At 53.1% G+C, this 140,423-nt stretch overlaps 3 protein-coding genes across 13 annotated transcripts; 1 reads left to right on the top strand and 2 right to left on the bottom strand.

Moving 5' to 3' along the window:
- Positions 1-16,643: 16,643 nt before the first annotated feature.
- On the top strand, positions 16,644-29,044 carry PIPOX (pipecolic acid and sarcosine oxidase). The gene is made up of 8 exons (XM_029210757.1): positions 16,644-16,827; positions 18,031-18,179; positions 24,615-24,828; positions 25,109-25,291; positions 25,821-25,967; positions 26,328-26,486; positions 27,075-27,150; positions 27,449-29,044. Exons 1-8 carry the CDS (start codon positions 16,714-16,716, stop codon positions 27,577-27,579), a joined length of 1,173 nt encoding a protein of 390 aa, XP_029066590.1. The 5' UTR covers positions 16,644-16,713; the 3' UTR covers positions 27,580-29,044.
- Positions 29,045-40,374: 11,330 nt separating this feature from the next.
- On the bottom strand, positions 40,375-135,542 carry MYO18A (myosin XVIIIA). 11 transcript variants are annotated; one of them, XM_029210616.1, is made up of 43 exons: positions 135,445-135,542; positions 124,057-125,134; positions 85,417-85,504; positions 85,109-85,215; positions 84,818-84,994; positions 84,242-84,455; positions 83,829-83,971; positions 83,129-83,229; positions 82,204-82,267; positions 81,846-81,990; positions 81,480-81,500; positions 80,201-80,212; positions 79,415-79,591; positions 79,106-79,196; positions 78,655-78,847; positions 77,724-77,810; positions 75,526-75,667; positions 75,205-75,364; positions 74,811-74,997; positions 74,245-74,488; positions 71,767-71,876; positions 68,534-68,599; positions 65,351-65,479; positions 64,492-64,635; positions 64,013-64,102; positions 63,762-63,881; positions 63,452-63,563; positions 62,893-63,020; positions 62,407-62,561; positions 60,477-60,600; positions 60,188-60,388; positions 59,528-59,638; positions 58,951-59,055; positions 58,537-58,683; positions 58,060-58,173; positions 56,584-56,700; positions 56,311-56,394; positions 55,732-55,869; positions 53,464-53,649; positions 52,939-53,078; positions 52,444-52,488; positions 48,912-49,034; positions 40,378-41,770 (listed from the first exon to the last, which is right to left on the bottom strand). In XM_029210616.1, the coding sequence occupies exons 2-43, from the start codon at positions 125,053-125,055 to the stop codon at positions 41,626-41,628; spliced, it is 6,186 nt and encodes a 2,061-aa protein (XP_029066449.1). In that variant the 5' UTR covers positions 125,056-125,134; positions 135,445-135,542; the 3' UTR covers positions 40,378-41,625. The 11 variants fall into 11 exon arrangements, with proteins under 11 accessions (XP_029066453.1, XP_029066449.1, XP_029066452.1 ...); XM_029210621.1 differs by lacking the exon at positions 40,378-41,770 and adding an exon at positions 48,419-48,617; XM_029210619.1 differs by lacking the exon at positions 52,444-52,488.
- On the bottom strand, positions 41,796-47,743 carry LOC114888495 (NF-kappa-B-activating protein-like). Its single transcript, XM_029210627.1, has 2 exons — positions 46,305-47,743; positions 41,796-44,736 (listed from the first exon to the last, which is right to left on the bottom strand). Exon 1 carries the CDS (start codon positions 47,692-47,694, stop codon positions 46,342-46,344), a length of 1,353 nt encoding a protein of 450 aa, XP_029066460.1. The 5' UTR covers positions 47,695-47,743; the 3' UTR covers positions 41,796-44,736; positions 46,305-46,341.
- Positions 135,543-140,423: the final 4,881 nt, after the last annotated feature.

Here is a 140,423-nt window from a genome sequence, read left to right as displayed (position 1 = left end):
TTCAGTAGTTGTGGCACACGGGCTCAGTAGTTGTGGCTCGCGGGCTCCAGAGCGCAGGCTCAGTAGCCATGGCACACAGGCCTAGCTGCTCCGCGGCATGTGGGATCCTCCCAGACCAGGGATCAAACCCGTGTCCCCTGCATTGGCAGGCGGATTCCTAACCACTGCACCACCAGGGAAGTCCCATAACCAATCCTTTCTTATTGTGGTTTGAAGATGTTTGCTGGTTTTGCCATTATCAACAAAGTTGGGGTGGACATTTTGTACATCTTTGCACACTCACCCAATGTTTCCTTGGGGCAGTTTCTTAGAAATGGAATTGCTAAAGGGAATGTACACTTTAAGGGCTTTTTGATCCATCATGTCAAATTTCCTTACAGGCTGTTTCAATCTCCCATTCCATCAGCAGTGCCCACTCCCCACCCACACTTCCGATTTGTTCAGCACAGCACAAGTGTAAGGTTTGTGAGATAGTGGGGCAAAGCCAGGGGAGGCAGGCACAGGTTCTTCTCTGGGTGATGTTCAAGAAGGGGGCAGTGTGTGGTTTGAGAAGGCTGCGCTGGTGCCTCAGACCCCTGGGATGCTGGCAGGAGCCCCGAGGGGACCTCAGTGGCCAAAGTGAAAAGGGGAAGGAGCAAGGAATGAGTGCCAAACCCTCAGGCCAGGAGGGCAGGGGCCTCAGCTAGTCCTAATCACGAGGCCTAAGGGGTGTGCATCAAGCACCTGAGTCTGGATCCAGATCCTTCTTCCAGGCGTCCAACCATAGGCTGAGTGTAGCCCCACTATCTGGGAGGGTCTCAGAGCTAAAGGCACAGCTGAGATGACTCCTCTTAGAGCTGTTGAGCCCTTGAGAGTTACAACCCTCAAGTTTATGTGGCATATGGAGGATCTTCCAACTCCTGCCTCCTCTAAATGTCACAGTCAGTCCTCTCTTTGATTCTAGGTGCCTGTTGCTGCCCAATTCTTGACGGTCTCACCTATAGCCTTTGTTCCCTTAGATTCTCTGGCAAGTTGACCCATCCCATTTGGAAGTCTTTGGGAAGAACAAGAGGGACACAAGATGGACTTGTTGAATTAATATTGAAAAGATGGCATTCTGAAAGCGCCCCTCCTCTCTGGAGTCCAGTTTCTCCACGGTAGCCGAGGTTTCCTCTTGATGGGGGGAAAAGAGAAAACCCAAGATTGCATCTCATTGGTGAGATGAATAATACATGTGAAGCATCTCACAAACTGTGTTTGATCCGCCTAAAGCTTCAACCGTTAACGTATTTCTCTTTATCCCCAGCAAGGGAGGGCTGGGAACTGTCAACATTTTCCTTTCTGCCTAATTTGTGCTTTCTCCATCAAGCGAAAAGCAGGGGCTGGGGGAGGGAAGGAGAATGGGAAAGAGGATGGTGGCGGTGGCGGTGGCGGTGACAGCCACTCCCTGAAACAATTCAATGAGCCACAAGACTGGGGGGTGCTCCTGTGGCCTGGGAACCGCTGGGGTCACTTGGTCAGGGCAGGGGCAGGGGGCGTCTGAGGACAGGGGCTGTGCTCTGGGTGTTGGGCCTGTTTGCAGCACTGTGTGCCCCTATGAAGTTGATCCTTGGAAGGGCCCTTTCTCATTTCTGGAAATGTTTCCCAGAGGTGAGAAGTTGAGGCTTGCCAGCTGCCAAGCACGGAAGATGCTCTCTTCCTCTCATGGGAGGAGCAGAGTAATGATGTTAAAAACTGCCACTGACTGAGCTCCGGGGCCAGGTGCTGTGCCAGTGTTTAAACCTATAAGCCTTCAGGCACTTCTCAGTTCACTCTGAGGGGTGACCTTAAATTCTAAGGATTTTATCCAAGGTCGTACTGCTAGTCAGTGTCAGGCTATCTGGCCCAGAAGTTCACGTTCATTACCACAGTGCTATTCTCCCTCTCAACTAGTCTCTGATACTTTGCCAAACCTGTCTCCTGTTCTGGAGGAGCAGAGAGAAGTGGTTAAAAGCACAGACTCTGAAAAAAAAAAAAAAAGAAAGAGCACAGACTCTGGAGATTGGAATCCTTTTTCCTCCTCTTCACCTCTCACTGTGCCTCAGTTTCTTCATGTGTAAATCACTGTGCCTCAGTTTCTTCATGTGTAAAATGGAGATGTTAACAACAGTACCACCCTCATAGGATTGTGGTGAGGATTAAAGAAGTAACTATTCTCAGGTTCTCAGAGCCTGGAGTGTAGGAAGCACTGACTAGGTGTATTTGCCCTTATTCCCAGCTTATTTTACTCCACAGTCAAATTGCAACTCTCCCAACTGATCTTGAACTTATTTCATCTTCCCTCTTGGGACTGCCTGTCTCTGTCCCAATTTACCTTATTTCCCAGCCCCCTTCCTGTGCCCAGCCTGGCTTGGGGCCCCACTGTCACACTCCCCAGGTTCTTGGAGGGCTCCCTGTGACTCCAGAGTTCTGTAGACACGAATTAGATTTCAGCAGGTCTTTTGCCAGATTTCTAACAGGTCCTCTCATACCCACGGACCTTGCTGATGTTCATGGCTCTTTCACCTTCTGCTGTAGCTGGTACGGGAAATGCCCATCCCCTAGGTAACCAGCAGCACACTTTGGCAGGAGGTGGAGCACAGAGAGAGATGGCTTCCCTGGGAGGGAAGCAGAGCAGGTAGTCTCTACCGGGGAAGGAACAAGGGACGGAGGATGGAGAGGGATTTTCCTAATAACTAACAATGTGTCTTCCATTCTGAACCATTCATTCCTGTACTTTCACAGGCACCCCGCTCCCTGTGGGGAAGCTATTCATTGTGTCCACCCTCAATCCCTCCCATTGTAGAAGTGTGGAACAGGAGGAGGAAGTCCGCCAAAGCAAGTACCGAAACTAGATTTTGGAGAGGACATCCTTACAGCCTTACAGGTGGTGAGAGGGTGATTCTGGTGAAGCGGAACCTCTCCCATCAGGGCCACGCAGGCCCAGTGGTCCCTAGCAGCCTGGCCTGTGTGCCTGCCAGTGTCCCAGAACCCTTCTGTTCAGGCCTGGCATCCCACGGAGGTGGCATTCTGCTCAGCAGCTCAGAGCACAGATGGAAGGGCGGGCATTGCTGAGAATTGATTTGCGGGAGCAGCGGGGGCTTTTTCTTCCTCCCTACTTCCCTGGTCTTTGATCTCCTGTCCTTCCTCACAGTCCCATTTCCTCCCTCCTTCCTCCCTTGATGCCTCCCTCTTTCTTTCCCTTCAGCAGGATCACAGCAGCTCCCTGGAAGGCAGGTGTGTGTGGTGGGGAGCAGGGTTGGGGGGGGGGATTTTTTGTCCTCTTGCTACTTCTGACTGGGCAGGGCCTCGCTGCCCAAGGTACCGTCCTCCGACCCAAGTTCTGAGAGGCAGGGTTTGGCCACAGTGAAAGGACACACACACACACACACACACACACACACACACACACACACCCCTGAAAAGCAAGAGCTGAAACAGAGGGAGGAAAACCAAGAGAGAAAGGGAGAGGCAAAGAGAGAAAGACAGAGACAAGATTCAGAGCTTAGAAAGAGTGAAAGGCAGAGATGGGGAGAGTCAGAGGCAACGAAAAAGGAGAATTCAGCAAATTAAAAATTTTACAACCATCCTGCAAGTCTGCAGAAATGGTCTTCCCTGCGGTCTTTCATTTATCTCATTATCTGACTCCTAATGTGCTTTTGCTCCCTTTTCTTTTCTCGCCACACTTGGCGCAGAATCTTACCAGCTTTTTTTTTTCCCCTCTGGCAGGGCCTTCACATAGCCTTTTTCATTACATTTCCTAATAAAAGCAACCACGAGGATGGCACGGCTGGAGGATTAAAAAGCCACCTCAGCAGCCTCCTGGCCAGCAGAGCCAGGACTTGCTGTAGCCGTGTTTGCACTGCCAGGGGAGCAGACCAACCCCAGCGGGCCAGGCCAGGGAGGCCCAGGCTGTGGAATGTTCCAGGACTGGGAGAGGTGTTATAGCAGCCGTGGCAGGTGGACGATGTTATGGGACATGAGAGAACACCTGGAGGAGTTGGCCCCTTCCCGGAACTGTCCCAGAGCAGAAGCCTGAGCCCAGCACCAGCCTCACCCCAGCACTCCAGTTTTGCTCCAGAGCAAAGAATATTTGGGGCCTTTCTCTTTGGACCTTGGCTCACCCTGTAGCAAATTCTTTTGAATATTAGTGATGTCAAGTCTTCATCTTTTGAGAGTAGATTTGATTTTGTTATCCATACTTTTTTGTGTGGTAAAATTCACATAACATAAAATTTACCATTCTATTTATTTTATTTTTTGGCCATGTCACGCAGCTTGTGGGATCTTAGTTCCCGGACCAGGGATCAAACCTGGGCCTATGGCAGTGAAAGCGCCAAGTCCTAACCACTGGACCGCCAGGGAATTCCCTATTTTTATTTTTCTCTCTTTTTTTTTTTTTTTTTGCGGTACGTGGGCCTCTCACTGTTGTGGCTTCTCCCGTTGCGGAACACAGGCTCCGGACGCTCAGGCTCAGCGGCCATGGCTCATGGGCCCAGCCACTCCGTGGCATGTGGGATCTTCCTGGACCGGGCCACGTACCCGTGTCCCCTGCATTTGCAGGCGGACTCTCAACCACTGCGCCACCAGGGAAGCCCCCTATTTTTATTTTTAAATTTACCATTTTAACCATTTCAAGTATACAGTTCAGTGGCATTAAGTACATTTACACAGTTGTGCAACCATCACCACCGTCCAGAACATTTTCATAATCCCAAGGGGAACTCTGTACACATTAAACAGTAATTCCCATTCCCTCCTCCCTCGACTGCTGGCACCCACCATTCTACTTTCTGTCTCTATGAACTTGCGTGCTCTGGGTGCCTCATATAAGTGGTATCGTACAGTATTTGTCCTTTTGTGACTGGCTTATTTCACTTAGCTTAATGTCTTTAAGGTTCATCCATATTGCAGCATGTGTTAGAATTTCATTCCTTTTTAAGGCTGAATAATATTCCATTGTATGAATATACCACATTTTGTTTATTCCACACTAAAAACAAACAAACAAACATTTCTATCCACGCGAGGAAAGTGAAAAGTGAAAACCCACCCAGGGTCCCATCGCATTAACATAACAATTCTTCTTCCTTTTGTGTGTTTCTCTCTTTTGCTAATAACTGAACAATCTTGTCCTCCAAGGACCATGCCAGACCACTCTGAGAAAGCAGCTTGGCAGAGGATTTGGTACTTGAAAAGGGGCAAAAGTTACCAGGAAACAGGTCTGATAAATCAAGTTAAGGGAAAAGAAGGAACCCCCTATAAAGTAACATGACATTTTATTGCCCCAGGTTATAAACTGGCCCTGAAAGTATTTCACACATCGCCCTCTAAGATGATTTGGGCCGCACACAGAGTGCCACTGGATTAACAACGCAAGCTCTCAAGGGGGAGACTTTGAAGAGAACAATGGTCATTTGGAAATATTTGGTTTAGTACTTTAAAAAATACATGTACAAAAAAATCAAATTAAAAGCAACTTTGAAATGGCTTGTTGATTTGGGAACCACTGAGGCCATCCCTGGTTAACAGCTTCATTTCTCAGGCACTTGGTCAGGGCTGTTGGCGTTGGTCCCAACCAGCATATCTCAAAGACCAGAGGGCATCACAGATTTAGGAGACCAGCAAGGGAAGGTATTATTGTATAGTGTCCATGTCAGTTCCAGCAGGGCGTCTCCAGTCTCAGCCACTGGTTGTGTTAATAATGTCAATGCCTTGTATCTGTGTGGTCCTTTGGGAAACTTTACCTTTCATTTCTTTCCACTTTCCTCCAGGACCCCCTTGCTCTAAGTCTCTGCTAGCCTCTCTGTCCCTTTCCCGACCCCAGAAGATAGCAGATTCTGCTTAGGGAGAGTAGAAGCCCAGAGGTTACAAAGACAGCCTCACGGATATCTTTTCCTTCCCTCATCTTGTGTCAGAGCTCCTGAAATGAACCGCTATTTTCCTTCTCTCTACGTAAATAGAACGTATTTGTTTTCCACGTGGTCTTAAACACTGGGTCTTCTCCTTACACACACACACACACCCTCTCTGCTCCACCAGTATCAGCCTTTTCGAGGCCACTCTTTCTCTTTCTGAGAAGCTGCCTCCTCCCATCAGTGCTCCAGGGGGCTTTTATTTTTCTTTTATTCTCAGCTCTCTATCAATCAAGAGGAGGGGGAAGCACTTCATCTGAACCCTTGGTGAGCAACAGCAACAACCAGCAGCTCCCGAGGCAGTGGGAACTTCATTTCCAGTGTTGACGTTTATAAATGTGGCACAGAAAACCAGTAGGGACTAGAATAAATCAAACAGCTTCTCCAAAGGTCCCCAGGGGGCTGCTTTAGAATTTCTTCCCATTGGGGTCATGCTCCTTCTCTGTCTTTGCAGAGGATGGGGTGGGGAATGCTATGGTTTGCAACATGGAATGAACCACATTCTTGCCCGTTCTCCGTATAGGTGCTGAGCCCAGCACCCAGGATGCTCTGGAGCAAGACCGTTGGGCCTGTCTCTGGATGTAGAGAAAGGCTTGGGGCTTGAAATCCTGGCTGGAAGTTGGAATGTTGGCTCTGTCACTTACCAGCTATCAGTTCCCTCATCTGCAAAATAGGGGTAAAAGTGCCTGCCCTGCCCACCTCCCAGGGCTGTTGTGAAGATTCGGTGAGATGTCTATAAAGCAAGGGCCCTTATGCAATGTAGCGAAAGGTTATTAAGGAGCAATGATAAGAACCAGGGTTGTCCAGACCCCCCAGGGTGTCCAGAGAGCTTTCTGGATGGTTTCCAGGCAGACCTCTCTCAGCCTATTCCATGAACCTCGGCTTTCTCTTTTCCTTTAAGAATTCTGGGCAAGGAGCACAGAGAGTCTGTTCCAAACACAGCTGGACTATTCCCAATGTATTTTCTAAGCCTTTCCTTCTTCTGCCCCTCCAAATATCAAGAAAATAAAGGTGGAAAAATATGATAGGTGGAGGAAGGGAGACAGAGAGAGAGAGAGAGAGAGAGAGAGAGACTGAGAGAACGAGGGTTCCAAGGATGAGGCAGGAAGGCAGGAAGCAGAAGCAGTTGCCTAATACTCTCCATGTCACTGGGAACTCATCATGGATCATTTCAAGGTTCTGTATGAGACCCTGCTCAGTGAGATGAGACCCAGAGTGGGTCCCGAAATCCCACTCCCTTTATATTCCCTACATTTCCAGGTGTTGCACACCATCTTTCACCTGCTTTCTGGCCCTTCTGTGGATTTTGACCCTACCAAGGCCAAACCCTGCCTGTGGTTGGGAACTTAGGTGCAGGCAGGATGCTATGTCCAGAGTCTGTCCCTGAGCCCCCTCAGGACAGCAATTATCTGTACAGTGTTTTCTTCTAAGCCTTTTCCTATATAACAAGATTCCACTCAGCTTCATTCCCCAGAGGCAACTAGTGTTGCAAGTTTCTTGTTATCCTTATAGAAAGAAAACTGATTTTCTTTAAATATTTGTTCAACACTTTATGTAAAGGGATTAGGTGCTGCAAAGAGGAAGGTTGAACAGAGGACCATGTTTCTTCACTGTTCTGAGCAATTCAGCTCTGGTGGGCAGTTGCATGCCCCATTATTTAAAACAAAAACTGTGAAGTAAGTAGGACCCACTCTCAGGTGAAGGCAGTTAACCTGGGTGATGGGGTGGGGTCTACACTTGCATCTTATCAAAATAGTTTTCCTTTTATACAAATAGAGTGATTCTCTAAAAGGCATCTGGTCAGCAAAATTCCCTTCTTATTCCAGTCATGATGATGCTTTAGTGTCCCATGTATACTGGCCCTTCAGCCAAGGCTGGCTGGTCCACCCCTAAATCTGACTCTCATGGTGGCTATTATGAGATTCCCACTCTTGTTGTCCTCTGAGGAAGGTGGTCATTTTTGTTGACAATTGCCTTTTTTTTTTTTTTTTTTTTCACTTCTTATCTGAGGAGGAAGGGGACAGGGGAGTGTAAATGGAGGACATACTGAAGGGGTGATGTATTTTGGGTACTAGTAATCTGACTGCAGCTGAGGTTGGAAGCCTGGTTATGGCAGGCTGAGTTATTTGGACCAACTATACCAGTAAAGGCAACTAAAAGTGCTAGATAAAATATCAAAAACACCTTAAAAGCCCCAAAGAGTTGATAAAATAGTAAGGAATTAATGGGCCAACATGGAAGAGAAAACCAGAGCATAGAAACCACTTTTCCCTGAAAGAGCCCAGCTGTCCTAGCAAATCTGAACATTCATTTTAATCACCTGTAAGAGGGAGGGGGTTAGAATTCCAAGCTCAGTGCCTTCACATGGTGGACAGTCTAATGGAAGATCCTTTTTTCAATACACTGAGACCCCAAATGGCTACATTATCAGGGTAAGGGTGGACTGAAGTACTCCAGCCCAGGTTCACATTGCCTAGGTGATCCAGGGAACCTAAGATTCAGAACTTGTTTAGATAGCTCAGGACTGGTGGTGCCCCTGATGCCTGGCAGAAGTAAGCACACTCTTCTCTAGAGAAAGGCTCCTTCATACTCAAATTATTCCTATTTATTTGGAACAATATATAATAAATAATAATTTGTTCAAGTGCAGTCACCAGAACTTGGTTGAAGAGAGTGGAGCCTACAAGAAAATAAGGCTCCATGAGTGAGAATCATAGAAACAAGAGACAAATGAGAAACAGCTGAGGGGGACTTCCCTGGTGATCCAGTGGCTACGGCTCTGCAGGGGGCCCAGGTTCCATCCCTGGTCAGGGAACTGGATCCCACATGCTGCAACTAAGAGTTTGCATGCCACAGTGAAGATCCCACGTGCCACAACTAAGACCCAGTGGAGTCAAATAAATAAATGTTTAAAGAAACCAAAAAAACAGCAGAGACTTCACAATTAGAATGATCAGATGTAGACTATAGCGAATTCCCTGGCAGTCTAGTGGTTAGGAGCCGAGGTTTCACTGCAGGGGGACTGGGTTCGGTCCCTGGTCAGGGAACTAAGATCCTGCAAGACACGCAGCATGGCCGAAAAACAACAACAACAACAACAAATGTAGACTATAAATAATGCTTCCTGTGGTCAAAGAAATAAAAGACAAGCCTGAAAATATTTACAGGGAATAAGAAATTGTGTAAGGTGACAAAACGAATTTTAAAAAAATAGAAATTCTAAAAAAGAAAAAACCCATAGGAACTGCAATTGAAACGAAACCCATTAATTTATTTTTTACTTTTTAAAAGAAAATATTTACTTATTTATTTGGCTGTGCTGGGTCTTAGCTGCGGGCTATTTAGTTGCAGCATGTGAACTCTTAGTTGCAGCAAGTGGGACCAAGTTCGCTGGCCAGGGATAGAACCTGGGCCCCCTGCATTGGGAGTGTGGAGTCTTAACAACTGGACCACCAGGGAAGTCCCACAACTCATTAATTTAAAAGCATCTTAAATGCAGTGGAACAGAGAATTAGCAAAGTAAAAGGTAATAGTGAGAAATTGCCCAGAATGCAGCACAGAGAGAAAAAAAGGGAGGAGGGAATAGGGAAGATAAGAGACACAATGGATAGAGGCCTGATACGTGTTTAATTAACATCCCAGAAAGAGAGGAAAGAACAAATAGGGCAGAGGCAAATATTTTAAAAGAGATAATGGCTGAGCAGTTTCCAGAACTGATAAAAGACACTAGTCCACAGATTTAAGAGGCCAGTAAATCCCAAGCATGAAAGTCCTGTTTAAATCAGCAGCCAGATGAGAAAGGAGGGAGTGGTACAGCTGAGTTTCCTTCCCAGCCCCAGCAGGCTAAACCTCCATAAAGCCTCCCACCAAGAAGCAGAGCCCTGTGGCTTTGGTACCTAAGATTCCCTGGCTCCTTTTGGCCTTTCTCCCTCTTCCACTGCCTTGAGGCCTCTCCTCCAACCAGGCCCTGGTACCATACCATCCATCCACAAAGGGCTTCCCTCAAACCTCTCCTTCTCTCTTGATCTCAAGGGAAGAAAGGGGGCCCAAGGCAGAAACAAAAAAGAACAGAAGAAAAAGAACCAGTGAGAAAGTAGAGTATGAGATGAATGTTGTAGGCATTAATGCTCAGGAGATGGGCTAGACTGGTTTGGGGGGCAGCCTGGAGGTCACAAGCAGAAAATGGGAATTGAAGATGACTTAGAAGTTGCTGTCTAGAATTCCGTTTCTCTTCCCTTCCCTCCTTTCCCTCAGGCTTCCCTCTGATTCTCTGCCGCTATGACCCTGCGTCTGCCAGTATATTGTGGGGAGGACCCGAACTCCCATACCCATCTGCCTTCCCTAACAAACAGCAACATCTGCAGAGGTGGGAGAGGGGAAGACAATATCTCCCTGAAAACTGGACAATACCAGAGAGTTGAACCCCTGGAGTTAATCTTTCTGCACACTACCGAATTTTAGTTGTTATTTGTCACCTGTCAAGCCAGCCCAATTCATGCAAAAGCTACTTTTCTTTTCCTGCCCCCAATTCTCACTCCTCCCTGCAACTCCCCAGCCCAGAGTTTCCTGATATCCAGGCTATGAAGCATAAGAAAGATGTGGAAGAGAGAGGAAGGGGAGATTCCTGACAGAGGATTCCTATGTAGTCTCCATTCCAGACACACCCTCACCTCCTAGGAGCAGAACTGGGGCACCAATTCTCAACACTCCTTGATTTGCCATTTCCCTCAATGCCTGCTGAGCTTTAATGGGACCTTCTCCAAAAGCCTAGTGGTGGAGGGGACTTCCCTGGTGGTTCAGTGGCTAAGACTTCATGATCCCAATGCAGGGGGCCCGGGTTCGATCCCTGGTCAGGGAACTAGGTCCTGCATGGCGCAACAAAGACCTGATGCAGCCAAATAAATAAATATTTTATAAAAAACAAACAAAAGCCTAGTGGTGGAAATATACCCACTCAGATACACATACATGTAAATACAGCTACTTAATGAACACTTGGGTATATCTTAGAGCACCACAGTCAGATGAGTGTTGCAAATATGCACACATATTTGTATAGAGCTGGGGTAGAAAGCCCTCAAGACAAGATTAAGAAGATTCCATTGTTCGTCTTCAGGGATGTTTTCCCTTAAGACAATGAAAACCTCTTCTCCCTCATTTTTATTGAATTTCCTCTCATCCCAGGGAGGTCTGAGAGCATCCTTTCATAGGCAGATCCCCAGTGCTCAGGCTAAGTGATGATTTAATATTTTCTCAGAGGTTTCAGCCCAATTTCCAGGACTTTCCTTATTTCCTCCCTCCCCTGGAGACTGCTCAGTAGTCGAACTCTTGTCTTGAGGGAGCAGAGTTGACCCTAATATTTGCCATTTAACAAACCCAAAACAAAGGCACGGCAGGAAGCAGAAGTCAGGGTCTCTGGGGATTCCACCCCCTACCTCCTGGCTTGAAGGAGGGTACTGTCCTCAGCAACTCACAGAAGACACTGTCAGCCTTTGATAAACTTGCTGGGCGAGTCCAGAACAGACCTCTCACCTCCCTAAACACCTAATACCAGCAGGCTAGAGAGCCACATGTCTAAGGTGTCTGTGACAGCCAGAGAAACCCACTGTCTATTCAGCAAACACGTGTGGGTGATTTTCTGTCCCATATGCCTCCTCCACACCAGGGAATACTATGCAGCCATCAGGAAGAATGTGCCAGCCCCGGATGACTCAGGTGGAAGCCAAGATATAGGGAATGGAAATAGCAAGGTGCTGTATAGTACGTTACTTCTGAGATTAAAAAAAAAAGGAATATACCATATGTTTGTACACCCATAGAACATCTCTGGAAGCATACAAAAGAAAATAGTGACAGTATTGCATGTGGCGAGGAGCAGGAAATGGCTGAGGACAGGGTGGGAAGGAGAATTCCTTTTTGTAGTGTTTTCTTTTGAACCTTTTCATTGCTGTTCCTTATGTCTGTATTACCTAAAAAAATGACAATCAAAAGAAGACCCTTCTCCTTAAGGAGCTTAGGGTGAAGGCAGACATGCAGACACTTATCAATACAGTATTCTCTGCTCGTTGTTATCATGGAGATGAAGACAGGGTAGGAAGGCACTATAGGAGAGAAGTCATCCAAGTCAGCCTGCGGGTGTGTGAAGGATTTGGGATCATCATAGGGAACGCTGGAACCTCTCTCAGCTCAGCCTTGCCAGGGCCTAAAGTGCACAGTGAGAAGGGACCCGAAGTAGAACTGCAGGAGCAGACAGAGGCCACAACGCCTACTGCCTTGTGTGCCAAGCTAAGAAGTTGCCATTTTATCCTAATGGGAAATAGGCAACTATTAAAGAATGTTCAGCAGGGGAGTGACATGTTCAGATTTGCTGTTTAGAGAGAGGATTCTGGCAGGAACACGGAAGGATAGATTAAGAGGGGCAAGGATGGGGTGGAGAGACTGCTTATGAGGTTAATGCAAGAATCTAGGTGAAGGGAGGCAGGTGGATGACCTGTGGCAGAGGGAGTGGGGATGGAGGAGAGGGATGAAAGCTGAGACATGCAATAGGTCCGAAATGTGTATGGAGACCACGTACAGATCCAGCTTTGCTGCTCTTGGTTTTCTCATGCTGGCATCCTCTGCACATTCTTCCCCAAACACTCTCAGCACCCGGCAGGATGGGTCTGGAGGGGCCACTTCCTGGTCGGCCTGCCTGTCTCCTTGCCCCGGGCTCCAGCTCCTTGGCAAAGAGGTGCAGAGGAAAGAGAACAGAAGCCTCTCCCTAGTCATTCAACTCCCAGGTAGGTCTCTCTTATTTATTCCGTGCTCTCTCTCTCTCTCACGATTCAGGTGCTCTCATTATTTCTGAGCTGTACAGCTTGCTGCTTCCCTGGCTCGGCTCTCCCACCCATGTCTGCAAAGTGTCAATCAAACCATCAGATGAGCAGTTCAGCCTTACATCCTCCACGGCTCTGCCCCAGGACACAGCGGCAATTGCTGACACAATGACAGCGGTGTAGCGCTGCTGGCTCTCCCTTTAATGGTCTTCCGATCCAGAATGGGTGTTAATGGGGAATTTGGGGGGATCGTTTCTCTCTACCTGCCCCTATCAGGATGGCCACAAGGATGGGCAGCCCTGAGAGAGAGGGGCAGCCTTCAGAAGCCGGTTTGCTTTTCATTTGAAGGTTGGACCATGGCCAGTGTCTGCTTTCAGAGGAGTCGTTTGAAATTCTTAACGAGAAGCAGAATGCTTGAGTCCAGGAATCGAGGGCAGGCTTGTGAAGCAGGGATGGGGAAATGGAATTGTTATTTCTGAAGTTATATTATATTAAACAAAGAAGATGTGGGATACAGAGCTGCTTTGTAGCTTCCCTGGAGGACAAACAATAAGAAATGTCGGGGGATGGGGTGGGGGGGGCAGCTGGGGAAAACTGAGATTAGAACAAAAAAAGAACTTCCGCAGGCCCCAGAACCGGTGACCGGGAAGATACGAAGCATCTGCTTCCTCAGGGGATTTCTCCTTATCCTTTTACAAATTATGAATGGAAGTGCAATTTTTATAGAATACGGGAATTAATGAGTATTAAGCTCAATCACCTTGCCAAATTCTCTTTAGATCTTTGATACACACACACGTAACTCATGGTTGTGATCCGTGTGTGTCTATTTGTGTTCTGCTTCTCTTCCTCAGTATGATTTCATATACACAGGTCTGCGGAGCCCTCTGTCCTCACACTTGTCATTTTGAATCCTACCTAGTATTCCGTTGTGTCGACGGGCCAGAGTTTGTTCAGCTGTCCCCTGTGGCTGGGTTGTTTCCCATTTTTTTATATTATAAAAGTGCGACTAGGAATGTCTTCATACAAATGTCTTTTTCTTCCCTTGGATATTTCCTTGGGGTACAGTTCCCCAAGTCGAATTTCTAGGTCAGAAGGTTTGAACCATTTTACCACCCCGGAGCTCTCCAGAAAGCCCAGACAATCTGAGGTGCCACCCTACTCTCTCTCCGTCCCCACTGTACTGACAGATTTTATCATTTTTATTTACTTTTGCTCATTTCATAGGCACGTAATTGTACCTTGAAGTTATTTAATCCCCATTTCTTTCGTTGCTAGTGAGACTGGGTGCATTTCCACGTGAGGATTTATTGTCTGCTTCTCCTTTGTGTAAACTGTTCATCTCCTCTGACTTCTTATCAAGAGAAATCCGAAGGCTGACCTTATATATTTATAGCAAGCCTTTACATACTTAAAGAGTCCACTTTTCTCAGTTATGTCTGCCACTTTTTACCGTAAGGAAGCTGTCCCATCGGGAGGTGGATGCTATCTTGTCCCATGTGGGTCAGGGATTGGGGAGAGTTGAGGTGACTTCTGGATCCTAGAGAAATTTTTTTCAGAAGAAAAAGAAATGCCAGTCGTATGGCACCCCCTCCCTGGGCCCCTATCTTCCTAGGAAAGGAAGCCTGGGCTGAAAGAACAGCTAGTTGCCAAGGCCACTCTGGAGGATCCTTTGCTAGGGCTAAGCATCTTTCTAGGGTCACATGGATGTCCTGATCTATTATTTTCTCCCACTCACAGTATGGCCATGAGAGAAACAGCAAAATATTCAAATCAGAATCATCATTACAAGTCTGACTACTCCTTGGTATAGCACGGTGGTTAAGGGAACAGGTTTTGGAACAGGCAAACCGAGGTTCACACCTCAGTGCCTATGTTTACCAGGTGCGTGGCTTTGGGCAAGTTATAACCTCCGTAAGCCTTCATGTCTTTGGCTGTGAAGTGGTGTTTCAGTTATGGCTGCATAAAAAACTACTTCAAATCTTAGCGGCTAAAAACACCAACTGTTTTATTCTATCTCATGATTTTGTAGGTCAGGAGTTCAGATGGGTCTTGGCTGGATGAGTCTTCTGCTCCACGTGGCATTAATTGGGTCACTCAGTGGTATTTAGCTGGTGGCTGGGCTGGGCTGGAGGGTCCAAGATTGCTTCACTCTGGCTCTCCATGTAGTCTCAGGGCCTCCCCATGTGGTCTCTCCAACAGGTGGTTGGACTAACATGGAGGCTCAGGGGTCCAAGAGTGGGTGTTCCAAGACAAGAAGAGGAAGCTACTTTTAAGGCTTGGGCCAGAAAGTGTCCCAGTGTCACTTCCACCATATTCTATAGGTCAAGCAGTCACAGAGCCTGTGATGGGAACAGTGACCAAGAATTGGGAGCTATCTTTAATGTGACAAAAGTAGGGATAAAAATATTTACACCTAGGACTGTGAGGATTAAAGTAAACAATGCATGAAGAGTTTGATTTATCGGGAAGCTAATGAAACTTCAACCACAGGGCTCCTTAACTGCACAATCTCGTCCAAATCCTAGCACTTAATTTTGTATTCACAATTTTTCTTTTCCTTTTCTTCTTTCTTTCTCCTTCCTTTCCTTCTTCCTTCCTCCCTCCCTCCCTCCCTCCCTTCTTTCTTTTCTTTCTTTCTTCCTTTCTTCCTTTCTTCCTTCCTTCCTTCCTTTTTTCTTTCTTTCTTTCTTTCTTTCTTTCTTTCTTTCTTTCTCTCTTTCTCTCTTTCTCTCTTTCTCTCTTTCTCTCTTTCTCTCTTTCTTTCTTTCTTTCCACCAGGTCTTAGTTGTGGCCGGAGGCTCATCACTTGCAGCTCCAGGGCTCTTTAGTTGCAGTTCACCAGCTCCTTAGTTGCGACACATGGACTCCTTAGTTGCAGCTTGTGAGATCTAGTTCCCTGACCGGGGATTGAACCTGGGCCCCCTGCATTGGGAGCACGAAGTCTTATCCACTGCACCACCAGGGAAGTCCCTCTTTTCCTTTCCTTACAGAGGCCCCCCCACAAATTGTATGGGAATTAGGCCTGGGCTTCCCTGGTGGCACAGAGGTTAAGAATCCGCCTGCCAATGCAGGAGACACGGGTTTGAGCCCTGGTCCGGGAAGATCCCACATGCCGCGGAGCAACTAAGCCCGTGCACCACAACTACTGAGCCTGCGCTCTAGAGCCCCGAGCCACCGCTACTGAGCCCGTATGCCACAACTACTGAAGCCCGCACGCCTAGAGCCCATGCTCTGCAACAAGAGAAGCCACGGCAATGAGAAGCCAGTGCACCGCAACGAAGAGTAGCCCCTGCTTGCCGCAACTAGAGAAAGCCTGTGCACAGCAACAAAGACCCGACACAGCCAAAAATAAATAAAAATAAATAAATTAAAAAAAAAAAAGAATTAGGCCTTACAAATCCCAGCTCTGTGCCACACGCATGCAAGAGTACTCATTTAGCACACTGCCCTGCACAGAGGGAGCCCTCACTCCAGGGGCCCTCACACCCTAGGCAGATGCCTGGTCTGTACCCTCTAGAATCTCCAAAGGAAATCAGGCTGGAGAGAGGGAGGCCAGCAGGGGGAGGCAGCATTCCGGGTGCCCAGCTTGGTCTAGGAGGCATTGAAATTCCAGGGCCGAAGGCCTGAGACAAAGATCATAATGAGACAGGAAGGTGGCATAGGAAGGATCCATTTGCATGACAATAATTGAGCCAAGAATAGAAAGCTAGAGGGATGCAAGGGTGAGGCTGGCAGCTGAGCCGGGCTAAACCTCACAAATCATACTACCCAGCTCTGCTCTGCAGGGGAGGCGGGGGCTCAGCCCTGTGCCAGGTTTTGGGGGTTGGGAGGAGTGGGGAGAAGGACAGGGCCCAGGGAATTGTGGGAATGCTGGCCAGGTTGGACTTTGCTTTACTCCTCCTCCTTCAGGCTGGAGCCAGCCTCCGCTTGCCTTCTCCTTTGTATGTGGTCTCTGAGGCTGTAGGGCTAACTCATTGGGCAGGATGACTGCTCAGAAAGATCTCTATGACGCCATTGTGATCGGGGCAGGCATCCAGGGCTGCTTCACTGCGTACCACCTGGCCAAACACAGGAAGAGGGTCCTCCTGCTGGAGCAGGTACCGTGTCCCCTCTGCACTCCTGACCTCAGGGACTGTCCCTTTCTCCTCCCCCAAGAGGGTTTTCTGTGGGGTGAAGGCCAAAGGGCCTGATCTTCACAAATTCTATGCAATTTGTAGCTTAGCTGCCTGGTGTGTTTCATGACAATGCAAAGAAAGTTCCACCCTCCCTAAGACCCAGTTTGGGTTTCTAGGCACACTTCCTCCTCTTGCTGCCTCCCAAATCCTGCTCTTGAACAAGAAGCACCCCAGACCCCATTCTCTTCTTTCTTCCCACCCAGTCTCTTCTGTGCCAAAATGGTTGCCCTGGCCCAGAAAAGTAATCAGTTCTGCTTTGGGTAACCTTAAATAGAGATAATTTGCCTAGAGGGAAAGGCTGATTTGTCAGTCTAGGAGGTAGGATTCTTCCCTGCATATTTCTGGCCTCTCACCCTGGAACCCAGCAGAGGCTTCTGTTTTTTCTGCCACCTCTGGATAATAGCAGCCTCCTTGTTTGATACACAGGAAATAAGACTTAGGTATTTTTTTTTTCCTTATAGAAAAGTGACCCCATGAAGTGCAGTCTACTGGCCACTGTACATATGCCTGGGCCCTGTATATCCACAGCCTTCCCGAGGCAGGTGCACCCAGCCCACCTTCCAAAGATTTCTACCCTCCCATTCTGCCTAAATCTATCCAGGCTGGTTTTGGTTTATTCTTCTTGGTAATGAGCTGGATTGGTTAGAAACCTTTTTCATTTCTCTATCGGTTTTCTCAAAGCCTGAGGGATTCCTGGTCCAACCTTTCAGGAAACACTCCATCTTTTGCTAAATCTCAACATGGTTCTCTTGTCCTGAGCAATCTGAAACTACAGAGAAAGAGTCAGCATCAGTATTCTTGTGCATAAAAATGAGGAGCCTAGACTAGAATGATCTCAAAGGTTCTTTCTGCTTCTCCATGAGTCTAAGTGGGGCAAGGTTGCAGCAGGATGACTGAAGACTAACTCACAGAGGGACTTCGGGAAGTGAATGATGTTAGCAAAAAGGATGCCTGAGTTAGAGCTACTGAAGAAATTCTATCCTGAAGCCAAGTCAGTAACTTGGCCACAAAGGGAGACTGTATGGAAATGTTTGAAGAATAAGTGTCCTTGTTGACAGCACATGATGAGTGGGCTCCGAAAGGGAGGGGTGACAGCTGCAGTTGTCTCTTGTCCTCCTTCTCCAGTTCTTCCTCCCGCACTCCCGAGGAAGTTCCCATGGGCAAAGCCGGATAATCCGAAGGGCGTACCCTGAAGACTTCTACACCCAGATGATGGCTGAGTGCTACCAGATATGGGCCCAGCTGGAGCATGAGGCGGGAACCCAATTATACAGGTTGGGTTGGTGGGGGAGAATTCCTTGGATCATGGGGCTCAGCACCTGGGGGTGCTTTTACTATGCAAGAGGGCGGTGCCAGGAATACGTGACATGCAACGGAGGGACACGGGGCCTCCAGAAGTGCCAGACACGTGGAAGCATTCTGCTTGCTGTCATCATGGTCACCCGACAGGTCCAGCTGGCTCTTGACAGTCTCTGAGTTCCAGGGCTGGGGTTAGACCATGTGTCCAAGGCTTGCAGAGGTTGTTTGGGGAAAACTGCTGGAAAGACACTGGGCAGATGCTCAGAGCTGGAGTTTATATCTACATCTCCGTGGAACCGTCAGAGAACCTCTCAGGGCAGGGATTGAAATAGAGGAGAAGGCCTCTGCCTGATTCTTTAGATTCCTACTAGTATCACAAACTTTCATGCTGGGTCCTCTCCCCTAGAACAACCCTTATAAATCCATTTCATTCTCTGAATACCTCCTCCCATAGGAGCAAATGGGGATGCTCCTCAGGCTGCATTGCTGACCAGGGAGTGAGCCTGAAGCTATTTCTCTGTTGCCTGCATGGCCTTCTCTGACCCTCAAGACCCCCCCCCCCCCACTCACTGACCTTTCAAATATTCATGGGGAAGAAGGCAGACAACCCAGGAGGCAAAGAGAACTTTTACCAACCATGCTACCATCCCTCCCGCCTTCTCTGTGGCTCTTAACTGAACTTCCTACAAAACCACTGCTCTACCCTACAGGGTGGCAGTTATTTTAATGGCCAGGAACCAAGAGGTTGCTGTTCTGTTGCAAAAACACCATTAACTTAAGAACAAAGTGAAATCCATTATGCAAATACAGCTAGGGCAGCTAATTACAGATTTATTCCAGAGGCAGCTAATACACCCAGCACCCAAATAAAGGAGCATGTCTTGCTGAGGCGTGGCCTGGCAAAGGGACCTCTCTCTGTCAGCCATCTGTGAATACTGCTGAGCATCTTGTGTTAAAAGAACTGCTGAGGCCTTAGAGGGCACACTTCATCCCAGCAGACAAGGAGGCAACTAGAAGATGTTTGGAGAGTGTCTGGAATCTTTCAGAGGGGAGACAATTCTGGAGTCAGACAGGCTTGAATTTGACTTTGTGCTCTACCTCTTACCAGCTGTGTGACCTTGGAAAAGTTTCTGTACCTCTCTGCGCCTCATTTTTCTCACAGGGCTTTGTGAGGATTAAACGAGACTCTTGGCGCTATGCCTAGCACTTTTGAATAAATGGCAGTTCCTGCCACTTATTCTGGGTCAGCTGTATCCTATCTCCATTGAGCAAGGGGGGAAGAAAGGCAGAAGGAGACAGATGGGATGCAGCAACCATGGACATCGAGGGGAAGGGCTGCTGGAGAGAGGGAAAGGGAACCTTGGGTAGGAGAATCTCATAATCTCACAATCCCTCTCTTTGGCAGGAGGACAGGAATTTGGAAGGGCTTTGGAACCAGGCAGGGCTGGCTCTAGATATCATCTTGCTCTGACATATTTAGCTGTGTGGTTTGGAGCAAGCTGTCTAACCTCTGTGAGACTCAGTTTTCTCATCTGTAAAGTAGGGGTAATAATATCTATTTCCTGTGTCTGTTGTGAGGATAAAGTTTGTAAAGAGCTTGCAATAGTACCTGACAAATCATCATCATTGTCATTATCACTGCGTGTTTTCGTGCTTAGAATGAGAAACTAAGGCTGTTCTAAAAGTACTTGATCCATGTTAACTCATTTAATTCTCCCCACAAACTCATGAGAGGGCTGCTACTGAGTAGTCAGGGTCTTAACCTGTAGTGCAAGTCGCAGAATTACTCAACTTTCAGTCTAGAACAGGGTTTGTCAAACTTTTTCTGTGAATGGCCACATAGTCTTACAGGCTTTGCAGGCCATATGGTCTCTATTGCAACAATTCAACTCTGCCAGCAACTCAACTGTGCCATTGTGAAAGCAGCCACAGATAATATGTAAACAAATGGGCATGGCTGGGTTCCAATAAAACTTTATTTATGGACACAAATTTCAGATAATTTTCATGTCATGAAATACTCTTCGGGACTTCCCTGGTGGTCCAGTGGTTAAGAATCCGCCTTCCAATGCAGGGGACGTGGGTTCGATCCCTGGTCAGGGAACTAAGATCCCACATGCTGCAGGGCAACTAAGCCCGCGTGCCACAACTAGAGAGCCCGTTTGCCGCAACTACAGAGCCCACATGCTCTGGAGCCTGCATGCTACAACTAGAGAGAAGCCCGTGTGCCACAATGAAAGATCCCACGTGCCACAACTAAGACCTGATGCAGCCAAAATCAAACAAACAAACAAATAAATATTAAAAAAAAGAAATATTCTTCTTTTGCTTTTTATCAACCATTTTAAATTGTAAAAGCCATCTTGGCTTGTGGGACAGACAAAAACAGGTGATTTGGCCCCTGGGTCATCGCTTGCTGGCTCCTGATTTAGGAAATACCACAAACTGGTTACCTTGTCCATCCCCTGTTTCCAAACGAGTTCATGCCTAAATCATCCCAGGTCAGAAGTCTGCTAACATACATTTAAAGACTGGGACATATCATAGCTCCTCTTAAAAGACTATCCCTATGCTTCACAGCCCCAATTATGGAAAATAAAGAGTAAAGTGAATGTTCTTTGAAAAATCTTTGAAGTTCTATATAGTGCTAGGCATTATTATTGTTGTTATTATTAGCAAGTCCATTCTTATGGCCAACCTAATTTACTCAGGCACACTGATTTATTTGGTTCTTTTACTTAGTAGAGACACAGAACAGATACTTCCTATTGCAATTCCTTTAGCTTTTGTTCCTAATTCTGATTTTCTAAATGATTCATTAGCTGTGTGATTCTTATTCTCCTAGGTTCTTCTGGAAGAACCAGCACAATATCATAATTGAACTGATAGATATGAACATATTAACTTAATGATATTTGATGATGATTTAAAAAAAAAAACCTTCAGGAGTTGATAAGGTGGTTGTCCAATTCTCTTCATTCTGTTCTGCTGCTTCCTGTGACAGTGGCATACTAAATATGGGTGGCTCAGGATATTTGCATATATTCTGGGAACAGACGATGACACATGTGTCAGATCACAAGGTCTGAATCTTTTGTGATGTGTACAGCCAGGATGCTGATACCAAGAGCAAATCCCAGCTCTGTGGCCCATCTCTTTCCTGCCCCACCTTCTCCCTTTGAGTCCTACTATCTAGCTCCTGACCCGGGCTGCCCCTGCTTAGCTGACAATATCAGACAAGATCACAGCCGTAGGCAGTACAGCTGCTACCAGAACCTGGTGGCCCCCTGCGCAGCTGCGGCTTCCTGTGTCTGCGAAGTGTCTGGCTTGTCAGCCACATCCCCTCCCTGGAGCAGTCTCTGTTAACCAATTCCACCTCGGCCCACTGAGCAGAAGATGAAACGTCAAGAGCTCCTCCCAAACCAACACAGACAGCAGCCATTACCAAGTCCCTGTTGGAGTCCCTTCCCCAAGGTGACTCTGAGAGCTGGCTTTCCTGGCACTTTTAACCCAGAGCGGGGAAAGCTGGTGCTTGGGATGGGAGATGGCAGATGCAGGGAGAGCTGTCTGCCCCTCCCAAATCCTCCCCACTCCATCCTGCCTCCTGTCCTGCTATAGTAACTGGTGGAAATCCCTCATCACCAACTCCCTACATCATGTCTGAGGCTTTAGTTGGGCCATAGAGAAGTCAACAAGGCCCTTGGGAAGAATCTTCGATTATCTCTTCCTAGGGCTGGATCCAGCTAGGGTTGGGAGGAAGGCACAGTTAGTACCAAATGCTCTGAAGGTGTTCTGGGACTTGGGAGCTGCACTCTTTCCAGGGATCCCCAGCCTCACTACAAGGTGCCGTCTTTCTAGACCAGCCCTGGCCGCTCATTTCCTGGTCTTTTTTTTTTTCTTCCTGCAATGCCCTTGTCCCTTCTCACCCTCCTCCTCCCCAAACCTCGTAGCCTGGATCTGAGCAGAAAAAGAGGAAAGGGAGGCCCAGAGCATAGGGGTGAGAAATTGATGCAGAATGAGCAGACTGTTTATTGGGATCTAGGAAAAGCCATTAAGAAAATAAGTACTTAAATGATTTTCAATCTGCACATGGAAGTCATCTATCTTCATACTGGGGGAAAAAGGCCCGTTCTCCGATCCCGGTTCTGATTGACTGCTTTCCAGTTCTCTAAGCATCTCTCACAGGAGCCTCTCACCTATTTCCCATAATGACAGGCCTTTGCATTTCCAGGCAGTGTTTTACATTTATTTCCGATTTGCTCATAATGGTCAAAAATCTCTCTCCGATCCAAGGCATTTCTCTGGCAGTGCATGGTTTCCCTCAGGCCAAATGGTTCAGCTGTGATCCACGGAAAATGAGAATTTCCCAAACGCACCTCCGGACTAGGGGAGGGTCCAGCATCACAAATTCAGATGGAAAATTTCCCGCTGTTAGATCAATATCTGGGCTGAGAAATAAATGCCACAGGGGCAGAGAGCTGGAGCAAAATGATTACAATTGGCACAATTACATTCACCAGCAGAATCAACTTGCTGATTACTCCTAGGCATAGGGAGCTCCCGCTTCATCCACCGCAGGACGGCTTGGGAATTAGAACATCACTCAGCATTTCATAATTCGACAGATTTGCCCGTTGCTTTGGCGTGAGTTCATTTCCTCCATATAGTACATTCCTGAAAGAGGAGTTCTTATTTCAAGGAAAGAAGGAAGGAAGGAAGGGAAGAAGGGAGAAAGGAAGGGAAGGAAGGGAAAGTAACTAAATCTCAGAGTATGTGAGAGACCAAGGCTAGTATATTGCAGGCAGAGGTTAGAATATGCTGCTCTGGAATTTCCGGGCCAGGGATCTGACATTGTGACTGCTAAGGTGAGGTCTTTCCCAGAATTCTACACAGCTACAACCTCATCAGGTACAAAGGGCTCAAGAACATACGCTTGGGTGACTTAATTATCCTGTTGACCAAGGAGTTTACTAGGCAAATCTTCATTAACTGAGAACCAATCTGAAGTTCTTTTAGGGCCACAGGAAAAAGACAGTCTGCTGGCTGGTGGGGATTTCTACAGCATCTTTCCTCTGTTGAGCTTTGAAGAGGCAGAGGCGTTCACTGCTTTCTCACCAGTGGTGAATGCTGGGTAGGCAGGGGCCATGGCAAATGGATTGGGCATGCTGCGTGGCTCTGTGTACTGACACTGGCCCCAGGGCCCGCTGTGTCCCTACCCCCTCCCAATCTTCTCTTTAATCCCCCCAACCAGATAATGTGGGATTTGGAAGCATGTAATATCCATGAGACTCCATTATAGGCTATTACGAGCTTTATATACAGTACCTGGGGGATGTGTCAGGCTGATGCTTGTCACTGTGGCTGCTGAAACCGAGAGGGACTACAGGAATGGTCCCAAGGGCCAAAGTGACCCTTCTATTGTTTTGATCAGTTACCCCCAAAAGGGAGCTCTGATCTCTTGTGACATAGAGATGGAAAGCGTTAAAGAGAAACAGCTCTCATTCTCTTATGGTGGAAGAAACACAGAGGGATGTATAGGGAGAAACAAAAACATTGAATCGCTGAATTAATTGCTGGAGTCCTAAGAGGCCATCTCACCTACTGGGGTCTCTGCATGAGGGCACTATTGGCATTTGGGTGGGATCTTCCTGAGCATTGCAGGTTTAGCATCCCTGGCCCCTGCCCACCAAATGTGAGTGGCAACCCCCAGGCATTGTGACAAGCAAAAAAATGATCCATACCATTTCCACAACTCCCCTGGTGTGGAACCACCAATAGTCCAACAGTCATGTGTTACAGAGGAGGAATCTGGGATCAGCGAGCAATCAGACCAAGGTCACAGAGGGGATGCCGGGACTGGACCCAGGGCCAGAGCTCCCAACTTAGGACCCTTTCCACAAAACAGGCAGCCTCTGAGAAGGAACTGAGAGATAGAGTACAAGAAGAGACAAAACATTATATGACAAGAAAAAGGAACAGGGAAAAGAAACAGCAGGGAGTTGGGGAGGGGAAAAGGGATAAAGAATTGAGATCAAAACAGTGAGTGGGGTCAGGGGACTGGAGGAAAGGGAAGAAATCTTATCAAGTTCATTGAACATTTACCACCTTCTAGGTGTGGAGATAAAAGAGGACTTAGGATCTCTGACCTCAAGGGCAGGATGGATCCTGATGAGGGAAGATGGAGGGATAAGCAAACCAATAGTGAGAGCCAAGGGTAGACTTGGGGATGGGCTAGAAACCAGCGCAACAATACTGGACTGTTACAACAGAATGTAGGTGTCTTTGCCTGTTTTTTGAATGTGAGGCCAGGACTCCCCTTGATGCCTGGTCTGGGCCCCTTGCTGAAAAATGACAGAGAAGGCCCAGGGCCCGGACGCAGACTCTCACTCAGGTGTCTTTTTTTTTTATAGGCAGACTGGACTACTGCTGCTGGGAATGAAGGAGAATGCAGAATTAAAGATAATCCAGGCTACTCTGTCTAGGCAGGGAGTGGAACACCAGTGTCTTCCATCTGAGGAACTGAAGCAACGTTTCCCCAATATTCGGTTGGCCAGGGGAGAAGTGGGGCTCTTGGAAAAGTCTGGAGGAGTTCTCTATGCTGACAAGGCGCTCAGAGCCCTTCAGGTGATATCGTGCAGCATTAGGGGCACTGCAGCTCCTGCTCTGGGCATCCTGGGTCCCCATCAGCCATCCCCTGACCCCCAGTTGGATGACAGCCTTTGCCCTGCCAGCTTTAGTCTTGACTTTTTGGACTGGGCAGTTTTATATACCCTGCTAGGCCTCGACAATATGGGAGAGGAGGTCTAGATTCTGCCCTCTCTTTTCTGCACTCGATGAAGGATTCTTTTTCCAGGGTGAACCACATACATAACTGATTTGCCCTTTCCTGCTCCTGCCCTTTCAGGATGCAATTCGACAGCTAGGAGGCATAGTGCATGATGGAGAGAAGGTGATGGAGATAAAACCAGGGCTACTGGTCGTGGTGAAAACCACCTCCAGGAGCTACCAAGCCAAGAGTTTGATCATCACAGCAGGTCCTTGGACCAACCGGCTCCTCCGTCCCCTGGGCATTGAGCTGCCTCTCCAGGTAAGGGGAGCTGGAAGCCTGAGAGGTGGTGCTTAAGAAGCCTTGGACCCAGATGGGCTTGAGTCTTCCATCTGCCACTTGCTAGTGGATGACTTTGGGCAAATTTCATTCACCTTCACCTCACTTAGCCTCAATTTTATAACCTGTAAAATGGGGACTAGGGCTGTTGGAGAATTAAATTAAATCATATATATATATATATATATATATATATATATATATATATATATATAAACCTAAGGAGATGGCCTGGCCTATAGTAAGCACTCAATAAACATGAGGTATTATTAACTCCTGGATAGAGAGAGAAGTAGGCTGGATGCAGTTTTGGGAGAAGATTAAGAATAGGGGAAGAGACAGATTCAGCAATTTTTATGCATCATAACATAATGTAACATGTAAATGACATGAGAATTGAGTGAAACAAAGATGGGTGAGTTAATCAGGGCATCTGGGCTTATATTAAAGGGCTACGGGACCCCAGAAATGCTTTCTCCCTTCATTTCCCACTTCTTCTTCTTGCTCCAAGACCCTGCGGATCAACGTGTGTTACTGGCGAGAGAAGGTTCCCGGAAGCTATGGTGTGTCCCAGGCCTTTCCATGCTTCCTGGGCTTCGGCCTGGCTCCTTACCACATCTATGGATTGCCCTCTGGAGAGTACCCAGGGCTGATGAAGGTGAGCGGAGAGGCCGAGAGAAGGCTAATAGGGGCCCAGGCAGATGTGGGGCAGCTATTCTAACTTTCCTCTCACCAGACTCCCTCGGATCCCAGTGGGCAGGAGCAGGAACGGACCTCACTATTCACCATGCGCAACACAAGACCCCTGGCTGTCCTGGAGCCCTTCCTTTGCAATCATAGGGTTGGCGGGGGAATGGACAGCTAGGCAAACTCATGTGGCAACAAACAGCATCTGTCAGGACTGGGGAAGGCTGGGATGATGGATGGGGTGCATTCTGTGTACAACGTGCCCCCTGGGTTGGGGGTGGTGTGCAGGAGGCCAGCCATCCCAGCTCACACTGCTCTGATTGGGAGCCAGGTCTGCTATCACCACGGCAACAATGCAGATCCTGAGGAGCGGGACTGCCCTGCAGCTTTCTCAGACATCCAAGACGTCCACATCCTGAGCTGCTTTGTCAGAGATCACTTACCTAACTTAGAGCCTGAGCCTGCTGTTATGGAGCACTGCATGTACACGGTAAGGGTGTGGGCAACTGGGCCAGGCTCTCTTGCAGCCCTGGAGAACAGGGGAATGAGACAGACTGGCCTTGTGCTGCTCAGGCTGGACTCTACCTGACCCCTGACACAGTATGTGACTTGAAACAAATGAGCTCATTCCTGCGGGTCAGTTCACCTCCACCAGAGAGGGCCCACTAGAGGTTATTCGTATTCTTTTTCATTAGGAAACTAGGCATACGTCTGGCAGTCCTTCACTATGTTTCCCAGAAGAGCTCTAAAAGAGTTTTTGGCAAGATGTTCTAGTTGAGCAGGCCTTAGGGACAAAGAGAAGAGACAGATGTCACCAGGGCCTGAGGCGTCTTCGCTAAAGTTACTTTACACGCGTTAATTGAGCACCTACTGTGTTCATAGCTCTACACGAGAAGAGACAGATGGACAAATGAGAAAGACTGGCGTACCCTAGGGCACTGGCATGCAGAAAGCATTCCTGTGCCCCATTCCTATTCTTTCTGGAAAGAAATCCAGCTGAGTCTCCTCCCTTCTGAGCCTGCAATTCTTCTTCCTCCCTCTATCCTCAAAGGACACAGGTGTGATTGTTTCTTTCTAGAACACCCCTGATGAGCACTTCATTCTTGATCGACACCCAAAGTACGACAACATTGTCATTGGTGCTGGATTCTCTGGTGAGCCTGAGCAAGGGAAGATGGGGTGCCTTAAAGATGACCCACCTCAGTGCCAGGCAAAATGGTGTTTTTCATGCTTTTAGTTGGACAGAGAGGGGCCAAAGCATAGACCTTGAGTGTATAAGGGGGTTAAGAGGGGCTATCAGAGAAGAAAGGGTTCTCATGGTGGGAGGCAACTTCCAGCTTTGGGATGCGACCAATGGGGAGGTTAGCTCTATCTGGGGACTGTGTAGGGGATGTCCAGGGAGTCCAGTACCTGTCTCTGAGGATGCCTGACCACCTGTTCTCCTTTCCCTAGGGCATGGGTTTAAGCTGTCCCCTGTTGTGGGGAAGATCCTGTATGAATTAAGCATGAAATTAATGCCATCCTATGACCTGACACCTTTTCGAATCAGCCGCTTCCCCCGCCTGGGCAAAGCCCACATTTGACTGGCCAGCTGCTTCCCTTCTGTGCGCAGGAGCTCGGAACAAAGCCCTCTTCTGGGAAAGACTTCTCAGAGGAAGGAAGTGTCTGTGAGATGTTATCCTTTTTTCTTGCCCCTCTTCAGTTCCCCATAAACACCAGCTGATTGAATTTACCTTCTTTCCCTAGCCAGCTCCCCAATCCCACACTTTTTTTGCTTCAGAAGTTCAATCAGATATTCTATGATCACAGAGTAGCAAGGACCTTGAAGCTGGATGTCTCAATAAGGAGGGGGCATAAGGACTGGCTCAGGAGACCAAAGCAGTTGTTAAAATTCTCTTCACGGGGGCATTTGATGAATTTGGGATAGATTTGACTAAGGCTGCCTGGGGGAGAGTAAATAAGATGATCTGTAGACCACTAAGGCCCTTGGCATTCCTGTTCATAAAACTAGAGCCACCCTCTATCACAAACTCCTGTAAAATTTGGCTCATCTTGGGTGCACAGTAAATGTTTGTTGCAAAAAATGTGTTGAACAGACAGATAAGTAAATGACTGCATTGCATGAAAGCCTGTGGTGGGCTTTATTTTCCATGTGACCTTATTTCTTATAGACTTTAACTGTCTAAATTAGCACCACAGAATCCATTACCCCAGGACTCCTTGGGGTCTTTATCCCCTCAGTGCACCACACCCTCTTTCTCTGGATTCTTTGTTTGGTTCTCATCCTCTCTCTGGTTCTATAAAGATGCTCAGCTCCCCAGTCTCTCATTAAGGTGTATTGTCAGGTCTTTATGAAGATGGAGCTGTTCTACCAGAAAGGAAGAGAGAGACACACTCGCTTAGAAACCCTGTTCAATGTTTGAATGTTAAATGTGCCATTTTATTATCATTAGGATTGCTCCCACTTAATGAAATGGGATTAACACCCAGTCGGCTGGCCTCCTTGCACTAATTGCTTTGGAAGGAAACAGGCTCATAACTGCCCCAGGGTGGGTGGAGGGGTGAGAGGTGTAAATAGAGACTCAAGCAAGGCTGAGTGCACTCAGATGAAACCCAAGCAGGAGCATTTCTAGACAGGGCCAGTTTGATCCAAAAGAACAGGAGTTAAAGTGCTCCGGGGAGAAAAAAACTGGGACTGGGTGGGGTGGAAATGTTCGAAGGAATCGCTGAGAGGGGAAGAGTGGGAAATGGAAATAAGAGTAAAAATATTCCCAAAGGAAATAACAACACAGAGGAAATTACTCTTCAACTGCCTTATAGGCCTAGGCACATGGGTTAGTACTGATTTCTCCTGGGAATTATAAAAGCCAGCCAATCCTGTCAACCCCACACCAAGTCTGCTTTTTGGGTGCTCTCACTTAGTTCCCCGAACCACAGCCTCTGTAAAGTGGGAATAATCCTATCTGTAAAATGGGAATAATACTATTGATACATTCCATGGATCAACCTTGAAGACATAATGATAAATAAAATAATCCAGACATAAAAGGACAAGTATTGTATGATTCCACTTGTGTGAGCTACCTAGAGTAGTCAAATTCATAGAGACAGAAAGTAGAATGGTGGTTGCCAGGGGCTGGAGGGAGGGGGGAATAAGGAGTTACTGTTTAATGGGCACAGAGTTTCAGTTTGGGAAGATAAAAAAGTTCTGGAGATGGATGGTGGTGATGGCTGTACAACACTGTGAATGTACTTAATGCCACTCAACTGTACACCTAAAACGGTTAAGATAGTACATTGTAAGTTATGTATACTTTACCGTAATAAATAAAAAGGGAATAATAATGTTAACCAACTCTACAGGAGTGTGTGAGGATCCAATAAGATCATTCATTCATTCATTCATTCAACACACAAATATTTGTTGAGTTCTGCTGTGTGCCAGGCACTGTGCTAGGCATGGTGGATGTATCTGTGAACAAAACAGAAATCTCTACTCTTGTGGTGTTTACAGTTCAGTGAGGAGAGGACATGTTAATAATACGTATAAATAAATTGTATTGTACATTAGAGGGTGACAAGTGCATTGGGGATAAAACAGAGCAGAATGCGGAAGGTAGAGGATGCTGGGGGAGGGGCTGCCCTTTTCAATGGTGGTCAGGGTAGGACTCATTGAGGAGGAGGCATTTGAGCAGACTTGGAGGAGAGGGAGTGTACCATGCAGATACCTGGAGGTCTGTAAGAGAATGTGGTAAATTGTAAAGCAAGGTATTGTGTTATTACTGAGAGAGAGAAAAACGCGGTACAGAGAGGGATCAGTGTAAGATCCTGCCAGCTCCCAAGCTGGCAAAGTTGGGGAGGAAGGATGTTGGGAACCTCTCTCTCCCTCTCATTCCATGGCTGCCCGCAGCTCCCTCTGCTCCTGCTTCTCTCAGTGCCACCCTCCTCCCCCAGCCAGCTGCAGCTCCCCTTCCAAAATATCCAGTCTTATTCAGCTTGCCGGTGACAGCTAAAGGAGGGGACAAGTGTCTAGAGGAGGCTGAGAAAGGACAAGTGGGGGATGCTGACAAGCCCTGCCTGGGCTGGCAAAGTCTCTTTAGAAATGAGCCAGTGTGTCCTAGAAACAGAGTGCAAGCAAGGGCAGGGGCAGGGGCGTGTGGGGTGGGACGGGTGTGTGTGGGAGGGATGAGGTCAGGGAAGAGTGGAGAGAAACAGGAATTGGATAAGAAGAGACTGGCAATGTGCAGGCCAAGAAGGCAGGTGAGGACCTGCAGGGATGCTGCACACAACCCAAGTGGGAGGAACTGAGCATTTCTTACTGAGCGTGGATTGGGGTCATAGAGGGGAAGAAGGGATGTAGGAAATAGAGTCTGTGGATATGGAGAAGAGGACTAGACATTGTAGATGGGCTCGGAGGACAACCTGAGGGTTTTGGTAACATTGAAGGATTTGCCAAGCAGACCCACCAGCGTTATCTCCCTGCCTACCTTCTGCTTGAGTGTGGCCAGGCATCCACTTTCAGGCCGACCCTACCTATCTTCAAGATGGAAGAAAATCAAAATAAATCGGGCAGGCAATAAGAGACCTCCGAAAGGGCAACTGGGGTCCTCACAGGCTGCAGGGGAGAGATAAGGGCAGCGAAGAGAAAGAGGCGGGCATGGTTGCCAACCAGACTAAGGAAAACAGAGGCAGGCTCAAAATAGATTGGGGTTGGGGGAGGGAGGAGAGGCAGCCCAGAAAAGAAGGGAAAGCAGAGGCAATCGATGCCATTGCGACTCTGACCCAATTCTTCATTTCTCAGCCTCATCATCTGAAAAATTAGGGGGTGATGGGAAAAGGGAAAGACTGAGGAGAGTCAGGGGAAAGTAATTTGAGTCCTAAGGCCTAGGCAACTGTGGGGTACAAGTCAGTAATCCCAATGTGAAAAAGAGGAGGTATATGGTGTAGTCAGTACGAGTTAAACACTAACCAGAGTTTGGTATCCCAGGACAGGTTTAAGAGCTTAAGGAGTGTGATTGTAACATGGAATGAGGTTCACCTGTCTAGCAAGGTAAGCGGCAGCAACAAGGACGAGTTAATCTGGGGGTACTAGGCTGGAGTGACTTGATGCTAACCCTAACTTCTCAAAAGAGTGATTAAAGAGAATTTGGTCATTGGATATTCTATTTCAGTGGTGGGCTTCCCATGCAGCAAGAGCGATTTAGGTTAGAACTCGGGGAATCCATCCCACTAAGTAGATTTGTGAGATATTAAAACATGTATATAGCACTGCTTAGGGTATTCTTTCCTTGGAAATCTTTAAAAACGAGAAGCCCACCTATTTGGGTCTGTATAGTCTTGCCTGAAGGCCAGGACCTCCCAACAAATCTCTGGAAGACTTCTGGCTCTAGAGGAGGTAGGGTCTGAGAAGAGATTCTGGGCAGGGAGAATGAATGTAAGCACTTTGGGGGAGAGGTGAGGCATAAGGCAGGCTGGATCTGTCAGGCAGGAAGAAGCAGCAGGGACAAGGGGCAGGAGTCTAACAAGCAGGGCCCAGTGGCATTTACATAACTTTGAATAATGAATAAGCCCAGCTCTGGGGCTCCTAGTCAACATGCTCATCTGCATCTTTATTAGGTTTTATAAGTGATTCAGCTCCCTACCCTTTCCCCCCAGCCCCTGCCCAGCCTGCCCCAAGCATCGGGTAGTTGATTGCTCATTATTTTAGACTAGATTTGTTTCACCAACATTCAGTGAGGCATGGAGTGGGGGACACAGGAGGGAGGAATAAATCCAGAAGGTAGGTGGAGTGGGGGGGTAGGGGAACGAACAGAAGCAGCAGCCACAGGAAGGCAGGCAGACGGCTGCGAGCTAGGAACGTGGGCATAATTCTCTGAAATGCTCCTGAGGCCAGCATCTTCAGGAGAGGAAGGTTTCTTAGATTCCCCAAAATGTGCTGGGTTCAAGTCCCACTCAATCCCCTGTTTCCCTTACATCTGTTGCCAAGCCCCCAGCAGGCTTCTCTCTCAGCTCCAGTGCAGTGCTGAGCCACTTGAGCAGCCAGATGAAAACTGCCCCCAGGGAAGTTCTCACTTTTTCCTGAGGCAGGAATTTTGCTATTTTCATGAAAAAAAAAAAATCTACTATGCTTTGCAAGGCCAGAACAGGCACCAGGCATATATTAGGGGAGAAAGTGATAGGAACAGGCCTACGTGGTATGTGAATTTGTAGAGAAGGGAATGCTTGTGTCCATAGAGAATTTCAGCCCATCTGGAAAGAGAAGCCTGGAAAAGATGGGCAGCCCTCGACTCCTCCAGGTAGGCATATTAGGGCCAACTGCTCTGGTCTACTGGCAGGAGGCAGAAGAAGTATTTAAGAGCCTGGACGAGGAGTTGGCAGGAAACTGGTAGGGGGAAAGGTAGAGCACTTCTCAACCCTGGCTGCACATTAAAACCATCAAGAGAGCTTTAAAAAATATGATGCTTGGGCCCCACCCAAGGCCAATTAAATCATTATCCCTGAGGGAGAAGGCTTTGGGCACAGTAGTATTTCTTAAAAAGCTCCTCAATGATAGGACTTCCTTGGCGGTCCAGTCCTTCTACAGCAGGGGACATGGGTTCGATCCCTGGTTGAGGAACTAAGGTCCCGCATGCCGCGCTGAGTGGCCAAAAAAAAAACCTCCTCAATGTTGTTTGGATGCTGATTTGAACAAACTAACTTAAAAAAAAAAAAAATATATATATATATATACGTAAAATTTATTACATTATTAATATTTAAAATCAGGAAAATTTAAACACTGAATATTTGGTACTAAGGAGTTATTGATAATTTTTTTAGGTGTGATAAGAGTATTGTGATTACATTTTAAGGAGTCATTTTCTTTTCTTTGAGGGGTAGATACTAAACAAATATCTTCATTGTATCATATCTGGGGTCTCCTTCAAAATAATCCAAGGGAATGGGGAAGTGGGCCAGGTTCAAATGAAGCAAGATTCACTGTGTTGAAAATTGTTGAAGCTGTTTGGTGGATAAGGTTCATTATACTATGTTTTTTACTCTTTGTATACAAAACAAAAACAGTTCCTTGAGTGTTTCTAATATACAGCAAGGTGAGAACCCCAGAGCCAGGCATTCAGCTGGAAATGGGCCACCATGGCACCTCTGTGGGCACAACCGACTTTAAGGAGACCAGGTTTGTGGGACCTTAAACGATAGGTGAGAGCCCTGTCCTCCAACGCCCTAGGCTTCAGGCAGAGTCACAGGGACCACTTGTGAGGAACCAGAGCTGGCAGTCAGAGATGCACTGGGGGTGTCCAAAGAGCCCTTCAGGCTTCCTCCCCCACCCCAGCACAGCCTCTGGGGACTGAGGCTCTTTGCACCAGGCCAGGAGGCTGGACCAAGGGGAGCCGCCTGCCTGCGGCACCCAGAGCAAGCAATCAGCCTGTCTCTTCTCTCTCAATCCCTGCCCTCTCTCGACTGACTCCACAGGAGCCAGGCCCCCATCTCAGCCGGCAACACCCCCTTCGCCCCGCAAGCCGTCACCACTGCTACCCAGCGCTGTCACCCGCCCGACGGGCTCATCTGCCTCTGTCAGGGAACATTAGCCCAGCAGACTTCATCAAGGACGTGAGGGGAGGCTGAACACCAGTCCACAGAAGTACGGGCACCCAGGCAGCCACCCCCGGCGGCTGCCGGCAGAGCTGTCTGAGCTGCTGAGAGATTCGCGGTAGCTTGATCTCATTTGCATATCACTTCTTTAACGAACACATTCACAAGAATCCCAAATTCTCAGTTTTCTACTCTCACCGACAGATTGGATCTCCTCACACTTGTCCCTGACACGGATCAACCATTCCCACGTTCTCCACATGCTCTTGAGAAATAACTTCCCGCCCTGCCGAGGTGCAAGGCATTCCCTCCCCCACCCCGCCCCGCCCCTCCGAACTCAGCCACGCCCCCAGAACTCAGCCCCGCCCCCACCCCACCTCCACCGGAGCAACCACCAGCTCCATCATCGCGCTCAGCTTGGGGCTCTGTCTCTCTTCTCCGCTCCATTACCTTCCCCTGATGGCCTCTAGGGGCTGGGCAGGGGAGAGAGTTGGAGGGGGTCTATTGAAGAGATTTTTGGAATCTGTGCCTGCGTATCACCCGCTGCCATGAGTTATTTCAGCGCCGATGTTTGTCTCGAGCTGATTATTCCAACCCGAGAACAGGTGGAGCAGCCTGTGGTGGCTTATTCGTCAGCCAAGGCCATCTGTTCCCAACAAGCTGAGATTTGTAGCCGATTTCTACTGGGGAGCAAGGAGTGGGGGCGGGGAGGGAGATGAAGATCACCTCCAGGCCCCAGGAGACTTACTCCTCCCAGACCTTATGCGAGGTCTGAACCCCTAGTCCTCCCCTTCTAAAATCAATACCTTCTCATTTTCTCAGAGAACTCACCGGTCAGTTGACTCTCTGAAACAGCGAAAATACTTTTTCCTTAAGGGGCTAAACCTTCTTAGACCGAGTCAGGTATGAGAAGCAGGAATCCATTATTTAGGCACAGTCTGGCCATTGAGTCATGTCCACCCTTACAGATCTTAAAAAAAAAAAATAGTATATAACCATAACACAAATATCCTAAATGACCTTCTTGACTCTCAGCTTCTCCTCACCCCACTCCATCACCGGTCCCTTCCTCAACACGAGTCTCCTTGCCTAAACCTGTCACCTGCAGGGCTCCAGGCTGCATGGGAGGCCATGTCTGGATGCTCTTATCTCCCCCTCCCGCACTGCTCCTCTCCCCTAAATACCCTGTTCAAGTTCCACCCTCCAATCTGTTCCTCTTCCAGCTTCCATTCTCAGCCATGCCAAGAGACGCCTGCTGCTTTAAGAATGGCTTTCCCTGAGCAAGGGATCTAAGCAGTTTATAAGCAGCTTTGCCACATGGTTTACCCCTCCCCGCCCAGGGCTACTATTTCTATATATGCAATGCCGGGAAAGACGCTACTCTTATAGTCACACTAATATGACAATTTGGGGCCTTCTTTGGTGTTTGACACAGATACACATCTGTACTGACTTAAAAGAAAAATTGTATGAAAACTTTATTACAAGCACAGATACTTCATCTAGAATCCCACATCCCCAAACAAAGCTATTTCTATTTTTCAGAAGTCTCATCTAACGTTTATCTATTTATCTGTTTTCACATGTACTTTTGTCATGTGTACATGTTCCCTTAAGAACCCATTCAAAGAGCTTAAGACTGCCTCACTTTCGAGTTGGTTCTCTAGGCTTATTTTGCCAGTGCCTGGGAGCGGAAGCTCCTTTTCTACTCTTAAATCCTGTCCAGTGGCTCAGTATGTGGTTCACTGGAAAGACAAGCCCCCACAGATGAGCTCCTGGACCCTCAAAAGCAGGCCATGGACCTGTGCTTCTAGTGCAGAACCTTCCAGGGCAGTGCCGCTCACTAGGGTCAATCTCCCTTGCTCTCCAGAGGACACTATTCCTGTGGGGGCCAGAAGCAGCCCTTAAGCAAGGGTGCCAACCTGTAACTGACGCCAGTCCCCAGGATTAAATATAAGCCACAAGGCCTATTTCATCATGTACAGTTTCATATTTGCCTCGTCATCAGTTGTTGACCTGTCTTTCAAAGAGGTAAAATTTCTGAAGCTATTGGCTGTATTCCCGTACCAGGATTTTTTTTTTTTTTTTAATTCTCCACTTTCAAATTCCCTAGTGTCCTTTCTTCCGCAAATCCTTTTGCTTCTTTTTCTAATCTAGTCAGGTCGTAGATGTGGCACAAAACATATAAAAATTTATTAAAATGTGGAAACTCTTTGACTCTTAAACCACCTCAAATATAATTTGCCTGGATGGTGTCAAAACTTAATATCCTTTTTGAGGTTTTTTTTTTTTTTTTCCATACTGTCATAGCTGACTTTTGATATCTAAAGCAAATTCTATCCACGCATTTAAGTATTCCGCTGGGAGATTTATGTCACTGACTTCACTTGCAAAGCACACATCCTTTTCGGAATCTCCCTCATGTATATGACCCATCACTGGGGCTGACACTACAGAAGATTCAAGTTCTCTGTAAAATTCCTTCTAAATAAATCTAGCATCCTTGTTAACTTCAAAATGGCTCCTGCTCTGGAAATCACTCCTCCCAGATCAAATCCCAGAGAATGGTCTGGATTGTTCCATTGTACTGTAATGAAATTAGATTGAGGTGAATAGAGCCTAAAATACGCATTCCAGGCCATGTGGAACTGTTATCCATATTGTTGGCACCGTTGTTGAAACACAAATGTGATCATGTATGGGGGATGCTCTGAGAATTGTTAAGGAGCAACACAAACGTGAAGTTGACATTTCCCCCCCCAAATTGTCAAGAAGTGCTTCCTTCCTAAGGGCAGGCCTTGGTGAATACCAGGCACACAGTGATTTGAGATGAGGATCATGACAGCAATTCTTGGCCTTCTCGCCTCCCCCTTCACCCTCTGACAAGGCCAGAGTAGCTCAAAGACGCCTGGCCAGTTGCTGGAACCAAGCTGAGGACCCTGCTAGGCCGGATGTCACCTCTCTGGGCCTGTTTCCTCACGGGGACAATGATACTTCACTGAGTTGTGATAAAGGTTAAATGAGATGTAGGCAAAGTGTATAAGCACTGGGGACATAAGTAGGTGCTCACCATGGTTATACTGATTTTGTCCTCCTCATCCTCTGGGTCACTACTGACAGGCCGGGCAGGCCCCTCAGCCCCAGTTGCTACACAGCTTCAGCTCCTGCTGAGGACTTCCAGCAGCCCTTAAAAGGGCGGGGAACAGTATCGTCGGGTTGCTGCGCGAGGAGACCTGTCCTTATGCTTCTGGAATCCTTCAAGGGTAACGCCGACGGGCTCCGTCCTGTCACAGGCTCAAGGACCTTTTAAGGGGCACGGCTTCCGGGAAGAGCGCGGGGGCGGGTGGGGGACGGGGGCGGGGAACCTCCAGACGGAGGCGGAGCCAGAGGTTCCGGGCTCCGGAGGGCGAGGTCATGCAAATGATATATGAATATGCTAATACGCCCGGGTTCCCAGTGAACCGGAGGGCGCTTGCCTGGCCAGGCAGAACCAGCCCGGAAAAAGGAAAGGAAATGAAGAGGACGCGGAGGCGCATGGGGCTGCTGGACGGAACCAAGCCCAGACAGCCCTCGCGCTGGGAGAAGACGTCTGTCTTCTCCCGGCCCCACTTGCGCCACCCATCGGTCCCCTCCGGCTCCTCACCAAGGGTGATAAAAAGGTGGGGGTGAGAGGTTCTGTTGGCAGCATTGAGGGGCTCTGTCCGAACCTAGGATCCAAAAGATTCTTGCCAGCAATTCCACCTTGTTTTACAGATGGGGAAACTGAGGCCCAAGAGGTCAAGGCTCTTCTCCAAGGTCTCAGTGCTAGCGGCAGAAGCGCTCAGTTTAGCAGGTTTTATTCGTCTGGTTTTGTTTTGCTTCCACTAGGGTCGGGGGACACCACTCGGTAGGTGAAAGAAGCAGCAGCCCCAAACGTGGCAGAACTTGGTACATTACCAAGCATGTCCTGGACTGCCCACCAGGCTGGAGGATTTAGAAAAGAAGACTTCCTGGGGAAAGATGAAAGGCGTTGGGGGTGGCAGCCAGTAGCAGTAGCAGGCAAGTACAAATGATCATAGACTGGTCTGGAATACATTGCTATGTAAAAAGTGTCGCAGCTTCCCTGAGAACCAGCTCAGAGGAAATGAAAGGGGAACAGAAAGGATTAGGGTTAGATTTAAGGCAGCACTTTCTCCCAGGGGTGATAATGGGGCCCTTTCTTCAATGACCAAGGAAGGCTGTGGACTCACCCTGTCCCTCCCACTTCTGAGGCCTTTGGGAATCCATCTCCCTCCAGTCCCACACGGGCCTGCTTTGAGGACAGGAGTGAATGATTGACTTTGAAAAGTCCCCATCACTCAGGTAGGAGATCCTTCGCCTGGATGGGCCTCCTGGGCTCTTTGCTGAGGGTGAGGATAGCAGACGCGCTGGTTCCAGGGCCCTGGGTGGGGAGAAGCAGCAGTCTTGGCATATCTTGCAACACACTCCCTGCCAAATGGATTCAGATTGGCTTGGATATGAACATATGATTAAAGGAGAGGCGCGATTCATTTATCAGGAGAGATTAAAGAGCAGCATCTGCGCAGCCTAGCTGGGGGACAATTAAGGAGCAAATTGCTAAGTGTCTGTGCCACCAGGCATGGGGGTGGGGCATGGGGGAAGGACAACTGGGATCATCTGCCAAGAGGACACAGGACAAAAGGAGGTAGTTCGGGAGTCACCATGTGCTGCTGTCGTCTCTGGGCACAGACTGGGCACCATGGGGAGCCTCACAGGGTCCCCCCCTCCCAATGCCTCTTATCCAGGATTCAGAGCAATCCTGAGGGTCTGAGATTAGAGAGGAAAATCTAGCGAGGAGGCTTTGAGCCTGGCACAGGGACAGATCTGCTGCCTGTTTTGTGGGAATCACTTACATTTTAGGGACCAGAGCGACCATGAGTGCACAGGTGAGGGCAGGAGCTTATAGAGCTCTGAAGGCATACCCCAAACGAAGATGGGCTCTGATGGCCTTGCAGGTCCCTGGATTTCCCTGAGGAGTTTGTGCAGAGGGGATTGCCTTCCTCCCAGCCTGGAGCCCAGAATGCTGGCCGAAGGCCTTTGCTGAAGCTTGGAGAAGTGTTGGTCATGTGAGGTGATGTCCAGCTTCCCCAGACAGCCTGTGGAGTTCCCTGCCACCACCTCTATTTCCCAGCCTCAGGGCCTTTGCTCAAGTTCTCCTTTCTTCCCAGCACACCTATCCCAGCAATATCTACCTGTGGAAGTGCTATCCTCTCTTCAAGCCCCAGCTCAAAATACCAGCCCCTTTTAGAAGCCTTCCCAGTCCCTCCCCACCCTCTCTCAGTGAGTGTGTCTCCCCTCATAACTTGCCCAAAGCAACTTCTTTGTCCTTTTATGTCTCATGTAATTATTTCCAAAGGGATCTGCCCTAACCCTAACACATGAGCCCCTGGAGGACAAACACTATGATGTACTCCTTTCTACTCACCCAAAGCTTGCACATATTAGGAGGTTAGACGCACATATTTTTTGTGTTTAACTCCTCCACTAGAATATCCGCTTCTTGAAGGAAGGGACCTCACCCATCCCCAGCACTTAGAACAGTGCCTAGACCATAGCGGCAGTTATGAAATATTTGACTGTTGAGCGATGAGCAGATGAATAATACGTATTTTCCGGCTTGAACAAAGCCCTCCGCCCCAGGGAAGGCTACCAGAGGTTGATGCTGGGACTTTCTATCAACAATTAACCAAAGGCCTGAGTCAGTGTGGGTGAGCAGAGTTGGGATCTTGTCTGTAGGTAGCAGGGACTTTTGTCACACTAGTTCCTGGGAGGAAAAAAGTGCACCGAGCTATCTGAAAGCAGGAGTGAAAGATGTGAGTGACAGAACCGAACATGAGGAGCCAGCAGTTTAAAAAAAAAAAGTGACTTCACTTTGACTACCTTCTCTATTCCACCTTGGGGGCCGTTTCTTTTGTTCAAGATGCAGCCACTTCACACTTCTCTCCCATTCATTTTGGGGATGACATTTCCCCCTCTTTCCCTTTCTTGCCCCTTTCTGGGTGGGTGACATCACCAGAGCGTCAGCATCAGGCCTGTCTGATACCCTTTCTTGCCTACCTGTCCAAACCAGAGGAGCCTGATCGGCCAGCTGTAAATACTTCATGCACGCAGGGATTATAACTGGTCACATTACAGAAGGTAGAGGAGGAGGAGGAGGGAGTCATTTGTTTCTTGCCCACTGCCTCTCAGCTGTCAGTGAGGGAACCACGTGTGGACTGGGGCATGAAGGCGGAGACTGAGCAGCGTGGAGAAGCCGGCACGCCCAGCCTATTCAAGTTGCCCCGTGGCCAATGGGGTTGGAGGCCAGAGAGAGCTCTGATCAGAAAGTCATCTTTGGGATGACTAAACTTAAAGAGAGAGAGAGAGAGAGAGAGAGAGAGAGAGAGAGCGAGAGAGAGAGGGAAGATAGGATCTCTGTAATTGGCAAGATTTAACAATCAGAGGGACCTCAACATTCCCAAGTGGAGGCCAGGGTAGGCCAAGGCCTGGACGGCTCTGCCAACGTGAATTACAATCCACGGGCTCTTAAAAGGTGGGGTTTGTGTCTTCCTTGACCAGCCCCCTCATCCACTGCCTCCGCCTGCTCCAGATGACCTGCCAAGCTCTCTGAGCAGCACTGGTCTGATGTGGGAGCAGGTCAGGGATGAGGGTGATTCCCCCAGGTCCCCACCAGGGTCCTCACTCTGCTCCCCTGTGACCACCCCTGGACCGTACCTGAGCCTGAAGGAACAGGCAGGAAAATTGGCAGAGCCAGGAGAAAAAGGACATTTATTTCCATACATCAGGTAAGCAGGGGAAGAGAGCACAGCCCAAGGACTACAAACCAATTGCAGGAGAGAAGGGGAGACAGCAGATGGGAGCGGCACCAGGCACTGCCCTTGGGCCCCTGTCTGGTGGCGTTGGTGGGATGATCTTTAGGGTGGGAGCTGGGACTGTCAGTCTGCATGTTGTCATGTCTGGGATAAGTGTGTGTGGGCAGGGCGACTGGAAGAAGAAAAATGACTCAGGCTCAGGACACAGGGTGAGGACTCGCATCTAATACACATCAGTACCGACCAAAGCTTCCATCTTCAGTTTTTCTGATCACAAGCCCTCAACCCAAGGCCTTCCCTCTCAAGCTGAGATTGTGATCCAGGCAACTTGGACAGAGGGGGAGGGAGGCAGTGCTTGGATAAGCCCTGAATTGGCATTAGGTGGAATGGGTTTACTCTTCAATGGGTCATTGCACTTAACACACTGATGAGACAAAGAAGGGTAGGGGCTAGAAGTTCTGGCTGGTACAGATGCACCCCCGTCTGCGTAGGCCTGCTCAGCTCGAACCCAGAAGCACCTGAGAGCCCCTCCCCACACGGACTCTTAAGAACCTGGGCCCAGCTCTGCTCACGGGTCTCTCCAGCTGCACAGAGAAAGGACTGCTCTCTTAAGAGTAAAGATGAAGCTGAGGTTCCCCTAGTCATTCCCGGTGCGGGGAGGCGGGCCAGCTGCCACCACAGCTCCCTCCCCCTCTCAGGGATGCAGCTGTGATGGAGATGTTGGGTATTTAAATTAAAAAGTAATAAGACAGCAGGCACTGAGAAGAGAAAGCCCTCCCCCAAGTCATGGGGAAGGAACTGCTGTTCCCACCCCAAACTCCTCCCCATGGACCCAGCAACCCGAGAATGTCCCAGTAGGCAATCTGTCCACCGTCCCTGAGGGGGGGGGGGGGGGGGCTGAGATGGAGGTCAACTTGCCGGCTCTATGCAGTGCCAAGCCACCTGCCATCCACGGTGCCCAAGGCAGGAGCAGAAAGTTCTCTTTTCAGAACCGCTCTTCCCTCCACCTCTTCCACGTGGACACGTCAGATACCCACAGCCTGGGAAGCCCCCTGACCGAAGAGGGTCGGGTGTTTCCCATGCAGATCAGCAGTCAGGTGGGGGAGACCCGTGCCCCGCCATTTCCCGGGAGAGGCGCCGTGGCAGCTGTAGGCCGTGGGTGGGAGGGGTGCACACCACTCCCCTGGGCTATGCGTTGGTCTCTGTCTGCTTGGCCTCTGTGTCGCTGTCACTCAGATAGTTGTGGGAGTATCGGGGCCTGGAGGTGCTGTCGAGAGGGTCGTGCTCATCATCTGACCGGTCAGGGGCAAGGGACTTCCAGTAGCTGGTGGGGCTGCAGGGAGAGAGGAACGAGGTCACAGAGGAAGGATGCTCTTTACCTTCCACACCAAAGCCTTTGGTCCTGAGGAGGCCCCCCAAACCCTGTCACAAATTGAGAAGCAGAAGACTTCCCTAGCTTCCCCAGAAGATACTCAGAGTAGTAAGAGAAAGGAGCATATCGTTTTGACTCTGAAACCTTTTACAACTCCGAGAAAAGCAATGCTGAAGAGCAGTGGGTCTCGAACTTGAATGTGCGTAAGAATTGGCTGCAAGATCCCCGGGTTGTTCCCCTGAGAAGTTTTGATTTGCTAGCTCTTGGGTGGAATGCAGGAATTCTGCATTTTCAACTCCCTCCCCAGAAGATTCTGATACAGGCAGTCCATGGACTGCATTGACTTGGAGACTGCAGGTCTGGTGATTACACGACTACAACCTGTCTTAGTAAAGTTACTCCCAAAAAGATTCCTTCTAAGAAGGACGGGCTTTCCCCATTGAATACTCCCAGATCATAACCCTTCTTCCTAATCAGGCTTTCCTAAGGCCGGTGAGAGTTTCTGCCCTTGACCATGATATCATCTACTCACAAGGAATAGAGACTCAGGATGTAGGAGCTGGTTAAGACCTCTGTTTCAGGGTGGCATAGTCATCCCTTTCTTGGTACCATAATCCAACCCCAAGGCTTTCATCAGGCCAGTGGGAGCCTCTCGCTCTCCCCTGACCAAGATATGAAGAAGCATTACTCCCTGGATGGAGCAGACTCATGGCGTTGAGCACGGATGGGATCTCATTTCCACCTCTAGTCACCTTCTCTTTTCTTTCTTTTCCAAAGTCTTAGAGCAGCCTTCCCCTGCCCCTCCCACCTCCACTGCCTCTGCCAGTCCAAGTGCACTGTAATTTCAGCAATGTTGGAGAAAATGCAGCCCGGGGTGGCTCCACCCCTACCAGTGCCCTGCACTCGATGGGCCCCTCCCTGCCCAGTGATCTCAGGAACGCAGCCCTGCTTCCAGATCCTAGAGAGCTTCTGCTAGGATAAACAGGAATCCTGTGATCCCACTGTCTACAATTCTGATTTAAGAATCTGAGGAAGGCCCTTGTTTACTAGCGCTTTCAAAGTTCTTCTATCTCCAAACCAAAAGAGGAGGACAACAGCGTTCTGCAAGAAAGAACCACATGCTCAGCTTTTCCAACTGTGTTGAAGAAAGGATTTCATCACTGACTATTTCCTGTAATGTGAGACACTGTCTTAGGCACTCTGGATGTGCTATCTTATTCTTCACCACATGAAATGGCATGAGGAAGCTGGTTCAAAGAGACGAAGCACCTTGCCCAAGGTCACACAGCCAGTGTGTAAATCTGAACCTGGGACCTTAGACCTCAAAGCCTTTTGATGACTCCACCTTGCTGCCAGACGGCTGACCTGAGGAGAAAACCAGATGAAACCTGCATTCTCCCCACTGGCCTGGGCGAGAGCCCAGGGGGTGTGTAAAGACAGGTCTCTCTTTCTCTCTCCCTGGGGAGATGGAAGAGTCTGATAGAAGAGCTTGTTCAATTATGCAAAACGGTTTAGGAATGGGGCAGTGTGGTTAATAGTTATCGTATTTCTCATGAACGAATTACCATTTTTAAAGGAATCAGAATAGCACAGAACACATTTAATATAAACTAGTCTGAACATAAATGAGTTTTACTTTGATGGGCCAAAGGCACTTAAGGACTCTGGGACGTCTCAGGGACAGAATTATAAAGCTCAATGATGACTGTGCAACATAGAAAAAACTGGGGTTATTTTAGCTTTTGGATTGTTTGAATTGTGAATTAGCGGGAGCCTGATTTTATTTTCATTTTTTTAGACAGAACTTCTGGGCACCCAATGCTAAGGTCTGCTGTTGGGCAAAGGACGGAATGGCTCTGTGGAGAGACAGTGGGGTAATTTTGTGGGGAGGGGGGGTGGTGAGGTAGGTGCCAGGGCTGGGACCCAGATGCAAATGGGGTGCTCCTTTCCATCCTCACACCTCTCCTCAGAGCGGAGCTGCAGACCCCACTTCCATATCCCTGTGCCGGCCAGGCGGACACCTGGATGAACGACAGCTGGGTTTCAACGCTGTTCCGTCCAGATGCTGGGTGCAGTGGCAGAGGCAGCCGGGAGCGCTAAATGCCAGGCCTTTCTCCCCTGCTCTGTGCAGCCACGAGACACGCCTGCTCCCACCCTGGGTGCTCTTTTAGCCAGTTTCCTTTGCGGCTTCTACAGGCACAGCTGTCAGAGAGTCAACAGCAGGCAGCTGGCCCCCTTCCCTGGGGCAAGAGTCAGGGCTGCAATTTGAACATTTTAACCACATTGTTTCAAAAGCTTTCCTCCTCACAAGCCAGTGTCTCCTGCTCAACACTGTCACAAACCATTTGGTGCATAAGCTAATTCCCACTGGGCGAGCAGCCCCCTCCCCTTGCCTTTGCTATGGATGCTTTCAGTGTTCTGCATTCTTGCAGAGCCCCATCACCGGGCGGGAAGCTAAACTGCCCCCACTCTTGGCAGTTTATTCACCCAAAGCCAGTTCACGCTGAGTCCAACTAGGTCCTCCCTCCCCTGGACCTTCTCTGCCAGCTCTGTACTGGGTGGCTAGCTTCTGGCTTGGTGCCCACTCTGGCCGCAGTGAATCCAATCCTTGTTGGAGGTGGCGGTGTGTAGGGTTTCAGGACTACTCCTGTTTTCCTGGTGGACAAGAACTGTGCTGGTGGCTGAGGGAAGAAACAGGCTTTCTGTGTTCTTGTTCTTGCTGGGTCAAGGGTGATGACGGGCTGAGTCACTAGGGTCTGAAATCCACCAGTTGCTGGTCGGTGTGGGATGGCCTGCCTAGGCCCACGTCTCCCTCTTCAGGTACTGGTACCGGGCTCAGAAGGGCCTGGCCCTCTCTGCTTTCCAAACCTCCTCCCATGGCCCATCAGCTGACTTCCCGTGCTAGGGGAGCAGGGCACTCAGCAGGGCTGCGGAAGGAAGGGCTGAGATGGTAGACACAATATTATGACCCCTGCCTTTTCTCACTGTGTACTGACAACAGCTCCCTAGTGCAATTGAGATGCTTCCTACTCTTCCCAGAGCATCCTGCAACCATCTGCCACGTGGGGGGAGTGACAGAGCAGGGGTAAGCCCAAGGGCTTGGTTTCTGAGCAGCTCAGGGCCCACAGAATCTGAGTTGGCCATGAGCCTGGTCTGGGTTCAAGTTCCACCTCCCCCATACCATCCCCCCAATCCCATCCCATCACCATCTCCGAATAGCTACAGGTAACATTCACTTCCATGGGCTCCATTCCTTAAAACAAAACCGGCCCCTTTCGGTAGAACCCCGCCCAAGCTGACAGTGTGCTTGGGCAGCTGCTCCACTGCACAAGAGGCCCACTAGCACGCGACAGGTGTGTGTGTTAGTCCATGCATCTAGGAAACATTGCCCGTGCCCCAGGGGCCTGCGCTCTGGGGTCATACCTCCTGGGAAGCAGCAAGCTTGCGCTGGGAGGGTACCATGCCAAAAACAACTTCACATAACCAGGGTGATCCAAATGTCACCGCCCACCAGGGAAACTGGCAACAATAGTATTCCTGTGAGTCAGTCTTCGCCTTTCTTCCAAGTGGGGGTGTGGGCACAAAGGGCCTAACAGCTAGATCTCCCTCCCACAGGGAGAAGGCTGGGGGAGGCAGGAGAGCCAGGAGGGGGCTGTCACTCAGCAGCTGCTAATTTCTATTCATTAAAACTTTACAAGATGAGCTAAGATGAGGTGACGCTCATGTGTGGGCTTCGGGTAGGAGGGGTGGGGAGAGAGTCAGGCATCGCCAGGTCTGCTGCAGGGTGCGGTGGTGTGGGCGCTGCAGCCCTGTAAGCCTTGCACTCTTAGGCTCGAGACGCATGCCAGAGAGGGGGGTGACACTGCAGGCGGGGGAGAGCTGAGCAAAAGGCCCCTTAATAGCTGATGGCCAGTGACGTACCAACCCACGCCCGGGGGTCAGCTAGAGCCCTTTCCTGGGCCCAGCATGTCAGGGTCATGGATGGAAGTTCCATGCGGGTGCTGCCAGACACACAGAAGAAACATTTTGCCCATGTGCTCTGCCTTGGGTCGTATGGAGGAGTAGTTGAGGGCAAGCTGAATAGACTCAATTCAGATCGTGGCAACATCACTTACCAGCTATGTAACCTCGGCAAATAACTTAACCTCCCTGAACCTCAGCTTCTTGTTCTATAAAATGGGGCTAATCAGACATTTGTTGTGGGGTTAGTGTGAGGATTAAGTGAATAAAATATGGCACGTATCTGGCGGGGGGGTGGGGGGTGGTCCCTGGCCCAGGGTTAGGACTTGATAAGTGGGAGCTGTGACGGACATCACCAGCGAGTTCAGCTGACTGGGCTCAGGGCCCAGAATGACTATTCAGCTCAGCTGTCCCCGCTCTCTGAGGTAGCCAGGAGGCTCTCCGAGGCCAGGCCTGCCCGCGAGGAATGCAGCAAGGGGCCTGGGTGGTGGCGGGTGGGACGGGAGCACGTTAGTTCACACCAAGCGGTACACACCATGCTCTGCGCTCCACGCCAGGTGCCACCTACTGCACTAGTCGCTCTCGGGGCGGTACAGGTACCGCATCATCAGGCTGTCCACCTCTTTCTTGCGCTTCTTCTCCTCCTTCCGAGACTGTCGGCGTGCCTGCCCAGCCTCCTTGTCCTCCGCAGCCGGGCCCTTCTTCACGCTCGAGCGGCTGTGGCCTGAGACAGTGGAGTCACTGGATGTCGATGAGGAGGACTCAGACTCCGTCTCTGTTCTCTTCCTTCTCGATTTGGACTTCTTCTTGCTTTTTCGAGAGCTCCCCTTCTTCCGCCACCTGTGCTCCGAGGAATCTTCGGAGCTGGAGCTGGAGCTGCTCGTTCTCTTGCTCCGGCTCTTCCGGCTGCTGCGGGACCGAGAGACGTCCGCAGCAGAGGCTGAGCGGCGGATACTGGTGGCTCGTGCCGGGGGGTCCAGTTGGGCGCTCCGGGTACTTTGGATGCTCTTCCGGTCATCCTCCTCAGAGTCAGGCTCCAGGCTGCTCCGGTGGAACGGGACGGGCTTGTAGCTCAAGACCTCATGGATGGCAGCCTCCAGGTCTGGGTCTAGGTAGGAGTGACGGCTGATGGGGCGGACACTGGAGTCGAGAGACTCATCCGTGGTGGAGGCGGAGATGCGGGGCTGGGGTGGCACCGACAGACTGCGGGCCAGGGATGGGTAGCTATACTGTGAGCGGGCCTCACTCAAGGCCACACTGGCTCCATCGTCCCAATCATCCAGGCAGCTCCGGCCCAGGGACAGGTGGGAATCGGGGCTCTCCCGGCTGAGGGCTGAGGCCCGGCCCAAGGAAGGGCTGAGGGTCCTTGACAGGCTGTCGAGCCTCGAGGTGCTGCGGCGGGAACTGGGGGAGCCCGACAGCGAGAAGCTCGTGGAGGAGCAGGCCCCATCCTCGCCGGAGCCACGCTGTGTGGCCGAGGAGGCCCGGCTGACGGCCGCAGAAATGGCCGAGGCCCGGTCAAAGTCTGAGCCCCACGGCTTCTCCAGCCCCCGGCTAGAGCAGCCCCTGACCCCGGAGAAGACGGAGCCACATTCCTCAGGCTCCTCGGACTTCCTGCCCAGGCCCGGCTCCTCCCTGGGGCCCCCGCGGGCCTTCCGGGGGGGCCTCTCGGGGGAGGCTGGCCGCTCGCTCAGGGTGGTGAAGAGCGAATCCTCATCCCCAGTGCCCCCGATGGAGTCCTTCAGGGTGAGCCGCTTCCGATAGCTCAGGGAGCTCAGCACGGAGGCCGGCCTCTCCTCCACCCCCTTGCCCTCCTTCCCCAGGGCATTGAGGGCCGCTCTGCTGTGCGGGGGTGAGGCCAGGGAGGAGAGAACCGGGAGTGGATTAGCAGCAGCAGAGAGAGAATGAGAGAGAGAAACAAGCATTAAACATAGAGAATAAAGACACCGGGGGAGGGAGAAGGGAGGAGAACTTGGCAGCAGCCCTGGCAAAGTGGCCGTGAGAGCGTCGGAGGAAATGAAGCAAAATAATTTGCGTCAGTGAAAATAGCTTCATGGAGAATGTCATGTAAATTAGACTATTGTTCTGTTTCATCACTTTTTCCCCTCGAAAACGTTTAGTTCAATTTATTTCATTGTCAACTACCTGGAGCCTGGTGCTGCGCCGTGGTGAATGGCAGTGGGGCGGGGAAGGTGGCATTATCTCCAATAACAAAATGTTGTTTGGCCGAGTAAATTAAACCAATTAGAGGGGGCCGCTGGGTGCTTGCGGTGAGGGGCTGGACTTGGGAAGGGGCCTCAGAGGAGCTGGAGAAGGAGAGGGATTACTTTTTCTACCCAGCTCACCCAGCGCTCTCTGGGAGGAGGTGGAAAGGCGAGCCCTGGGGGATCAGGATGGCTCTGAGTTGGGAGGGCGGAGTCAGCAGGGAAGTGGCCACGGGAGGGGTGGGAGCAGAGGACCCCGGCTGGCCTGTAGGTGAGGGATGGGAATTGGAGACCTGGATTTCAGGGGTAGCTAGCTGCCTGTGTGATCAGAAGACTGTGACTGGGCTGGAAAATAGGGGAGCAAGTTCCCCCAGTGGATGGGTGTTAGCAGAAAGCATGGTGGAGGGCGAGTGAAGAGACCAGAAGAAGAAGAGAATGGGCAGAGAAAGACAGAAATGTGTCTGTAGCTGTGACAGGGAAGTCAGGGGAATTGGGGCCTTTTATGCTGCTATTCCTACTAAGACCTCAGAGGTCCACAGCCAGCCCGGACTGGCCTTGTCCAGGGTGTGGGATCCAGAGTCCCCCTGTGCCCCATTTCAGTCTTGATTCCAAGGGCCCAAACCATCAGGTAGTTCGTTCAACATCTGTTGAATGAATAAATGGGGATGAAGTTAAACCTACACCAAACCAAAGCCCTGAAGCCCGGTAGGAAAACATTACCTCGGAAAATTAAGGGTGCCGCAGACCCTGACTAAGAAGAAACCAGGCCTCCTGTGCTCATCCCATGTGCCAGGGGCAGGCCTGGGCCCCTCACGCACATACCAGGCAAGAGAGAGATGCAGGTGGCGTGAGGCCCACCCTCTTTGGGATCAAGGCGCTGCTCATCCATCCCAGGGGCACGAGGTGGCCTTTCCTCCCACCTAAGGCCACATGCTCACCTAGAACTCTTCAAGCTGCCATCATCGGAAGCCGCCTTGGAAGGCCCCTTGTTTTTGGACAACCATGACTTGACCCCGTCGACCCGGTCCTCCAGCTCTGAGTCCACATCTGAGTCCCCCTCGCTGTGGGATGAGGAGCAGAAAGGTAGGCAAGGCTGGGAAGAGGTGATCACCTGGTGGCCCAGGAGGCAGCACCAAAGTGGCAAAGCAAGTTTGTCTCGGGTGGGGGTGGGATGCAGGGCAGCATGCGCATCAGTGAGTCAGAGAGAACAAGAGAACAAGTCAGATGGAGGAGCACACCATCCACAAGGACCCTGCCCCGCTCAGCAGGCCACATTGTGTGACAGCCACCGAGGAGACCCTGAGGAGCACGGAGGCACCTCCACCCCACTTTCTGTGACAGGCTACTGTGCAGCCAACCAATCCAGTGAGAACGACAGGGAGACCGTCCCTTCATCAATTACAGCTAAATGGCTTTTGGTTAGAAAGAGGAGTCCTGGGCCCTTCAGCTCCTCCCTGGGGCCTATTCTGCTGTTCTTGTCTGCCTGTTCCCAAAAATGTGGCTACAGCTGCTGCCACTTTCCATGCCTTTGCTGCAAGAGCTGGGCTGCTGGTGATGGAACAGAGAACAGAAGGGCTTCATTATGACTTCAAGTGAGCTTGAACCTGGAGTCTCCTGAGCTGATGCAGTGCCAACTTGGGCACTATAGGCCATATCGCAGACCCATCCTGCGACTCCCCTTGGCCCTTAAGAAACAGAAAGGACAAGGCAGGGACCGCAGCATTTCCCGAGGGGTTCGTAAGAGATTCAAGCTGCACCTGGAGATCCAGTGGGGCCCAGAAATCCCAGACAAGGGCTCTGTCTCTCCCAGTCTCCTCTTCCACCCTCAGGAAGCCTCCAGCTCTTGATCCCCCAGGGCTTTTTTCTGGCCAAGCTGGCCTGAGCCCTCTCGACTTGCAAGAAAGCCCAAAGGAGTCAAATTCTGATGCTGGAATCACGGTGACCTCCTTACACAGCAGCAGGGGCTTGGAGATATAGCTTCTGAGTGAGACTGCTTCTAGAATTCTGCAAGATGTCTGCTCACCATGTTCCCTGCTATGGATATGCTAGGATTGCTCCATGATATAAATTTCCTTTCATCTGTGTCAACAGGAGCAGCCCCATTCCTGATTTATGTTCTTGAATAAATAGCCATACAGGTGTGCACGCGTGCGCGCACGTGCGTGCGGGTGTGTATGCACATATACACACACACACACACACACACACAGAAGAAGCCACCAGACTCTGTTCTGGGGATGAGACAGCATGACTCGTGGGGAGGGGAATAAAGAAGCGTATTTTATGGGCTTCCGTCAAATACAGAATTATAACAAAGACCAGGCTGGCTGATGCCCCGGTTAAACAGGAGTTTAGCAGACAGCCCTGAAACGGCTAATGCAAGCCCTGTGCCTGTTCGAGCCTGGCAGATTTACTATGGTGCACAGGCCCTGTGGAACGCCAATACCACCTGACTTATACACCCGTGCAAAAAACCTCCTTCTCTAGCTTCAGAGCCTGTAATTTATCACTGCCGTTCATAACCATACTGATTGCCATTAGAAAGGAGGTGCTGTATGCATTGCAAAATCTATGTCTACATGTTAAAAGTGTTTCTGTATAAATCTCCCTTAATACTGTGCTGTTTACTGCTTTCATTAGGGTTATGGCAACAACAACTGTATCTCTAAGTAAATCGAAACATTATTTTTCTGGCTGCCTTAGCACACTCGCTCAATAACTTGGAGCAGGGGCCCAGAGCCGCTGAGGAAAAGACCCCCTCTGCCGTCAGCAGGAACCTGGCTAGGACTGCAGGCCCTGTGTGCCTGCATGAGTGCACGCTGGTGTGTGTGTGCGCGAGTGCAGTGGTTTAGAATATGATCTGAAATGCGCATTTTATCAGTCCTCGAAGCTCCTCCAGCCCAAGGATGGCAGGGCTAGAACACACAGGGGACAGACAGTCATGGGCCCAGAATATGAATTTGCCTCCTGACATTCAGAGCAGCGAATGGGTTGAGAAGCTGGCCTGCCTGCCCCCGCCTTCCCTTTAGTTTCAAGCCTATAGAGGATGTTTGGATTCTTCTCCTTAAATAATCAGGCCCGTAAACAAACTCCAGGGGCAGGCAGGCTCGGGGGGCAGTTGAAATTTTAAATGGTCGGAATTAAACCTTGTGTCAAATACAATTTATGTCCAGGCTCATGTGCTATTAGTTAACTGGGAGCTGAATCCCGGGGGAACAAACAAACGGAGAAAGAACGGCAGGGGATATTAACTGCGTGTGACAACCGGGCTCCAGTGGCCCTCTGTCACTGTTACACACTATTACATTTATCATTAGCTCTCACGGAGTCCTTTGCGCTGCCGCCAGCCCATCCTGGCCAGGGGAGGAGGCCTGCCAGGCAAGAGAGAGTGGGGGAGGAAACCCAAAGCGGCGCTAGAACAACCACCTCCAAAGACCAGCCCTGTCAGACCTGAAGGAGGATCACCCCGATCTGCCTGAGGGCCCGCACATCTGCTCCAGTTGCCCAGCTCCCACCCAGAAAGAAGGAAACGGACAGGGGGTGGATTTACTGGGCTTCCCACCACCTGACTGACAGCAGCACAAATGCCTGGGGCCTCCTTCTGCCCAAGGTGCCTGCGGAGAGTAAAGTAAACACATCTGGCTGTGTTCCCTTCCCCTGCCTGGATGCTTTCTCCCAACAAGTAACTGTTAGATGCCCCTCACCTTCTACCCTTGTCTGCCAAAAGAAGGTGGCGGACCTTTCAAAATGAAACATACCCACTTCTTTCAGGCAGCTCAGGCTCCAAAGGAGCCCAAGGAAGGGGAGAAATCCAGCCCAAACAGACTTTTCCCCAGAGAAAGAGGCCGGGAAGCGGCTACACTTGGTTTCTGATGGGGCAGAGGCTGAGGCTCACGAAGGCAGGCTGTGGGTACCACCCAATGAGGCTGAGCTCTCCTTTCTTTCTTTTTTTTTTTTTTTTTGCGGTACGCAGGACTCTCACTGTTGTGGCCTCTCCGGCTGCGGAGCACAGGCTCCGGACGCGCAGGCTCAGCGGCCATGGCTCACGGGCCCAGCCTCTCCACGGCATGTGGGATCTTCCCGGACCGGGGCACAAACCCGTGTCCCCTGCATCGGCAGGCGGACTCCCAACCACTGCGCCACCAGGGGAGCCCATGAGCTCTCCTTTCTGACAGAGCCCCCATCCTGCCGACCAAGGATGTGGGGGCCAGTGAGCCTTCCAGGTGGAGCGCACCCTTGTTGCCTGCGCTCTACAGGGCGCGGCCTGCCCCCTCGCCTGATACAGGGCGTGGCCTGCCCCCTTGCCTCCCTTGGGACAGAGTGAGCCGTGTTAGCATGAGGGACTAGCTCAGAGGAGGAGAGGAGGCTGTGTGTCCACATGCGACATGCAGCAGGGCGGGAGCCCAGGGTTAGGGGGAGGTTAGACACCACGCGAGGAGAGGCAGAGAGCGCGTGCGCTCCAGTCCTCACGGTTTATTCTTTCTTTTCTGATACTTTGTCACCATGTCCTGCAAACTGGAAACAGAAAGAAAATGGTGGGCAAGGGGGCCGGAAGAACACAGAAAAGTCAACCAAGGTGGACCTCTCAGCCGAGGACCCCTCCTTCCTCAGCAAGACAAGGCTCTGGCTGGCTGAGACCAGGAGGTGGGACAGTGCTGTCCTCAGAGGGCGGTCCAGGCCGCCTGGGGCATCATTCCCCTACCCTAAAGGAGCAGGCTCCCCGGGCATCCCAGGAGCAGGATGGGGCCTCGGCCTTCAGGTGGGATAGGGGCAAGTCTCACCCGGGCAGCAGCTGTCCAGCCCTCAGATGCTGCAGGACAGGGTCCATGCTGGGGTCTGGCAATGAGGGCAATGGTGGGCTAGAGGCTCAGTGGTGGGGAGACCCAGATTGCAGCTGTTCTACCTGGTCTGGAGGCAGTCAAGAGGGCCTCCAAGCCGGCCACGGTTGCCATAGAGGCCCCTCACCTGTTGATGAGGTCCTCGTTCTCATCACTCTCCATCTCGTCCTCAATGGCGGCCTGCAGGTCCCCGATGCGCTTGAACGCCAGTTTCAGATCAGCCTGTAGGCTCTGGTTAGCAGCTTCCAGACTCTCCAGATCCATCTCCTAGGAGGGAGAGGGGGCAGTCCAGTCCACGGGAGGGCAGTCTCTCACCCAGCTGCCCCAGAAAAGGCCGGCTTCCAGTCTCCCTGGGCCAGGCAGCAGCTACGTGGGTGCCGCTGAGAACCTGCAGAGCCTTCTCTGCTCTGCTGTTGCTGGGCTGTTGAGGCCTGGCCTTGCCTGACAGAGACTCCGGTACCACCCTTGGCCCCTGGCCTGCCCTGAGGCTTTGTGGACTGTGTTCTTGACATGTTCTCTTCCCTCTAATTCTGGTTTAGAATTAAACCATGCTTTCTTTGCAGCCCGCCTCCACAAGCCCACGGGTGAGGTGTGTGCTTAGCAGCTTCTCAGAGGGCCGCCAGCCTCAGGCCTCGTGGGTAGGGGGCATTACCAGTTCATGCTTCTTGCGGCTCGCCTCGGCCTCCTTTCTGGCAAGCTCGCCCATCTCCTCCTTGGTGTCCCGGAGCTGCCGCTGTAGCCGCTTGTTCTGCTCCTTCTCCCGGTTCTCAGCCGCCGTGCGCTGATCCCGTTCCTCGGTCAGCTTCTCCATGTTCTCCTTGAGCCGGCCGGCCAGGCTCTGGACAGGGAGGTGGGAAGAGGGACCCATCAGCCAGACAGAGAGCGGGGTGTGGCAGAGCTCCAGACTCAGGAGACCCGGGTCCAGCTCCGGCTGCCCCGCTCACTGGCTAGGTGGGCAAGCAACGAAAGCCCTCGGAGGTGACTTCCTTTGTCCTTCTGTGAAAAAGGGAGAATAACACCTATTCCCCAGGGGTCTTTTAAGGCCCGAATAAAGTAATGCACGTGAAGGGACTCTGGAAGATGAAAAGTGCTATTATCATCATTATCACCACCTAGGTCGGAGGAGAGCTCTGGCTAGAGTCTGGGCCTGTCCACACTGATGCCATGTGTGGTGCCTCCACAGGCAGCAGGGTTTCCCTCAGAGACCCTAAACCCAGAAGCTCCAAAGGCTAGGGCCTGTGCTCAGAAGTAAATGGCAGAATTCTGGATGAGGAGGAGACTGAGCAGTCATCACGTGCCAAACACAAAGCCATTCCTCTAAGCCTGATGAATCTCTCTTTCCCCCGAAACGTGAACACATTTTCCCCTTCTGCGCCATAGGACGCTGAGCAAAAAAAGCCCTGGAGATTGGGGCAGAGCGTGAGGGAAGAACGCTGCTTCTGGTCCTAATCCTTGGTTCTACCACTGACTGGCCGTGGGGTCGCCACTCTCAGCCCCCAGCCTCTATGTCTCTAAAATAAGGCTACATGTCTAAGGGCTGTATGTGTTTAACATTCTGTGCATCTAAACCACCATACTGCCTTTCTGAGCAGAAGGAAAATGAGAGAGTTGAGGAAAGGGACTGGGGCCCACGAGAAAAGGAGGCAAGTGCAGCAGGTCTGTCCTATTTTACATCCACCAGACCAGTGGCCTCCTCTGCCCCTTGATAGCTTCGGGGCCTTAGGCAACCTACTTAACCCTTCCTGTGTGTAAAACGTGGATCAAAATATTACCAAGGCAGAACGTGGACTATTACTAAGTCTCCTTCACTCTCTCTAGCTCGCCGGAGGACTGTGACCCTGTCCTGGGAGGTCCAGCCATATTTTCTTCGAAGGTCAAGGGTGCTAATGCCCTCCGAGGCCCACTGCCAGCTCCATAGTCACCTATTTCCATCCCCACCCTCTTTCCTGCTCCACCGACTCAGGGGTGAATGGGGAGGTGGCAGGGATGTTCCTCAGCACCCACACCATGAACATACTTCTCATGAAGGCCTGTCAGTGCTCAGACAGATGTCTACATGCTTGGGATGGAGAAGGAGAACTTAAAACAGGGTGAGAGCGGTGTAAACCTGGAGATATCATTCTGCTGGCCTCTTTCTTCCTACCTGCTCTGCTGGAGAGGGAGGGGCTGGAGCACGCTGGCTTCAGGAGGGTGGAACCGAAAGGATTAAACGTGGAGGTTGGAGATTACAGTTGGGGGGAAGGAGGGGTGGAAAGGGAAGATGAAGGTGAACAGAAAAAGGAGAAGGGTCGAAGGGAAGAGGGTGAAAAGTAGAGGGAGAGGACAAATGGGGTGGGGAGAAAGGAAGAGATAGGTCAGGGTAAGAAAGGGAATGAGATTGGGGAGAAAATAAACAGAGGGAGAAGAAAAAATGGGGCCAAAATGGAGGAAAATGAAGAGGGAAGGAGAAAAGGCAGAGACTGCAAGCATGGGAAGAACTGAGGAAAAAAGGGAATTAAAAAACGGGAGGGAGAGAAAGAGCGAGCGGGTGAGATGAGAGGACAGACTCCAGCCCTTGCAGAAGTGGCGCTGTCCGCTGCATATTTATGACCCTGCCGGAGAGCGAGTGAGGGGACCGGCGGGGGGGAGTCCACGGTGGAGGAAAACATGAAGACGAAAAGCTAAGCTGCTCTGGTCCCTTGGCAGAAAGCAAGCACAGGGTCAGAATGTAAAGCGGGCAGGCTCCGCGGTGCCCAGAGAGCAGGCCTGGTGAGCGGGGGAGAAGGCACCCGCCCCGTCAGCTGGCCTGGCAGCTTGGCAGAGGCCTCCGTGGAGCAGAGTGGCTGCGGGCCTGCCGGGCCCTGCTGAGCATGCGTGGCTCCAGCTGCTGGGGCCGCTCAGCCCTGCCTGCTGAGGACTGGACGGGGAAGTGTGCACCCACCTCCAGCCGCTTCACTTGGGTCCTTTCGAACTCCAGGCGTGTCTCCAGCTCCCGGATCTTAGCTTCCTGCCTGCTCACCAGGGACCTGTCCACCATGGACTGCTCCAGGAACTCCACTTGGCTCTGGAGGGCTTGTAGCTGCGGGGTTGGGGGGGGGGGGGCAGGAAGGGAAGAAAGAACTGAGCCTGGAAAGGGAAGGGGCAGGTTCTCTCTCTCCCCACCCCCCAGCAAGATCACCATGGTGACTAGAAGGCTGAGGGAGGGAGGGATGCACAGGGAGGTGGAAGGATGGGGCCCCGAGCCAGGGGCATTCCCCACCCGGCCCTGCGCGAGCACAGATTTTGCCCTTTGGAGAGAAAAGAGAAAGCTAAGGACCAGAGAGGGCATAGAAATGTGAAATGAGGCAGCTGAAGCCGAAACGTCTGCTAGGGCGACACGGCTCCAAGCCTAGGCCTCTGCACTTGCTGACGCTGACTGATGGCAGAGAGAAGCACGTGCTTGCCTGTGAGCTTGGGAGTTGGTCCCCACACACAGTGACCCTGGCACCCTCTCTCTACCAAGGGAGACCCTGCTCCCTACCTTCTCCTGTAGCTCTTGCTTCTCTTTGTTGGCTTCTTCTAGCTGAGCTTGGAGATCATTCATCTGAGCCAGATCCCGGGAGGCCTGGCAAAGGAGAGGGTGCTGAAGCAGGATCCCCCATGAGCACCAAATCCATCCCACCCCACCCCTCACTGAGGCCAGGGCACACAGGCACCATGACCCCCCCGAAGAAGAGGCTGTGCCAGGGACCTAGAGGAGGACCAGGGGACGGTGCTTCTGCAGGGTGCGGTGGGGCACTCCTGGGCAGGGTACCTGAGCCACGGCTGCCTTGTGCTTCTTCATCAGCTCATTCATGTCCTCCTGATCCTCCTCCAGCCGGCTCTGCATCTCATTCTTCTCACGCTGAAGGCGGCTCAGCTGCTCCTCCAGCTGGACAGAGGTGAAGACAGATCAGAGAGCATCAGGCCTGGCCTGCCTGATGGCCCTTGGTGGAAAGACTGAACCTCCCTAGGCCGCCTCCAATGGGACGGGGTGATGATAGGGCCAGGTCCACCCGCTGGAGGAGGTTCCAGGACCAGTGATGCTCAGGGAACTGCCTGTCCTGCTGTGGGCCAGGGAGCTGAGGGAAAAGGGCTGTCTCTGCAGCTCAGGCAGACCCTGGGCTAAATGACAGCTGCTTTCTGACAGCTCTTTGGAGGCTAATGAGAAGGCAGAAAAGGTCTGTCCAGAACCAAGGACCCATCGTCCTAGCACTAGTGTTCAGGCCCTAACCTGTGCGCACTCTGCCCCCTTCAGGCCCCAAGGAAGGACCCCTCAAATCTGTGAAACTCTCCTGGCATGTTTCTCCTGGGACTGCCTGCTCCCTGGCCATCCAGCGCCCACAGCCAAGTCCACTCCTGGCGGGGGGAGGAGAAGAGACAGCCAACAGCAGCTTCAGGAAATGAATGAATCTATTAGCCTGTAATTCCAAACCAAAATGACTGCATTGGCTCCTTCTCTGCCCCATCCATCTTGTTACCGGGACGTGCGGAGCTGCGGAAGACTCCGCCAAGAAATTTATTAACTCGGATTTAAATAAAATGGTAATTTTATAACAGCCCTTTTTAACACAATTAAGGAATTTGAATTACTCACCTGAAAACTGCTGAGGAGCATAAATGTCACGGGGATAAATCAAGCCCAGGAGACTGGCATCTCTCAGCAGTCAGGTGACTAGCTGGGGGGCCAGGGAGCCCAGAGCCAGGCCCAGCCTCCTCCCCTGCCCCATTCCCTGCCTGAGGAGGTACCGGTGGCCGTATCCCAGTAATGAGTTTTCGGCCGATGGACGGGCCGTGGGAGAGGTGGGGAATTAAAAGCAAGGCATTAAATAAGCGCTCTAATTATAGCTGCCGCTTGGGCTTGTCAGTGGGCTGGCCAGGGGCAGGCGAGGGAAACGGAGCCATCCCACCTTCTTATCGGCGCTTCTGCTAACCTCTAGGTGCCTGTTTACATCCCTCAGCCACATCTGCTGCCTTTATTTACGGTGTCGGGGCCTGTGGCCAAGTGCCCACAGACAGGTGGTTAAACAGGGAGATGGGCCCTTGCTGGCTCCCTCCTCCACCTCACCCCCTCCCAGGCCTCTGCTCTGAGTGGGGAGAGGCAGAGGAGGGGAGGAAAGCCGCAGAAAGCCCTGGCGTGAAGGGACCGGGCTGGGGAATGAGCCCTGTTTGGGGTAAAAGCAGCCACTGTCACAGCTCCATTCTCCCTCAGCACCCCCCGAATCTGGCCCGGCACACCCCGCATCCTCACCGCCGTCTTGGCTTTGGCGATGTCGTCAATCTGCAGGTGCAGGTCTTCGATCTCCACCTCCATTGCTTTGCGCGCTTTCACGGCTGCTGCACAGGTGAACTCTGACTCCTCCAGCTGGACAGAGAGCCACCCCCGCCCCAGGGAGAGACGTCAGCCATTCCCTGGGGGCAGGAGGGCTGTGCAGGAGGCTCGCAGGGGAGAGAGAACCCAGGAGCTCTCCTTCTCCCCTGTTTACTTCAGACCCCAGGGCTGTGATGTGTTGTGTGTGTACCGACATCTCCTCCCATGACAGGGGTGGTGGATGCTGGGCCCGTCCATACCATCCGGGGCTTGACAGTCATGCATATAGCATGCGCAGACCCTGGGGAGTCTGGCTTCTCCCCACTTCCCTGTCACCTCCCTTCCCGAGGACTCAAGAACCACTGACAGGGGCAGGAGGGAGAGAGAGAAAGCTGATGACTTCCTGTCTGCAGGTACCTGGTTCTTCAGCTGGGCGATCTCCCTCTTGCTGGGCGCGCTGTTCTTCAGGTGGTCCAGCATGATCTGAGCATCTGCCAGCAGGGCCTTGGTGCGCTTCAGGTCTTTCCGGAGCCGCTTCTCTGACTCAAAGTCTCGCTGGTTCACCTGGGTGGACACCAGAAGCTGGGGCTCTGGGCTCTGCCCCGGGGCCTCCTCCTGTCTTCCCCAAGCCCACTCCTCACCCTACCCTCATTCTCAGAGATGCCTAATGAGCAATGACAGAGGAAGTGCCAGGATTATGCCTGCTGGTGAGAAACCCCAGTGTGCAGTGGATGTGATCACCCATCCCACAGGTGATGACAGCGGGCCCTACGGAACCAGCACCCCTCCTGTCCCCAGCTCTCCCTGCGGCAGCCAGCAGTCTCCACTCACCTGGTCACTGAGCGTGGCCACCTTGTTCTCCAGCTCCCGCTTTTCCCGCAGCACCTTCTGCTTGTCCTCATACTCCTCCTCGAGCTGTACTTCCATTTGCTTTAACTGGGAACAGGGGCCCATTCGTCCCTTCAGTGTCTGGTGCCAGCCAGCCCCTTCCCTGCTGGATCCTCCCACCCCGCAAAAAGAGTGGGGCGGCGCTGAGCATGGATGACCCCAGAGGGGCAGACCCTGAATTCGACGTTCCTAGGGTTTCAAAGCGGCCTGGGAGGGAGAGGAGGGACGGCAGGCCATGCACAGGGGCCCAGGCCCGTGTGGGAGCCCTTGCTCCAGAGTCCTTGTGCCTGCTTCTTGGCACAGAAAGCAGGGGGCATTAACTCCTCAAGGGCCTGAGCTTCTCTACAGACCCTGAGAACACACATCCCAGCCAATGCCAGGATCCCGAGCGGAGATTCCTGGTCCTGAATAGCAATGGAAAATCGTGTGGCTAAGGTAAAGAAACAGAAAAGCCCTTACTTCAAAGCAGTGATGGGGGAACCGGCATTTATATTAGACAGGTAAGCGCCCATTGCTTTACCTTTTTCTGACACGACTGCCGGGCCTCCTCCACCTCCTCATCCCGACTCTCCATCTCCTTGGAATGGGTCTGCCTCATCCGCTCCATCTCCATCTCGAGCCGCAGCTTGGCCTGGAGGTGGGTGGGAGTAGGGACTGGGTTTCTTTCCCAGCAGCATCCTGACCCCTCCCCACTGCACCCTCATGGGCCGCTCTCCCCAGGCTTGGGAGCAGGGAACGTCTCCCTTTGCTCCCACCTTGTTTCTATGGCAAGTGACTTCTCCAGAGAAGCTGAACTCCTTTCCTAGATGCCTGGCACAGGCCCAGAGAAGGCTGCTGGGGGTGGGGGCAGTCCTGCAGCTTTTCCACTTGGCCTCCAGGCTCTAGCTCCCTGAACTGACACGGTAGCTCAGTGGCAGGCTGGATGGGCTCATGGCCTTCCTGCTGCCATGCACTCTGAGCCCCTCACCAGTGGAGGTCAATTAAGATCTGTTCTTGTGGAAAGTACCATGAAAGCTTAATTATCTTCACACTGTGGTTGGCACGGATCAGGTGCTCCCTCAATACTTTGTGAATAAGAGAAGGAAAGATTGACTGAATTTGGGATCTTGTCCTCCTCTGGCCCACACCCCGGGGTAGCTGTGGGGACAGCAGTGCCTTCCCTCAGCCAAGCCCTCAGCACCTGCTCCAGCATCTGGATGGTCCCCGCCTGCTCATCCAGCTCCTCCTCCTGATCCTTGACCTTGGCCTCCAGGTCTCGGAGCTGTTTCTTGACCTTGGCCAAAGAGGCCTCATCCTTGGACTCTTGGGAAGAAATGTCCTGGAGCTCAGCCTCCAATGACACAACCTTCTGGGTGAATCCCGCAATGTCCATGTCTTTCTCCTGGAGCAAAAGAGAAGATGAGGCTGGCCCTGGGCTGGCCCGAGCCTGTGACGGGGTTGGGGTATGGATGATGGGAAGCCCCACGCACCTCCATCTGCTGCTTCAGGCTGAAAGCCTCGGCGAGGAGCATGTCCTTCTCCCGCTGCAGCTTCTCCCGCTGCAGCTTCTCCCGCTGGGCCTCCTCATGCGCCTGCGAGAGCTCACTGTCAAACCTGCGAGGGAGCGTGGCCATGGCGGCTCCATCAGATAAGGGAAGAGTCCAGGTCTCCAGCACCCAGAGGCCGCCAGGAAGTGGTGCCACAGATATGGACAGGACCCAAGTCAGGGGGAATCATGCAGCCTGAACTTGGGGCCAGTGGTCAGGTGACATTCAGGGGTCCCAGGTCAGGCCACCTAGGCCCTGCTGAGCAACCTGGTCTGGGATGGGGTGGGTAGGGATTTCATCACACAGGTCCAAGGAGCCTTTTCACCAGATGGGCCTCAGAGGGAACCACAGACTGCTTCCAGGGAAGAGGTGGACAGACTCTCCTCTGGCATTAAGTCTCGACCTTTTCCCTTTCAACAGATCAAAGAATGGGAAGAGGGACCAGGGTGAGGGCAGAGCGGGCATCAGAATGGGTAGAAATGGATGTCCTGCCGTGTCTAACTCACTTTCTACAGTTCAGTCTGGCAACTTTAGATGGAGCAGCTGGCTGCTGCCCCACCTCTGAGCACCAGGCCCTGGCCAGGCCCACCTGCCCCAGCAGCACCCCTGTCACCCCCAGAACACCCCACACCAGGCTGGAGGCCCCAGTCCCACTGTGCCCGGCTGGCAGCATGCTTCAACGGGCACACGGGCCACGGTCGGGGGCCTCTTTCTTCACTTCTCCACTTCCCAGCCTTCCATTTTCCTGCCCAGTGACGCTACAGAAGGAGCAAATTGCTGAAATTCCTCTTACCACCTTCACTGAAGAGCTAATCGGGCTTCAGGTCAAAAACTGAACAGCTCATCCCCATCCCAACTCCACATCAAAAAAAAAGTAAGAAAACTCCGGGCAGCTGAAACCTAATAAGGTGCCCAGCGAGGAGTGCAGTGAGACGGTAACTAGGCCGAGCTGGCACTGTCAGGGGGGTGCTCTGAGCGGGGGCGGGGTGTCCCGCTAAGGGTGTCTGCCACTAAGTAAAAGGGAAGGTGGGGGTAAAGATGAGAACTAGGGAAGCAGAGAGTCACAGAGCTGGGAGGGAGAAATATAAGGCCTTCCTACCTCCCCCCACTCTCTGCAAAGCAGCAGCCTGGCAGGCCCGAGTGAGCCCAGGAGGCCGAGGGTAACCCTGTGTCACTGAAAGGACTCAGCCCTGCCGTCCTCACCCCCAGGGGCGTGGGTGTAGGGCTGCCCCTTCACAAAGGCAACTGGTGGCTCTGCTGAGAACCTGACCCCTGCAGCGGGGAACCGGGTGCCGTTCCCACCCCCTGGGGCACGCTGCTGTTCCCAGGGTGTGAGGGTTCCTCCCTGTTACTAACAGAGGCATCCCATTCCCATCCCCAGCCAGGGAAATTAATTTAGATGGGATTTTCTCCTGTGAGGGCTACACCTTCCCCCCTTTGTGTCATTACATTTACCATAATGAGATGGAAGTGGCACGATAGTTTAACGACATTAGTCAGGAGAGTGTGTTTGTGTAGCTAAGGCAAGGGAGAGATGGGGAGCCGGGCGAGGGCAAGAGGCAGGGCCGCCGTGGAGAGGTTCCTGCATGGGCTCTGGCTGACACCCATCCTTCCTGGCCCCAGGCAGGGTGACAGCACATACTGAGGGGAGCATGTCCGAGAGTGAAGCCCTGAGCAGGCCGTCGGTGGGGCTGTGGTCTGCGTGCTCCTTAGGAGTGAGACTCTGACTCACATTCCAGGATGAGTGACCATGCAGGCAAAGCCGCTGGCCAAATTCAGGCCCCCTCTTCTCTCCTCCCCGGAGGGAGGCAGGGGATCCTGTCTCGGGCCGCTCTAGGAAGTCCGCTGCGTCCAGGGCAGGGGACCCACCCACCTCCTCTGTTTCTTCTCCAGCTCGTGGTTGCGGACTTGCTGGCCCTCCAGGTGCAGCTTGGTGTCCTGCAGCTCGGCCGTCAGCCGCTGGCACTTCTTCTTGAGCTGCTGCAGGGCCCGCTGGCTCTCGTCACCATCTGCCTGCAGGTCTCCAAGCTAGGGGGCAAGATGGGGTGCAGGGCCAGCCGCCATTGAGAGGCCCAGAAGTATCAGTCCAAGAGGTGAGGCGAAGGAAGTGCGTGAATGAGGGGGAGATGTGGGGATGGGGGATGAAGTCAGGGTCGTCCAGGGAACCTAAGACACTCTTAACAATAGCTTGCCTTTGGTTGTCCCCCGAACCGAGAGGCGAACATGTCAACCCTTCCCCGTTGCTCCCAGGGCCTGCCTGGCTCCGGCCATTCCCTGGGCCAACACGTGGCGCCAAGCCCCTCCCAGCTTCTCCCAGCTCCTCCTAGGCACAGACCTCCGCTTCTTCCACCAGACTCACCCGCCTCTCCAGCTGCCTCTTGCTCTGCTGCTCCACCTCCAGCTTGTCCTCAAACTCCTGCTGGAGCCGCTTCTTGGTGAAGTCCACCTCCCGCACTGCTCGCTCATACTTTAGGCGCCACTCGCCACCTGTGGGGTGGGGGCAGACAAGGGAGGACCGAGCTGCTGAGAGTCCCTGAGAAGGGGCCGAGGGGACAAAGGATGGGGCAGCAGGTGGAGTCAGCTGGAGGGACTCAGAAAGGTCCCTGGAATGGTGGCTTCCTCCCAAGGCAGGAGGAGCCACTAGCTGGGAGAAGCCTAGAGAGGGCGATGTGGCCACGTGTGCTGTCTTCTCCCCAGGGACCAGCAGACCGTGGTCCTCAGACATCATCATTATCATGGCTGTTACCGCCCTCCACGACAATCGCCTGCACTTACTGGCACCTCTACTTTCTCATCAGTTTATTTCACGTAGCCTTAAAACAGCCCAACAGACAGGAGACAAGGGGTGTGGTTTCCTAGGGGTGGGCATCAGAGCTTGCCACTCAGGCCACTTCCAAGTCCTCCAGCCTCTGACCCACCTGTGTCATCCTCCTCCACTTCCCCGTTGATCTCAGCTGCCCGGATGAGACGGGCCTCCATCACTTCCATTTCCATCACCTCCGTTTTCTTCTTCAGTGCATCATACTGGGTCTGCAGAAGAGGAGGCTATGAGGTATGTCGATCCACCCCCCCGCGCAGTACCACCCGCGCCCCTGAACCACCGAGACCACAGTCATAAGCTTACCCGGGGCAGGCAGGGGTGCTGGGCTGGTGGCAGAGGTGCCACCTATCATTGGGGGAGCAGTGGGCACTAGAGTGCGACAGCCGCTAGCACGGTCCTGCCCTTACCTGCAGCTCCTTCATCTCCTTCTCAGCCCGGAGCCTCTCAGCGGTCTCCGCGTCCAGCAGCTGGGAGGCGGACTCTCCCGTGTTACGTTCATCCGTCAGCTCCGATGTCAGCTCTGAGATCTGTGGTTGGGGGAGGGAGTCGCCACCAGTTGAACCGCCTGCCTCACTCAGCTGGAACAGCAGTGGGGGGCCTCCTGGGCTGGGCGCCCTTCGGAGGTGGGCCGGTCTGTCTGGTGCTGGGAGGCACTCACCCGGGTCTCCAGCCGGTCACTGCTGAGCCGCAGCTCATTCCGCTCCTTCTCCACCTTCTCAAGCTTGCTCCTCAGCTGCTGGATCTCTTCCTAGGGTGCAGTAAGGCGGGCAAAGTGAGCCAGAGGCACTGGGAGAGGTTGGGGCCCAGGAGCTGCACCCTTGGGGTGAATGAAGCTGGTGAAGCTCGGGCCGGGACACAAGGGCACTGGAAGCCACTGCCTCCCTGGGGCTCCATCCCTAGACCCTTCCCCATATGCTAAGGATGCTTGAGGTCTTATCCTAAGAGGATACCTAGGGGCTCAGCCAGCACCCCAGAGGGATGCCTTCTGTTTGCTGGGCATAGTTCAAGGATACCAGCTCTCTGGACTAAACAAAGGAGCACTTAGGAGCCCAAGAGAAGCTGGCAAAACTCTTGCCCACGTGGATCAACTACAGCCCTTCCCTCCCAGCAGCGTGGCCTTCCCAAGCTGTTACGTACGTCTTTGTTCCGGATCTGCTCCTCCGACAGTTGTACCTCAATGAGGGGTCGCACCGTGGTGAAGAGCTTCCACCAGGGCCAGTCCTTCACCCCTTTGTTCTTCTTGATGTTCTTCTGCACACAGCGAATGGCCAGGTCTTGGATCTAAGTTGGGGTGAGGCGTGGCACACAGCAGGCTCTCAGTCCTGAGCCCACCAGGACCCTCCCCACCACCAGCTCAGCTGTTGGGCTGCCCCTCTGGCCAACTGACCCCGAGTCAAACACTCCCTAAGCCACCCCTTGCCCCCAGCCTCCCTCCGTTCCTTAGAGAGTGGGAGGCAGACAGCCCGGCCCTGGGAGCACCGCACTGGGCGCTAACCGCTCCGCCATCATTAGGAATAACTTCGTCTGCTTTATTTGCTGCCTGATTACTTCCAGCACCCTGGCCTAGATGTGCTATAAAACCTAATCTTGCTGAAACACAAGAGTCGGCGGTACTGGCTGTTTTCTGGACTTGCTAATAAGAAAAGGAGTCGCTGCCGCAGCTCCTTAATCTTCACGGAGCAGCCTATGATCCGGAGCCCACCTTTGCCCGGGCCCTGCTCCCCACCACCCTAGCCCTCGGACCAGGCCACACAACCCCATCGCTGGGTACACGAGCACTCTCGCTGGCACCGGGGAGCTGCCCATCCCCTGCCCTGGCCCAGGGCATGCTGCCCCTGGGATGTCCAGCCTCTTCTCCCCCAGGTAACGATAACTCATAGCCCCACGACCAGCCTCCTGGCCCGCACGTTCTCTCGAGTGTCCCTCCCCCACCCCAGGAACTCAGCTCTGCCCATCTAGGCTTAGGAGTGGGATGGGGATGTCCCTGGAGCAGCACCTTTTTCTTCTTGAAGTGCTGACGGGCCAGGTAGCCCCTGCAGGCTGCCTGGAACAGGGTCAGGTTCCTGCTGGTTTGTTCATCCCGCTGCTCCTCCAGCCGCGCCAGTGTGCCTGCCCGGAAGAACACCTGTGGAGAAGCAGGCCAGGTGAAGGTGGGAGCCTGGGCTGGGGGCAAGCCAGCGGAGGAACAAGCAGCTGGCACAGAAAGCCAGCAGGCCCAGAGCGTGGCCCTGGGCCTGGGAAGAGCCTGAAAGCCCCGGGGTCTAGGAGGAGGGAGGAAGCAAGAGGCTGAGGGAGGAGGGCCAGGCTGGGGGCTGGGGAGGCTTTGGAAGGGGAGGAGCAAGGTGGGAAAGAGATGAAAGGAGAGGGAGGCCGGAGGGAAGGTATCTGGGACAAGAAGGACGTGAAGCGGCGGCCGGTCATATGGGGAGATGCCCCTCAGCAACACCTATGATGGCTTCTTCCCCCAGGGTTGTCAGCAGCACTGCCCACGCCCCTGTACCCACGGCCACTGCAGGCCCGCCACAGGCTCCAGCCGCCTCTGGCCTCCAGCTGCCTGCGATCAGGCGGATGGTGGTGCATGTGTTTAAGAAGGAAAAGGCCCAGGATGCAGTGCAGAGAAGGGGGAGGCCAGGGAGGGGGCCCCTCCTCTGCATCCTCCCGGCTCCGTTTCATGTCGGACTGTCTCCTCTTTCATGTGCCAACACCCTGCCCCCACACCCAGGTTTCATCTCGTGAAAGAGCCAGTGGAGTGGGTGAGGGTTGGCCCAGGCGAGGGACCTGTCACACGGGTTTGGGGGCTGGAGGGCAGGCGTGAGAGGGAACCAGCTGGATGTCCCCACACCCAGCCTTTCCTCTCACTCTTCAGTGCCCTGAGCTGGGACTGGGTAAAATGTTCTGTGCTAAGAGAAGAAGAAGAGGGGGAATCGTCAGGTGAAAAAAAGACTAGTATCCTTGCAGAGGGCAAAGGCCATCTAGGTATACACCACCTCCACCTTGCCCAGAAGACAGAAAATTCCCTTTTGTGGGGCAAAGAGAAGATGTGAACTCCACGGGAAACATTCAGAACCGATAGGCACGGTGTCCCCAGGCCTCGCTCCAGGGAAGAAGTGGGGAGAGAGCCCGCACTTGCTGCTGAGAAAGCTCTGCCTCTGGCAGGAACCTAGTCCCCCGAGGCTGGCCTGGGAGAAAGCCAGCTCAGTCCTCTGCAACACGCGGGGCTGAGCGCCTGGGATCTCCCGTGGGTCTCGAGCCCTACCTGAGCCTCCGTTTCCCACGATGCGTGAGCCTGAGATTCCACAGGGGGTGTGAGAGACCCAAGTCCCCCGAGAGGGTGGGCCAACATGCCAGTGGTCAGTCTGACTAGGCAGACGTGAGGTGTCAGGGAGGGGGATGGAGAAAGGCCCAGAAATACACTGAGAAGCGAAAGGATGGTCTGGAGTCTAGAGCAGTGAGCCTCAAACCTCTCTTAACCGCTGTACATTTGTGGGGTTGAGTCTTTTTGAGTATTAGGTGACATCTCAGGGCCATCTCTCCCCGTGAAACACACCTATCCATACACGTTTTACAAACATCAGGAAGCTCTCAGACACCCAAACTTCCCTGCCTGAACCCTCAAGGTCCTGTGGGCTCAGGTGGAGACCCCCTTTCCTCTGAAGCAACGGGACAAACACACAGGGAATCCTCACTCACCAGCCAGTACCAACCACAGCCCAGAAGCCCTGAAACTTCTCTCCCAAACCAGATGTCAGCAAACATCTGACTTTGCCCCTAATTCTGCTCTGAGCGTGAGTGGGCCCTGGGGTTCTCCTGGTTCAGCCAGGCACCTGGGATGATGCAGAGAGTCGGAGAGGGCAGCTGGGAAGAGGACCAGTCTGTACAGGCCTTCTTCTACCCAAGACATACCTTGGAGGAGGTGCCAGCCCCAAGGCCAGCCAGCAGCGGCTCAGCCTGCCAGAGTTGACAGGAGCCCACCCAGGGAGAGAGCAAGAGGCTGCAGTGAAAAATCTGACTGCAGGCCTCCCAGGGAGGAAGCTCAGCTGGCCACTCCTGAGCTTAGAGACAGGTGGGGAGGAGGAGAGCAAGAAGGTGAGCCAGACAACGGCAGAGACCAAAACCAGAAAGATGACACGGAAAGAGGCTGGGACCACAGAAGGCACAGAGGACAAGGAAAGAAGCAGAAAATAACAGATCTGAAACCAAGGAATAGAGACCAACAGGGACAGCCACGGCCCAAAGGAAGAGGATAAACCAGGGACAGCACAGACAAAGACAGAGGCAGGGGACAGGAAACGGATCCCCAGTGAGGGAGGGGGCAGAGGAACCAAAACCATGACTCAGAAGGCAAAGCAGGGAGAACAGAGCTGACAAGCAATACGCAAGGCTTTTTTGCGAGCACCCCCTTCCACCTCATACTCCCACGCGTTCCTTCCCTCTCTGCTGACAGATAGACAGTCCAGAACCCTCCCGGTGGCTCCCAACTGCTCTCCGTCCTACCTTGGCCCTTGAAGCACAAACGTGGATGCCACCTGTCAAGCCTCCCAGTCTCGGGAGACAGGGGTGTCCAGGCTCCCTGCCCCGCAGGAGGGACGCTCGGCGGGCCCTCTGGTATGGAGCGACGCGGCAGACTGGCACCTGGGGCCAGGTGCGCCTGCCTTTTATGCACGACGTTCCATTCAGGTGAGGAATTCGGCCTGTTGGACGGGTGGTGGCGGCACAGCCTCACCAAGCCCTGCTTGCTCTCTGGGACCCTGGCAGCCCCAGACGACTCACCCAAGGAGGCTCTGCCTTCCCGCCTCTCCCAGCTCTCCCTTCCGTCTTCCCCATTCCCCACACCAGGACTCAGGCCAATTCTGGGCCACCTTCTGACCCACTCCCTCCTGACATCACAGAGGTGTTCCGTGCACTGAACAAGCCAGTTATTCAGAGGGAGGGAGAGTCAAGTTTGCTGCAGCTGGAGTATTTTACTTCCTGGCCCCCAGCTCTGAAGGGGGCAGCTTGAGAGGAAGGACAGCCCCAGAGTGGCTGGGGGGGAAGGGGGCTGGCGGGGGCAAGACCCAGCAGGGGCCCCAGGAGACTCCTGAAGTTGGACTGAGCAGGGAGAGCAGGAGGGGAGGGGCAGCCATGTGGACAAGTGTGACCAGAGCGTGAGAGCGGCTGCCTTCCTGTAGGGACAACTCACCCGGCTCAGGCCCATGCAGCAGCTGCTCTGCTCCAGGTCCAAGGACTCCAGCAGCTCCTCCACCGCCTACAGAGAGATGCCTCTGTCAGGGAGCCCACCCGGGGACTCCCCGCCTCCACGCAGGGCTTCTCCCAGTCACTCAGCCCTTCCCGTCCTCCGTTCGGTCCGCTATTTATTCAGCGAGCACTTTCGGTGGCTTCTGCAGCGTCAGGCCCCTTGCTGGATTCCGGGGATATAAAGATGACTGCAAGAGGAACACGCTATCTTGTTGGGGAGCGAGACAAGAAAATTGGTGAAGTACACAGAGGAGGAGGCATCTAAGCCAGACAAGGGAGCTGTGGAAGGCACTCGGAGGAGGTGTTGCTTGTGCCGTCTTTAGATACAAGTAAGAATTAGCCAGAGTAGGGGTGAGGGCATTTCAGGCAGAGGTACTAGCATGCGCAAAGGCCTGAAAGCATAAGACAGCAGGGAGCACCGAGGAAACTCCGAGTAGTTCAGTATAACTGGAGGGTGGGGCGGGCAGCAGTTAAGGGGCAAGTAGATAGGTGCGCAGGGGCCAAAGGACGTGAGCCTGTGTGCTCCGAGAGCCCCTGGAGGGTTCTCTCGGGGAGGCGCATGGTCAGATTTGCTCTTGATAGAAATCCCACCGGCACGTGAGTGGAGGATGCATGGACCCCTTAGGCAGGAATCCATAGGAGAGAAGGCTAGAGCCTGACCCAAAGGGAGGAGAGGAGGGGGAGATGCGAGAGACCTTAAGGAGATGAAGCCTTGCCCGATGTGGGGGAGGGTTAGACGAGAGGGAGGAAGCTAGGGACACATGGAGGTTTCTGACTTGTGTAGTAATTAGTTAGTGGTGCCATTCTCCAAGGTGGGCAATACAAGAGAAAGAGTAGGTTTGGGAGGAGATATAATCAGTTTGGTGTGAGCGTGCTGAGTTTGAGGTACTATAAAGGCGTACAGGTAGAGCAGCCCAGAAAGCAGCTAGATAGAAATGCACGTCTGGCGTGGGAGAGAGGCCTGGGCTAGAGGCATTGATCTGGGAGTCATCAATATATATGAGGTAATTGAAGTGATGGGCATGAATGAGGTTGCCCAGGAAGAGGGTGTAGAATAGAAAACAGATAATGGCCAAGGAGGGAGTCTTAAAGAAGAGAGAGACCTTTACTTCAGGGGGGTGTGAAAGAAGGGAAGCTTAGAGGGACCGAGAAAGAAAGAACGGAGAGACAAGGGGAAAACCAGGAGTGGCATCAAAGAAGCTGAGCAGAGAAGGTATCAAAAAGAACAGAGCTGTCAACAGTCACATGTTGGCAAGAAGCACAGAAAAGTGCCCATTAGCTCTGGCAACATGGAGGGCTTGGGAGGACAAGACCAGTCCCAGGTGTCAGGGGTGGCAACCAGGCAGCTACCGGTGGAGGAATGAATGGCAGTGGAGCAAGGGCAGCAAGAGGAGACTAAGTGTCGATGGTGCAGGGCACGAGGGAGGGTTGATGGAAGGCTCCTTTCTGAACGTAACGTCTGTGGAACGTTTCTCCACTGAGAGAAGAGCCGGCAGAGAAGGAGAGGCCGGAGGAACAGGAGAGAGAGAGACGTATCGCTGATGGAGCAGGTCTCCAGAGAGGCCAAAGGGAATTGGTTCCAAAGCACGGGAAGAAGGGACTGGACAAGGGGAGGGAGGATACCTCTCCCACCCAGACAGGAGGGCTGGGGAAGAAGGAGGCACCTGGAGAGGAGTGTACAAAGGCAGGAGGAAGTTGGAGCCTCGATTTTATCAGAGTTTGGAGGCAAGGTCCACTGCTGGGAAGGTGCAGTGGGGGAGGATTTGAGGAGAAAGACGGAGAATGGAATAGCAGAGAAGGAGCTCAGAACAGGGGCCAGGTAAGGATGGAGCATGTGGAAAATGGGGCCCAAGGGTCCAGTGAGCCTGGAGACCATGAACCTATAGGAATTCAAGTCCCTGCAGTTGTATAAATTTCTCCCACAGCCCTTTGGGAGCCCCAAGCCAAGGAGAGCAGACGTCCAAAGGCGGCCCTTCAGGGCTGGGATTGAGCAGGGAAGGTGCTATGGGAGGCTCAGGAGAGCTGAGCGTGAGGAAGGCCGAGTGACCGGAGGGCTGGACCATGGCGTCAAGACTGAGAGGAAAAGGAAGTGAAGTCAGAAGGGAATGGACAGAGCAGAGAAAATGGAGTGGGGTCCAGAAATGAGCGGTGATGATGGAGTCATAGAGCCGGTGTCCTGAGGAAGAAAGGGGTCAGATGCACAGGTAGGAGGCTGTGGTGAGAGATTTCAGGAGCGGAGAATTTCCAGGGATGATGAGGTGCTGGGTGTAGCCATGAGGGGGAGGCGGGAATGGAGGTCAAGGGTGAGAGAGAAGGGGGTGTGGGTGGGTCATCTATAGCCACACCAAGGTCACCCTGCACACTGGCAGGTCCTGGATGGAGAGGGTAGGGAGAAGGTCTTTGAGGCCTCCATCAGTGTGGGTCTGTGACTCGGGGGGCAGCAGGAGGCAGGGGGCTTCCTGCCCTGTCCTGCACAGCATTCTCTCTTTGAGGAGAGCCGTCCTAAGGCCTGAGACGCCTTCTGAGTCAGGCTGAGTGCCTGAGGCCAGAGCACAGTGCAGGAGGGTTCCTCGGCTCAAGGAGCCCTTTGGCTCTCTGAGGAGTTGCCTCTGGGGATCAAGGTGACAGCCGAGAACGGCAGGGAGACATCCCTTCACACAGCCAGAAATTCACCAACCTGGCTGACAAGGGGCCTGCCCTGGGAGCCTTAGGCTCACCCTGGCACCAGGAAGGTGTTGCCACGTCAATCTTCCTCCAAGGAGGGATGCCTGCCCCTCTCCTGGACAGCTTTCTGCTGAAGGAACTAGGCCCTGGTGTGGAGGTCAAGGCTGAGGGGCCCGGGTGCTACCAGTGGGGCACCCAAAACACTACTTCTAATCTGCCGCCCGGGAGGCTCTTGGGTGATTGTCTGGCTCACCGGAGAGCAGACACCCTCAGCTCGGGCCTTTAAAGCGGGTGGCTCTCCTGTGATTCCTACAGTCCGTCCGTGCCCCGGGCTGCCTTCCCCCCACCGCCATAGCCTGGCTGCCACGTGGCCCTGGCCTGGCCCTGGTTGGGCAAAACCAGGCACCTGACCCAGGGCCAGCCTGGCTCTCTCTAGGGGAGGAAGAGCAGCTGCCTGGAGGGGTCTGAGCAGAGGGAGGAGGGTCTGGCGGGGCCGTGGGGACCCAGACCTACCCGCTTTTCATCCACCACAATGTAGTTGCGCCCGTGTTTCTTGGTCAGGTGCGGGGCCAGGACGTCGAAGCGGCGGCGGAACTCAGAAAACACCATGTGGTCAGGGTAACCTAGGGAGAGAGCGGCCCGGAGCCAGGCCCGTCAGCCTCGCCTGCTCCCAGAGCCCCCAACAACCACTGGTGCCCAGGCAGAGTCACCTGAAAGGGAAGAGACTGCGGGGGGAGGAGAGCCCACGGTCGAGGTCGCCCCGGGAAAGGAGAGTGGAGAGGAAGGAGGCAGGGGCGACGGACAGGAGGCGGGAGGACAACCAGGCTGCCCCACGCTGGGACTGCGGGGATTAAACAGGGAACAGGTTCTTTTAGAAGGAAGCAACTTCCTTGTCAGTGAGGATGCAAATGGGGGACGGCTGACCACCTGGAAGGAATGCTGTGGAGGTAAGAGCCTGGATGACCCCTAAGATGCTTTCTAGCCTCCAGGTCTATGACTCCGTGATAACCCAGAGAAGGATGTCTTGAGGACTTAATAAGAAAAAAAAAAAAAAAGAAAAGAAAATAGGGCATCGGAGAATAGCAGAGAGGAGAAGTGCAAGGGCTTAGGGTTGGAATCCTGCCCTGGTTCTTGCTATCATGTGACCTTGGACCAGTCACTCAACCTCTCTGAGTCTCGGTTTCCTCATCTGTAAATGGGGGCCCTAGCACTTACCCCACATGGTAGTCATGGTGCTTAAATGGGAAAATGTGTAGAAAGCACAGGTTGGCTCACTTGGTGGGTATTCAGAAAGGGCTCCCTTCCTGCCACCTTCCTGACCTTGGGCCCTAGGCCCAAGGTGACCAAAAAGGCTTGTAGATTCCCTTTCCCTAAAGAGTGTTTCCTCTAACAGAGATTCCCTACTGTCTGGGCTTGAGGCTGGGGCAAGGTCAGGATTGTGGCTAGCGAGAGGTTACCCTGAGGCACCCCGAGGACACCAGAGCCCACGGCAGTGGACCAAGAGACCCACTCCTATGGAATCACAAGAATTTCAAGCCAAAAAGAGGTCTTAGACCGGATATAACTCAGCCTCCAGACGTGGAAACTGAGGCCTGAGAGGGGGAGTGACTGGCTTGCTCAGGGTCACAAAGCCTGCGGCTGGAGGCAGAGCTGGACTCCAAACCCAGGCTCCTGACAGCCCGTTGGGGGCTCGCTCCACCTCAGCGGCCTAGCTGGCTCTGGGAAGCCCTCCAACTGCGAGATGGGGCTGACGCATGTGCCTGATGATTGAAACAAGAGGAGGGGGCCACCGAGGGGCCAAGACAAAGTGAGCTGTTGATTGTATCTGAATTGCAATTAAATTGACGGGCCGGGATAGCAGGTCCGGACGCCTGGCATCTTAATTAATCATCACCCCATCGATGGGGGCTGGGGGCTGGGGGCTGGGGGAGGAGAGGGCGCCTGCTGCGGCTGGCCTCATCGATCTGCTTGTCTGAGTAAAGCACACTGATTCTGGTTCAGAGCGGTAACAATCTGGTTTTGAAATACTAAACAGCAACTCCTTACCAAGACGTGGGGACAGATCGATGATTTATTTAGAGCAGGGCTGGGAGCCCGTTTCCTGGCTTTGGCTGCTAAGGAAGTGACGGTGCCCCTGTGGAATGCCTCAAGGGGACCTGGCTGTGGGTCGGTGGGAGCCTGCATGCTCTTCTAGCTAAGGGAGAAAAGGGCGGGAAACCTGGCAATTCATAACTTTTCAGGCAAACGAAACCCTACTCAGAAACTGGTCTGTTTCGGTCAAATCCTGCTCTGCCACTCACGCGCTGTGTGACCTTGGGCAAGCTACTTAACCTCTCTGAGCCTCAGTCACCTCATCTGGGGATGATACTAGTACCTACATCTCATGAAGTTGTTGGGAGAATTAAATGAGTTACTGTGTGGGACGAGTTTAGAATAGTGTCTGGTATACTGTAAATGCTCTAAGGATGTTAACTACTATTGTTATCGTCCTGTCTGGCCCCTCGTCCAGATGGGTCCATAAAAAGGGTCTGTCTGACCTTTCTTGGGAATTCTAAGTTCTTCAGAAAGATTTAACACTTCATTTCTCATTGCACGGCTGGCCCACTCTCAGAGGCAGTTGCTCCACAAGGACACTGAGTCTGCTGCTGTGGGCAGAGCTGACCTGTCCAAACCAGGGAAGGCGGAAGGAGGGAGCTGTGGGAACAGGGCATGTGGGCTGGGCAGGGGAGGGGATGAGGAGGGCTGGAATGTGGAAGGGAGAGGATGGTCAGCAGGCTGGCAAGAAAAAGAGAAAGGAACAGACTGGGCTGGAGAGATGCAAGGAGAGACCGACCCCCAGAGGAGGCAGCAGCAGAGATGAGGGATCTAGGGCCAGTCGGAGGTGGGGGGGAGCAGCACCCCTCCAGCCCCACAGGCCCTGTTAGGGAGGTGGGGAGGGGCAGGGGCAGCTCTAGGAGGGAGAGGTAGGAGTTGAGAAGGAAGGGGCCCCACCTTGGCGGTACATGCGCACGGCATCAAGCAGGCGGGAGCCTCGAAGCTGGGCGCGGAGCAGGGGCACGTCCAGCTGCAGGAGCCCGGCCTCGCAGTGGTCTCCCGGGGGCAGGTCCAGCTCACTGCTACAGCTGACTCTGCGGGAGTGGGCAGAACGGGGCTCCCCCGCCCAGCCCTCTGCCACAGGCAGGAAGCAATGCACGAAATGCAGCTTTGACTTCTTGATGGTGTCAATGAGGGCGTCCTGCCAAAGGGGAAGGGACAGCCTTCAGTGGGCTCTGACAGCCCGAGCCAAGAGACCAGGGACCGGCGCCAGCGTCTCCACTCTGTGCAGGATGGCAGGTGTCCCACCCCCGGCTGGGCAGGACGTGCTAAGCCTGGACAACCCTGCCCGTACTAGGCCCGGGGGGCCACGCACAGCAGGTAGCACTGCAAGAGGACCCCACCAGCAGCAATCAAGGTGAGTGGGCTGCTGAGTGAGCTCTGGGGACCTGAGTGTGCCCAGAAGGCCCCGGCCCCCTGCCAGCGGTCAGGAAGTGCCCCGGGGCCCGCACTGGCACACTTACCACCTGCAGCCTAATCTGGATGCACAGGGACTTCTTCTTGACGGCCGCCATCCCCGTGGTGAAGGTCTTCCGCATGCTGGTGGCCCGGCGCAGCGCCAACTGCGAGCCGCCCTCCAGGCCCGCAATGGAGCCTGAGAGCACCGTGGCGCTGCCCGCCCGGCCCAGAAACAGGTTGCTGATGATTTTTCTGCCAGAGGAGGAAAAGGAGGGAAAGAAGTCATATTCAGGCAGCAGTAGAGGCCGTTCCTCTTCCCAGCTCCTAGGTCACCGTGGCCGGGGGGCTGGGTTATCTGGGCTGGGGCTGCACGTCTCACGCCCGACAGAGACACTACAGAGAAACCCTCAAACAGCAGGAAGAGAAAACCGGGGTGGGTGGACGGAGTGCTGTTCTTACTTCTGGGAGTCCTGCAGGAGCCGGGGGGCGTTCTGGGCGGCCGGGTTCTGCTTGGTGTAGCTCAGCCAGCCGGCCGTGTTGTACTCCACCCAGTTGGTGCCATGGCTGTGGCCCAGGAGAAAATGGTGTGGTTTGCTGCTGTGCAGGAGGGGGCTTTGGCCTGAGGGCGGGGCAAGCAAGGTTCAGGTCATCGGGGCACAGGTCCCCCAAAAGCCCATGGATTCAGTGAGCCCCCCAGGCAGTGCCGACTGGACCCATATATATATAAATGGGTTCTCAGGAGAGGAAGCAGAGGAGCCGCCCTCCAGGGTTGCCACCTACCTTTTCGGTCACCTTCCTGGGGGCCATAGTAGGAGAACAGGCGCTCCAGGAGGGCGTCCTCAGTGGCCCCTGGCACCAGCACCTCCTCTTCCAACAACCATAGCAGGCCCTTCGCCTCATCCGTGTGGGCCAGCGAGCGAACCTATGCAGAAGGAAAGAAATCCCGCAGTGTCACATGGAGCTGTGTGAAGGGGGCTAGGACCTGTGGTCCCGACCGCACACCATAAACATGCTACACAGATACACATGCTACAGCTCCTGCCACTCATGGCTGACATTCTGTGGAGCAGGTGGCCAGCAAGGAGAAAGAAGGGCCAGAAAGAGATCAGAGAGAGAAGCCCACAGCACAATATGACTCCTAGGACCCGTGTCCTAAGTCCCCAAAGACTGAAGGCTTCTTATTGACGCAAGCTCACATCCAGAGCCTCTCCTCCATCCTCAACCCCTTGGAGATCAGGGGGGCTTGGGTGAGCCCCGCGTTGCCCTCACTCTCTGGGCATCACCTCCCACGCAGATTAAAGGAGATGAGGTCTTTAAGGCCCTGAGCACAGGGCATGGCCCAAAGGAAGCTGTCAACAAGAGACAGCGGTGATTAATCCTGGTTCCCCGCCCGAGAGGGGAGAACCCAGAGAGGGCTCGGAGCACTGCAGGTGGGGTCACTACAGGGTCATAAACTCAAGTGCCAAAAGCCTAAGACAGTTGACTTAATGGCTGTGGCAGCCAAAATGGGCAGAGCTGGGGTGCCTGGAGAGCAGGTGTCCCCATCTAAAGGGAACAGCCACCACTCAGGAGCAGCCAACTGCTGTCCTGGAAGAACGGTGGCCTAGTGTTGGCAAATCCTCCAGCTTTTCAAGAGAAGGCGGAAATACTGAATTCTGATTTCTAATTCCCCATGCAAGCCAAACAACCAAGTGTGAAGGTGCCTTTTTTATGGAATTCCCAGGTCTTCCTTGGGCAAGGAGGACTCTGGCCTGGCCTCTAGGGACTGGGGACAAGAGAAGTAAGAGAAGTGCCCTTTTCCCTCTTTGACCCAAGCTGCCCAAGGGAGTCTGTGTGCTGACCAGGAGGACACAGAAGGTGGCCGAGGACCGATGGGCAACTAAGGCCCCCGAGCAGCTGGAGCTGTATGGCAGGAATGAGCAAGAAGCCACTGGATGGTGAGTGGCAGGCTGGGCACTGAGGGGCTCCCGTGCCCAGAGGTGGAGCTGCCCGATGCCAAGGCCCATCAGAAAGGGGAGAGCAAAGGAGGGAAGGGATGGCCAAGCCCCATTCAAACACACTATCTGACCCACCGCTGCTCCTAAGCCAGCCGGGTCAACTTGCCCACACCTCCTGGGAATGGCAAAGGCTCTCGAGGGAGGCCTTGGCAGGGGCCTAGGTGTCAGGAAGAAAACCCAGCTTCCCTGGGGAGTTGTGGGACTTGGGCACTTGAAGCACTTGTCCCGGGGGACGCTCGCTCTCCCGGGGCCCCACCCCCTGGGCCAGGGCCTTCCCGCAGGGAGGCGGGAGAGAGAGGTGGGACTCAAAGCAGAGGAGGGAGATCAGCAGCCTGGCAAAAATGCCAATTCTCCAATAAAGCGCCTTATGCAGCTTCCCTAATTGAAGACAATGGCCAAATGCCAAGCGCTCACCAGGCAGCCAGTCCCCCAGGCAGCAAGGTGCCCAAGACGCTTGCCCAAAGGGTGACAAGGCCCGTCCCCAGACTGAGCGGCGAGGACTCACACCCACACAGCCCCTCAGTGGGCATTTTATATCTGGGTACTGTTTCTGTGTTTGGGTGAATGCCACCTCCTCGCCCTGCTCTGCTAGGCTGCACCGGTCCTCCGCTTGGGGACAATGGGAGGGGATGACTGTGTCCTCTGGGTCCAGCCAGGCCCTCACCACTGAGGAGGTGGTAACAGGGCTCCTGGCAGACACACTGGAGGCACGGCTGGGACAGGGCCTGAGCTCAGACACCCGTGGGTGGTGCTCCCCACTGCACCAGGGCAGAAGGAAGTGCCACCTTCCCGGCCAGACTGGCTGACAGCTGAGGGAAAGGGCGCACAGCTCGAAAGCGCTTGGTGTCTGGGCCTGACTGCTGGGCCCCCCAGCCCATAGTGTCCCCATGCAGCAGCAGCTCATATGGGGAGGGCTCTACCAAGGGAGAGGAATGGGAAGGGCAAGAAAAGGCCAGCCCAGGCCCTCCCTGGAATTCCTACCAGGGACTGATGGGAGGCCTGGTCCACGGCGGCCACAGAGTCACCTGTGGCTGGCTCCAAGTCATCAAACGCCAGCTCGATGTTCTCCTAGGAAGGAAGGTGGGGAGGTAGTGAGCACAGGGCCGTGTGTGGGGTGCAGCCCTAGGAGCAGGCCAGGTGGGGACGCTGGGGTCAGCAAGTCCAATGTCCCATCCGAGCAGGAGCTCCCCTCCAACAGCCCGACTGACAGATGCTCACCACCTCTCAAGGCACCGCATTGTGTCTTGGGACAGCTAACCTTCTCCTAACCTCCTTATACAGCGAGCTAAAGTCACGTACACACTCCTGTCACTCCCACCTGCTGGTTAGGCTGCGTGGAGTTAGCCCACTCTCGATTTCACACACTCATCCTTGAAATACTTGAAGACAACTGTCATTTTCCTCCTGAATCTTCTCTCACCCAAGATGAATATTCTCCCCAGCTCGTTCAACTCACCTCCACTTGAGGTAGGATTTCCAGATCCATCCGGGACACCCTTTTATGGGGGCAGGGGGGCTAAATAATCAGTCACCATACCAACAGCTCAGGAGACAGGGAAGGCCAGGCCCGACACACGTGGAGGCAGGAACTGCACGGTGGCAGTTCACGGGGCCTAGGCAGGTGCCTTGAAGGTGGGCAAAGAGGGGCTCCCAGGGACCCTGAATGCATCTTCAGCTCCTTGGAGAGCAAACTCTCCATAAAGAAAGAACGTAGCCTGGGCAGGAAAAGCGTCCTGCTCCAGAGACCACAGCGGGACATAAATGTCAGAGGGTAAAGGGCTGGGAAGGGAGCAGCCAGCAGGGAAGGGGGTACCTTGCTGCGTCCACAGATGCCTCCCCCCCACACTGAGGGTGCCAAGGCCAGAAGGTGAGCCTGGGGGTGTTAGGCGGCAGGGGCAAGGTCAAGTGCTACCTCCTTGTATCTTTCCAACTCCTGCACAAAGGTGCGCTCGTGGAAGAGCCTCTGCAGCCGGTCCTGGGTGTAGTTGTGGCACAGCTCCTCAAAGGAGGCCCCGCGGGCCGACCCACCCTGCTCAGGGTTCTGGAAGCCGGGAGTGTCCACAATCATCATAGAGCAGAGTGAGTGCTGGCTGGACTTGAGAGCCCTTCACAGGGAGAGCCTGGGTCAGAGCTGCCCAGGGCAGTGCCCCCGGTGCCCAGGTAGCTCACCCTGCCCCCATCCCCATCCCCACCCAGGTGCCCAGGACCCGTGGGGAGGACTTGCCTCTCCTGCCTGCAGGGACAGTGAGCCCTCTGCTGGTGGAGGATGGCTCTGCCTCAGCAATCACACAAGCCCAAAGGCATCAACCCCACCTTTGTCAAGGCAGCAAGATGAGAGCTCCTAGGCCCTGCCTGGCACTCACCTGTTCACCAGGGAGATGAGAAGCATGAAGAGCTCGCTGTAGAGGCCGGACGCCATGCCCTCCAAGCACTCCAGTGCACTCAGTTTGGGGCCTGTGGGCAGGAGGGTCAGTTCTATCTCCAGGTCCCTGGGACTCCCCACCTGGGTGTGCTCCCTACCCACCCAGGCCAAGGCAGCATGGGGCCCTGGGGCTGGGCCTCTCCCCCTAATGGGAGCATCTATTCACCCCAGGAGTTTGCCCACCCGAGAGATGGCAACGAGCCCAGGAAGAGGCCTCCAATCACATCCAGCAGCCAAGGGGCTCGGGTACCTGTGCCGTCCCCCAGGCTGCTCTCCTCGGGGCCCTGGCGGAAGGAGGTGGAGCGCTGCAGGGTGCCGCCCTGGTGCTGGTGCTTGAAGATGGCCGAGGAGAGCTCTTCCAGGCTGCAGCCCAGCAGGTACGCGGCCTTCTGGGCCCACTCGTGGCGGGCAAACTGCCTGCGCCCAGCTATGGGGTAGAAAAAAGGACCTGACGTCGTGGGTCTTCCTCCTTAGACTGTTTGCTGACCACTGTGCCCTTCAGCTCCTTTGCGCCCATAGCACTAGGGAGCAGGCATCTTCCAGAGGGAAAAAAAACGAGCCCTGATGACACCAGCAGGGCTTCAGGCAAAACAGGGAGAGCCAGCAGCTGCCAGCGCTTCCTGTGTCCCTTGGGGTTGGAGAGAATGAGCAGGTCCTAAAAGAGGAGGTAACTCCACACTGCGGCCACCAGGGGGCTCCCAATCAGCTGCAAAAACCCCTTTAGAGGGCTTGGCTCCAGGCGCCAACGTGGGGAAGGACAGAGCATGAGCCAGCCCACCTAGGATGAACACAGAACTGCCTGTGCCTGGTGGCAGAGTATCAGGAGAGCACTGGTGTCTCCCCCTTCCTTGAACGCATTAGGACCCTCCCGAATGCGTCCGCCAGGGGAGACCGCAAACATCCACTGTGGCCCAACAGTGGAGAGGCGAGGAAAAACTGCAGGGGAGAGGGAACAGCCCACGCGGGCAGACGCGCCTCAGCCGACACGTGTCTAATCGCGGCAATTAGGGAAAGCTAACAAGAAACAAGGTTTTACCTTCGGCAGCTTCTGTAAGGCAAAGGACCAGCATGCAGCATGCAAAGAAAAACAGCATGTTAGCAAACAGTCATCAGCTGAGCCTGCCAGGCCCAGTGGAAGGGCCCGTGGGGGTGGGGCTTTGGGAAGATGAGCAGGAGAGAAAACACAACCCCATTCAGACTCAGAAACACAAAAACACACACGCGTGCCCGCACACACTCACAGCCTCAAAGGAGTATGTTTATGGATGTGATCACACTGACACACAAGGGAAGAGACCTGCAAAGACTTTCTATCACACACACATGTGCACACACCCTCCCCCCCCCACCCCAGAAAATACTGGAAGCTCTGAGGAGGTAACAGACACTGCTCAACAAGGTCCACGTACTGACGCACCCAGAGCTCTCCACCTGCAGTCAGCGCTGAGTAGGGTTACAGGAAACCTGCACTGTTACCTCCTTGGAGTGAAAGAACTTCCTCAAGACACAGCCACACAGCCACCCACCTGCCCACCTACAAGTGTGGAGACAACTTCTTTAACTCAGAGTCTGCTTCCTCTTTGGCAGGGATGTAACCTGCTGGGATCATAAGGAACCTAACACCCAGACTCATGTTCCTCCATGCACCCACCCACCCTCCCACCCACCAGCGCTTCCTCACTCCTGCTGACAGCCTGGGGCCCTTCACATCCCAGAGGAAGATGAAGCCAATGCCCAAGGTGCTGTTCAGAAGCACCATCCCTTTCCCTAAACCGGAGGAGAAAGGGGTGAAGAGGAGCTCCGAGCACCTGACCATCAATGGAATCTCAGAGGAAGGCAAAGGAGCTCTTCCAAGCCAGACCAAGCTCCAGCCCTTCACAAGACCCCAAGCACTGATGCTGAAGCTGCAGCCCATTCAACACCACGGTGCCTGCTGCCCCCTAGTGGCCTCTACCCTGACATGCAAGAGGAAGAGGCACCTACTACCAAACCAGTGGAGAGAGGGGAAGATTGAGGGAAAACTGGCCTTGGGAAGCCCCAGGAAGCAACACACCCTTCCCTACATAAGCCCCATGGAGGGCATCCTGAGAGATTCCAGGATCTGAATGCAAAACAGGTAGAAGCAGCTATTCCTGGGACTCTGAGAAGCCCCACTGCCAGTAAGCACCCTCTCCACCCTCAACCCTGGGGCTTCTCCCAGGCCAGTGTCCTCTGCTATGATAGAACAAGCCCAGCCCCCAGAGAGAGACCAGGGCAAGCACCAAGAGGGGGGCAAGGTGGCCCCTACACCCCAGGACGGGGTCAAGGTCAGTTACCCGCTTGCTCCTCGGGGGCCTCTGTCAGAAAGGGAACAAGAAGGGGAGTTATTCCAGGGGGACTGCTCTGAATTCATGCCCTTCTCTTTCCCCTCAGCCTCCAATCCCCCAAGCCCCCTGCTCTTCACAGCGCTCCCGGTCACTGCCACCTCAGTCCAGGCCTCTGGCCATCCTTGGCAGAGATGCTTCTCCGGGGGTTTGGAGACTCCTGCTCTGATGAAGGGGACGGGGAAGAGGCACAAGCCAAAGAGGGGTGTCTGATAACAGGTGAGTCTGTGCTGGGCCAGGACAAACTGGGAGTGGACTGGGTCCCCACCAGCTCTCCCAGGTGACCCGCTAGGCTGTTGGGATCCACTGCCCCGTTACCTTTGGTGGCGCCTGCAGCCCCCAGGTGGTAGATGGCAGCCAGGATGAGCCAGCAGGCTTTCTGTTCGTCGGGGGAGATGCCCAGCACCTTCATGGCCGTCTGGAGCTTGCTGAACTGCTGAGCCGCCTTCTGCTTCTCCTCAGGCTGCAGCGACAGATGGGCACACTGGCAGCAGATCTCAGAGGGGCTGTCCCTCTGGTATCTCCCATGCTGCTGGAGCGTCAGGGCGGCCAAGCTAGAGTAGAGCCGCCCGGCCTGGGCTGGGCTCCTGCTACTCCCATGAGGCAGTCCAGGACATTCCAAGCTTCTCCGACCCCAAGGCCCAGGGCTGCCCACCCGTCCCCAGAGGCCCCTCACCTTGGCCAGTGGTACAATCCCAAACACATTGTTCTCTGCCAAGTGGTTCAAGTGGAGCTCCGTCCTAGGGGTACAAACGAGGCATCAGCACAGCGCTTGGTCACCACGCCAAGTCCATCTCCCTGCCAGGCTGGAGACAGAGACTCCGCTTCCAGACTCAGTTCTGTCTGCCCATCATGCCCTCCTGTCAGGCCAGTTGCTACGGCCTTTCCTAATTGGCCTGGACACCAGGCCAGAGCACCGGCCTCCCTAGGACAGGTCACAGACAGGCCCTGGTGAGAGTGTCCAGACAGACCCCTGGAAGGGAGCAGAGAACCTGCCTGAAAGGTGAGTCCAGCCAGGACTGAGACCGTGCCCTCAGTGACAAGGAGAGCTCAAGACAATAGTGCCCTGGGCTGCTTGCTCAGCCTTATCATTTATCCTCTTCTCAGTGGACACAGACAGCAAGCCCGAAGGTCTAAGGGAAGAGCCTGGCGGAGGAGCCAACGTGGATGCAGGGAGGCCAGCATAGAGGGCACTGGAAAAGCCTTGGGCTTTTGGCCCCTGTGTGGACTCAAACACCTGCTCAGCCCCATACTAGCTGTGTAACTGCGGGCAAGCCTCTGACCACCTGCATCTCGGTCTGCTGTCCTCTCCAGATCTGGCTTCCCAGGAGCACAGATCCTAGCTAGGCCCTGGGAACGCTGAAGGGTCAATGGTGCCCCTCACATATAGCCAGGTCCCCCATGCCCGGGGCCAGGGAGCTCCCGCTGGGCAGGGCCTATGGCTCATTCATCTCGCCATCCCCAGGGCCTAGCTCAGAGCCTAACACATGGCAGGCATGAAATAAACAACCGGCATGGGATGCAATCAAGTGGCAAAGCCCAGGAGCTGTCAGTGGGTGGGAGCCCAGAGCACCCTCCTTGTTCCCTCTGTCCCATCTCACCTGAGGGTGCCATCCCCACAGGCCAGCAGGTAGTAGAAGATATTGAATGTGGCCTCACCGGCTGGGCGTCGTGCCACACGCAGCTTCTCCAGAAGCATCGTCTGTGGCACAGCATAGAGGGTATGTAGGCAAGGAGGCAGTGCCAGGTCAAGCTTCTCCCACCCACACCAGAAAGAACCAGGCCCATGGGAGCGAGTGGCTGCATCTGATTCTCCAGGTGCTCAACCAGCGGCCAGATCACCTCATGGTCAAACCTGGGGCAGACGCCAGAGCCAGGGAAGAACACAGGCCCTGCCACCCCGCCCAGCCTCCAGGCACCGTCTTCCTGGGGAGCTGGACACTTTGTGGTGAGAGACTTCATTAGCATGGAAGGGAATCAGCCTCAGCTGGGCCTTACTTTACTGACAGGCCAGCCCTGCCTGGGTGAATCAGCCTGAGAGAAACCCCTGAGCAGGGGCCAGGGCCCCAACTAGGGTGTGGGCAACCCCAGGACGGGCAGGAAGCTGAGCCGTGCCCCATCCAGGGCAGGAGGCACAGGGGGAAGAATGTGGAGGCTCAGGGCAAAGTAGGCCAGCCCTGCTGGGCCCAGGGTCCATTTTGTCAGGGAAGAATCCCAGGAAAATGAGGTGCAGGGGAGAGTCTGATTTCTAGGGCGTGAAATCAGGCAGCCAATCTCTTACTACCCTGAGTGTCCCCTCACCTGAATGGAGGCTGAGGCCACCTGGCCGGCTTGGTCAAAGTCCAGGGAGAGGATCTGGGAGAAGCGGGTGGCGTTGCCGTTCATGATGGTGGGGCTGTTCCCAAAGGCTTCCAGGAGGGTGTACAGAGCCTGCCACTTGTCCACTGCAGAAGACAGGCCCAGGGCCCATCAGGAAAGCCACGGGCAGCTTGCCCCCAGCCACAGGCTCCAGAGGCCCAGGGAGAATGGGAGGCCCATCCCATGGCTGCTCCTCCAGCACCCGAAGGCCCAGTTACTTAGACGAGACTGCTGAGGATCGAGGGGTTTTGTGGACACGGAGAGGCCAGGGGGAAGAAGAGCTGGCACCTCGGCGGGGCCTCCATCCCCACACCCCTCTCCAGCCCATTCTGTTTCCCCAGCTGCCCCTGCCTCACCAGAAAACACCTTATTCCCGCTGGTGCCTGCGATGGTGGCCAAATATTGCACCAGATGCTGGCAGCTGGTGGTCTTGCCACTGCCACTACTGCCCAGGAGGACGATGGACTGGTCCTGACGGCTCATCACCATCGCCCTGTATGCGTTCTGAGCCACGGCATAGATGTGGGGGGCCATGTCCTCCCGCCGACACCCCTTGAACATGTGCATCACCTTGGGCGCGAGAGGGACGGAAGGAAGGGATAGGCGCTCTTAGCTGGCTCCACACGGACAGCCCTCACCCCCAAGGCCCACATCTTTCTGGGCTTTTCACTCCAGGGGAGCCAGAAGGTTCTGAGGCTAAGGTCACGCATGGAAATGCAGATACCAGCCCAGTCCTGGCCTCTGTGAGAGGTCGGGGGAGGGCCTTCTGTCCCCACCCCTTGAAATGACTCCTCTTCCCAAGGCCACTGTGAGAGTGGACAGGAGCCCCGTGGGATGCCAAGGGGAAGGGGTAGAGTCGGGGAAAGTGGGCAGGGGGGAAGGGATAGAGGGGGCGGTCTGTGGGGCCACATGGTAGCTGAGGGGGGCTGCACCTTCTCCGAGTACACAGCGGGGGCCCCCCGGGGGCTGAGGACCAGCAGGCTGGGGCCGGCGTACGTGTGCAGCAGGCTGGCGCCATAGCGCTGGCGCAGCGTGTGCAGGACGCTGGACTCATTGAGGTACACCAGCGAGGCCAGATCCTCCAGACGGTCGCAGGAGGGAGCATTAGCCTGTGTGACAGGACAGGCGGGCGGGCACTGAGGAACAGATCCAGTCTGCTCTGCCAGCGGACAGCCTGCCCAGCCCGGCCCACCTCCTGTGCCTTCCACCAGCCTCCTGCAAACCTTCTCCACGTCATCCTCGTCCACATCCAGGATGGCTCCATCATGGTCTAGCTTCACGCGCACCTTCCCCTCAGGCAAGCTGAGCTCCTCGGATTTGAGCTGAGTGGCTGCAGAGCAGGGACAGACAGACAGACGTGGGCCCGGGAAGCCGTGGCAGCCTTCTTTGGGCCCTTCATGGTCCTGCCTTCTCCCCACTGTATCACCAGCCTCTCCTTGCTCACCACTCAGGCCTCTCCAGACCCAGAGGCCCACCCACCACCCAGCCCTGAAACCAGAGAGACCCAGGCCCTGGGTCTCCCCAGACTCACCCAGTGAGAAGCCATCCTTATGGACCAGCCACACCTTCTCTGTCTCATACCAGGCCTCCTCAGCTGCGATCTGCTCTTCTGTCTTCACCTGTCAGAGGGAGGGGAAGAATAAAGAGTCAGACCCTGTTCTGGAAAGCAGACAAGGACAGCAGGAGAGAGGAGACATGTGAGGGGAAGGGCTTCCGGATGAGCCACTGGGCGAGGGGGACAGGTGGGTGGCAGACACAGAACGGGAGACATCAGAGATATCAAAGGAAGAAGGTGGGGAAGCCAGGAGCTGGTGGCGGATGGTCCTGAGGAGCCCTGAGGACAAGGACACAGAGCTGGGGGCCCTGACAGCCCTGAGGGTCTGGAAAGACAGGGACACATGGAGTATGTGCCTAGGAGAGAGCAGATCCCAGGAGAGCAAATCACCAGCCACCCTCTTGCTCCCTCCCTGCAAAGACTGTATGATCAGTATCCCGAGCCTCCAGCCCTCACCCTGGGCCACAGCTGCTGTGACCTTACAGGCCTGGCTTCTCCATTCATCCACCTAATAGGCCCTCCTTCACCAAGCTGGGAAAGGGCATTTCCTCAAGATCTGAGAATGTCTTCCAAGGACTTCAGTACAAAATGATGGGTGAGTCCTAGCCTTGACACTGGTCTTCCCTCCAGAGGATGCTCTCCTGGGCAGGGGCAGTGCCCAGATGCACATGCTAGCCTCCCTGCTCCCCCTCCGTGCCTCCTCAGAAGGAGCACAGACCCATGGGGACGTGCTAAGGCCATACAGGGGCATGAAGCAGCATGGCCAGGGACATGAGGCAGGGGCAGGGGTAGCAGTGCTCTGTCAAATACAGGAAGAGACTTGCATGCCACATGGATGGGCATGGGAATGGGTACAAAGGGGCTGGGAGCCCCCGGAAGCCCAGGTGGTCACCGATCAGGAAGAAGCATTCACGGGCAATGTCAGGGTGTAGGGTTGCCAAACCTGGCACCCCTAAGAGACCTGAGCTGGTCAGCAATGGTGCCTGGGGGAGCTGGGCAAACAGGAGCGGGGCCTGGCCCCCATGGCCCATCAGGCCCCTTTTGTCATGTGGGCAACGGGGCAGCAGGGTCATCCAGTGTCCTTTGGTGGGTGGATGGTCACCCCCCACATGAGCAGCCCCCAAGCTAGCCCTAACCCCCAACTCTCTGGGGATCCCCAGCTGCGAGGTACAGTTAGTCTCCTAGGGTCCCCCACCCTCATGAAACCGACCTGGGGCCAAGGCAGAGACACTGCTCTGTGATACTGACCCCCTGGGTGAGGGATTGGAAAGGACAAGAAACAATAATAACAAATACGTTATTTGTTACATTTCTTGGAGCTGAAAGAAAAAAGATCTGGGTTCTACTCCCAGGTTGGATTCTGGCTTCAGATAACTCCCTCTCCCTCGCTGACAGCACTTCTGGGCTATAGAGTCAGAAGGCTGACTTACACAGCAGTCTCCAGACTTTGCACATCATGGGCCAGTGAAATTACCCCTCAAATAGGAGGATCACTATGGGGCTGTCAACGTTTTCAGTGAAGACATCCAAAAAAGGCTAGTTCTTTATACTTGAAAAAATTAACTTTATAAAACAAAATTCCTTCTTTTTTTCCAAATCATGAGACAGGGGAAGCCTTTGTCTTGAATGGGCATGTGTTGTATGGGTCCAGGGTTTGCAGACGGATGAATAAGGTGACATCACGGGACCATGGCCTCCAGCTAGTTCCTTCAGAGCTAATCTGAAGACAGGTTCCCATATTGGCCAGCAGGGGGAGACAGAGGATGCGCATCTTCAGGCTTCAGAGTGGGGAGCGGGTGCGGGTGGGGGTGGTAGGGGTTCAGCCTTTCCAGCTTTCTCTACCCAGAGGGAGCAGAATTGAAACACCTAGAAACCAAAGCTCTGGCCAGGCCCTTGGGCTTCTGTGGCTGAGAACCATGCGCCACAGAGGCCAAACTGAGTGGCGACCCTCAGTCTAGACACTCCTCCAGGGCCTGACACAGAGCTGCCCCATGTCCAGCTCCCGGCACTGCCTCCCCCAGGGGTCCCCCCAGATACCACGTGAGGTGGGAGCCAGAAGGGGAAAGAGGCCTTACACTCCAGCACAAGGCCCGGGCACAGACGCCAGCCCAGGTACAGGCCGGGGGTGGCAGGTGGTCACCAGAGGAAGCGGAGGGCTCCTGAGGGGGGCAGGAGTACCCTACCTGGCTGTGGGCAGGAGAAGCGGCCTCAGGGTCCAGCTACCAGCAGCAAGCAAAGAAGAGAGAGAGAAAAAGAGGGGTGAAGACAAGCAGGCCGTTGGCATGTCCCCTTCAGCAAGCACCCGGGGCCAAGTGGAGGCGAGAGGGGCGTAGCACCAGGAGGTGGATGGTAGGAGGGCTGGCCCGGCAGGTGTATTGTACCTAGTCAAGGAGAGGCCAGGCCGGGAAGGAGAGGCCCTGCTTGGTGAAGAAACACTTGGTACCGTCAGACTCCTCAGAGGAGATGCTCTGATAAGTCATTCCCTGTGGCAGGAGCGAGCCACTCTGCCTCAGGCTACAGTCCCTCCTGGGCTGGCCATCCTGTCCATTCTGAATTACCCTCCTCTTCTGTGTTGCCAGACCAGACCACCTCACCACATCCAGGGCCTGGGACCCCTGGGAGCCTCTGGCCTTATCTCCAGGGCATTTCCCAGCCCAGCTCCCCTGTAGCCACCGGACCCCAGTACAGGCTGCCCCTGGCCTCCAGACACACACACAAGAGTGCCACTCCCCAGGCCAAGGGCGGCCCTTCAGAGCTGTCACCCCTGCCTAGCTCATCAAACAGGACCACCAGCAGCCCCAAGTCTAGGACCCCTTCCTCAGACTCCCACTGCACCCCTGCACCACTCCCACCCCATGGCAAGCAGAGGTAGCACCACCCATCCAGGTCCACCTGCCAACTGCCCAAGAACCAGGGGACTGTGGACAGACCCGGTGGCCAGCCTCGACCTCCCCATCTTTGTCTGGTTATTTAAAGGCCTTTCTGGAGAGGAAGGGGAGTCAGCCAGGCCTTGGACCTTGCCTGTTAGAAATGGGCAAGGAGTTAACAGGCCCCACCTGGGACTGGAGAGCCAGGGCATCAAGAAAGGGGAGTGTCTTCTCCCTGCCTCGCACCCGCCAGGCCCTGGCACGAAGATACGCCCTCTGGGGCAAGAGACTGGGGCCAGAGAAGGGGCTGGATCTCTAGCCAGAGGGGTCCCTCCCACAGGTTCCCTGGAGGAACAGGCCTCACTGCGCGCAGACCCTCCACAGTGCCCTTCTCTCATTTCTCCAAATGGGAAGCCCATGTGAGGGCCCCCAGGCCTCCAGGGAGCCACACTTCCACTGTCAGGTGGGCCTACACACACAGACACACACAGTCTGGCCAGCAGCTCCAGCAAAGAGGAGACCAGGGACTGGGAACCACACGTGAGAGGCGGCATTACAGGAGCTGTGAAGATCCTCTCAAGCCGCTGGTGGGCCTCCTCTGCGGGGGTCAGCTGGACGTCGGGGGCAGCTCCTGCCTAAAGGTCAAACCACTATTAGTCCCGGCCTGGGGAACTGGGGGCACAGCACACCAAGCTTCTAGCTCAGGAAGCCACTGGGACCCCCGTGGGTTAGTGGAATAGGGTCAGGGAGGCAAGCCGGGCACCAATTTGAGTTTTTAAGCTCTCAGATGAGAATAAAAACAGGTGCCTGGGAGTTCTAGGGTTAATTCTTCCCACCACTTTAACCACTCCAGCACCAGGACGGCCCGTTCTCACACGCATCCTCTGGCCCCTGCCCTGGGCCCAGGCGACAGGTGGCTGAACTCCAGGTTGGGGCCCATCTCAGCCCCAACTCCACCTGAGTGAGAGGTGGAGGGACAGGGAGCCAGAGGGAAGGCAGCCGGCCCAGGAACGGGCGCATGACGCTCTCTGGCTCCTTGGAGGTTCTTCTTAGGGGCTAGTGGTTCGCCTCACACCAAGACGCCCCTGCCAACTCCTGTGTGCCAGGAGGTCACTTCCCTGATGCAGAGTGGGCCAGGAGGGGTGAGGGAAGCTGCCGCCTGCTCTCTTCTAAGTTCTGCAAAGCCCGGGAAGAATGGAATGGGGAGCAAGGCACGTCTGAGACCTTACGAATCCTATCAGGCAGCAGTCAGAGAGGAGGGCCTCTAGGGCCTGGGAGACAGGACAGGTCTTTAGGTGGTCCCCTGCCCCACTTCCCCCGACTGTACCCTTTCAGCCAGAAGGAGCACACAGGAGCACAGAGAAGCAGTAGTGAGACTTGACGCGTCGCTCCACCCACCCACCCACCCAACTCCTGAGGCCCCAGAAGGGTCCACAAAATGGGAAAGCTTGAAGAGAAATGCCCCCCAACCCAAGGACCAGCCAAGCAGGCATCGCCTTCCAAGGGAAAGGGCTGGACAGATCGTCCTTGGCCCTCCCCTGTGCCTCTCAGCCTCCTGTCCCACCCAGAGGGCACTTTGTGGACAGACAGGACCGCCGATACAAAGGGGACCCACTGTGCGCCTTTGCCACCCAGGCCCAGAGCTCCTCAAGAGTCCTGCTGCCAGAGGGACAGCTGGCCAGGCCTGAAGAAGCAGTGATGGCGATGATGGTACCAATAAGCACTGTTACCAGCATCACTATGGACGCTACCATTTACGGAGCACCCACCACACCAGGGATTAGGCTCAGAGCATTCATTCCCTGTATCCTTTCTAATGTTCACAGCAACCCTTCAAAGTAGGTATTATCCCTTATTTGCAATTCTGAAATCCAAAAAGCCCTCCAAAACAAAAGATTTTTCGTAACAGTTTTGGTGGCAAAACCTGACTGTTTAATCCCCCCCCCCCCCCCCCCGCCTGCAGCATGAACAGTCATAATTTTCCTGTGGGAATATTAATGTGTTTGGTCACGAGTTGCTGCTCATTATGTACATTGCATGACAGTCTCAAATATAAAAAATCGCTAATTTCCAAAATACTTCTGGTCCAGGGGCTTCAGAGGAGGGATGGTAGACCTATGTGATCCCTACTCGACAGATGAGGGCTCAGAGATGCTGAGGTCCCACAGGAGTGAGTGGTTGGGGATGGGATGTGAGCACAGGCCACCTGACCCCAGAAATTCTGTCTTTCTACCCTCTCACTGATCTGCTAAGACTCTGATCCTCAACTTGGGATCTGGGGCCTCAAGCTGATGCCATGTAGCTGGGGGCCAGGCCCCAACTCCCTCGCAAGTGTGGAAGAGCAGCAGCATGCAGTTATCGGGTCCCCTGGGTTCTGGCATTCGGTGAAGGAAAGCCATGCAGCCCTGCCATCGGCACGTGGCCCGGGCCCAGCTTCGCCATCATGCAGGGCCTGTGGAAGAGCCTTGGGAAAGCTGGCTGCCAGTCCTCAGGTGAGGGTGGCAAGGGAGGGTCAGAGGTTAGTGACACACTCAGGTACCTCCTGCTGCACGTCAGGGGCTGGTGACTTGTTCTGTTGCAATCCAGTGAGGTTCGACTTGAGGTTCGGGTCGGCGGAGCCTGGGGCCGCCAGCTCTTCCGACTGGGCTGGGGATCCTAGCTTCTCTGAGGCGTCCACTGTCTCTGGGGAGACTGGTTTCCCCGAGGAGCCTGGCTCCTGGCTGGAGGGCTTCTCCCCCTTCCCAGGAGACTGCCTGCTACGTGGCCTGTGGTCCTTGCCCCTGCCCCGAGACATCAGGCTCCGCAGGCCCATGGAGAGCTCATCCTTGGCGGCCTCCTTCTCTGCTTCGGGCTTAGGCCGAGCAGGGGGAGTGGGAGTGGCTGTCTTTTCTCCCTTCCTGCCTCCAGCTGGGTGCTCAGGAGATCTGACACCTCTGCCCGCAGGTTCCTTGGCGCTCCCAGGCTCCTCGCCAGGCAGCACCTTGCTCACCACCTTCCTCACTGCATTCGCCACCCTCTTCCGGGACAGGCCCTGGGCCTCCTCACTGGGGCCTTCCGCTGAGGCAGTCCTCGGGCCGTTCATGGCGAGTGTGGATGCAGGGCTCTTGGCTCTCTGGGGAGCCTTTGAGGGTACAGGGCTGGTGGAAGGCTGAGGACTCTTAGATGGGCCACTGCTGCCCTTTGAGCTGCCCTCTAGCTACAGTCACACAAACACAGGGAGACATTAGCATCAGCCCGTGTCCCTGCCCGCCCCACACAGAGGAAGTAAGAGGTGTGACCTCACATCTAGTCGTGGAACAGACCTTCCATTCATCCAACAAACAACACAAGCTCCAAGAGGCCACCCCAGGAAGCCCTCTTTCCATCTTCCAGATAGAACAACTGCATCAAAGAGTTTGGCTTCTCTCTCCCATAAAGCACAGCAGGTCACCTACTGTCCATCTCCAGGCTTAGCAAGGAGCTGTGAGAGGCCAGCACAGGGTGTCCAGAGGCCCATGAGGTACCCCAGAGTTACTGGCTTATGTCAGGACAGCAACTAAGCCTGGATCCCAGGAAGCCCGCTCCCTCACAGCCCAAACACAGCAGAGACGGAGCATGGCGAGGTCAAACACCAATTCCTACCATCAATCCTGGGCCTAACTCTGGGGCTTCCTGCCTTTGTGGTCCCTGGTCCTTCTATCACCCAACTTCCTCTGTAGTCAGACCCAGAGCCTGCCCATCCCAATGAAAACCGTAGTTAGGAAGTAATTCTTGGCCCGCAGACATGCCAAGCCTCCTCCCTCCCCACTCCTCTGGGTTGAGGCCACTGTCTACCCCTCACCCACACTCTCCAGAGCTGCAGAAACCCAGTGCTGGCCCAGGAAGCTTCCACCTCAGCCTGCTTTCTGCCAGTCTCCCTGCAGTTTTCCTTGTGCAAACCTCTCCAGGGCTGGAGGCCTCCTAGCTCCCAGAGTGTGCACGTGGAGGAAGAGGTGGCAACTGCAGCACTCAAAGGGTTAAGCACTCAAGCGACCACAGCTCCACTCTGTCTAGGCTCAGCCAGCCTCTGGGCACCCAGGAGTCCACTGAAGATGCTGGCACACTCTGCCTGGTGGGGACTGTCTGCGGTCTCGAGGGACTGCCACTGGGCAGGCCCGGCTGGCTAATGGCAGGGCAGTTTCCTGCAAAGCCAAGCCACATGGCCTGGGAGAGCCAGGTCAACCTAGGGGCTCCTTGCTGGTCAGGCAGTGCCCTGCCACTAATGAGCTGTGCTTGAGTCCTCGTTCCCCAAACAGTGACCTTGGTTCTAGGGTGTACCTGGCGGCCACCTCTGTTGAAATGCAGGAGGGCGCTCACAGAGTGGACAGGCCTCTGGCTGCCGTGTGGACAGAGACCCACGTCCTGAGCAGAGCTGAGCCAAACGACCTCAGCCCAGGCCTCAGGTACAGGGTGGCCCTGCTGCAGGGGTGGGAAAGGGAGGCCTTGAAGGGGCCTCTTCCTCAACCTCTTGGGCCAAGAGTGTTCAGTGGCATGTCAGGGCCCTGCGGAGCTGCCGTGGCCCCAGCTGCTGGGCCTCACTCCCTGCCCCCCACTTCTGGCTTTCCTCCCATGCCTTCTAACTGAAGCTCATGTTGACAGTGACAATGATGATAGTAACTGCTAACTTAAACGGAGCTCATTATGTGCCAGGCAGTCTTCTAAGCACTTTACACGTGATTTCCCCCCCAAATCTGGCATTCTCCCAGGTCCCTCCCTCACAAATCTCAAACATATCCCCTTGAAATCACCCCGACCTTGCAGCACTGCCTACAGATCAGGTGGAAGCCATAACACCTGGCTAATCAAATCTCCACTCAAGGAAGGGGTGTGGGGGGGGCGGGGGGCAGGCACCATGCGGGGTAACGAAGTACAGATCTGTTTTGTGATCCAGCCCTGTTCCCGAGCCCTGGGCACTCCTGCCCGCTAGATCAACAGCAGCCCTCTCCTGACTACACGTCTCTGGACCTGGCTATTCTAGAACCGTGTCCCCTCTCTTGCCTTAAAAGTGTCCAACTTTATTCAGGGTCTCTGTCCCAAGGCAGAATGACTTGGTGGGGGGGGGGTAGTGGCACTGCACGGCTGGAGCCTGCCTCTAGGTCACCCGCGCTGAGCAGCTGACAGGGTCTTGGGAAGAGACAGCAGCAGCTGCAGTGAAACCCCTCCCTGCCCTTGGCTTGTGCCACCCAGAGCAGGACGAAGAGTGCCAACAGCTGAGCTCTCATTTGTCTGCCTAGGCCTCTCCAGCCCCAAAGAGTTCAGGAAACCAGAACTATAGGTAGGAACTAAAGAGGGGGCTTAGGGAGAGGCCCCCAATGGGCCTTGGCATTGCCATCTCCTTCACACACACCAGGTTGGCATCACACATGCTGCACTTTGGCACTTTACTGCAATTCCCTCTAGCCACCCCACACGGGAAGGGGCACCCTGCCGTGCCTGCCTGCTCCGTGGAACTGCCTCCCAGACTAGGCCTGGGCTTGTGGACACAACCCACCTGGACACACAACTCTCTCTCTCTCTCTCTCTCACACACACACACACACACACACACACACACACGCACACGGGTCTAGGAGAAGCACTTACAGCCCCTTCCTCCTTGGCAGGAGGACCAGGCTTCGGCAGAGTTTTGTCCTCCTCTTTAACCTGAGGGAGCAGACAAAGAAGTCACTTTGCAGGTCAGAGGTCAGGGTGGGGAGACCCAGCACTAAAAGCACAGAAGGAAAACATCCAAGCAGTCGCTCTCTCTGAGAGGCAAGAGCTCCTCAGTGCTTAGGAGTCCTGGGCCTATGGACCTGAGCAACAGATAGCCTATCCTGGGGTCAAAATTGTCCAGTGACAACTTCAAGAATGAAGTCTCTGGGGGTGGTTAAAGCTAAGTACCCTTTGCACTCAGTGACCAGCCACGTGACCCACCTAGGCTGCCTAAAGAGGTCCACCCATGAGAGCGACATCATGGCCTTGGTTACAGGGTGGAGAGAAAGATCCAGCGAATTCAACTTGGGCTAAACTACAAGAGCCATTCCCAGCTCAGACAGGAAGTGGTCTGAACAAGAGCCTCCCTGACCTAGGGACTGAGGAGGAGGGAATGACCCCAGCGTGGGGGGCCGGCTGGGCCAGCAGAGCTCAGTGTGGGGTAATAGGTGGCCCCTATCAGGCTGGCTCAGGCTTGCTTCTAGGACCGTATGATTTCCCCCAGCACAGAGCCTGCGTGCCTTCCCAACCAGAGCGCTGAGCTCTGGCTGGAGGCAGGAAGTCGGGCAGAGGCGGGGATTCAGGAGGCCAGATAACTTCCCAACCTCAGACCCACAAAACTCTGCCAACCATGCAGCTGAGGGAGGCAACCCCAAGGTTCGGGGTGGGGCGTGGAGGAAGGAAAGATGCCTGGGCTCTGGGGTTTGTGCCCAGCCCAGGAGCTGGTTGGCCCAAGTCAGAGGGGAGGAGTAGAGTCAGGGCCAAAGGGCAGAGACCATAATATATCCGGAGAAAGGACAGACAATATGGCCACTCTGATGGTTCTTTCAGCTCAGAGCCTGGCTCAGAACAGACCCAGAGGACCAGGCCTCAATTCTGAGAGAGGCTTCTCCCCTCCCCCTCACCAGCATCTCTTCCTCCAAAAGCTCAGGCAGTCCTCGTGGATTTCATTTCTCTTCTTTCCCCAGTCACTTATGACTGTAGGAAAAAGACAGGTCTGCCACCAGCCCTACCCCATCCTCAGCATGACTCTTTCCCAGCACAGGGGGCAGGAGCATGGGAAGGTGTCCTTGATTCCTAATGGAAAAGATCCTTTAAAACTCATCCAAAATCATTTTAATCATCCACCTGGGGGGACTCTCCATTTGCAACCAGGGTCCATGGCTAATTTTGAGCTCTAATTAGCAGTGCCTGGGGCACTGACCAGCATGATGGCCGCTGCAGTTTTAAAGCTAAGAGCCCATAGAGCTTTTTACAATGGGCTCAAGCTTCAGCGTTAGTACACAGTGCCACGGCCAGAGGGAAAATGGCGATTATTCATCAGAGTGGACTCCACGACTTTAGAAATTAGGATTGGAGCGGAGAAAAGGAAGGGAGGGGCTGATGGAGAGGAAAGGAAGAGAAGTGGGAGAGTCTAGGTCTGCACCTGCTGCCCCTACAAATGCCCATCACTGCCCACCCCCCCCCCGCACCATCACACCGTGCATGAGCTCCCAGACACACAGGTTAGAGGGACAGCAAGTGTTCACACCCAGACACACTCATTACTGCACGCAGTGCTGTTAGCTCGGGCTCAGGGATGGCCCAGATTCCAAGTCCACTCCGTGTCCTTCAGCAGCTCCAAATCTGTCCTCCTTCCACTGGCTCAAGCTTGGGACCTCAAGGGTCTTCCCCCAGTGGCGAGGCATTGAGGGAAACAGCGGCTGCCCCCTGAAATGTGTGGGACACTAGACCTAGCTCTGAGCTCAGCTCTGGATTTAGCCGGAGGCTGACTCACTGCCCCACCCCCACCCGAAGGGTTCTGTCAGTTGTAGGTCATTGCCCAGCTGGGGACTGCGCACAGCCCAAAGGCACGCCCAGGTCTGCAGCCTGAATCACCCTCTGGCCCCTGGTGGCCCACTGGCCTGGTTCCCCTCTCTTGGCTCCTCTCCCCCTATCCATCACAGCCCCCAGACTCGGGGAGACCCAGCTCTGAGGCCTCAGAGCCAAAGCCATTCCCAGCAGCCCCTTCATAGCAGCTCACATTCCCAGGGGTGAGTCAGAGCAGCGGCAGTGGGAAGGGTGTGAGGGGTTAACTTGGAGGGGCACCAGTGGGACAAAAGGCAGCTCAGCTCACCAGAGGTGGAGCTCAGGGGAGGAGCATGACTCAGCGCAGGAGCCCATCCAGACAGAAGAGTGAGTTCCTGGACCCCCTGGTCATTCTCCTCGGCCCCCAAATACACACACATGCCCCAACCCGTCTCTAGCTTCCAAAGCTCCCGCTCCCACAAGCCAGTCTCCTGCCTGCACACACCATGCCAAACACATAAGAAAAGCATAAAGAGTTTTGAAATACAACTTTCCTTTTGCTCCCAGAAGGCGAACCTTGATGAAAAGGCCATGGTGCCGAAAGTAGCCTGCACTCTGGGCCAGAGAAGAAATGGGGGGCAGGGTCTCTCAGGGACTTGGAGTCTTCCTAAAGGCCAGGACCTGCTGGGACAAAGATTGTGGGCAACAGGGGAAAGGAGGGATGCAGTGGAGGGGGAAGGATTACAAAGCTCAAAAGGTCAGAGAAGGAGTAAGGGATAAAATATTAGAGAAAAGAGAAGGCAAGGTAAGGTACAGAACATCGACACAGCCCTTGGAAGCTGTGCGCCCTTGAATAAGCCACTTCACCTCTCTGGACCTCTCTGTAGAATTCGGGGATGGACTAGTGCAGGTGATGGTTAAAGTCCTTTCCAGGTGTGGCACCCTAGGAGGCTGGGTGGGTGGTGAGAGGCACGCAAGCCCTTAATTCAGTGAACCAAAGCTGCGGGCCTGGGAGCCAGGAGGGGATTAAGGAAGCTGCTCTAGGACTCCTGTGGCTTTGCCTTTTACCTGCAACTCACCAGCACCTGCCACGGGCAAGAGGCCTGGAGCACTGCACAGCTGCCCCGTCTGGGGGTTAGAAACTAGAGCGGGTCCTCTTGAAATTCAACAGGCAGAACTGGCCTCAGCCCAGGGAGAGGCTTCATCTCAAGAATCCGTTCAAGTCAGTGGAGTTAAAAAACTGGTTCATTCTTATTCTTACTTATCCTGAATGAATAGCGAAAAAACAGAGAATGTTTTGTTTTCAGTGAATTACTTTAAATTTGCTTTGTTGATGTTTCTATCCTATTATCCAGTTCATATGCTAGGCTTTGTTTGTTTTTTTTTGTGTTTTTTTTTTTTAAGAAGATGTTGGGGGTAGGAGTTTATTAATTAATTAATTTATTTTTGCTTTGTTGGGTCTTCGTTTCTGTGTGAGAGCTTTCTCTAGTTGCGGCGAGCGGGGGGCCACTCTTCATGCGGTGCGCGGGCCTCTCGCTATCGCGGCCTTTCTTGTTGCGGAGCATAGGCTCCGGACGCGCAGGCTCAGCAGTTGTGGCTCATGGGCCTAGTTGCTCCGCAGCATGTGGGATCCTCCCAGACCAGGGCTCGAACCCGTGTCCCCTGCATTAGCAGGCAGATTATCAACCACTGCGCCACCAGGGAAGCCCCAAGTTTGTTTGTTTGTTTGTTTAATTAACTCATTCGTTCTCTGATGTCCTGCTCCAGTTCTCCTGTGTGTCCAGAGAGGAGCCCATCAGCCTCCAGCTATAAGGACACCAGGCCGTTCACACCTGGGCCTGTTCCTCATGAGCATCACTGAATGCAAACATGGGTTTTTCCCTGGAGGAAATTCTCTCTGTGGCTTCTGTGCAAAATTGCCTGGATCTTTCTCCTCTCTTCCTTATCACTAGATTTTAACTAAGATTTGCTTAGGATCAAGAATAACCTATCTTTGGGCTTCCCCGGTGGCGCAGTGGTTGAGAGTCCGCCTGCCGATGCAGGGTACACGGGTTCGTGCCCCGGTCCGGGAAGATCCCACATGCCGCGGAGTGGCTGGGCCCATGAGCCATGGCCGCTGAGCCTGCGTGTCCGGAGCTTGTGCTCCGCAACGGGAGAGGCCACAACAGTGAGAGGCCCGCGTACCGCAAAAAAAGAAAAAAAAGAATAACCTATCTTTATCCAATACAGAACAGGTAGGCAACACATTCCCAAAGATGGTGGCCATATCTCTGGCACAGTCACCTCCAGAGCTGAGAACTTACGGTTCTCAGCAAGGGTGCCTGGGAGCCAAAGCCTCTCTTCCCTGACCTGTTCCACCTCTGGAGAGTTCAGACATTTCCAGCAACATTAATTACTGAGTATGGAACACCTACAATGAGATGGGCCCCGTAAAAATATTTAAAGTATATTTTCGTATGTAAATCTTATGACAGCCTCACGACATGGGAATTATTATTATTTCCACTTTACTGATGAGGAGAAAGACTCAGAAAGAGATTAAGTCACAAAGCTGGCAAGTGATGGAGCTGGGATTTGAACCCAGGTGGCTCTGACTGCAAGCCTGTGCTGCTCCCTTGGAGGCCCACCTTTTCTGCTAGGTTAGGCAGGGTCAGAGGGGCTGAGTCATCCTTAGTAGCCAACTCTGGTTAAGATCTGCGTCAGCGTTGAGGTTCAAGAGGTCTGGGTCCAGCCACAGCATGGATCGATAATGTGGAGCTTACTAGCGTTCAACGTGCCCAAACTGAGTTTCTAGACTTGCAAAGGGACCACGACCCTGCCATTCTCTGAGGCTCTGACCACCTCCTCCCTCTCTGGCACTTCTGGCCTCTTCCCTTCGGGGAAGGGAAGAGAAACCAATGCTCACCAAACACTCACTGTGGTATCTGGCACAGTGGTAGGCACTTTACGCCGTCTCCTCCTCCAATCCTCACAAAAACCCACTTTCTAGGTAAGAAAACCGAGAAGGCGAGTACCTTGCTGAGGGCCCCCCCAGCTGGTAAGTGGCAGCACTGGGATTCACACCCAGGATGGATCTTGGGGGGCTGTTTGTGTGTCTATAACACTCCCCGGACTGTGATTTCCTCACAGGCAGGACTCTGTTTTACTCATCGTACTGTGGGCACTAAATAAATGTTTGCTGCCTGACGGCCCTGCAGTGGGTTCTCTGTACAAACCTCTTATTCCCATCTGGTCTCTTCTGTCAGCTGTAAACTACGGAGAATAAGACTTGTCGATCCTGATTCCCAGGGAGGTGGGGAAAACAAGGGAGGTATAATCTCTAAATGTAGCAACAATAAGTAGATAGTAAACCCGATTGCCATGGGGCTGAAGGGAGGGCAGGACACTCTGAAATTGCTTAGTAGCTCTCCCTGGAGCCAACAAAAGCCATGAGACGCATCAGCCTCTGGCCTGGCTGTCCCACCTTCAGGAACGTATAAGCGACGAGCTGACTTAAAGAAAGGAAGAGAAAGAAAACCTCCACAGACCAATACAAAAATGCACTGTCTATAATAGCCCTAAATTGGAGATAGTTAACTCCCTAGAGTTAGGGAGGGGTTAGGTAAACTATGTTACTTCAGTACAATACACTGTTGTGTTGCCATTTAAACGAACAAACATGTGGCCAATGTAACCATATGGAAAACTCCTCCTAAAAGAACAGTGATTCAAAAAAAAAACTAGCACCTAAATAGAAAGCAAACAGTGATCCTAACAACCCTGTACAAATTAGACATAATAGAGACATTTGGTATTTATTTTGTTATGTATTTGTTACTTACTATTTATTTCTCTTATAAAGATGGCTAAACAGTCAATAAAAAAGAAAAAGCAGAGGAGATAATAGCTAAAAGCATTTGTTCTCAAAGAGGAGAAATCCAAGAAATGTGCTGAGGGACCCATCTACCCTCAGCCCCGAAGGCTTCCAAGGCTCAGGGGTCTGGGTCAGGCTGGGTTTTACCCTCTACATCAAGAGCAAGGACCATCCACCCTTCACTTATCATCCTCTGTGCCCCGCACAGGAGGGTACAGGTGCACAAATGCCCCCAGGGGGATCGTTCCACCCACCAGGCACCCCTCAGGCCTGGAGTGCTCAGCCTGGACAAATGTATCACGGACATCCATGCCAGATGTCCACCCACTGCAAGCCCCCGAGGGCAGTGGACACCCTGAGAAAGACTGCCTAGGGGAAGAGAAGATCCTGCTGCCTGTGGCCAAGGGAACGTGGCAGCTCTTCCCTCTACCAACTCGCACACACGCTCCGGGCTTCTCATGGCATCCTCCTCTCTCTCCTTTCCCATTCGAACACAGAAGGGAGCTCCCACTTGACCCTATCCCTGCCAGTCCTAGCCTAGCACCGACTAATCTAAGGATGTGGAGGAGGAGGAAGGTGCAGGGAAGAAATAACAGTAAGAACAGTTAGTCTTTCTTGAGCATTACTAAGTGCCAGGTACTGTGCTGAACGCTTTACACGCATTATCTCATTTAATCCTCACAACATCCCTCTGCAGTAGATACTAGGATGATTCCTACTTTACAAATGAGAAAAAGGAGGCTCAGAAATGACCTGCCCAAGGTCTCACAGCAGCGAGTGGCTGATTGGGACTTACACCCAGATCTGTCCTCCAGCAAGAACCTCAGAGGCTCATGTTAGGGGATGGAAGGAAGCCCTGCCCCCACCTCCCTTGGTTCACCTGTGCCATTGTCCTTCCATGAAATCACCTGCCAGAGCAAGAGTTTGGGTAGAAAGCTGGGGTTTCCAGAGATGGCCTCTACCCCTCCAGCCACCCATGACTGGAATAAACTTTATACAGAGCCGCTTGGGAGGGTTCTGCAGGGAGTGGCCTAAAGGCCATGCTGTCAGAGAAGAAAGGGGAGAAGAGCTTGGCATGGACACCCTGGCCCCTTTGGTCCAGCCTCCAGCGAGAGCCCTCCCCCCGCCCAGGGCGGAACAGAAAGTAGCCAAGCGCGCGGCCACTGTCGGCCAGGCCAGCCTAGAGGAAGCAGGTGCGCTGGGATGGCTTCCTGCTGCCACTGCAGTTGCAGAAGGCCCAGGCTTCCTCCTCCAACGGCCAGACCTGCTGGAGGCCTCCCCTTCTCTGGGGATACTCACTGCCCCTCTGCAGGGCACTTTGCCAACTGCCTGGCCACCGGCGTGCATGGCCCCAAGTCTGTGACCTGGTGCCGGGACCTGCAGGCCCAAGGTGGGGTGGGTTATAAGCTCTACCAGGAAGCACCCACTCTCAGGGTAAGAAGCCTCTCGGGCCCCACCCCCAGCCCGCCCACACACGTTGGTGCTGGTGCCAGTTTTGTGGCTGGAGCGGGGCAGTCCTTGGGCACAGGGAGATACAAATGCTCCGAGGCACATCTCAGGCTCCTGATACACCTCCGCACCAGGCCAGTCCATACTCTCTGCCAACCGCTGACACAACTGAAAACCTTACCCTTGGTGGCCGGGAGGGGCGGCGTGGGGGAACGGAACGGACTGGGAGGCCGCTGTGTCTGTCCTCACTTGCTTTTTTAAGGAACTTACTCCCCAAGATGCCATCTGTGGCCCTTCCGCGTGTCCGATCCACAGAAATGGAGGAGCCCATGGTGAGTCCACTCTCGGGGACAATGAAAGGGGGATCCCTGACAACTCCAAAAGCCGCCCCTCTCAAGCCCCTCTCTCTTGTCCACCAGGGGGAAGCGGGGCTGGAGGGCCATGCTGGCAACGCAAAGCAGGGACAAGAACTCCCGAGTCATGAGTCAGGCCCAGGAAGCCCTGCCCCTCGCCTCTGAGAGGTAGAGGCTGCGGGGATGGATGGTTCTCTCCCCACCAAGGCAGCCTCACGCCTCCCTCCCCACCTACTTCAGCCCCCTCGAAGGAAATAACAAAAAGTCCCCTCCTTTCCTCAATGAGGAAACAGCATGAGGAGCCTGGGACATTTCCGGGGTGGGGGGTCAGAGGGACACTCACCCGCATAGCCTGGCCTGGAGCAGGCCAGAGCAAGGAGTCTCCTCTCCGATGCTGCTCCGTTAGCAGCTCAAAATAGCACTGGCAGCAGCCCCGCCCCTGTTCCCCTCCCTCTCTCCAGGCCCCTCCCGCCCAGAGCTGCCCAACCCAGGCCAGAGCCAGTGGGAGAGAGTGAGAGAGTGAGTGGCCTGGAGGACTGCGGGTACCAGGTATGCCGGGGGGAGAGGGTGATACGGCACGCGTGGAAGAGACGGAGGAGGCTCTTGGAGTGAGGACGTGGGGTGGGGGGCAGGCAGTGTTGGAGGGTTAGGGGCAAGGGACGCGGAGGGTGAGACTTTCCGACTGACACACACCCAAGCTCCCGACAGCTGAGCTGATATGGCCCCTAAAAATAGCAGAGGAATTTGAGACCTGCAGCCCCCCAGCCCTACAGGCCAGAGTCAAGACAGGCACATGCGCGTTCACGTGTACACACACACACACACACACACACACACACATACACACACCAGCATGCATGAACACTCGATCACAGCACAGTGCTCCTGAGAACACACAAATCATAGGCTCACCCCAGCCATCTAATAACTGCGGCAGAGGCCAAGACAACCACCAACGTCACATCCAATACAACACACAGGGCCCACTGCCCACTGTGCGCAAACACAGCCATCCTATAAAGTCCTGCAGGAGCAGAGACCCGCACCATCAGTCTGAGGCCCACTGTGGCCGCCCCCCTGTAATAAATACACCGGGGACGTGCATAGGATCAACCGCACACTCTGCGTAGACATCCCTCCCACACAGCCAGTGACTGCACAGGCACAGAGGAGGGTGGGGTAGGTGGGGTAGGTGGGGTGTGGTGGGTGGGCCCTGGCCCTGCAGACAGAGGAAATCTTGGGTGTCTGGCGGATGAGCGAGGGCTGCCAGTGAGAGGCCAGCGTTCCTCATGAAGAGAAACCTGGCCTGGCTCTTCAGTTAGCACCACAGGGTACCCAGACCAGGGCTGGGGACACCGGTGAGGCTGAAATGGGAGATGGGCGCAGGTGGGAAGGAGCCAAAAGACAGGTCTTTTGAAGCTGTCTCAGAAGCTGTCAGCTCTGCAGCAAAAAAGGAAACAGTGGTTGCCTCCCTCTTCCTCTCCAGGAAGAAAAGGGGCGGGGGGGGGCGGGGGGGAGGGGAATGGGGAGGGGAGGGGGGGTTGCTGAGAAGCCAGAGCAGAGCTGTCTCCTAACCAATACCCAACAGGGTGTCTGGAGACCCCAGGCCTGTCACCCTGGCCGGTCCTGTGAGCCCAGCGGGTCCTGTAAACAGTATTACTTTCTCTGTGAAGAGGTTGCTAAGCACTGCCCAAGAGGACCGAAGCCCAGCTCCGGCTCCTACCTGCCACTCGCTGTACAAGCCATTAGGACGCTGGGCTCGTGAGTCTGCTTTCTAGGGAGTGGTGTGTCTTCCCGGGGAGATGGTCTGGCCCTTCGGGGGCACATGCCATGTCACAGGTCTTCGTACCTCCAGTGCTTTCTTGACACAGTGGTATCACTTGCCTCAGTGGCACACTGAAATTCCCAGTGGGACTTTAAAAATACTGATGCCTCCATCCCACCTCTTCCCCCTAGTTTCTGAGTTAATTGGTCTGGGAGGGCGGCCCGGGCACTGGGATTTTTAAAAGCTCCCGCGGTGATTCTTACATACAGCCACAGCTGAGAGCTGCTTGACTGCAAGGTCAACATGAGGCCTAGTGCAGAGGTGCCCATTTGTTATATCAATGAGAGAGTCAGTGAATGAAGGAATGAATGACTTAGCTGTGTGGCCACGGGCAGGTGACTTAGACTTCCCTCATCCGCAAAATGAGGATTATGCTGCACTGACTCTCTTAGCATGAAATTGGTGAGGTCTCCGTCAGGGAAAGGGCTTTGGTTTTCCAAATGTGGTCTCCAGACCAACAGGATCAGCATCACCTAGGAACTTGTCAGAAATATAAACTCTAGGGCCCCACCCCAGACCTACTGAATCAGAAACTCAGCATGTTTTTATGCTGAGTTTTTACCAGCCCTCTCTAGGTGATTCTGAGAACCACTGCTTTAAAGGAGTTACTCACACTGTGTTGTGGTTAAGTTAGTGAGGCCTCCAGAGCCAGACTGCTGGGTTCAATCTTGGCTCTTCCATGCAGTAAACTACACGACTTCACTCTTGCTTCCGTTTCTTCACCTATAAAATGGGGGAAGTAATAGTGCCTACTACATAGGGTTATTGTAGGGATTAAATGAATTAGTACTTGCAAAGCCCTAAGAACAGGGTCCAGCCCCTATGTTTTCGATAAGTTTTAACAGTTATCATCTATCTGTGATCATTGGGGTGGGGGAGAGGCATCCCAAGCAAAATTTTCAGGTAACTGAAGCCTACCCTCTTTAAGGGACAAAATACTTTCTATTTTAAGTAGTTTTCTAAATTCTATTACTATTTCCAATCATAAAAATAACGAACATTTTATAGACTCTCTTTGTTTGGTAAAATACTCTGAACTCATCTCTAACATCTTAAACTCTGACCTCCTGACTGACAGCCTGGCTTCTGCCCCACCAACACCCCAAACCACTCTCCAAGGGCACCAGCCCCGACTCGGCACCGCAGTCAACCTGAAGCCTCGGGCTACCCCCATGTTAGGAAGGCCAGACGCCCTTTGTGTCTGTGTATCTGCTGTTTAGTTCTTTTGTCCCCTACCCCTGCCAGACCATCGGCTGTCACTCTGCCTGTCAGCACGCCTGTCTTGCGCAGTCTCACCTCCTTCTAATATGCTGTTTCTGCCAAAGGCTGTAAAGCCAAATAACCAAGCCTGACAGAAGAGTCCAGAGCAGAACACGTGGGATGTCAGCGAACACACACAGCCTCTCCTGTGAGTGAAAGGCCTGGGTTTTCACACGCAGACTCAGTGTTCTCTACGCTGGCTGCCTGAGGGCCTTCGAGGCTCACCTGCCATTCGGCAGTGCCCTGGAAGATGACTTCTGGGTGACCGAGTGTCACTTCGTCTGCACAGTCTCGTCTGACTTACTAGTAGTAACCGTGGGCCCATCCGTTCCGAGTTTCTACTCAGATGACTAGATCCTGTCCATTCTGTCTCTGAGATGCTTGGTGTTACTGACGGAGACCATCTCAGGGCAGTTTCACTTCCCTTAGCGAAAAGGGAAACCTCTTCATTCAGAGGGGGAAACTGGGGCCCTGGCAACCCACTCAGCTTCACACATAATCACCATTACTCCCTCTGCTGCTCAAAGCTCAGTGCTGTCTCAGGACCTGGTCCTTAAGCCTGTCCTATGGCTCTGGGGGCCACGCGGTCACTCCCACAGCCAGCCAGACCACCTCCAGGCACCTCAGCCTCCCTCTAAGGACAGCCACAATCTGGGTCCTCCTCAGCGCTTCACCCTCACCTTCCTCTCACCCTCGCCCTCTCCCCAGCACTCCAGGCTCTCACTCTCTCAGGAAGATCTTCCCACGGCTCCCTGCCCTCATCTCCCACAGAGCCTTTACTTATGAAAGTTTCTCCACCAGCCCCTCCACCTTCCCCATTTCTCAAAGTCCATCGTGAGTTCCACCTCCTTCATGAAGCCTTTCCCAAAACCCAAGACCTGCGTGGTAACAGAGTGCAAAGTCTAAATCCCAGCTCGGACTCTTTCTTGCAGTCTGACCTAAGGGAAAGTTACTCGATTTTTTAGATTTTCCACTTTTTGCCTTATAATAAATAGTACACTTACCTTATGGGGTTGTCGTGAGAATTAAAAAAAAAAAATAGTGGGACTTCCCTGGTGGCACAGTGGTTAAGAATCCACCTGTCAATGCAGGGGACATGGGTTCGAGCCCTGGTCCAGGAAGATCCCACATGCCGTGGAGCAACTAAGCCTGTGCGCCACAACTACTGAGCCTGCACTCTAGAGCCTGCGAGCCACAACTACTGAGCCCGGGTGCCTAGAGCCTGTGCTCGACGGCAAGAGAAGACACTGCAATGAGAAGCCCGCGCACTGCAACAAACAGTAGCCTCCACTCATGGCAACTAGAGAAAGCCCAAGTGCAGCAACGAAGACCCAACACAACCAAAAATAAATTAAGAAATAAATAAATTTATTAAAAAAAAAAAAAGAAGTACATGGAAAGCACCTAGCATTAGGCCTGGCAAATTGTCGGTAGTGATTAAATTATTATTAAAAACCAAGGTGTAGTGAAAAGAAAAAAACCCAAAAAACCCACAGTGTTCACTGTCTATACCTATACATAAGCACATATGCACGGTGGTTCTTGAGTATACTCGACACGGTGCTCTATCACATACAGGGGAGTCACATACCATGTGGAATTAGATTCTAAAGTCAGCATGTAAGGCAAAAATAGAGTATAGTCAAAATTACTCTTAAAAATCCCTAAACCTGCTCACAAAGTATAGTACACATGGGTTTGTATATACCATTCTATATATCTGAAAGCATAATGTATACAGTCATGTACAGCATTGAATAAAAGTGTACAAAATACAATGGTTATAATTTCAGACTACAGTAATATATAGTTTCCTACACAACCACATACAGGTATCCTCCATTTTTTGAAGGTTTGTTTTATGCCACTTGGCTTTTACGAAAGGCATACATTAGTACCTGTTTCCGATAAGCAAAAGAAATCTGAAGAGGATTTTCGCTTTTACAAAAAAATGCTAAGAACAAAAATAGTGTCCAGTGTTTGTTTTGCAGCAAGCGTTATAGCGACAGGACACACGCCAGGCAGCACTGCCAAGCTCCTTCCCCAGGAACTACACTCAGCATCTCAGCATCAAACTGTCATAGCTTTGGGCTTCCCTGGTGGCGCAGTGGTTGAGAGTCCGCCTGCTGATGCAGGGGATACGGGTTTGTGCCCCCACATGCCGCGGAGCGGCTAGGCCCGTGAGCCGTGGCCGCTGAGCCTGCGCGTCCAGAGCCTGTGCTCCGCAACGGGAGAGGCCACAACAGTGAGAGGCCTGCGTACCACAAAAAACAAACAAACAAAAAAGACTGTCATAGCTTTGAAGTGAATCTGTATGTGTGCTTTATCTCGATTTTTAAAAATGCATCCATTAGCAAAATGTGCCTTAAGGTCATTGCTTCTCTACTTTGCACCATTTCAGCTTCCAAAAGGTTTCATAGGAACGCTGTACTTTCGGATTGCGGGGGGGAACTGTAGTTGAATTTATTGAAGTTTAATGAGTATATGCCATGACTAAACTGATGTTTTGATGGTAATCTATTTGTGTCATGTGTTTAAGCCTTCTCCCCCTGGAGAACAGGGACGATTTCCTACTTCCTTTAGATACCATCCTACTCCCCAGAACCAGGCACAAAGTAGGTGTTCAATAAATATCCATTGGATTTAACTAACTGATCTGAAAGGTACATGTGTAATTAGCCACGCAGAAAAGAATGGGGAACAAAGGAATATCCAGATTGAGTAACAACTTCAACTACTCTGCTCTCCCACATTGGTAGTGTTGGGTGAGTGAAAGGGCCTTGGCTCTTTTTCCGGCACTGGGTTAGGCAAAGTGGTTAAGCAGAGCTGGGAGCAGGCTAGACAGGAGGCTCTGAGGAGTAAGTCGTTTACTCTTGCAACTAATGATGATGTGTAATACCTCACGGTGAACACTGCGGGGAAGCACAATGCCTGTTTTGGGGTTTTTTGTTTTTTGTTTGTTTCATCCCCTTACCACTAGACTGTGAACTTCTTGAGGCTGGTTTAGAGGGAGGTAGTTTGTAAAACATTGAGACTGAGGTTCTAATTAGCATTTTAATGAAAGAATACTCCTCTGACCCCATTTGTCTTTCTAGTTCCCCTTTAAATCAAAACTCTTAAAAGAAAAGGGGGGGGGGCTATAAACACTGTCTCCATAAATGGATACTAATTATGTAGTGCTTGTGTTATGACTAATTTGCAATGTATAAAGTGTCACTAATAGAACTCTTTATTTGAGGAAGTTGGGGGGAGTCTTGTTTCCAGCGCTATGCTCTCAGGGCTGGGGAGGGCCTGGAGCATTTATTTATGCTTCCTGGAGACTCCCCACCACCAGACAGATGCATTCTTCGGGGTGATCAGTTCAAAGGTTTCTCAGCACCTGTGCCTTCCCTCTGTTGGCAAGGATTAGCCTTTATTACCTTTTTTTTTCTTTTTTTGGTGTGTAAGAAATGTCTTCTCTCCTATAAAGTAACAGTGTAAGTGTGTCAGTAGACAGTGACTGGTACTCTTTGAGATACCAAGGTTTTTTCTGAAATTTTACTGGGCATCAATAACCAGTGGATCCCAAAGGAAGGGAACAGACCCTCTTGAAGCCTAGGGATGGCCGCAGGGAGGAGGAGGAGGTCTGAGGAGAAACCCGCCGAGACCAAAGGTGCAGGCGCAGGGATGGGATGCCCAGGAGTTGCCTCGCTGGGTTGCGGCCAAGTCAGCCCCCGGCCCCGCCCCCAACCCCTGAGGCCTACGCTTCCTGGCCCCGACGGGCCGGGCCCGCCGCCAGCGCAGGGGCGGAGTCGGGGGCGGGGCCCGGCCGGCACATGCGCCTGGAAGCCCGGTGTGCACCCGCCCTGTAGTGCCACTGGGGCCCGGCAGAGGGCGGCCGCCCCCTTCTCAAGGGCCAGCCGGCGCCCAGGCCGCGGGATAGCACCTCCTTGGGGTCGCCCTGCCGGCCCCGCCCCCAAGAGGCGCCCCCTGGGAGCTGGAGGCTGAGGCGGGCAGAAGCGGCAAGATGGCATCTCCCTTTACCCTGGAAGGATACGTCCAGAAGAGGCAAAGATGAGCTCGGCGCAGACTTTGCTTTCATCACTGCTCCATCCCCACAGCCCAAAACAGTCCCTGTGTATAGCAGGCACTCAGTAAATGCTTATTGATGGAATAAAATGGATGAATGGATGACTTCATGAATAAACAGAAGACTCCAGGGATGCCTTGAGCCTGTGTCGTGGGGAGAGGTCTGGGACAAGCAATCCAGGAGGGTTAGTGGGCTCGGAGTGGCCAGCCCCACATCACTGCCCCAGAGGTGGTCACTGAGGCTTTGGGCTCCCCCAGCCCCTGCCTTGGCACACCCAAAGGTTTGCTCAGAGCCTGTTGACACCACACCATCTCGTGGGCACAGAGCCCAAGCAGGGAAGTCTGGGCTTGTCCTCTCTGAGAAGACCAGGAGACCATCCCCTCGAAGTCAGGTCCCGGCTGCCTGCGGGGACGGACCACCTGACTGGTGGCTCCAGTAGGCCTGCTGCTCCCTGAGGACTCTCAGCTGCTGGGGCTTTCCTCATGGCCCCTGGGGACTTCCAAACTGCCTCTGCTTGCCAAGCTCCCACAAGGCCCAAAGCCAAGGGCCAACCTTGAGGCTGGTTTTCCAACATCCTCCACCCTCCTGCCCCAAATCCCACCAAGACTTGGGGCACTTCTGAGTCTACTAAATGCACCACGCGTGATATTCCCATCCCCACCTCCTCTGGCAGACAGGAGAGAATAAGCATAATGAAGAATCGTTCTTCTCTTTTTCACATAAACGACAACTCTTCTCTATTTCCAGAGGATAAAAAAAAGGAAACCCAGTTTAAGGGTCAGCCACACCAATTTAAAATATCAGTATGGCCTCCCGGAGTGTGAGGTGGAGGCCTGTGCTATTTATTCTCAGAGACACTCCTTTAGATAAGCCTCAGTGTCCTCCAAACACTGGATATTCAATAAATGTTTGAGGATCTGTGTGTTCACCTCTGGAGGCCCCTGTTGGGCTTGTTTCTAGCACTCTTTGAAGTCAAAATAAAGCACAGACCCAATCTCCATAGAAGCAGGAAGGAAGAAGCAAAAGCTTCTACTTTTCCTACTAACCCCCCACCTCTGCATTAACAGCCCTGGCCAAATCCACTGGGGCATGCGAGCACCTGTGTATTACCAGGCTGGGCAGAAAACATGCTTGGCGAGCTGGGGAAGCACTGCCCCAGTTGTGGTGGCACATGGCCAGGGACCCGTTGGCCCTGGGGCATCAGGATTCCTGAGTTGGTGAAGTGTAGAAATTGCCCGAGAGAACAAGCCTTCCTTCCTGAAAGGAAGAGAAAACACCACCCTCCCAGCCTCACCAGGGGGACGGCAAGACGAGACGAGGTTCAAGAGCACCCCACCACTTCTTTCTGAATGAGCTGTCTAGAGCTGCACTGTTCAATACAGTAGCCACTAGCTAAGTGTGGCTATTTAAATTGAAACAAGGAAATGCTTCTGATTAAATTAAAAATGACATAAAATTTAAAATTCAGTTTCTCAGTCACACTGGCCACATTTCAAGTACTTAATAGCCACGTGTGGCTAATGGCTACCAAGTTGGAAAGCACAGACTATCGAACATTTATCACTTTGCAGAACTTTCTACTGGACAGGTCTGGTCCAGAGGATCCCCCTTTCAGCTCGTCCTTGTCATCCTTGCCAAATACTCCTTCAGGTGTTGTCCCTGACCACCTGCTGTTCTTTCCCACCCCTGCCCCAGAGTCTGCTTAGACTCCTATCCCCATGTGCCATGCCTTGACCCCCAGGCCTCAGAAAGAAGTGGGGGAGGGGACGGTAGCCACAATGTAACCCCCAGCCTGGGAGCAGAAGCCAGATGCAGAAGGGCTGAAAAGGCAAGGCTGAATGGAAGCCAGCCCCCACCCCAAGGCATCCCAGGCCTGGGAGAAAGCCCCTCAGTGCACACAATCATTCCTTGTTTCTGCAGAGTCTCTGGACCATGCATGGGTAAGACATCTGGAATGTAGTGGCCTGAGGGCTTCCCCACATCACCCGCTGCTGGACTCATCTGATGTTAGTGCTCCCAGAAAAAGAAGTGCCAGCAGAACCCTGAACTGTGAAGAGCAAATAAGGCAATGAAGCCTTGTACTGAACAGAATGTTAGGAGTTCTCCCATAGGGTAGCGGGGACCATAACCGGACACCTCCCTGTGGTGCCAGATGGATAAAGCAAATGAGGAAGAGGGGGAGGAGGACGTGGTGGAGAAGGGACTCCGGGGCATGCTCACCTTGCTAGAGAGCCTCAATCAAGCTCCCCAGGGAGGAAGGAGGGACCAGGGCACGGATCCGACTGCTATCACATTCTACCACCGGCACTTAATTTGAAAGGTTTTGATACAGTAGCTAGAAAATCCAAGGTGGGAGCGTCTGGGGAAGCTCTTAAGTGTGAGGGAGGGAGCAGAGAACAGACCCGGGAACTGGCAGGTCAGGGCTGCCTCTCTCTTCTGTGCCTCAATTCCTGCTTAGCCCTGATCCACGTGGGCGGTCAGAGGCAACACAGGTGCGAGGAAACACAGTAAGTTGTAAAGAGACCACAAGAAAGTAGAGTTTGTTTGTTCAACTGGAAAACAAATAGGAAAGAAGTTTGGTCGTCGAAAGGTATCGTTATCAGCCAAGAATTTGACGGAAGGAAATCACAGGCAAAGTAGCACAGTTTTGAAAACTGGCATCAAACAGATTGGACTGGATGTCCAGGGCAAAGCAATCCCACTCTGAGGCTACCACGTGGCCCTGAGTAAGCTTGGGGACCAGTCTGGGCCTTATTTCCCTATCTCCACCTGGAAGGCGCTTTGGGCAAAAGCACCATCCTAAGGAGAAGAGTAAAGCCCACCCCACCCTCCATGAGCTGAGCTGAGTCGTTAACAGGCTGTGGCATTCCTGTGGGCAGATGACCCGTCAGGCTCCCAGGCACCAAGTGCTTCTCAGCCCTCAGAGACAGATCAGTGATGATGACAATAACACTATTCTAAGTGATTTACATGTGCTGATTCCTTAATCCTCAAAACAGCCTCACAAGGAAAGTACTAGTGTTCTTATTTTACACATGAGGAAAATGAGGCACAGAGAAATCAACTTGCCCACGGTCACCCAGCTAGTCAGCAGCAGAGCCAGGATTCAAACCCAGGCAGTCCGGCTCCAGAGTCTGTGCCATGCCCAGTACATACCAATGGATCAACAACACATACACAATCATACACAACTCCCGATTTGTGGGCCCTTCTGCCTATGCTGGCTTCCTCTTCCTTCTCCTCCCCCAAATGAGCTGAAAGTAGCTCGTACAGCCAAAACCAGCCTTCCCATCCAACTTCATATTTGCCAAGCATCTGGTTCTACAGCAACAATAAGAGCTGCAGTCTGGGGATTTTGAAGGGAATGGGTGGGGAGGGAAGATGGGAGACCCTTTATAGCAGGGGCTCCTCTTTCAGAGGCACAGAGAGAGACCTCAGAACCAGTGGTCTGGACTTCCCTGGTGGTCCAGTGGTCAAGGCTCCGTGCTTCCAATGCAGGGGGCACGGACTTGATCCCTGGTCGGGGAAGTTCCACATGCTGCATGGCGTGGCCCCCCAAAACACCCACAAAGAAAACAGTGATCTAAGGAAGACACAGGGGCTGGGTGGGGAACCCAGGGCCCTGATAAAAAAACAGGAAAGCTGTGCCTTCTTCTGCCCCAGAAACCAAGTCCTCTGGTTTGTGGCCAGCCTTCCTCTGCACAGAGAAGGCGAGGGCTGGTTAGAAGGGCTGGAAGCTGATGGCAGAAACGCTTTGGAAGGGTCTGGGTGAAAAGGACAACCCAGACTAAATTCTGCTGAGTGTGTGTGTGTGTATGTGTGTGTGTACGTGCGCCAAGCCATTTCCAAGCTGGGTGTCCCGTCACAGAGCCTGGTTCTTCTCCCCAGGTCAGGGCCAAGAAATAATGGGTGGGGGCAGGAAACAATAAAGAAGCCCTGGGAGAGGAATGCAGACAGGCATCTGTGTGACTAGGCAGGGTGGCTCACCTCCCACGACGGAGGGTGAGGGCCTTTTACCAAGCAAAGGTGTTCAGGCTGGTACCCCTCACCTTCTCCAACCCTAGGCCTCATTCCCACCTGCCGCCCCCAACCTCATCTAAACAAAAAACTCCTGTCATTGTCCAGAAATCCTGAAGCCAGAATCAGGATCACTGCAGTCTGCCAGAGAAATGAGGGCTCCTCCAGGCAAAGCCAAGTGCTACGGGGAATAAGGATTTTGCTGGCCACTTGATTCCAGGAAGACAGCCCACAGCCGTACCCCCAGGTTTCTCAGGCGGTGCGCCCAGTTTCCCTCTCGCCTCTATTGATCTTGATGCATGGCCAAGTGAGTGGGGCCTCAGCCTTACCCTGTGCCTGTGTCCTTTAGGTAACCTAGGCCGCCTGCAGAGGAGGAGGCCCAGCACAGGCTGGGTGCCCTGTGCCTGAAGCGCCAGGCGCACAGGCTCTCACAGCCTGGACAGCTCCAGGTGAGATAGAAGATGCCAGCCCACCCAGGGAGGAAACCTTTCACTGCTCTGAAGCCGGTGCTTCTGCAGGCGGCTCCACAACCAAACCAGTCCACGGATGAGGGACCTGGGGGCGGGCAGGGACAGGATGCAGGCCGCCAGCGGGAACAAGGACATTGTATCAGACCCCTCCCCTCGCCTTGTCCCCGGAAGGCTCCACCGGACTCTCCAGGCACTTTCCCCTTGATGGGATGGGGCTGGGCATGAAACTGGGTGTCACAGAGAGTCATGACCGTCTCATGCTGCCTGACAGTGCCGTCACTGCTTGGCCTCCAGCCCATGCCACTCCGGGCTGAGATCTATCTTTTCGCAGATGTCTTCTGTTCTAGAGAAAGCACAGGCTCCCAGATCACAGTGATGACATCTTCAGCCTTTCTCCTCCACAGAACCAAGCCCACAGGGTGACAGGAAGCAGGTGCTCCTCAAGGTTTCCTGACCTCCTGCCTCGAGTGTGCCAAGGCTTGGGGGACACTGGCACCTGGTCCCTGCAGCCCAGAGCCAGGCCCCTCCCCGGCCCACCCCACCTGCAGCCCTCTTCTGCCCACAGCCGGGGCAGCCTCACAGTCCTGCTGCCAGAGAAGGGAGCCCGGGAAGTGCCCTGTGAGAAACCTCCCTCCCTGTGGGTACCCGCTTGCCCTAGGGCCCAGCAGTGAGAGAAGCTGGGCAGGGAGGGAGGAAGTGAGTCAGCTCCTTGCAGAAATGGGAATTGGAGGGAGGAGCCAGCAGAATGGAGCTCAGAGGGCAGAGGGCACAGGGGCTGGAAAGGTCACTAAGAGAGGGAACCAGGCCCTGGAGGTGCTGTGTGGCCCACAGAGTGGAGGACGGATACAGGTGACAAACTCAGCGATGCTACCTCCTGCCGAGGCTGGGTGGCCCCTACAGGTCCGAGAACCTGGGTCTGGCAGGCACAGCCCCACCTGAGGATGGAATCGAGGCAGTACCCCTTCCTGACGCACTTACCGTCTGGAGGAAGTGAGGCCCTGTGGGATACGGCCAGCCACGTTCTCGCCTCACTGAGGTTGAGTCTCTGGTCCCCAAGGCCTCCCGCTGCCTCTCCTGAGCCCCGCAGCTCCAGAAGCCCAGGCTCCCCCTGGCCTGGCCCAATGGGGAGACAGATGTTTGCATTTCCCAGAGAGGATGGGAACTGAGTCCAGGCCCCAAGAGCAGAGCAGCTGGGGCTGCCCCGCATCTGCCCCCGCCCTCTCCGGCAGCCCCTGCCCCTTTGGGAGCTGTCCCCAGGCTCCAGCTGGAATCTGTCGCTCTGACTGGGAAAAATCCTTGCTGTGAAAATTCCCAGCCTGCCGACATTCCAGCACACAGGCAGCCCAGGGAAAGCAGAAGGAAAGAAGGCGCCCTGAGCCCTGTCAGGCCACATTCCACCCCCTCAGAGACCTGCAGCCAGTAAGACAGGCACATTCCTCCAAGGTCCCCTGGGCCGGACACTGTGTGACCTCATGTGACCCTGAATCTGCTTCTCACCCATGCCTGGTGCCTTCCTTGGCAGGCTGTCCCAGGGACCCTCCTCCCAGAGCCCCCTCCCCAGGCCCCTGCTCCTGGCTGTCTAGAGCCCATCTCCCCTCCACTCATGTGAGGGATGCCGAGGGTCCAGGCACACAAGAAACAAAGTCTTAACACACTGCAGACAAGTCACCAAGGACAGTCAGTGGGGAGGGTTCTAGGAACCCAAACTGAGCTAAACAAGGGAACCCAGACAAGAGAGAATGGGAAACCAGTTCCTGACTAGAGAACCATCTTCTTTCCTTCCACAAATATCCACTGCTCTCAAGTGCTCCAGCATGGCAGAAATAAGAAGATAACGAATTAATTACAGTCTTGATGAAAGTTATAAAGGAGACAGAGGATGTGCAGACCTGACGTGGTCTGAGAGGGCCAGGGAAGGCTTCCCTCAGGAAATGATATTCAAACCGGGGCCGGTATGTATGAGTACATGAGGGTGGGCAGGGAAAAGCATGGTAGACAAAAGGAACAGCAGAGACTCGATGGTAGAAGCCAGTGAGAACTCTGCGTTGCACACCCACCACCTGCCAGGCGCTCTGCCAGGCCGTGCTCCTCACCTCTGTCCCACAGTGCACACTAGGAGAGAACACATTCACCCCTGCGCCACAGAAGAGGGCATGTTGTTGGTCAGAGGTGACGTTCCGGGGATCTTGCTACCCCAAATGCTACAGAGGTCAGTACCAGCATGTCAGTAAGGGCCAAAAAAGGTGAGGGGGCAACGTGCCTGGCCTCCAGGATCTAGAAGGGGAGACGTATGAGGGGCAAAAGCACCACCCTCCCCCACCCCGGGGGACCACACCCGAAGGCTGACAAGACAGATGCCACTTGTCTTCCTGCGGCTTCCCTCAGCCGCCTTTCCAGTACCTCTCCCAGCTCCCACAAGATTACATCCCGCCTGCTGCCACTTGGGCTCACTTCCTCTGGCTAATCCTCTACAGAGACTGAGCGCAACACCCTTCTGCAAAGCGCCGTCCACAGAGCACGAGCGGTCAGTCACTCCCGGCCGCTTCCCCTTTCCTTCCGGAGAAGAGGCTTCTAGTGACAGGGCAGCGGGAACCGGAAGGCCCAGGCCTGGGCCGGGCAGTGGATGTATAAGGATATCCAGAGACTGCCTTCCCCTGCCCTATATAGCTCTCTATATGGATATATAGATATCCATCTCTCCTATGCATAGTGAAGGGCAGGAAGCTGATACCTTGAGTTCAAATCCTGACCAGTCACTTAATAACCGTGAAACCGTAGGTAACTTAACCTTAACCTCTCTGTAAACCAGTCTTCTCCTCATCTGCAAAACAGAGATGATTACAATACCTGCTTCAAAGGGTTGCTGGGAAAACTTAATGAGTTAACATGTGTGAAACGTCTAGAACAGTGTCTAATGAAAGCAGAGGGAACGCCAGCCAGGATCTTTGTTCTTGCTTCCACTTTGCATGCCCTTCCCTCAACGCATTTCTGTTCGGCTGAATCTTTACCAGATCAATTAAATACCACTTGGGGAGCATGTACGTGCTACGCACTGTACTGGGTGCCATACAGGACACTGGGCAAACACCCCACGTCCTTCCCTGCCGCAGAGTCTGTGCAAAGCGGCCTGGCTCAGCCATGCCCTGATTCTGAGGAACATATGGCGGGAGATTAAGGGAGCCAGAGTGGTGACCCAGGCCTGAGGAAATAGTTTCCCAACCAAACTAGAGCCAACAACTGAAAAAAATAAGCTTTGCTGACACTGTCCCCTGTATTTCACAGGACGGAAGCTGCTGCCAAGCACCACGCAGGACTCTAGGGTTGGCTGGGCACCCCCCACAAACTGCACAGCAAGAGGTGGGGGGCCATGAAGACTCCGTTCCTTGGCAGTGCCTGTCTGGCACAGCGCGCGCCCACAGTGCTGCAGATGCCTGGGGCACATCCGTGCCCGCTGCCCGGACGGACAAAGGAGGCGCCAGGCAGCCTGCCCAGGCAGCCGGGGAGCCCTCACCCCAACTGGTCACCGGTCCCCACCCCATGATGCTGCTCTCCACCCCAGGCTCCAGTGAGGAGAATCCAGCAGCTTAGTGTAGCGGGGTGGTGGGAGCCTTGCTGGCAGGCGGAACGCGTGCTTGTGGTTTCTGGGAAATGCTGTAGAGATTTGCAGCATTTTTAAAATACTTGTGTTCCCACCCGCCACACACGCCCCCCTTCACCCCACTCCTCACCCACCCCCAGTCTGGGTGTTTGCATATCTGGTATTTTCCAGAACCACTTCAATGTAAATAAGAGAGATTAGAAGGGAGAGGAGGACAAGGTGGTCAGGGGTATCAGGATGGGCCAGAGGAGTTCTGGCCAGGGCTGGAAGGGGCCGGAGCAGGCTACCTCAATCAAGGCTCTGCCCTGCACCAGGACTCCAAGCTGTGCCTGCAAAAACAACCGATGACCATGACATGTCCCCACACCCAGTCCAATGTGGCCTGGGCACTGTGCCCACCACCGACGGGCTGGGTGGCCAGGGCACTCTGGGACTGTAGTTCATCTAGCATCTCACTGGGAAAAAAGCAGAATGGTCCTCTGAAGACAAAAGGGAGACCTAGCAGAAAAAAGTGACCTAGTCTACATGCTGGTCCCATGCACCCCACTAATCCAGGACAGACAACCCCCCAAAATGCTCCCAAAGACCTTTCACCCACCAGTTCTCACACCCTTGACACCTACCCACCCGCCTCTCATTACCAAAAGAACACAGTTTGGGGTCCACCCTGAGCCCCCAAACCAGGGCTCTCACATGGTGAGACTCTGATGCCAGAGGTGCCAGAAGCTTTGGCGCAAAATGAAGTAAAAAATTCCTGGAGTGGGGCTTCCCTGGTGGCGCAGTGGTTGAGAGTCCGCCTGCCGATGCAGGGGACGCGGGTTCGTGCCCCGGTCCGGGAAGATCCCACGTGCTGCGGAGCGGCTGGGCCCGTGAGCCATGGCCACTGAGCCTGCGCGTCCGGAGCCTGTGCTCTCACAGCGGTGAGAGGCCCGCATACCACACACACAAACAAAATTCCTGGAGTAACATTAGGAACAGAGCATTTTAGAACCCTGAACTCAGGCAGTACCCAACTTCTCCACCACCAGAAGCCCCTGGGAAGGCCACACTGCCCAGAAGCTGGCTGGCCTGGCAAGGCCTGGAAGCAGCACAATTTCAAGTCTCCCCTTGGAATCTTGCAGGCCCCACTCCTGACAGCACCCAGGGACCCTGGGGACAAGGTTGGTGAGGCTCATACCGTTTCCGCCCAGGGGACTAGGGCCTTCCACTACAGCAAGGGGGCCCCTGCCTTCTCCCAGATGCAGGCAACCCTGACCAGCCAGTCCGCTGCAAGGCCACTGATGACCATGCCTGCAGCCCTGAGAAGCCAGACTCTAAAAAGCTGGAAAAAGAAAGAGAGCATCCAGCGCCCCATCTTTCCCGCCAGCTGGCTGTTTTTGACAGAGCTACAGAGAAAGTCTGGACAAAAGCGTTAGGCGTCCCGTTGGAAAGAAAACCTCACCAGGGGCAAGAATGGGAGAGCACTAGGACGGATAAATTAAAGAGGCTGCAAAATTATCTTTCCTGGATGGCATTAGAGACTGGGCAGAGGGAAGGGTACTAATCTTCCTACATTTACTACCGGCTGAAGTCTATCTAAGTGACATCATCTAATACACAAACATGTTTATCTTAAATAAAGGCCCACAAAGCATGGTGTACAGAATAAAAAACAAGTCTCCCTTTAGCTCCAATCTTATTCTCTTTCTCAGAGAAAACTGTAGTTGGTTGGGTGTGCATCCTTCTCTGATTTAGTCCTCTCAAGTTCTGGGAGGACAGAATAGAGCCGGTTTATAGAGGTCATGGGTCACTTTGCCTCGGAGGCCTCTCCTAATGGCCACCCCTTTTCTCCCTAGCACAACTGGCCAAGTCCTCCTTCTCACCCCATTGCATAGCTGTGCAGACCTCCGTGATAGCAGTTACGGTGCTTGGTTGCATTTCTTCACTTAGGTCTATGCTCCCTCAAGGAAAGATTATATTTTATTTATTTAATCCCCCTGTGCCTGGTACAGTGCCGGTTCTTAAGCACACTTCATTCAATGTTTAAGGGAGTCGGTAAACTGAGGCTCACAAAAGTTTGGTAACTTTAGTAAAACTCAAACACAGGTCTTTCTGACTCCAAAGTCTACGCTCTTTACACTATAACATGCTCTTTTCCCGATTCTGGAGTGTGGATGTGGTTTAGATGGACACGACGACCTTTTAAGGAACCTGACAGCCCTATAGCCTTTGTTTGTTTGTTTGTTTATCTATTTATTTATATATGGCTGAGTTGGGTCTTTGTTGCTAGGCGCAGCCTTTCTCTAGTTGCGTCGAGTGGGGGCTTCTCTTGCTGTGGAGCACGGGCTCTAGGTGTGTGGGCTTCAGTAGTTGTGGCTCACCGGCTCTAGAGCGCAGGCTCAGTAGTTGTGGTGCATGGGCTTAGTCGCTCCGCGGCATGTGGGATCTTCCCGGACCAGGGCTCAAAACTATGTCCCCTGCGTTGGCAGGTGGATTCTTAACCACCGCGCCACCAGGGAAGCCCCCTATAGCCTTTGAGTACGAACCCCAAGGTCCAACAGAAGAAACTGTACCACAGATCTCGGGCAAATGCCTGACAGCTCAGGAAACTAGCCTTGACTGGGAGGGAGTGGTAGGCCTTCCTTTAAACCCCCATCTCTCCCCTCCCACCACATCCTCAGAAGCTCAGGGGAGCAGTGCTTTCTAGGTACGGCTCCCATGCAGGCCAGCTCCTCTAGCTCTTGGTGGCAGGGGGACAACCACATCGGCCAGGGTTTAGCCAGCTGGGCTTTTCTGAGCTCATTAGAAACATCTTACATTCCCAGACAACACATTTGTCCCCCGTGAAGGGCCCACTGAGGATACAAACAGAAGGGACCGCTCTCCCCTCTCCCAGGTCCTAGTCCCGGCCAGGCTTCTACCCCTTCTTAATGGTTATTGACTTTTCCACTCAGACTCATGGACCTGGAGGAAGGAATTCTGAACCAACTGGGGTTTTAAGACCCTCATCGTTACCAACACCTCCCTCAATCTCGCCAACGCAAGGAACTCTTTGCCTTTAGAAAACTTAAGGGTAATTGATCCCAAAACAGATGTCCCTAGAACATTTTCCCTGAGGAGCCAAGGAAAGAACGTAGCATCTTCTCCTAAACCTGGCAGTCACGCTTGACCCCTCTTCTCTTCCTTCTCCCACACCAACCAATCAACAAGACTACAATGCACCCCAGTGTTCATAGCAGCACTATTTGCAATAGCCAAGACCTGGACAGATGAATGGATAAAGAAGATGTGGTATATATACACAGTGGAATATTACTCAGCCATAAAAAAGAATGAAATAATGCCATTTGCAGCAACATGGATGGACCCAGAGATTATCATACTAAGTGAAGAAAGTCAGAGAAAGACAAATATCCTATGCTATCACTTATATGTGGAATATAAAAAAATGATACAAATGAACTTATTTACAGAACAGAAACTGGGACTTCCCTGGTGGCACAGTGGTTAAGAATCTGCCTGCCAATGCAGGGGACATGGGTTCGAGCCCTGGTCCGGGAAGATCCCACATGCCACGGAGCAACTAAGCCTTGCACCACAACTACTGAGCCTGTGCTGTAGAGCCCATGTGCCACAACTACTGAAGCCCCGTGCACCTAGAGCCCGTGCTCCACAAGAGAAGCCACCTCAATGAGAAGCCGGCGCACCGCAACGAAGAGTAGCCCCCGCTCGCCACAACTAGAGAAAGCCCGTGTGCAGCAATGAAGACCCGACACAGCCAAAAAATAATTAATTAATTAATTAATTAACTAATTTTGAAAAAAGAACAGAAATAGACTCACAGACATAGAAAACAAACTTATGGTTACCAAAGGAGAAATGGAGGGAGAAGGATAAATTAGGAGTTTGGGATTAGCAGATACAAACTACTATATATAAAATAGATAAACAACAAGGTCCTACTATATAGCACAAGGAACTATATTCAATATCTTGTAATGAACTATAATGGAAAAGAATCTGAAAAAATATATATTTTATATACATATATAAAACTGAATCACTTTGCTGTACACCAGAAAGTAACACAACATTGTAAATCAACTATATTTTAATTTTAAAAAAGCTGAAATAAAATAAAAAAGACAACAGAGCCTACCTCAGTTGCTCCCATCTGATACATCTCTCCATCTCCACTGCTTCTACCCAAGTTCACGCCTCCATCCATCCTACTGAGATTACAACAGCTCCCTCACTATTCTCCCCACAGCTATCCTTGCTACACCTGAAAGCATTCTCCATACGCAGAGATTTTTCAAAAACCTGTTCCCAACACTCCCTAATTAAATTGCTTCATTGCCCTTGGGTTAAAGTTCACATTCCCTAGCGTGACTCACAAGGGCCTTCGTGACCTGCCCCTGCTTGCTTCTCCTGCTGCTTCTCTCAATAATGTCCCCACACTGTCCCCCAGTCTTATTCCCCAGATGTGTCATTCTCTCCAACCTCTAGACCTTGACATGTGTCTTACAGCCTTCCTCTTCCTCCTCTCGTCTCCCTGACACTCATCTCCCACCCAGATGTCAGTCCTCCCTGACTCATTCCCAAGGCTGTCCTAGAAGTCCCTCTTCTGTGCTCCCTAGGGCCGTGTCCTGGCCCCTGTCACTGAGTTTCTCAAATGGCATTGCCCTTGTCTGCCACTTGACCATCCCTCCCACCACACTATGAGTTCCTTGGGGCTGGGGGTATGTGCTGCTCACTGCTGGACCCCAGGACCTAGCGCACAGAAAGTGCTCAACAAATGTCTGTTTGATAGATAGGTGAGCGGAAGAAAAGACGCAGAAGAGTTGCTTCTCTCAGGCCAGCTGAGCGGTTCCTATCAGGCCCCAAGTCTATCTTACTACCGTAGCTCACCCCTGCTCCCAGTGGAAGCCTGTCTAGCAGCCACAGGGATACACGAAGAAGGTGTGAGCCAAGCATTCTGGACACACACCATGTGCGAAGGAAACCCAAGGGGCTGTCTCTCCCTGGGGCCTTCTGAAGAGGCCACGGAAAAAGCCATGGGGCCTGGCCCCCATCTGTGTGCCGAAAGAGAACAGATGGCTAACCAGCTCCCTCAGAGCTCCCTGGGGACAGGCAACGTGTGGACACAGTTGATGGATGGCCTGATGGGCAGGGTGGCCGCCAGGAGCTGTACCCATGGGGCTGGAGTTGTCAGGGTGCCCCACCCAGCAGCCTGGAGGAGGCGGGAAGACTCTTTTCTTGGCATGGAACTGGGATTAGAACTGCTGCCAAAAAAAGGAGCAGGAGGAAGAGGAGGAGATAGAGGATGAGAGCCGCAGAAGAGGCTGCAGCACTCCCACACCCGCTCCGGGGTCTGTCCCAGGAAGCTGGAATGCTGGGCTCATTCCACTCCCCTCTGCTGTGGCCTGAGTCCCCACCACCTACCCAGGTAGGAAAAGATACAGGGCTTCTCTTAACCTGTCAGAGAGCTCTAGGAGACTCACGAGGATGGCGCTTTCTACTACGTCCCCTGCCCGATCCCTCAGGTGGACAAAGACGTCCTCTGGCCACCAGATGGGTTTGCCCCACAGGGACGAGAACAAGCCAGCATTTCAGGGATACCTGCTGTAATGTGGAATCCACCAGGGCCTCCAAAGCTAAGCCATCCACTTCCCCAGGGATGAGGTAGCAGCAGCTAGCTGGGAAGGGAGAGTGGCTGGGAAATAGGAGATACCAGGATGATCCCTGTGCTGTAAAGACAAAACTAAACAGCATCCGAGATGCCAGGCCCAGGGCCCCACAGAGGCCTGTGCTGTGGTTCAACAGGGAGCTGGCAACAACCCCCCAGGGGAGATTCATTCTTTAAGAAGAAGAGAGTTCCATCTGTTAAAAGCAATGTTAGCCTGGTAGAAAGCAGACAGACATGGCAACATGGTATGATTTTTGGTTCTGAAATAAAGACTACTCCCTCTAAGTTGCACTTCCCTGAGTTCAGTCTAGCCTGATGGCTAACACGTAGTAGGTGCCTGATGTGTGCTTCCGGAATAAATGAGTCCAGGTCTTCCCCTGGATTCCACAACAGGCTCCCTTCCACTCACTACCCTTTCCTGACTAGCAAAGCTGCCTGACCCCACCAGCCCCAGGGTAAAGGAAGGCCGGGAACCCAGCTCCAGTGCTTCCCGCCAGAGCCTAACCCTGCCGCTCCCAGGCCCCCCTGGCCCGAGATGCTGCCAGGCTGAACAGCCATCTGAGCTTCCACTTCCCCTCCCCAGGAGAAAGCCAGGACCAGGACTCTGCTTGCTTCCTTAGCATTTCCTCCCACTTCTGACTTTGACACATCTGGCTGGTCACTTAGTGCTGAAAGGTCCTGGCCAGGCTATGCAGTGGTCAGGCTGCAGGGACCAGATCCGAACGATCCTAAAACCCACAGCCAGGACAAAGGGATGGCTAGAGGCCAACTTGTCCCTCCTAGACTGTCTCTAGGCAGAACACTCCAAACTGATATGTAGCCACCCTATCAAAAGTCCCCTGGGGTTAGAGATCTCCATCCCCTTAGAGACCTGCTCATACATCTAATCTCAGTCTCTTCTGCTCCTATGTCACCCCCTTCCACTGCTGTTTTGTGTGGGCAGGATAAGAGTTGGGATCTCAGGGACAGTCAGGTCATACTATCTCTGTAGGCCTGATCCCTCTTGCCTTTCCAGGGCCGTGCTTTTTCTTCTTCCAAGAGATAATAAAGACTGTTGGAGCCCGAGTGATCTTTATAAATCAGATCCAGTCACTCCCCTGCTGAACACCCTACAATGGTCCCGTTTCACTGGGATAAAATCTGAACTCCTACCATTATTTACAAGGTCTTCGATGATCTGGCCACTGATTATCTCTGCAACCTTACCTGGTATTCAGCTCCTCAGTCACTCAGGGGTAAAAGGAGGCCTGAGGTCATCTCCCCAGGAGCTACCAATGTGAGCCCTGATTTAAAATAATTTATCTTTTTTTCACCTCCAATATCTAAATAATGGAAATCCTATATTTTAGTCCAGATACCAGTCTGGACCAGTAGTAGCCCAGAGTGGCTCTCACATCTGGAAGTGGCACATGTTAGCCCCCATGCCCCAATTCAGGGCTCAGGACTTATTAGCCCACCAGGGTATCATAAAGCTTGTATCGCTGTGTATCACACCTTCTGAGGTCACTCCTCCCCACAGGCCAGGTAAGTCGTCCCAGAGCCCAAGGAGTGGCACGGCTTCACAGGTCACACCCTCACTAGGCTCTGATGGTAGCTCCTGGGTACCCCAATCATCCACCCAGGTACAGTCGCAGGAGATGCCAACATCCCCAATCCCTGCTTGCTCCCAGCTGCCCAGGCCAACACTCACATGGGCTGGCTCCCTGCGGGGTCCCTCGCCGCTCCGCAGCCAGCTCCGACTCAGCTCGCTGAGCTCCGGGATGGGCTGCACCTTGAGCTGCACGCCGTCCCCAGACTGCCGGATCATCTCCACAATCTCATCCCTGGACTTGCTCTCCACGTTGTGCCCATTAATCTCCACCAGACGATCACCCGGCACCAGCCCCAGGGCCAGGTCCTTGGTGCCCGCACCGGGCTCAGCAAAGTGAACCACCCGCCGATAGACCTGGCCCTCAGGGCCCCGATCCAGCATGGTTGTGCGTCGCAGGGAGAAGCCAAAGTCCCCCGTGGGCCGTCGCTGCAGTTCCAGTTCCCGGAGGGCAGGGGGTAGCGGGGGCACCACGGGGGGCAAGCGCAGGTCAGCCGGGAACCTTTTAGTCACCAGCTCAGGGGCTCGGGACCGAGGTCCTGGTCGAGGGATGCCTGGGCCGGGGTGCTGCATCAGCTGTCCCTCTAGGGTCCTCACCTCCACCTGTGGAGACGGGGCGGCAGAGTGCTCTGAGGGGGTGGAGGTTTCTGAGGCGCTCTCATCCCGGCTGCGCTGGGAGAAGGAGAAGCGCTTGACAATCATCTGTGAGTTCTGCTTGGCCAGGGAGCCGAACTTGGCTGCCCGCTGCAGCACCGAGCCCCGTAAGCTGCCTTCCTCACCCTTGAGGTCATCGCTGGAGCTGGCTGTGCTCAGGTGGCCCGAGTCCAGGATGACACTGCCCCTGTTGCTGTCGGAGTCGATGTCAGTCAGGTGCAGGTCGGAGCTGCTGGCCACCTTGATGGGGATGGGGTTGGAGATTTCCAAGCGTGTCTTCGAGTCACGCTTGGAGGAGCGGTTCAGGTTGAAGAAGCCACGCCTCAGGCTCATCTCTTCCAGGCTCCGCAGCTCCGCCGCTGACATCCGCTCCTTCTTCTCCTTTTTCTCCTTCTTCTCCTTCCGCGTGCCATCCTTGTCCTTGTCTTTCTTCATTAGGTTAAACATGGTGGGGTGCTATTTTTAGGGGTGGCACCCCAGAGGACTACGGGTGCTCAGCACAGGGCCTTCGTGCCCCACCTTGCCGCTGCAAACAGAAACAGAGAGAAAGGTTATTTGAGCAGAGCTTCTTTCTGTGTCTCCAATCCAGACACGGCCAACTAATGAGCACAGCTTTCCCTCACTGAGTGCCAGTTATGTGCCAGGTGCTCTGTTTTACACGGTACTGTCTCAATTAAGGTAATCTTCACAACACTGCTACGGGTAGGTCTGTCATTACCCCCATTTTACAAATATGGAAACGAGGTTTAGATCAGTTTATAAAAGCCCAGACTCCAAAGTCTGTCATTTCCTGTAATCCCTGAAAGACCCAGGCTTAGGTGTGCATGGTGGTGGCATCTGGGAGATCTAACCTCCTGGTTAGAGGATGCCATCAAGCCAACTTGGGGTCTGACTTAAGATTCAAATGCAAGGGACTTCCCTGGTGGTCCAGTGGTTAAGAATCCACCTTCCAGGGCTTCCCTGGTGGTGCAGTGGTTAAGAATCCACCTGCCAATGCAGGGGACACGGGTTTGAGCCCTGGTCTGGGAAGATCCCACATGCAACTAAGCCCGTGCACCACAACGACTGAGCCTGCGCTCTAGAGCCCGCGTGCCTAGAGCCCGTGCTCCACAAGAGAAGCCACCGCGCGAGCCGCAACAAAGGAGCCTGCCTGCCACAACTAAGACCAGACGCAACCAAATAAGTAAATAAAAATATTTAAGAAAAAAAAAAGAAAAGCCACTGCAATGAGAAGCCCACACACCACAACGAAGAGTAGCCCCCGCTCACCACAACTAGAGAAGAAAAGCCCGCACACAGCAACGAAGACCCAACGCAGCTAAAATTAAATAAATAATTTTTTTTTAAATTAAAAAAAAAGAATCCACCTTCCAATGCAGGGGACGCGGGTTCGGTCGGTGAACTAAGATCACGCGTGCTGCGGGGCAACTAAGCCCATGCGCCGCAACTACTGAGCCCACATGACACAACTAGAGAGAAGCCTGCGTGCCACAACTAAGATCCAACACAACCAAAAATAAAATAGATAAATGAATATTTTTAAAAAAAGATTCAAACACAAAGGAAAAAGGAAATGGACTCTGTGCACCATCACCTCCCCATAGCCAATGTCCATTAAGGCAATAGGCATCACATGCTACTGGGATCTTTCCTAAACCTGCTATCCCTAGAGCAGCAGCCTTAGCCACTGCCTGACAGAAGATCTCAAAGAACCAACACTTATTTAATGACTGCCACTCACCAGGCATAATGCCAGGCACTTTACACACACTATCTCATTTGAACCTCACAACATCCCTGCAAGGTAGGTATCATTATCTCTACTTTACAAATGAGAAAACAGGGCTCAGAAAATTAAGTATATGTTAGTTGTCACACAGCTAGTAGGCGGCGACTGCAGGATTCAATGGCAAATGTTGTTTTCTTTCTAGGGCCTGGGCGCCCAAAGTGAAGCAGGGAGGGAGGTAAGGGGAAGTTCCAGACTGAATAGAGGACAGACAGCTGCAAGGTGGGGGTGGGCGTGGGGTCTGCTGGATAAACAGGATCCTGAAAAGCTCACATCCTTTTCCCCAGACCAACACCTAAATATAGCCTCAGGAAGAAAGTCGTGGCAGCCTGAGAGAAAACCCCAGCTCCAGGGCTTATGCGCCTAGGGCGCCAACCTACTCCCACCCCTAGGCACACCCATCTGGGGACAGGATGGAGAAAAACCTGGTGGGGTGGAGTTGAGAGAGCCTTCCTTGTTCTAACCAGCAGGGAACAAGAAGGAGGCTGTACCACCTAATTAGAAATTAAATGTACTTTTTTCTTTCTCCATGAAGGCCTCCCGCTCTGAGTTCTAGACACAAGACCTACAAGCTTACCCCTTGCAGCAGCGAGCTCTTGCCAAGCCCTGGAGAGGCCTTTCCTCTCTGTGTACCCCACTGCCACAACCAAGCAGGGCATTCCAGGCCCCCCGATTCTACTGAGAAGGACCCCCAGCCCAGGTACAACGCCTAGGAAGGCATCAAGGCCAGAAGTGCCCAAGGGCCCTGGGGTACTGGCTAACTGCTTTCCCCCTGCCCAGCACCCTGACCCATGTGGCCCCTGAGAGATCAGAGTATCCTTTCTAGAGCAGCGCTGTCCACAAGAAATATAATTCAAGTCATATATGGAATTGTAAATTTTCTAGCAGCCATATTAAAAAAGGTAAAAAGAAATGGTTAAAATTAACTTTAACAATATACTTTATTAATGTAGATATCCAAAATATTGTCATCTCAACATGTAACCTATGTAAAAAATATTGAGATATTTTACATTCTCTTTTCCGTATTAAGTCTTCGAAATCCAGTGCACATTTAACACCTGGAGCACATCTCAATTCAGACAAACCACATTTCAAGTATTCAACAGCCCTGTGCTTGCGGCTATTGGATCGGGCAGTACAGTTCTAGAGAACTCTTGAGTTATAGAGCATATCCAAAGAGGTAGGAAATCTGGCCCAGTCATTGGTTCCCTGTGGACCTAGCAGGCACCCCTCTCCCCCTCTGACCTCCGTTCCTACCTGGTAAAACAAAGTTCCCTCTGAACTTTTTAGTTCTTAATGTTCCAAGCACAGTACCTGGGAGTGGGAAGACAGAAAATCTAGGGCCCAAGAAGTGCAAAGCCAGGGACAGCCTCGGCTAGCTGAGCCTGGACTGATTCAGGGTGAAGGGGAGCCTGGCAACAGGCATCCTCTCTTCAGGGCTCTACTTTAATATAGGGGGTCTCTCCCTCTCCTCCTGAACGCTGATGGGGGTATGGACAGACCTACCATATGCTAGGATGCAGGATCTTTGGTTGGTCACTGCTCACCTTACCTCTCGCCCATCACTACCTGCACTCTCTTAAAAGGCTAGTTTAGAAGATGGCTCCAGGGGGACATGTGGGGGAAATGAAGAAAGAAACCCACCTTGGGGACTTGGAGGGAACAAACCAGTATCTCAGCCTCAGCCCAACCACAGAGAACCAAACCGCCTACAATGCTATCCCACCAAGACACCTTTTACGGTCTCCAATTCTCACTCTGCAGTCCTTACCCAGTGCTGGCTCTTTGCTGGGGACTACATATCTGAGCAGTATCAATGGTACAAAGCCCCCAGAATTCTAGAATCTTTGGGCTGTCTTGGCAAAAGCTTGTCCCTCACTAGCATTGCATCAGGCAGAAACGACAGACAGTCACAGCAGCAGCACAGGGGGATAGCGCTGGCAGGAAATGTTAGAAGATCTGGTATCTAGGCCTGGATCTGCCAACAAAGCGCTAGGGGACCTTGAGCCTGTCACTTTGCTCAAGGTTGGACTAGATGATCTAGGTCTCTTCTAGCTATAAAATTCCAAATATTTAAGTCTCTTGTGGACATAAGTTATTTATTAACTTTCTACCAAAGTCACCCCTCTCATCCCAACCCTGGGGCTTTTGGAGACTAGGTCCATTTCAGCCCTTCCCTCATCAGCCCTGTCCTGCCACTGTTATCTACACAGCTCACAAGGTACCCCTTCCCCACTGTTGTCCCTACAATTGCCAGGCCTGGCTGTGGCCTGGGTTCTCTCCTGTGCCACATGTCTAGAGCTACCTGCAACCTGCCCCTCCAGGGTCAGACCTGCAGTATAGCTGCAGCTGCTCCTATGCATCTCAGAGCCCAATTCACCAGAGACCTGGGCTCTGTCAACTTCCTGTGGACCTTGGACTTTCCCGCATCTCCTGTCCTTAGGTCCAAAGTCTCCAGCAGCAATCACTACCTCCCCACTCCCATTCCAAGCTGCAGTTTCTACCTGCCTCCCCTTCATCTCTTACCCCCCCACCGAAGGTAACCTTACAGTTTTTCTGACCTCCTTCTCTGCCTTTCACCCCTCACCCTACTCCAGGAGGCCTTTCCTAATTTTAAGTGGAGGGAAGGTCTGTGTGTAAATTAGGGTACGTACCTAAATCATCTTGACCCTACTATCCCCCAAATCAAAGCAAAGTACCACTGAATCAGTCAACTCAGCTGCTTTATTACTTTAAGACAGAAAGCATTTTGAGGGCAAGGACCTTTCAATTCAAGTATGCACCTATCAATTCATCAACAGGAGAAACAATTTACATATTCATATCATGGGATACTACTCAGCAATAAAAAGGAAACTACTACTGATACACACAATAGGGATGGATCTCAAAAACATCTGTTAAGTGACTGTAAAAGAAGACTTCGACATACTGGTATGGTACTTTTTATATGAATTTCTAGTATAGGCAAAAGTAACCCATGGTGAAAAAAAATCAGAACAGTGGTTACCTCTGGGAAGTGGGGGTGGAGTGGGAGTGGGGATTACCTGAGAAAGGGCATGAGGGAACTTTCCGGGGTAATGTTCATGTTACATATCTTGATAAGGGTTTGGGTTGACACATGTATACATTTTGTCAATTGTCATCAAACAGTGCACATAAGATTAGTGCATTTCATTGTATGAAATATTCACTCAAAAGAAGAAAAGAACAGTAAACAAATATCGAACTCTAGTTAATGATATGTACGCTAATGTATTGGGGGTAACGTATACTGGTGTCTGCAGTTTACTCTGAGATGCATCAAAAATATAAGATGCCTTGAGGGTTGGATCAAGGGATAAAGATGTGATAAACAAGGATAGTAAAGTGTTCACTGTAGAGTCTAGGAGATGGGGTGTTCACTGTAAAACTCTAACTTTTCTAAATGTTTGCAGATCCTTGTGATAAAATGTTGGGATAAGTATGTATTGATCAAGCACCTACTAAATGTAGGGGATATAAAGATAAATAAAACCCATGAAAGAGTTTAGGCTTCAGATGTCAGGTAACAAAGCTGAAAACAAATTCGGGTTAACAGCGATGCAATCTTGGGCAAGTCACTTAAAGCCTCTGTGCCTCTATTTTCCCATTTTTTTAATGGAAATAATAGTACCTACCACATAAGGCATGGGAATTAAATGAAATATGTATATATGCCCTTCATACAATGCCTAGACCAAACTAAGTCCTCAAGAATGGTACCTAGTGGTAGCAAGGCACATTCATGCCATTTAATGGGATGGTAGAGAGGATAATAAAGTACACAAATGACTATCAGCACACATATGACAAAAATAAGTCTAGACATACAATCTTAATGCTCTACAGAACCTTTGTATATGGAAAGTAAAGCCCAAAGAAGTGAAGGCAATCCAGTGAGCACATGGCCAAGCTGGATCACACTGGCTCGAGTCCAGAGGCCCCATATAACTACTGCCAAGATAAGGACAGGCAATTCATAGATGCAGAAATACAAATGGCCAACAAACATGAACAGGTATTCAGCCTGAGTAATAGTCACAGCTGTGTGAAATAAAACAGAGGTATACTGCGTTCATTTAGCAGTTTAGTAAAAACTACCAAGCTAACATCAATCAATTAAAGGATGAGAAGCAGGGTGTCCCAAATGTGTTGCTGGGAATATAAGTTGATAAAAGGAGGGCAAGTGTGTGGTATCTACGAAAATATTTAAAGGTACATATTCTTTGACAGGGCCATTCCATTTATAGGACGTCTATAGATATATTCACACAATAAACATGGCTAATCTTTGCTATTTCATAATAGCAAAATTCTGTCTCTATAAATGTCCATCACTAGGGGAGTGGCTAAATTATAGAACTTAGCAGTTATTTAAAAGAATGAGGTAGGGGCTTCCCTGGTGGCGCAGTGGTTGAGAGTCCGCCTGCCGATGCAGGGGACACGGGTTCGTGCCCCGGTCCGGGAAGATCCCACATGCCGCGGAGCGGCTGGGCCCGTGAGCCATGGCCGCTGAGACTGCGCGTCCGGAGCCTGTGCTCCGCAACGGGAGAGGCCACAGCAGTGAGAGGCCCACGTACCACACACACACACACACAAATCTATTTATATAACATATAAGTATTAAACTATAAATACATAATATATAAAATATTCATAACAAGCTTTTAAAAAATAGTCTGGAAAGATCTGTTACACAAATATAACAGTGATTTTTCTCTGTGGAATAATGGCAAAGAGGGGTAACACTTCAGCTTTCTACCTCATAGACTTGCTACAGAAAAAACCTTTTTTTAGCATGTTACTTTTGTGATTTTAAAGATCAAAGAAGAAAAAAGGAAGGTGCGACAAAGTAATAAGCAATCCATTTGGCATTAAAGCTGTAAACCGGTTTGCAACGACAAGTTCAAAGCTGGCCATCTCATGCTTTGAAAATGTTTCAGTGACTTGGGGGACTTGGTTAAAATAGATCTCACTAGTGTCTTGTGGCTTTAAGTGGGGACAGATTTAAATGGGTCACCCTGCAGCTGGCAAAGTAGAAACCCCAGGAAATGGAAACTATAACATTAGAATCCCAAGAAAAGGGCGCCCAGACTTGGCTGCTGTGGGTGTATACTTAAAAAGGCCAGTCCTCCCACCCTCGACCACACTCATAAATAAATACAAAGGAAATACTTTCCCAAGAGAGCCGGCCTCTCTCCCTTGGCCTCTGACCTCCCTGAGCGGCCGTTTCCTACCGCCCCGAGGCCTTGATGGGGCGCTCGCCCGCCCGCCCGCCCGCCCGGACCGAGGAATTGCACGCGTGGCCCAGGGGGGCTCGCCCGGCCCAGGCAGCGCTGGGTGACGCCTGTCGCCGCCGCCGTGAAGCTTCTTGCCGTTGGTCCTGCTGAGCCCCGCCGCGGCCCATGACTCACTGCCAGGTCACATGGAGCTTCTCTGGCTCCAGGTGTGCTCGCTCACTCCGTCTGCACGCTTCTCACATGACATCAGCCGGCCCGGCCGCCCGGCAGCCGGCTCCCTGCCCTGCCCGCCGCAGCGCCGGGAACCCTCGGCCCTCGGCACCTCCAGGCAGCCGGGCCGGCGCAGACGCAGCCCCGCGGCGCCTCCGCTGCGATACCGTCTCCCCTGGAACGCAACAATCCCGCAGGCCCCGGGAGAAACGAGAGCGGGAGACGTGCCAGAAGCCCGGCCAGGTCCCCGGCGGCTCTTCCAGATGCACCTCCTTGGCCCCCCGCGGGGCCTGCCGCAGCCCACTGGGCGCTAAGCTCAGCTAACACCCCAACACCCCACCTCCTGTGTGACCTTGAGCAAGTCCCGTCCTCTCTCTAGACCTCAGCTTTTTCAACTCTAAAATCTCCATGGGCCTGAGACTTCAGACTTGGGTTTCGCTGAAGAGGTATTCTGCTCAACCACAAACTTGAGGTTCTAATCCCGCTCTCCCTCTGATTTGCTGTGTGACCTACAGCCCATCATCCAACATCTCTGAATACTAGAGAATAACAAAAATAATTCCTTGTAAGTGACTATAAAGTACCTGGCTGCGAGAAAGGGCCCTGGGCCCTGTAAAATCCTCAGTCCACAATTTAAACTGCTGCCTGACTGTAAACTATTTGAAACGTCAAGGGAATGTGGATAATTTACAAGCCACACAATTCCTACCTCAAGAGAAAGGGCAGGAAAGTGAGGGGCGGAGGGTGCGGGGGTTTCCAAGTCTGCTCCCCACCCTTCCCAATCCAGTTCCCACTACTGCACCACCCCACCCTCTAATTCAGGCTGCCTCAGAAAATGGTGATGGGGGGTGAGGTGCAGTGAGCAGATCTTAAAGAACCCCGGGGCCTGACCCAAAGCAGAACTTAAAAGCTCCATCAAGCCCCCAACCCAAGTCCTGGGGAAACCTGTTAATCATAGCACAGGGTGGGCTGGGCCCTCCCAACCCCTCAAACCTTTAAACTATATCAGGCCAGAGCCCCTCAGCTTTACCCACCACACCCAGGAGAGGCCTAGGACTGGGGCTCAGGGCCACCAACAGGACCCTGCTCACGTGGATGCTCTGGCTCCAGTCTGTGGTATCCACTCCAGGTGAAGGAGGTCTGGCTGGGGACAGACCTCTGGTTGAGAAGGAGTAAGAACAGCCCTGCTGCCCTGGAGATCTGTGACACAGCAAGTCTGAATCAAGCCTTCCTGAGTTCCAACAACTCCCTGCTCCACCTAAGAGGGTGGATTCTTCCTTTCACACAAGCCCCACTTTTGCCCCTCCCAGTCAACCTTCAGGTACCTGCCACTGGGGGACCCTGGAGTTTTCAGGCCCAGCTTCTGAAGACACATGCACCCCTCAATGAACAGCCTCAAGCTAGGCCAGTGAAGTGGTCTCCAGCCAACAGGCTGGCTGCCCAGACTGCCAGGCAGTGAGGTTGAGGGACCAGGCAGGAGTCAGGAAGGGCACAATCCACCTGAAGGTTTCTGAGGAGAGCCTGGATCGTGAGAGGAAGCCCTGGGACACACACCCTGGCACCTGAGTCAGGCCAGGAGACAGGAGTAAACAAACTAGATATTCAGAGCTGCCAGGTGCCAGGTCATCGACTGTTCAAAGCTCAAAGCTCCCACAGGAAGTGACCATCAGCATTCTACCCATTCCTCACCCACCCTCCACTCCCACCTGTGATGCTTCTCATTCCCCTAACCCCCCAACACAATAGCTTCCCCCATCATCTTCCTGGAATTGAGGCCCCAACTCCAATGTTCCCAACCCCAAATGTACAAGCACACCTCCACCCAAAGCTATATATAACCAGTCATGTCCAGCAACCAGGAGGATGCTTCCTGGAAAGTCCTCATCACAAAAGGACAGAGGGCAGGCCACTGACAAAGACCCAGTGAGGTCTGTCCGGAAACCAGAGACCTCAAGAGAGCAATTTTCAATATCTCCAACTAGAAAGTAGCCCCTGAGCTAATAGGGTGGGGAACATAAGGCAAGGCCAACTCCATTGCCATGACAACAGGATACCAACCAGCCCAAGAAAAGGGCTCCAGACCTGGTAAGCACATGGAAAGGCAGCTTGAACCTCTAGGTTCAATGTCTTGCTAAGGTGTTCTTGCTCTTAATCACCTGGACAACCTTCCATCCCTTCCAGCATGGCCGCAGTGCAGACACACTCGGCACCATTCGCTCTCCATGGAGGATTTACTAGGCCTCCTCAGCCACAGACATGCTAGGCACTCCAACAGACAAAACGAACCTACATAAATCATTGGCAAGGTGAAGAGGGGAGGGAATCCAATTCCATAATTTGCGGGGACCATCTGAGGGCAGGAAGGCCCTAGGCAGGAAAGCTCTTCCCAGGAAGCACCATCCCAGGCCTCCCTACACAAACACAAACCATGAGGACACTGCCAAACACATGCCCCATTGGCCAAGGGACCAGGCAAAAGGAGTACCGCTTAAAAAACGAACTGGCAGCCTCCCCCATCCTCACGCTCCCTGCCAGCTCATTCTGGCCGGCAGCCTTTCCAACTAATCAGCAGGACACACATGCCTTGCAACAGGGTGACACCGCCATCCCCCACTGCACCCCTACCCCCAAACAAAGCTCCAATGTGCGGTGTGTCCCTGCAGGCCTTATCTCAGCCAGGAACAGGACCCACTCCTCACCAGGCTTGGTACCAGCGGCACCCCCAACAAGGGGGTGGGGGGCAGCGAACCTTACCATCTCCCCCTTCCCATTGGCGAAGCAACTGGCATGACAGGTTCGCAGGGCGGGGCATCAGGGCAGTCTCTCCCAGAGGCCTGGGGCAGATAGTCCAACCTTCCCACACGCACCCCACCCCTTGGCAGGGAGAGGTGAGGTGAGCAGCCATTCGCAGGGGACAGCTGGCACGCCCTAATCCCCAAAGCCTACCGTTCACCCACCCGCCCCCCGTCTTCTGCCCCAAGGGGAGGGGGCCCAGGGAAGCAGGGTCTCCATTGTTTTGCCAGCTGTCTGGCAGCTGCTCCTTTGAGAGGAGTCCGGTGTCGGCCTGGCAATGAAAGGGTGAAGGCCGCTGGGAGGGATAAAGGACTCGGTGGAGGTGCTCGCCTTCCCCGCTGCCTTCCTCAGAGCCTCGGTCCGTCAGTCTGTCTGGGGGGCCTGGGCCTGGCCTCGAGAAGCCCCCTACCCCCCGGGCTGCAGCCTCCACCCCGCAGCTCGGGGCCACCTGGGCTCCCCCGAGCCCCGAACGCCCCCCCGAAACTGAAGGCCACCCTGTCCGGCCTCCCCCCGCCCCTCGAGGTGGCAAAAGGGGCCGGAGCTCGCCCTCCCGCCCGCCTCCCGGTCGGCCCCGCGTCCCGGCGCCGAGCTGCGCGGCACGGCCAGGGACCGGAGCCGGGAGTCCGGGCCGCCGCTTCCAGGGGACAGGGGAGGAGGAGGAGCCGGCGGGACCCGCCGCCCGCCCGCCCGCCTTCCCGGCCCGAGCCCGCCCCGCCGCCCCCCTCACCCCCACCCCGGGCCCGGCCCGCTACCGAGCGGCCATCCCCGCCGCCCCGCACTCACCGGCCGCCGGAGCCCGCCCGGCAGGCAGCAGGAGCGAAGACGCGGCATCCAGCGGCCCCGGCCCGGTCCGGGCAGGAGCGCAGCACGGCGCAGCGCAGCGCCGCCCCCCGCGGCCGCACGAGCCGAGCCGAAAGGGAGCTCCCTGCTGGCGGCTCCGGGGATAAACGGCCGGCCTTCCTGGCAGCGCCTGGGCGCGCCTCCAGAGCGGGCCAGGCGGGCACCGGGAGCTGCCCTGGAGGCCTCGGTCCGGGTCCGAGAGGCCCTGCCTGGAGATCCTGTCTGCACTGGGCACTGGGGGCTGCTGAGCGTGCCCAGGGCAGGCCCCGGGGTCATGCTGAATGTATGGAACAGGCTCTGTCCGCGGCAGGCACTGGTGGACTCGCTGGCTGTGTCCAAGAGGGTGCTGCCCAGGACAGTCCTGTCCAGAGAGAACAACTGAGCCTCGCGGGCCACATCGTCCCAGCGTGGCTCTGCAGAGACAGACATAGGGTGCTGCTGGAGGATGCCAGATGGCCTAGTCCAAAGCAGGCACTGCCAGCCATGCCCAAGGTGGCACTGGAAGAATGTACTCCCCGAGGTGGACGCAGCCTCCTGGTGGCTTGGCCTGAGAGAGCCCTGCCTCAGGTGGAGCTGCCTAAAGGATGAGCCAAGGCCCAGGAATCATAGCCATAAATGGCACTCACTCCCCAAAGGAGTCCAGCAATGCCAAGATTAACAGCTTTCAGAAGCTCTTTGGAATGAGGTCTGCCCCTGGGCCCTCATGTCCTATCAATATTGGGTGAGCTGCTCTACCCATTGAGAAGGAATTTTAGACTTTCTGGAAGAGGCCAGAGACATTTAGAGACCAGACCTCCAAGATAGGTGCTATGCCTTGAGCTGAGAGAGAGAGGTGGGCATTTCTACGGGCAGTGTCCATACTGAAGGGAGGTACCCCAGAGCGTGGAAGAAACTGAGTGGGGTGGTGAGGTAAAAGGGTGTAGCAGACAAGGGCAGCTGCCTCCATAAACAGCCCAACCAGGAACTTCTGGCAGGGGTGGCCCAACCTGACAGACCAGGGAAGGTTCAAGCAAGGGGGCTCAGGAGCTAAGAGCTGAGTAAGAACTGAGAGATCCTGAGGAATAGACCAAACCCAGAATGTGCATGTTGGATAAAGGAATAGCATGTAACCCAAACTCAATGCAGCACACTTTTACTGAGATCCTGCTAAGTGCCAAGTGCAGCACACTCTGAGGGACATAGAGCTATCAGACCTGGAGCGTCTCTCCAGGGAACTCACATGGTGAGGGCGGGGGCTGGTAGTGAACTTTGACTGCAGGGGGATTCACCACGCTGTCATCCCTTGGATGATGAGATGACGCTATAATGGATGGCTTATTTGGCTGGAGGAATGAAAGAAAGCTGCTCTGAGGACATGCCATTTGAGCGGAACCTTGGAAGCTAAGTAGGACAATGATTATCACTATTGCTTTCTGAGCAGCTACTATGTGCTAGACACTATCTCTATTCCTCACAACAAATGTATGAGGGAGACATTTTTTTAAAAGATCTTTTTGATGTCAACGATTTTTTTTTTTTTTTTTTTTGAGCGGTACGCGGGCCTCTCACTGTTGTGGCCTTTCGCGTTGCAGAGCACAGGCTCTGGAAGCGCAGGCTCAGCGGCCATGGTTCACGGACCCAGCCGCTCCGCGGCATGTGGGATCTTCCCAGACCGGGGCACGAACCTGCATCCCCTGCATTAGGCAGGCGGACTCTCAACCACTGCGCCACCAGGGAAGCCCTAATGTCGACCATTTTTAAAGTCTTTATTGAATTTGTTACAATATTGCTTCTGTTTTATATTTTTTGGTTTTTTGGCCACGAGGCATGTGAGATCTTAACTCCCCGACCATGGATCAAACCCGCACCCCTGCATTGGAAGGCGAAGTCTTAACCATTGGACCCCCAGTGAAGTCCCTGAGGGAGACATTATTTTTATAGATAGGGATTGAGTGCATGGACTCGGGAGCCAGGTTGCCTGGGTTCAAATTCCAGCTCGGTCAAGGCTAGCTGTGTTACTCTGGGTGACTTACAAAACCTCTCTGTGCCTCAGTTTCTTTATCTGAAAAAGTGGGCTAATAATGCCTGCCTCAAAGTCTATTTTGAAAATCAAATGAGTTTAGTGTTTTCAACAAATGTTGCTGGAACAGCTGGACATCCACAGGCAAAAAGAGAGAGTCTAAACACAGACCTTACACCCTTCACAAAAATTAAAATGACTCATAGACCTAAATGTAAAAGACAAATACACAAAACTGCTAGACGATACCATAGGAGGAAACCTAGATGACCTTGGCTACGGCAATGATTTTTTGCATACAACACCAAGGACATTTATGAAAGAAAGAACTGGTAAGCTGGACCTCATTAAAATTAAAAACTTGTGCTCCGTAAAAGACAATGTCAAGAGAATGAGACGACAGGCGACAGACTTGGAGAAAATATTTGCAAAAGACACGTCTAATAAAGAAATGTTATCCAAAATAAACAAAGAACTCTTAAAACACATCAATAAGAAAACAAACAATCTGATTTAAAAATGGGCCAAAGACTTGAACAGTCACTTCACCAAAGAAGATATACAGATGGCAAATAAGCATTTGAAAAAATACTCTACATCGCGTGTCATAGAGAATTGCAAATTAAAACAACGAGGTACTATTACACACCTAATAGAAAGGCCAAACTCCAGAACACTGACAACACCAAATGCTGGTGGGAGTGTGGGGCAACAGGAACGCTCATTCGTTGCTGGTGGGAACGCACAATGGCACAGCCACTGTGGAAGACAGTTTGGCAGTTTTGAGTTTTTCTTTTAATTTAATTAATTAATTTTTTATACAGCAGGTTCTTATTAGTTATCTATTAGTGTGTACATGTCAATCCCAATCTCCCAATTCATCCCACCACCCCCACCCCCCGCCCCGCTTTCCCCTCTTGGTGTCCATACGTTTGTTCCCTACATCTGTGTCTCACTTCCTGCCCTGCAAACTGGTTCATCTGTACCATTTTTCTAGGTTCCACATATATACGTTAATATGCGATACTTGTTTTTCTCTTTCTGACTTACTTCACTCTGTATGACAGTCTCTAGGTCCACCCACGTCTCTACAAATGACCCAATTTCGTTCCTTTTTATGGCTCAGTAATATTCCATTGTATATATGTACCACATCTTCTTTATCCATTCATCTGTCGATGGGCATTTAGGTTGCTTCCGTGTCCTGGCTATTGTAAATAGTGCTGCAATGAACATCGGGGTGCATGTGTCTTTTTGAATTATGGTTTTCTCTGAGTATGTGCCCAGTAGTGGGATTGCTGGGTCATATGGTAGTTCTATTTTTAGTTTTTTAAGGAACCTCCATACTGTTCTCCATAGTGGCTGTATCAATTCACATTCCCACCAACAGTGCAAGAGGGTTCCCTTTTCTCCACACGTTCTCCAGCATTTGTTGTTTGTGGATTTTCTGATAATGCAGTTTGCAGTTTCTTATACAACTAAACACACTCTTCCCATGTGACCCAACAATTGTCCTCCTTGTTCTTTACCCAATGGAGTTGAAAACTTATATCCACACAAAAACCTGCACATGGATATAACAGCTTTATTTTTAATTGCTAAAACTTATAAGCAACCAAGATGTCCTTCAGTAGCTGAATGGTTAAACTGTGGTACATCCAGACAATGGATTATTATTCAGAAACCAGCTATCAAGCCATGAAAAGACATGGAGGAAACAAATGCTTATTACTAAGTGAAAGAAATCAATCTGACAAGGCTATATGATTCCAACTCTGTGACATCCTGGAAAAGGTAAAACTATGGAGGCCATAAAAAGATCAGGTGTTGTCAGGATTGGGATAAGGGAGGGATGAACAGGCAGAGCACAGAGGATTTTTAGGGCAGTGAAACTACTCTATATGATATTACAATGATGGATGCATGTCGTTATACATTTATCCAAACCCACAGAATGTACAACACCAAGAGTGAACCCTAATGTAAACTGCAGACTTTGGGTGATGATGATCTGTCAGTGTAGGTTCATCAGGTGTAACAAATACACCACTGTGGTGTGAGATGTTCATAGTGGGGAAGGCTGGTGGTGGGGAGGGTGAAGGCGGTATGTGGAAACTCTCTACTTTTAGCTCAATTTTGCTATGAACTTAATATTGCTTTAAAAAATAAAGTTTATTAACTTTTTAACAATTCAATGAGTTAATATGTAAAAAGAACAGCTCCCAGCATACAGTAAGCATTCTATAGCTGTTAGCTTTGTTTTCATAACTTTCCCCACTCACAGCTATGGAAACACAGCCTGCAAGTGGCAGAGTGAGGATTCAAACTGAGGTCCCCGAGACTCAAAGCCCATGTTCTTTCCCCTGTACCACGGCAATGAATGAACAGACATATTAACATCTGTGTTATTTATGTGCGTCCACATCAGGGCACTCGGGGGTAGCACACGGTGCTCCTAAGAGCTCCTCTAGCCTGAACCAGGAACCAATTTCAGAAACCCGGCAAGAATGAAACACCAGAGCAACGCCCACACTGACTCTGGCTCATGGTCACTTGTTTATTAATCTTCTACTTCTCAAAGGTCAGAATAATCCCTGCCCTGGCTCTAAGTAAAAGTAAAAGTAAAGCCCCATCCACCCCTCAAAGAACAACATCACAGCAGTGTCCACATAAAATAGCCCAGATGACCACGGAAAGGCCAGTGTTTTCCAGAAAATTCGTAAGCTCCTAAAGCAATCTGACTCAAGTCGAGAAGCCCCTAAGGGAGAAGGCTGGTAATAATAAATATTCCTTACAGCAACTGAGCCTTCACTATGGGTCAGCATTAAGCTAACCCCTTGGCTGGCATTGTCCCATTTAGTCCTCATCCTCACCCTATTAGGGAGGTGATGTTCTTATCCCCATTTTGCAGATTAGAAACCAG

This window comes from Monodon monoceros, unplaced genomic scaffold, assembly GCF_005190385.1.
Source record: "Monodon monoceros isolate NGI ecotype Baffin Bay Population unplaced genomic scaffold, NGI_Narwhal_1 Super_Scaffold_9, whole genome shotgun sequence".
Taxonomy (NCBI): Eukaryota; Metazoa; Chordata; class Mammalia; order Artiodactyla; family Monodontidae; genus Monodon; species Monodon monoceros.
This window is presented reverse-complemented; position numbering and strand designations above follow the sequence as displayed.

What these genes read in the sequence shown, in the direction of transcription:
- PIPOX (XM_029210757.1), top strand. Translation starts at nt 16,714, where the DNA reads ATGACTGCTCAGAAAGATCTCTATGACGCCATTGTGATCGGGGCAGGC. An exon ending in GCATTGAGCTGCCTCTCCAG is followed by an intron (nt 25,292 to 25,820) that starts GTAAGGGGAGCT and finishes TCTTGCTCCAAG; the next exon opens with ACCCTGCGGATCAACGTGTG. An exon ending in CATTGGTGCTGGATTCTCTG is followed by an intron (nt 27,151 to 27,448) that starts GTGAGCCTGAGC and finishes TCCTTTCCCTAG; the next exon opens with GGCATGGGTTTAAGCTGTCC.
- MYO18A (XM_029210616.1), bottom strand. Translation starts at nt 125,055, where the DNA reads ATGTTTAACCTAATGAAGAAAGACAAGGACAAGGATGGCACGCGGAAG. An exon ending in CGGGAATAAGGTGTTTTCTG is followed by an intron (nt 83,972 to 84,241) that starts GTGAGGCAGGGG and finishes TGTCTTCTGCAG; the next exon opens with TGGACAAGTGGCAGGCTCTG. An exon ending in CTGGAGAAGAAACAGAGGAG is followed by an intron (nt 60,601 to 62,406) that starts GTGGGTGGGTCC and finishes GCTCCCTCGCAG; the next exon opens with GTTTGACAGTGAGCTCTCGC.
- LOC114888495 (XM_029210627.1), bottom strand. Translation starts at nt 47,694, where the DNA reads ATGCTTGTTTCTCTCTCTCATTCTCTCTCTGCTGCTGCTAATCCACTC.